At 41.1% G+C, this 143249-nt stretch overlaps 9 protein-coding genes and 1 long non-coding RNA gene across 27 annotated transcripts in view; 4 read left to right on the top strand and 6 right to left on the bottom strand.

Annotated features, from left to right (window-relative positions):
* The window catches only part of LOC126980929 (DNA-dependent metalloprotease SPRTN-like), a 7878-nt gene extending 7120 nt beyond the window's left edge, over positions 1–758 (top strand). The window contains exon 6 of the mRNA XM_050831386.1: positions 513–758. Within this exon, the coding sequence (XP_050687343.1) occupies positions 513–758 (246 nt within the window). The remainder of the gene's footprint in view (positions 1–512) is intronic.
* A 6260-nt stretch (positions 759–7018) lies between these two features.
* LOC126981029 (serine hydroxymethyltransferase, mitochondrial-like) lies at positions 7019–36169 on the bottom strand. Of its 2 annotated transcripts, none has more exons than XM_050831655.1 (10): positions 36067–36169; positions 31921–32082; positions 30110–30220; positions 28688–28857; positions 21552–21756; positions 21269–21408; positions 19623–19788; positions 17964–18063; positions 10437–10592; positions 7019–10273 (listed from the first exon to the last, which is right to left on the bottom strand). In XM_050831655.1, the coding sequence occupies exons 1-10, from the start codon at positions 36091–36093 to the stop codon at positions 10035–10037; spliced, it is 1476 nt and encodes a 491-aa protein (XP_050687612.1). In that variant the 5' UTR covers positions 36094–36169; the 3' UTR covers positions 7019–10034. The 2 variants fall into 2 exon arrangements, with proteins under 2 accessions (XP_050687612.1, XP_050687614.1); XM_050831657.1 differs by lacking the exon at positions 36067–36169 and adding an exon at positions 35668–36010.
* Positions 36170–36175: 6 nt separating this feature from the next.
* Positions 36176–51033, bottom strand: LOC126981034 (dihydrofolate reductase-like). 5 transcript variants are annotated; one of them, XM_050831667.1, is made up of 8 exons: positions 50875–51033; positions 50581–50793; positions 50436–50508; positions 49740–50133; positions 41447–41602; positions 40030–40150; positions 39779–39891; positions 37754–38735 (listed from the first exon to the last, which is right to left on the bottom strand). In XM_050831667.1, exons 4-8 carry the CDS (start codon positions 49820–49822, stop codon positions 38660–38662), a joined length of 549 nt encoding a protein of 182 aa, XP_050687624.1. In that variant the 5' UTR covers positions 49823–50133; positions 50436–50508; positions 50581–50793; positions 50875–51033; the 3' UTR covers positions 37754–38659. The 5 variants fall into 5 exon arrangements, 4 of the variants coding, with proteins under 4 accessions (XP_050687624.1, XP_050687625.1, XP_050687627.1 ...); XM_050831668.1 differs by lacking the exon at positions 50436–50508; XR_007733712.1 differs by lacking the exons at positions 50436–50508; positions 50581–50793; positions 50875–51033 and adding an exon at positions 36176–36277 and having other exon boundaries at positions 37765–38735.
* Positions 47065–49675, bottom strand: LOC126981030 (nicastrin-like). The gene has a single exon (XM_050831658.1). The coding sequence runs from the start codon at positions 49293–49295 to the stop codon at positions 47163–47165; it is 2133 nt and encodes a 710-aa protein (XP_050687615.1). The 5' UTR covers positions 49296–49675; the 3' UTR covers positions 47065–47162.
* Positions 51034–51145: 112 nt separating the features above from the next.
* LOC126981035 (uncharacterized) lies at positions 51146–67440 on the top strand. Of its 6 annotated transcripts, none has more exons than XR_007733715.1 (6): positions 51146–51742; positions 54142–54254; positions 56083–56298; positions 58042–58235; positions 59855–65043; positions 65125–67440. It is a non-coding gene; the product is annotated as an uncharacterized LOC126981035 (long non-coding RNA). The 6 variants fall into 6 exon arrangements; XR_007733714.1 differs by having other exon boundaries at positions 59855–62917; positions 63444–67440; XR_007733717.1 differs by adding an exon at positions 57086–57191 and having other exon boundaries at positions 51218–51742; positions 59855–67440.
* Positions 61015–77156, bottom strand: LOC126981031 (uncharacterized). 5 transcript variants are annotated; one of them, XM_050831661.1, is made up of 7 exons: positions 76514–77156; positions 73595–73706; positions 73377–73421; positions 72509–72648; positions 72087–72218; positions 69614–71097; positions 61015–61158 (listed from the first exon to the last, which is right to left on the bottom strand). In XM_050831661.1, exons 1-6 carry the CDS (start codon positions 76673–76675, stop codon positions 70390–70392), a joined length of 1299 nt encoding a protein of 432 aa, XP_050687618.1. In that variant the 5' UTR covers positions 76676–77156; the 3' UTR covers positions 61015–61158; positions 69614–70389. The 5 variants fall into 5 exon arrangements, with proteins under 5 accessions (XP_050687618.1, XP_050687617.1, XP_050687616.1 ...); XM_050831660.1 differs by lacking the exon at positions 61015–61158 and adding an exon at positions 62356–65412; XM_050831659.1 differs by lacking the exon at positions 61015–61158 and adding an exon at positions 62356–68302.
* Positions 77157–77788: 632 nt separating this feature from the next.
* LOC126981033 (NADH dehydrogenase [ubiquinone] iron-sulfur protein 4, mitochondrial-like) lies at positions 77789–85042 on the top strand. The gene is made up of 5 exons (XM_050831666.1): positions 77789–77948; positions 82163–82310; positions 82725–82837; positions 83370–83457; positions 84384–85042. Exons 1-5 carry the CDS (start codon positions 77890–77892, stop codon positions 84534–84536), a joined length of 561 nt encoding a protein of 186 aa, XP_050687623.1. The 5' UTR covers positions 77789–77889; the 3' UTR covers positions 84537–85042.
* A 2578-nt stretch (positions 85043–87620) lies between these two features.
* Positions 87621–91277, bottom strand: LOC126981032 (divergent protein kinase domain 1C-like). The gene is made up of 2 exons (XM_050831664.1): positions 91139–91277; positions 87621–89284 (listed from the first exon to the last, which is right to left on the bottom strand). Exons 1-2 carry the CDS (start codon positions 91157–91159, stop codon positions 88457–88459), a joined length of 849 nt encoding a protein of 282 aa, XP_050687621.1. The 5' UTR covers positions 91160–91277; the 3' UTR covers positions 87621–88456.
* Positions 91278–102367: 11090 nt separating this feature from the next.
* LOC126981036 (3-galactosyl-N-acetylglucosaminide 4-alpha-L-fucosyltransferase FUT3-like) lies at positions 102368–125285 on the top strand. 3 transcript variants are annotated; one of them, XM_050831674.1, is made up of 7 exons: positions 102368–102589; positions 106263–106361; positions 113767–113882; positions 117510–117633; positions 118074–118224; positions 120636–121355; positions 124510–125285. In XM_050831674.1, the coding sequence occupies exons 1-7, from the start codon at positions 102567–102569 to the stop codon at positions 124591–124593; spliced, it is 1317 nt and encodes a 438-aa protein (XP_050687631.1). In that variant the 5' UTR covers positions 102368–102566; the 3' UTR covers positions 124594–125285. The 3 variants fall into 3 exon arrangements, with proteins under 3 accessions (XP_050687631.1, XP_050687629.1, XP_050687630.1); XM_050831672.1 differs by having other exon boundaries at positions 102372–102589; positions 124520–125285; XM_050831673.1 differs by lacking the exon at positions 102368–102589 and having other exon boundaries at positions 104868–106361; positions 124520–125285.
* A 778-nt stretch (positions 125286–126063) lies between these two features.
* Positions 126064–142837, bottom strand: LOC126981037 (protein Spindly-B-like). 2 transcript variants are annotated; one of them, XM_050831676.1, is made up of 12 exons: positions 142611–142837; positions 138732–138867; positions 137688–137864; positions 137175–137336; positions 136132–136311; positions 135635–135844; positions 135096–135263; positions 132092–132156; positions 130943–131121; positions 129813–129995; positions 127734–127864; positions 126064–126566 (listed from the first exon to the last, which is right to left on the bottom strand). In XM_050831676.1, the coding sequence occupies exons 2-12, from the start codon at positions 138852–138854 to the stop codon at positions 126423–126425; spliced, it is 1722 nt and encodes a 573-aa protein (XP_050687633.1). In that variant the 5' UTR covers positions 138855–138867; positions 142611–142837; the 3' UTR covers positions 126064–126422. The 2 variants fall into 2 exon arrangements, with proteins under 2 accessions (XP_050687633.1, XP_050687632.1); XM_050831675.1 differs by having other exon boundaries at positions 127734–127870.
* Positions 142838–143249: the final 412 nt, after the last annotated feature.

A 143249-nucleotide genomic window follows, 5' to 3' on the forward strand; every position in this document is an offset into this window, starting at 1 on the left:
CCTCTAGAGTCCGGGCTGATGGGTGGTCTTCAGGACAGCATGTGGGTAGTTTTAAGCCGCTCGGCAGTGACTGAAAAATCCGAGGTGGTAGCGTGGGGATTCGAACCCGCATCGTCCATCCCGCGGTGAATGTGGGCCCAGCACACTACCACTCAGCCACCACCTATGCAAATTTGCATTCAGACACCATACCTATTTCTAACAAAAATGAAATAATGAATGAAAGTATTTGGTGTGGGTGAAAATTGACTTGGAAACAACGTATTTTGAAGTGTGAAACGTCTTGAGCTGGCCAAAAGGGAGCGGATGCAAATAGTCATGGAAAAGTAAACATTCAAAAACTTATCATGTACCAAGGGGTTAAGACTTACTGCACACAAATCAAGTATACAGGAACTATGGGGTGTGACTTTTAGTTTTCCACCTTTACTGATATTTTTCCATGTAGGGAACTTGGGGAGTATAAAACAGGTAACTGTCAGAATTTCAGTTAATTGTCATGTTTGCTTCAGGTGTACCATACCTTTCATGATGAGGTAGATGTGTACAGACAACATATTTGGCAATGTAATGGGCCATGCCGGACCAGGCGACCTTACTTTGGCTTGCTGAAGAGGACCATGAACAGAGCTCCTGGCCCTACGGACCGCTGGTGGGAGCAGCACCAACAGACCTGTGGGGGTACCTACATCAAAATCCAGGAGCCTGAGAACTATGGGGCAGCAAAGAAGGGAAGCAATGCAGCCAGTAAGTATTAGAAAATATCTTGTTCGGTCAAAAATAATCTCAAAACATCACTGCATATTCATATCTCAGAATAGTAACCTGTTTTACTTAGTAAAATGTGGATTCATCTTGTAGCACTGGTAAACTTTCTTGATGGGGCCTGATGGTTGGCCCCAGCCTGTTAATGTCTCAGGCAAGTGTTTTATAGTGCTGCCATTCTTCTTTGGCTCATGCTGCTTCCCAGAGTTCCACTTGATCCTCTTTATAGAGTTTCACTAGAGTCTGGGTTGATAGGTGGTTATCAGGACAGCATGTGGCTAGTGATGACAAAATTATCAGCTTGTAGCAGCAGGCAGAGCTAGAACCCAGGTCCTCCAAGACACCATGCTCGCACACTGTCCACTCCACCACTTCCTCTGTGTATCTTTTCTCCTACAACAGCAAAGCGGGAGTGAGGAGGTTGAGCCACAAGAAAGAAGAAAGCACTGTAAAGCCTTTGGAGGAAATATTAGCGTGTTTGAAAAATATAAAAATCTCTACATAACTTAAAACCAGTAGAATAATGTTCAGCTCTTCTATATACTAGATTGATTAAGGTGGATAACAAGGAGTCGAAGAATATCTTGTGTGGAAACAGAGTAGTGAGTAGCAGAGAAGTCTAAAAGAGTAGAGAGGGAACAGCAACTGTTGCCTTGTCTGAATTTTGACCTTTTACCAGAAGACAATTGTTCCATCACAAGATGGTGTCAGACCCATGTAAAAATATTTATTTGCTCCATCTTTTGCAGGTAAGAAAAAATCTGATGGCTGCAGAGACATTAGGAACTTTATTGGTTTCACAGGGAAAAGTAATTCTCTTGGAGAAGCATCTTCACAACCTTCACACTCAGGGAAACGGCTAAGTGACTCTCTTAAAGAGCATGTTCCTGAAAATGGTCTAAAGAAGAAAACAGAAAGTGGGGATCAGCATAGCTCAAGTAAAAAAGCAGAGAAGCAGAATAACATACAAAGCTTAACTGGTTTATCTAGTGGCAAAGTGAACCAGATCAAAGTTGCAGGTGCTAGTCACTCAAATGTTCATGGGTTTGGCAGCCAGCCTCCACCACAGAAGAAACAACGCAGTGGTAATGAAGTGGCAGCCGGGAAGAAGTCTGGGGGCAAAAGTATGACACAGAAAAATTTTGGTGGTTCTGGCACTACTGGGCTTGCTGTGAGAGGTGGCGGCTCTCGAACTGTGACAGTGAGGGGGAAAACCAATACTCAGTCCAAGACCAACACAAAAGAGCATACTTCTGAAGTGGAAACTAGCCCATTACCTGTAGTATTCCAGGGGCAAGGGTATTCTTTGGGAGGTAATAGTAGCAAGGTGTCAAAATTGCTGAATCCATCATATTCAAACCTTCAGCTTCCCTCAACCTCCTCAGAATCCAACAAGTCCAAAGTTGATCATTCAAAGACAGAAAATTCCAAGTGCCCAGATAAGGATAAAAAAGATGTATTCTGTTCATCAGTGTCACAAACAGAAGGAAATAGCACTCGGAGAAAACAAAAATCTTTGGATTGCTATGTGGTAAGTCCCTCACCATTGCAGTCTGTTAGGAAGACTGTCAGATGCCCAGTGTGTGATGCTTCAATACCAGAAAAGGATATAAATAAACATCTTGATGAATGTGTAAGCAACCATAGTGATGATGAGGCAGTGCAAAATGAAAATGAAGCACAAGAAACATCATATTCTGAAATTCTTCCCTCTGCTAGCCAGGAGGTAGAGTGCTCTGGAGGCAGTGACAGCTGTGACATTGACAGTGGCCAGATTTCAGAGGCAAGTGGTTCTCGGTACAATAGAGATGAGTTGGCAGAGCTGTATCCATGCCCAGTGTGTGGTGAGGGTTGTTCACCTTCTACAATTAATAATCACCTAGACTCTCACTTTTGAACATTAAGGGACTATCTTTCCTATGCTATCAGTCTCTGCCACTTGGGGGAACAAAGGTGGAATGGTTTTAACCCAAAAGATAATTGTTCTTTCAGTCTCCCTAACTGATTGATATTATGTTCCCCTGATGACAAAGGGAACTTTTTTCTAGCTAAGTTTAGACTTCTAATATGTACTTGAGGTATCAAATATATGGGGTTAAGAACAAACCATGAATCATTCTCTCATTAATTCAAGAAAATGCATATTTTTGGTAGTACATTTTGAAGTTGAAGTTTTTGTCATCAATATTTTTTAATCAATAAAATCCCTTTTAATATCTGGTTTTGGTATTGCGCTTGCGTGCACAACTTATATACCATAGCAAGCATATATATCTTCATAAATCCCTCACATAACCTATGCATTATGTGAATTTTGTGATACTTTCATGCATCATTTCCCCTTTTAACTAGGTTATGTGGATGTTGTGATACATTTTCATATTTGACTAAACTGTGCCTTATGAGGATATGATGATAGATTTGCAGATCCAAGTCCATGTGCAGGTAATGCAGATGATGTTACTGAGCTAGCACTGTGATCTCTGTCTCCCCAAAGGCAAAAAACTCCTTGAACTCAGACACTAATGCACTCCTTTGCAGCTTGGAGAGTTTCATGTTTGATGGTATCCCACAATTGTACAGGGTTCTCAAGGGTGCTGTGCCCATTGAAAAATTGTTTATATGCATTTTATTCCACATCCATAAATGGCCCTATAAATTGTTGTTTTGCAATTTTTTTATTATGTCATGTAAAACTACTACTAGTAATGAAGCCACTGATGTATTATTTATAGGGACAAGTGCAGTCCTTGGGGGTGAAAGTTGACTGAGAAACAAAATATTTTGGTGCACGGAAAAACTGCCTGGAGCTGGCCAGAGCAGGGATTCTGTAAATGGCACAGAAAAGAAAACTTATTGAAGCTTATGTGCATGGGGTTCATACTCAAACAAACTATGTTATTACACTGAAAAAAAAAAAAAAAAACACTGTCAGTAATAATGGAATGATTGAATGTGACAGATTGTGTATGCTTATGGTGTCTGGACAGATGGGATGGGAGTCAGTGGTGAGTGACAAGGTTGGGGAATATTATGTTCTTTAGAAAGGGAAAAATCTCATTCACTACATTTCTGTTCCACAAAACACCCTCAAAGTTTTGTCAGATTAAATAACCATGACTTTACATTAATCTGGACATCATTAGAAATCCTATTATTTATCACAAAAACAATCTAGAGAGCACGTAGTACATATTTTAAGCTTTAGTCTAACAACAAAATGAAAGCACTAGCTAAAAAAAAAAAAGAATTACAATTGCAACCTTTGGCAAATTTTGTAGGGGCTTGACTTTTCAAAATGGTCTGTTGTCTCCTTTCAGGGGACAAGTGTCAAGTGTTTGGGTGAACCAGAGGAAAAGTGGAATTCCACAAGGATCAGCATTGGCCCCAGCAATTGCTTGATTTACACAAATGGCAGGGGGCTGGATAGCTCAGTCAGTTTAGTGCTTCCAGCATGACCTAGAGGTTACAAGTTCAATCCCAGCTCATGGTGACTTCTTGGTGAGAGAGATAGCACTCTCATGTAACCCTAGCAGAGCTGTATTGCCTTAGCTACCTAGCTCATGTTGATTCTATAATCTCTCCTTAAACATTGGTGACATGGTGTATGGGGTCAAGAGTTACACTAATCTATTTGCTGATGATGCAAATTTAATGAGAAGAGTGGTGAGGGTAAGCTTCCAAAGCAGGACAGGGAATGCATCTAGTGCTGTAGTGAGGTAAGAGATTGCTTGCCATCTCTTGCTTTCAGCTGCAGCTGCTGGATGGCTCCAGTGAAAAGAAGGCAGTGTGAGTCCTTCCTGCCGGTACACAGCCAATTCCTTGTCAAGACCTTCAGAGTGCCTCCTCGTGGCACCCTTGGTAACTGGGACCTTGTGGTCCCAGGCTAAATCTCTGGAGGATCTCGGAGCAGGTTGGAGCCCCAGAGGTGATGTGTGCATGGCCCACTGACATGTAGACATGCCCTGCCACTTCACCAATCCAACCCGGGCAGGTGGAGCTCGTTAGCCATGGTAGGCAATCCACCAAGGAGAGGGACAACTTCTACTACAAATCTGAGCAGGTGGGGCTCGTTAGCCATGGTAGGCAATCCACAAAGACCCTCAGACAAACCCAGGGTTGCCTGTCAGGAAGGGCATCCAAGGAAGAAAAGTCCTGCTCCATATAAAGATGAATGACGTCTATATTGGAATCAGAAAGCTGCAGTGAGGGTGCAGGGAGAAAGAGCAAAATATCAGACCATAAGGAGAGGAGTAAGGCAGGGAAGTGTAATGTCTCCTGATCTGTTCAACTTATATGGGGAGATGATATTGAGGGAGCCGCAGGGCTTGAGAGAATCAAGATTAGAGGTTACAACATCAACCATATTAGGTATGCAGATGATACAGAGCTGGTGGCAGTTTCTGCAGAAAAGTTGGAACATCTGTTGGATGTCAAGGTGAGGGCGAGCGAGGAGAGAGGGTTGACTGTTAGTATGGGAAAGACCAAGGTGATAGTGGTATCTAAGGCAAATGCACCCAGAGTGAGAATAGAAGTGAGAGGAAGAAGAATAAAGCAGGTGTCAAAGTTTTCTTATCTAGGGAGCTTGATAACAGAAGACTGCAGATGTGAAAAGGAAATTAGAATGAGAATTGGCATTGCGAAGAGTGCATTTACGAGGATGAAAGTTTATCTGACAAATAGAAAGTTGTCTATTGGAATTAGAAAACAGGCAGTAAAAACATTTATATGGTCAACATTGCTGTGTGGATGTGAAACTTGGATGGTGAACAGAAAAATTCAAGAAAAGCTGGAAGCAGCTGAAATGAGGTTATGGAGGAGAATTTTGAAGATACCACGGACAGCAAGAAGAACTAATGAGGATGTGCTGAGGCAGGTTGGAGTGGTGAGAGAAATGATGACAACAATAAGACGAGAAATGAGATTTCTTGGACATGTGATGAGGAGGAATGAGATGGAGGCTATGGTATTGACTGGAATGGTGGAAGGCAGAAGAGCAAGAGGACAACAGAAATTTATGGATAGTGTGACAAGAGTGGCGGGAGGACATCTTAAACAAACACATTGATGCTCCTAACAGAATGACATTCCACTACATGGATGAGGATATTATGAAGTTGATAGTGTCAGTGATTCGTCCAAGATTGGAATATACAGTGGTGGTGCATTCTACACAGAAGAAAAATACGGGGAACATAGAAAGAATTCTGAGCAGCAAAATAAATGATTTCAAGTTCCACTAAATTATAGTCTGTTCACTTCAGCTAGATTCCTGGCACTCACATCTTGCATCTCGAGTGAGACATGTTTTTTATCATATGCCATAGCTCACCTCATATACGAGCAAACCAGTTTTGGTTGACACCATCAGATTCAGCAGTGAATGTAGAATCAAGATGTATTGTAAAAACTCGACAAAACAAAAAAGAAAATGGTATTACGATGAGTTGAACTGTGAAGATGTTAAAAATGTTTATAACATGTTTTAATTATGCTCACTAATTTAAACAGTTGTTCATTGACTGCAGAAATATATTATTACATGACGTAGGGAAATCTCTCATGAACACGATAGTGTGATCAGAATGCAGATGAAGCTCCACATATTGAAAACAGGGTTGTTTATAGCAACATGTCACTCGCCCCAACCATCATGGCACGCGCGACACTCATTTTTTTAACACCATCATACAGGGTGTCTTGAGCGCCGTGATGGTTGGGGCCAGTGAAGTGTTGCTATAAATAACTGTGTTTTCAATACGTAGAGCTTTAACTGCATTCTGATCACACTATCATGTTCACGAGAAATTTTCCTACGTAATGTAATAATATATTTCTGCAGTCAATGAACAACTGTTGAAAACAGTGACCTTAAGTAAAACATGTTAAAAACATTTTTTTAACATCTTCACGGTTCAACTCATCGTAATACCATTTTCTTATTTGTTTTGTCGAGTTTTTAAAATACATCTTGATTCTACATTCACTGCTGAGTCAGATGGTGTCAACCAAAACTGGCTAGCTCGTATATGAGGTGAGCTATGGCATATAATAAAGAAACATGTCTCACTCGAGCATGCAAGATGTGGTCCGACATGAGTGTTAGCGGGAGAGCGGAGCAGCCAATCAGCTGCAAGCTTACCAACCTGCCTAGGCGCCAGGAATCTAGCTTAAGTGAACAGACTATAGTAACCTAGCCCCACCAGATGAGGCAGCTCAGCTCTCAGTAACAGAGGTAATCAAAACAGTGAAATAGCTTTTGAATCTTTTATTCAGGAGGAAGAACACAGGTGAGGTAGTGTATGAGTGAGGCACACACTGATTTGCTCATTGTGTCAGTGCTGATCTCTTTGGCCCTTGAACCTGTAGTGAGTAACAACCTATTACACTGAGACACAGGGCAGGTGTGACATTTGGGTTACCAAAATTTAACTTTCCCAGGTTAGATCGCAAGATGAAACAGCTGGGTAGGCTGAGCTCTGACTGCCTTGGTCAGGATTGAACCTGGGCACATGGATTGATGAATAGACGTGCAAACCACTACATCATAGAGGCACAAGGTCAACATAAAAGTGAAACAATATGGAACCAACTGTAGTGTTTATAATGTGACAGTTATGCAAGATTTGGTACAAAAGGAACTGCATGAGATCAGATGTGTAGGCATTATTATACCAGAAAGTTATACAATGCACTGACCCATGATGGGGAAATAAAAAATGTAGATACAAAGTGCCCTGTTTTCAGATAAAATAAAACAGTACTGCTGTCATGTGCTCAAGTTCTTAGGCAAACTTGTTTTCAAGTAAAAAAGATCAACTTATTTGTCTGTCTTACAAACCTTCCATCCCAGCTTATCAGTCATCAGCCTTATTGTTTCTCTTGTCTATTGAGTGGCTGGGATATTTTACAAAGTCATATGTGATATTAAACCATGGCACTTTGCTTATCTTATTAAGCATTCATCTACCTCCATGTCCATTGAACATATTTTTCTCAGTTATAAACCTATGCTTCACCAGAATGCTGAAAGAAAATACTAATTTCAATCCTAAATAATGTTAATAGTATAATTGGGCCCAAAACTGTCAAGATGAGGATATACAAGGTAGTATTACCATTAAGGTAATCTTATTTGTGACTGGTTGTTGGCCCAAGCATATATTGTCATGGGTTAAGTTTTACAAGGACACCTGTATCTCATTGAGTTTTGCCTGTCAGAAGTTACAACAAAACTTGAGTACAGGGACACCATGCACATTCACTGATGGTTGAAAATAATGAGTAATAAGCAGGACTCGGACAGACTTGGTGTTCATCAGTTACATGGACAACCACTCAGCTATGAGCTAGTTCCAAATGAACAATTCTTTTGGAGTGGCGTCTTATTTTGACATAACTGGTTAGACTTCATCCTACAGAAGTCAGCAAAAGAACTGCATATAAATAATACAAAAATCTCAATATTGACAAGTTAACTCTTTAAACTTGTACGTATAATAAAACAACCATCAGTGCTGAGCCACCACTTTCATAGAGATGTGTTGAAAAAGTTTATTTGCCATATGCAGTTCTGCTCTGTTGGAGTTAAAAAATATAATAGAAATAGTGAAAGCTAAATGTTGCCACTGAAAAATGGGAGACTGAATATATTGGCTTTCTTACAAAGTATATAGACCAAGAATAGCAAGACAAGTCAGTCTGTGAAGGGGAAAGGTTGGCAGAGCTGGTTTTAGGAATATTTGTATCAAAACATGGGAATATAGAAGGGAAAGCAAAGCTGTGAAGAGAAAGCATGTCAAAGTTAATTTAAAAAACTATAAACAAATATATCTTCGATGCCCTGTCACCTCAAAGGAACTACCCCCAAGGAGATAGCCATGGCAGAAACATCTCCAGTTTTCCCTTTTCTGGCACACACTCAGCAAATTTAACCCTAGATTACTATCGTTGTTCGGAATTTCGGACAAACTTTGCGATCATAAAAATACATGTAGGAATGGTACAAAATTCAATTACAAAATTTTTACATAAACTAGAAGACATTCCTAATTCTATGACCTATAAACTTAACATATTACACTAAAACAACATTACAAAAAAAAAAGAAAGTGAAAATTATTATAAAAAACTGCGTCTCTAACCAAGGCTCCACTGCCATCGCTGTGTTGCCTGATAGTGATGAGTTGTGCCACACATGGAGTTTACACATCCCCCGAAATACTCCAGCCTCGGTAGCCCTTAGCCACACAGACATGTCATATTTTCTTGGTATGTCATATTTTCCATACCTGTCCAAAATTTCAGACAGTTGGGAACAGTTCAGGAAGAAAGCACAGGAAAAACACAAAGGTACCTCACGCACCAAGGGCAGAATACCAACTGAGATGTCATGGCCGTAGAGCACCATAGGTCTAACAGATTTCCTTCCACAACGCTAATTAACCCCCATGCTGAGATTCTGGACAACGATAGTAATCTAGGGTTAATCCCTTGCCTGCTAACTCTCGCTCATCACTACTCATCCACTCTAATGATCCATGTCATTGGTGGTGAAATGGGCCTGAGGAATATTATAATCCCATCAAACCTCAGAAACATAGGTCAGAACACCAATATGGATGAGGGTGTGCAAAGAACGAGAGCTACTCGAGATAACCTTAAGGCCAAACAAGATGAGACTGGAATGTGTAATGATATTGCATACATGGATGAGAAATGAGTAAAACTATAACATGTGGGAATGGTGATATGGGCACAACTTAGTAAACTGAGCACAGGACAGGGATGTTTTAGTGATGAGTGTGTGACAGTCATGAAGGATACTGGGTTAGTAAGTGACTATTAGTCTGTCAGATTCATGGGGTTTAAGAAAACATGATAAGTAAGAGTGGCATTATTGTTGCAAAAATGAAATATTATATGATCAGGTAGAACCAGAGATTTCTGCCATGGTTACCCCCTGAGGGGGAGAGTTCCTAGAGGGAATAGGGCATCAGAGGCTTGGAGCTATCTATAAAGATATATATAATTATTGCACCATCGAGTTCTACATGACTAGTTCCACATCACAACGGGTTTTGTTTGTGCCAAAACGTATTACAATTTATTACTGAAATATTGAATTCAAAGGTATACTTACCAAATTAAAAGCTAGGTCCTAAAATGGACCACAAGAAATTAACATAGCATAAAACATTCCTATCACAATGAACTCTTGGCAACATCAGTTATGCACACAACCCACAGTGGCTTATTCAAATTACAATCTAGTGATCATCAAAACCAGGCATGGGGAAATTCAGAGAGAACTTGTTAACCTTTCCCTTTAGTTCTCCTATTTTGCTCTTGATATCGCCATCACTTTCAAGTGTTGCCTTGAAGTCTACAAGTTTCTTTCCAGATTTTCCCTTAGCCTCCAAAGCAATAGTGCAAGCTTCATCCAGCAGTTCAACCACATACTCAAAGTCTTTATTCTTCAAGGAGCGAGATGTAAGAGCTGGAGTTCCTGTAATGGAGGAAATAAGTGAGAACAAATACTATTCAAGTTGAGGAATGTGAGCATTTTTTCTTTATTTTATGGATAATGCCTTGCTAAGTCCAACACTTTGTTACTGAGAAACAGATACAGCATGCCTCTTAAGCCATAAGAATGTAATTTGAGTACTAACCGAGTCTGAGGCCTCCAGGGACTAATGCACTTTTGTCCCCTGGAACAGAGTTTTTGTTGACAGTAATGTTGCAGCTGTTACAGACAGTTTCCACTCTGGCACCATCTAAGCCCTTGGGCCGAAGATCCACCAGAACCAGGTGGTTGTCAGTGCCACCTGTAAAAAGGGAGCATGGAAATGACCATAGATCAAGAATTTTAATTTTCCCCATTCCATATTCAGGTACAATAGAACCTCAGGTCTCAAACTTAGATTGTTCTTAATAGCTGTTTGGAAACAGATTTGCTTGAGAACTGAAACCATATTTCCCATAAAAATTAATGTGATATGGATTACTGTTCCTGAACACCCAATGATTGGATATATATACATAGGCGGATCCAGGGGGGGGGCCACGGGGCCATGGCCCCCCCCAAACGCTCTGAGAGTATGTTTTGGCCCCCCCCAAAGAAATTCGTTACAGATACTGTCAGCCTCCCTCAATCATATACATATCATGTAGAACTCGATAGTCGATACTGCATCGCTCTACTACATAAAACAAAATCCAATTCTATGGCCTCAATGCACAAGCGAATCGGAATTAAGCGCTGAGAAGGAAGGCCTCTTCGGCCAATCAGCGATTAGGGAAAATACCAAGGTTGAGCTTCAGCAAGGACTTCTAAATATAGAATTTACTCAGGGCGTGCGCTGTCGAATCTTTAGCCCATAAACCTCGGCTAGGGGTCTGTGTCACTCCCAGCCATGAGCGATACTGCAAATTTTTGGAAAAATAGGTGTTGTTCACCAATGCCCTGTGTGGTAATTTCAAACGAAAACATAATAGTTTTTACTGCTATCTCATCGCCAATCCTTCCTCCTCTGCTCCTCATGATGAAAGATATTGGAAGTGTCTAGGTTGAACCACGGCAGAGATATGATGTTGGGAAGAGGTACCATTTTCGCCAAGCGAGCGCACTTGTTCGTGGTGCTGTTGACTGGATCTAATTCTTGAGTTATGCCCCTGAAAAGCACAATGCAATCCGATGTGACTTAATTCCATGTGTACAGTCCGTCGTCGATGAACAGTTGGCCCCCCCCAAAACTCAAGGCTGGATCCGCCCTTGTATATATATATATATATATATATATATATATATATATATATAGATATATATATATATATAGATATATATATATAGATATAGATAGATAGATAGATAGATAGATAGATAGATAGATAGATAGAGATAGAGAGAGAGAGAGAGAGAGAGAGAGAGAGAGAGAGAGAGAGAGAGAGAGAGAGAGAGAGAGAGAGAGAGAGAGAGAGAGAGAGAGAAAGGCAGGCCCTGGCAGCGACTGCATGGGGCACAGTCCTTAACGGTGACCCACAACATGACGTCTCCGCCCTCACCACTGTCCTCAATACCGTCCAGCAGCAACATGTTCCCCACAGCACCTACTCAACCAGCCCAAAAGACCAGCCTTGGTTCGGGTACAGGTGCCGTATTGCAGCCGAAAGGAAACACAAGGCTTGGACACGATATAAAAGACACCCCACGCAGGAAAATAAGGCCCAACACAGACAAGCCTGCAAAAATATGACGAGGACAGCAAAGTGGGCAAAAGAAAGGTGGGATGCCGACAGGAGGAGAAAGCTGTCCTCTAACCAAAAAGACCCGAAACAGTGGTGGGGGCTGGTAAAGGAACAGCAAGGCCTTACCCCCCAGGAACGTATCCCGCCCCTGAGGAAACCTGACGGAGACCTGGCCATCACCAGCCGGGAAAAGGCTGACCTGCTGGCCTGTCACTTCAGTCAAAAGATGACAACCCAGGAACCAGACAGGCAGCCGCCCACCCTCCCCCAACTCATCGCCTCAAGACTAGAGAGTGTGCTAATCTCTGAGGACGCTGTCAGGAGACATCTGAAGGGCATCAACACCAGGAAGGTGCCAGGCCCTGACAGCGTCAGTCCATACTTACTGCGGCGATGCTCCGATGAGCTCACCAGCCCCCTCGCCCAGATCTTCCGGCGATGCCTGCAGAGCGGGGGTGTGGCCTGCACAGTGGAAGGAGGCCAGAGTCACACCCGTACACAAGAAAAAATCCAGGTCCGAGCCAGGCAATTACAGGCCAATATCACTCCTCCCAATCATCAGCATGATATTTGAGAGGATCATCGGGGACCAATTGACATCCTTCCTCGAGGAAAACCACCTGCAGTCACCGAAGCAGTTTGGTTTTCGGAAGGGCCACTCTACCTCAGACCTCCTCCTTCTCCTCTCAAAGTCCTGGCATGACGCCCTTGATGACAGCCACCCCTCTATCGTGATTACCCTGGATATAGCTGGCGCGTTCGACTCCGTTTGGCACTGCGGTCTGACGGCGAAGCTACAGCAACTAGGCATCACGGGGGACCTGCTGCGCCTGCTCTCAAACTACCTGTTAGACGGGAGCCTCTGCATAGCAGTCAATGGAAGCACCTCGACCAGCTTCCCGGTGGAGGCCTCCGTTCCACAGGGGTCCGTCCTTGGACCTATTCTGTGGAGCATATACTTTAACGACCTCCTGCAAACCATCCCGGCAGCAAGCGCCTACACCGACGACTGCACCCTCTCCAGAACATACAAGAGGGAGGAAGCCCAGGATGTGATAGAGTCCGTCAACAGACGGTTGGCAGACATAATGGCCTGGGGAAAGAGGTGGTAAGTCAGGTTTGCCCCTGACAAAACCCAGGCCATGGTAATATCACGTTCTCGGGAGGACGCGAGGCAACTCCACGGCAGACTGAGATTCGGGAACGACACCATCCCTCTGCAGGCCAGCGTCGACATCCTGGGCGTGGAGGTGGACTCCAAGCTGCGGTTCGACCGTCACCTTGAAAGGGTGGCGCACAAAGCCTTCCAGAAGGTGAACCTCCTGCGCCGCATGAAGAACCTCCTCGATGCTGAGGGCCTGAACACCCTCTATAAGGCACAAGTCCGTCCAGTGATGGAGTATGCACCACTCACCTGGATGGCCAGCACCCGCTGCCACCTCAACCTGCTAGACAAGGTGCAGAGGAGGGCTGAACGCCTCATCAACGGCACCCAGCACCACCGACCGAGCCAGTGGGAGACACAGCGACAACAACAACAACAACAACACCCACACGAGGGACAGGCAAGACCAGCCACGAACCAGCTGAACAGCCTGGAGCACTGTCGCCGCATCGCTGCCCTGACGGTGCTACACAAGGCACAAGTGGGCCTAGTGCCCCACCTGACGGACCTTATGGCTACCTGGAGGAGGTCTGAGCGCAGCACGAGAACGGTGCTGAGCAACGCCTCCCTCCTGGAAGTGCCAATGGCCCGCTCCAGCACCCACCAACATGCCTTCTCCTTCGCAGCGGTGGTGTGGTGGAACAACCTCACTGCTGATGTGGATGTGACACAACTGTCCACTCAGCAGATGAAGGTTGCGTCCCACAGGTGGCTACTCCTACACCCCCCGTAAACATGTATATAATTGTATAATATAATCGGCAGAAGCTTTTAAATAGCTCCCCAACGGTCGGGGGAACTTTAGCATAGAAAAATAATACTGCCATGTACTAATGTACTGAACATGTTTAAATAAAAGAGAGAGAGAGAGAGAGAGAGAGAGAGAGAGAGAGAGAGAGAGAATACAGAGAGAGAGAGAGAATCCAGAGAGAGAGGCACAGAGAGTGGATGCGGCAGACTGGTGGATGCGGCAGGAAACTCTCAGCTCCGTCGACTCCTTGGAACACCGCAGGGACGTAGCTGCTCTTGTGGTGTTTCATAAGGCACAAGTGCAGGGAGTGCCACATCTGGTGGGCTTACGCCAACCTCCGAGAGTCACCACGCGGGACACGAGAACGGTGCTATCCCGTGGTGGAGGCAGTGGAGGTGCCGTGTTCCCGTACCAGCCAGCACCACCCTTCAGGAACTTAACGACTCAAGGCTGGAGGCTGCAGAACGCTTAGCCTCAGACCTTACTATTATTTCCGATTGGGGCAAGAAGAACCTGGTGTCCTTCAACGCCTCAAAAACACAGTTTCTCCACATATCCACTCGACACAATCTTCCAAACAACTATCCCCTATTCTTTGACAACACCCAGCTATCACCTTCCTCAACACTAAACATCCTCGGTCTATCCTTAACTCAAAATCTCAACTGGAAACTTCATATCTCATCTCTTACTAAATCAGCTTCCTCGAGGCTGGGCGTCTATACCGTCTCCGCCAGTTCTTCTCCCTGCACAGTTGCTGTCCATATACAGGGGCCTTGTCCGCCTCGTATGGAGTATGCATCTCATGTGGGGGCTCCTCACACAGCTCTTCTGGACAGAGTGAGGCAAAGGCTCTTCGTCATCAGCTCTCCTCCTCATACTGATAGTCTTCTACCTCTTAAATTCCGCAATGTTGCCTCTCTTTCTATCTTCTATCGATATTTCCACGCTGACTGCTCTTCTGAACTTGCTAACTGCATGCCTCCCCACGGCCCCGCTGCACTCGACTTTCTACTCATGCTCATCCCTATACTGTCCAAACCCCTTATGCAAGAGTTAACCAGCATCTTCACTCTTTCATCCCTCACGCTGGTAAACTCTGGAACAATCTTCCTTCATCTGTATTTCCTCCTGCCTACGACTTGAACTCTTTCAAGAGGAGGGTCTCAGGACACCTCTCCTCCCGAAACTGACTTATCTTTCGGCCACCTCTTTGGATTCTTTTTAGGAGCAGCGGGCTTTTTTTTTTTATTAATGTTTACTTTTTTGTGCCCTTGAGCTGTCTCCTTTGCTGTAAAAAAAAAAAAAAAAAAAAAAAAGATGTGGAACATGTTCACGGCCTGTGTACCAAACATCCGGGAGATGAACACCCAAAAAATAAAACTGTCGGCCCACCACTGGAGGGGCTCACTCCCCACTCCACTGACACAAGTGGTGGAGCAGTGACACGAGTGTAGTGTGCAGTGCGCTCACATATATTCTGTATTGTATGTTTTTTTATACTTTTTTATAGCATATATATTTTTTATAGTTTATGTAGTTATTTCTTATATAGATTTTATTCTGCCCTTTGAATAGGCAGCACTCGATAGTGCACCTTTGGGTATGTAAATATTATACATGTGCCTATGTTTAAATAAATAAAAATAATAATAATAATAATACAGAGAGAGAGAGAGAGAGAGAGAGAGAATATATATATATATATATATATATATATATATATATATATATATATATATATATATATATATATATATATATATATATATATATACATACATACATACATACTGTACCCTCTCAAGTTGTGCGCTATCCGAGTTTCACGATCCACGAGTTTTGCGGTTAGTCCTAAATTCTTACCATCCCGACTCGCGCATTATCACCCCAAGTTTCGCGCTGCTTTGACATGTACGGATCACATCTACTTACCATCGGCGTCACGCACACTACCTTCAAAGGTAGTATCACTCTGGACGTTTTCCTCCAAACACTGTGACTATGGAGAGAGAGAGAGAGAGAGAGAGAGAACGGATCGTTTTGAAGCCGCAGTTCTGAAAACACGCTTGTGATTCTCTGGGAGTCCGATGACATCATTGCCGAAGCTCACCCAATCAGCGGCTTCACCGCCTCAAGGCGGTGTCACAATAGTCATTTTGAAGCCAACAGTTGTGAAGACACACTTGTGATTCGTTGGGAGTCCAATGACGTCATCGCCGATGCTCACCCTATCAGCAGCTTCACTGTCACAATGGCCATTTTCGTCCAACCGTTGGGGTACGGGCAACGCCGGTACGCCCAACCAGGAGCGAGTTCACGGTTATCCGTAAGCTGGTGTCACACAGGGCTTTTTTCTTCCCACTGCGTCAGCTAGGGCAGGCAACAACTCCAACTTTTCCTGGTGTGCGTCACACACGGCCAAGGTCGGTTGCCCGTATCCACATCCACAACGTAAACAAAGCACTTGCCCTGTATCAACATGGCGTTGTCTGCTAAAGTAAGGGCTGTTGCGGCTTGTGCTGCCATTACCCAAGTTATGGACTTGATGCTGCAGTTAAATGGAAGGAAGACACAAGTTAGAATATTATATTTACCGGACACAGAAAAAGGAAGCAAACAACAGAGACGGTGTCATGTATGTACCTCTACAACAAACGTGAGAGGTCAAGAAAAATGGTCGTGACTATGAGCACAGAATGTCAAGTACCAATGTGTGCTGTACCCTATTAAACTGAGTATCACACACTGAAAGAATACTGAAAAGCACAGTGTGAGATAGATTGTAAATAGTTTAGAGTAAGGAAAATTAAGATAGGTGATCTGAAAGGTGAATGTGCTAAAAATAAAAATGCAAGCAAATGTTACTGGAAATTGACAAAGTGATGTTTCCTGTGATTTATTTTGTTTGTTGTAACTGGAATGAATAATTAGTTGCAAGATAATGTTCAGAGGTGACTGTGCTGTGTGTCATCTTCCCTTTGCCACTGTCCTATCTACCCTGTCACTAACAGTGTCAAGGTTGCCTCATATCCTCGACCTTTATCCAGCCATCATCGCTACATTAGGTGAATTATTTTTCTTTTTACACTTTTCAGTGCTCAACATATCTCTCTTGGGTGTTGTCAAAGGTGGGCAAGTGCGGTAATTAGTGCAGTAGTACCACATCACAAAAAAAGTACCACACTACCGCAAAATTTCTGAAAATACCGCACTACCACGGACCGCACTACAAAAATCCTGCGGTACTTTGAAAACTATCAAAGACGACATTTGCAGTGCAGCATGCTCACAGAAATGTTCTTTTTTCTTTTTTACAGTGAATCGGACTCAATCAGTCAATCGGTATCAGTCATCAGAATCAGTGATTCAATCATTCTGACTTTTCGGTTACTGTTCAAAATTAATTAAATACTAAATAGACAGACTAAACTAATACACTGCGAGTCTTCTTTAACCTGCACGGTGCCGGCCATTTCAGCCCCGGAGTCAGAGCCGTCCGTGATGCCGGCCGATTTTTCATTGTACTATTTTAAGCATGTTTCCTTTGTTTGGATAGGCACTGAAGTATTTTTTATTTTGACTACCGCTACCACAGTACTGCACACCACGTACCACATTACTCCGGAAAAAGTTGGAAAGTTTCATTTAGTCACCGCAACATCTATGGTCACGTGCCGGAGAGCGACAGAAGGGGAAGGAGCTATTCCTGAATCTCAATTGCGCAGTTTACGGGTTAAGAGGGCAACACTGTATGGAATATTTGTTTTCCTGCATCATGGGGGACAACTAAAAGACATAATCATTCCAATACAAAAGGTTAAAGTTAGGAAATGAGCCCTCCCTAAACTATTTTTACCTAGAGGACTCATCAGAAATATCAATTGGCATTTTTTACTAATGATCTGATGAAATCCTCACATAATGATTTATTGGTGGAGCAGCAGCTTTTGATCTATCTATAGATACCTTGCTCTCAAACCTATCTCAGCAAAACTACCTTTCTACTTTGTATGACAATAAAAGTATACAAACCTGATACAAGTTTGTAGCCACGGTTAAGGAGAGCCTCTGCCATGGTTTTGCAGTTACTTAAAACTTGTTGTTGATAGGCCTTGAATTCTGGTGTGGCAGCCTGAAAATTTATAACAATTAGAATTCAGCATTTCATCTGAAATTGGAACACATCATAATAAATTTATCATTTATTTTTTTAATTAATGAGTGTCATTCATACAATATGTTTTCATATACTTAGATTTGCCTAGCTTTTTATGTCCCAATATATGTTTTGGTCCAACTAAGCTTTAAACACACATGTGTGTTACACATCTGATAGGTGCCCTGCACATTAGCATCCAGATCCAGACAGACTTAACCCTTTAGTAACACAGAAAATATAGTAAATGCCTACCCAGGATGCAAAAACAGCCATTTTTCAAGTATATTTCTTGTAAAAATTTGTTTAATAAAAGTTTTACAGAAATTCAAGCCAGTTCTAATGCTATAAACAATTTATTAAAGATTATAGTATTTAGTCTGGAAAATATAGAAAACAGTCAAATTTTCCAATTCAATGGACAAAAACTTTCACAGAGAAAAAGTTGTAGATATCCAAGAGACAAACACAAAAATTTAAGATTTTATGAAAAATGCAACTGTATCAATCTCCAGGCAGGTCAGAAATGGTGCAATATTATTGCAGCTTGCACTTTGAACTTTCCACAGGTTTTAGCCCCATACTTTGAGGTGGAGGTCATGTTGAGGGGTGATGGGTCCCCCCACACATATGGACATGAGTCACAGCTCCACAGTGAACCTCACCCTGCCATGACCAGCTGACACATGATACACGGCTGTGCTAGACACCATAAGATAACTAGACATGTCCAGGAGTGAACTCCTAAAAATATCTCATGTTCAGTGATCATTTTTTAGCTGGCCTAGAGGGATGAGCCCCAGTAGAAGTGGATGGCTCAGAAGGAGGAGTCATACTTCCTCTATCCTTTACAGCCTTGGCCTGTGAGCTGTGACTAAGTTGCAAGGCATATATTTGTGTGCTTCAAGTTGTCAATTAGCATATTTCAGATGCAGGACAACAGTGAAGGTTACAATGAAAAGGGGGAAATAAAAGAAAATGAAGGCATGGGACATGGGACACTCGTCTTTTTACAGAACCTACCACTATTTCTGCCTGAGGAGCACTCGTCCATTAGGAGTTGGTATGTATGTAAACCTTGTTGTTTTCATTAGTCACACCAAGAGGTCCTCTCTCCCTATCTTCCAGTCCATTATTAGTTTGAAAATAATAGTTATTTCTTATGGGGTGCAGTGGTCTAGTGGGTGAGTATCAGGCCATGGAAGTGAAGAGCCAGTGTAAGGTGGTCTGAACCCTTGTGCTGACCCATGACAGGAAGAGCATCTGGTTTTATACAACCCCCTAAAGAGCAACCCTGTATTAACAGAGGAAAAAGCTGTCAAGACAAAGAAGCAATCTCTCTTCTACTGCCACAATATAAGTTTTTCTCCTTCAAGCAACTATCCTAAACTTTTTATCCTTTTTGTTCCCACTCAGTAGCTTCAAACTTCAATGGATGCTATTCCCTTCCTCAAGATACTCATTTCTATTGAGAAGTATGATGCCCAGCACCTCTTATTCTATTCATATGCTTCCTTATTATATTTAACTCTCACCTGTCGCAATGCAACAGCAACAGCAGCAATTGCATGGTTATGAGGTCCACCTTGCAACCCAGGAAACAAGGCAAAGTTGATGTTTTGCTCAAAGTCATACATGATTGGTTTCCCAGTTTTCTTGTTTATAGATTTCACTCCTCGTCGGAAGAAAATTAAACCAGATCTGTAAAAAAAAAATTTGTTTTCTAAGAATGCACCTGCAGTACAGAGAGTTACTATTCTAATCATTATCACCAGTGACCCTGACAGGACAGAGTCAAACAAGCCATGTGACCATTCTGACTAGCGAATTAGGCAAAAATACTTAAAGGTCCCATCCTTATCCTTAGCCACACCTGCATCATAGAAGCTACATCTTTTTTTTTTATTTCCTTACACATAATGAAATGTGGAGACATGGATTATTTTTTTTTTTTTTTCCTGCAACCCTATTGAATCTGAAAGTTCTTCTGAAAACAACTGTTGGTCAACCCCACTCATTTAGTGGCTCAGGCAAATATCTTTTTAGGGATGTCAATATTTCTGGCTACTCAGCTCATTACCCAGCTCCCAATGTTTAAATTAGGTAACACTCCAATGGAAGGCAAGGTTTATACATGTGAGTAATCAATCCATTGGGTGATGGGTGAAAAACTCAGCCATCAGCAGGACTTCTCATACAAGACTGCATGCACTCACTACTTCCATGTGTTGACCATACAGAAAGCCACAGTACGGTGTACGAGTACCTTGTTCCAATCAAGAAATACCTTTACAAAATGTTGAAAATATGAGAAAATAAATGAGCTACTCAGTTTGGTATGCTAAAATCAACGATCTGTACTATTCTCAATAATGAAGAGACAATCAAGGGAGCCAATGTTGCAAGAGGAGTGACAATTCTTACTAAATGAAGATCACAATAACATCTCTTCCCTTTCCCTTCCTCACCACCTTCCACTTACACCGTCAACTCTCCTCAGTATAAGTATGGTAAAGTTAAATTATGTTTTCCTCTATATTTTATCTGTTTAGTATTGTATTTATCTTTTTTTGTGTTAGATTTAATGGTTTAATTAGTTTTGTGTTATGAACTTGTGCACAAAGCACTGTTGTTAGAGTTTAAATAAGCAATCATCTGGGGTCCAGGAACAGATTAATCCATTTTACATTGATTCCTATGGGGAAAATAGCTTTGGTATACGAACATTTCAAGTGACAAATGGCCTTCAAGAACTAATTAAATTTGTGAACCGAGGCTCCACTGTAATTAGTATATTTTTGCCGTGCCAACTTTCCTTAAGACACTGTACTCGCTAGAATTCTGGATTTGCTATCATTTGTCAGTACACTGCAGTCCTTACATTTCCAATTTTACTGCCTGTTAACAAATACATTGCCACTGCCAGTTCCACCAATTGCTCCATGAAGATATATGTAAATATCAGTAATAAGATGTACATGTAAGCCATAAAATTGATAAACCTAGAATTATTTTCATTAGTGTTTTCAATATCATTTTATGTTTTAATTCCAAGAATCAATTATTCCAAACATACCTCATGATTTAGTGCACAACTAGTACAGCCTACTTCAGAACTTTTCATCTACTAGACTTGCAGTTCTCCTGTGCTGCTTTACAATTTACTGACATGCCTCATTACCTTGGTCCTCTCAGAGTTTTGTGTGTAGTGGTGGTCACTACATGGCAGTCATCAAATGGAGATGGAATCACATCAGTTGCAACCAAACCAGAGATATGAGCCATGTCTGCAAGCAAAACTGCTTTCACCTCATCACAAATCTGTTGATATAAAATTATGACATAATATTTTTCTTACGTACCAAATTAATTAATTTTATCATTGTGACAATAAACTGTATTTACATGACCCTTTAATCCTTCTTTTTTTTTGTTTCTTTACATTATCCCCACAAATGACATACCTCCCTCATCTTTTTGTAGTCTATGAGCCTTGCATAAGCACTGGCACCAGCAATTATCATCCTGGGCCTGAAGAGCAAGGCGTGCTCATGCAATTTGTCATAATCAATTTCTCCAGTTTTGGGATTCAGCTTGTATGGCATAGATTCAAAGTAGATGGACGTTGCAGAAATCCTTTTGGCGTCTGTCATAAAACCATGAGTCAAACTGAAAAAGAAGAAATAATGCATCATTAGTCAAGTTATGAAACCAGAAGTCCTTATGTTTTTGTGTTGTAATTACTTGGAATACTTCATCTTGGAATAAAATCAAGATGAAGAATTTTTATATCTGGTAAAGTGGTACCAAGTGCTACCCAGGGTTACATATGAGATTATCTATAAATGCCAAGGAATGAGTTCATTGAGTATACCTTGTGAAGTGCATGCTAGAGTTTTCAGAGGAAGGGTGCAGGAAGTTAAAAAGGATAAAAGTGAAAGGCAAAATAGGCTTAGAAGAAGGACATGTGTGGACCAAATCTTCCATCTGCAGATGATATTTGAAAAAACAAGGTGGGAAGTGTATGCTTCATTTGTAAATCTAGGGGGAAAAATGACAAAATTGATTGGAAAGTCTTGTGAGGGGTGTTAACAGGGGACTGGGTGGGTGGAAAGTTGCTGAACACAGTGAAATCATTATATAGAGATGCTTATATGAGGGTTAAAAGAGAATTAGGTGATAGCTTTGAAATGCATGCAAGAGTTGAACAAGGATGTGTTGTGCCAACAGGCCTGTTCACTTTGTTCATAAATGGAGTTATAGGAGCAATGAAAGCAACGTTTGGAAATTCTGGAGTGGATTTACATGCAGATGATAATAAACAAGGGCCAATACATTTCTATTTGCAGATAATGCAGTGCTGATTATTGAGAACAAAAAAATTAACAAAACTTGATATATAGATTCAATACAGTACATAGATCAAATCTGAAGGTGAATGTAAACAGCAGTAAGATAACAAGCTGAGACGGTAAAAAGATATGTTGAATGGATAATAACTGGAAGATGTAAATTAATTCAATAGGCTAGGTCCTGTATATGCATAGAAGATGTAAGAGGAAGAACTTTGCAAGGAAGAAAAGTGATATGATCCTTCGGACAAATGGATGAAAGGCAGGGGAGTCAGTTAGGAGTTGAAAGGATTGTAAAGGGGTACTTTTTTATTATCTGAAAAAATACCTTATTCAGAAAAATTCCCAGGTTTATACACCTTTCAGCAGTCAGATGAGTTTTATGGTAAAATTCATGAAAATTAAAAAAAGTTTGGCCTGATTTTCTGTCTCACCGCACCCACCTGAGAATTGTTGCATTGTTTCATGCTAAGTACTCGAATTGTTGTTTTTAAAAACTCAGAAACCCAATTTCTCATGGCATTCACTAGTACCTAGAGCAGTGGTTCCCAACCTTTTTTGTCCCGTTCCCCCTTTTCTAGTAATTTTTTCACCTGTGGGCCCCTACAACAAAATAGGTTAAGCCAGCAAAATTAATAGATTTTTCTGCAAAAAATTAATAACATCGTGTAAAATGCCTTGCACTGTTATGCTGATTATGCTGTAGGCCTATTTATATGAAAGCAGACATTCCATTCAGCAGACTTCTGAGCCACACTCCCAATTCCAGCATAATAAATTTAAAAATAATTAGAATCTCTAAGGACCCCTTGAAATTCCTCCATGGACCCCTGGTTGGGAACCACTGACCTAGAGGCTCATTGGCAACTATGTGCAATATTCAAATCTATAACAGGCATGCAGACATCATTAAGTCATTGGAAATCCAGGAGGCAGAAACCAAATGAGTAGAAAGACCAAAATAGTACAAGATAATGCAGAAACTCTTCTAGAGTTGAGAGTATTGGCCTAGAGGATTCTGAGTACAGTGAAGTCTTGCATTTGGTGCTCAGATTTGGCAAATTCGCATTTTGTGACCCCAACCATCTGCTACCTTGTTTCTCATATGGCAACCATATTCTCCTGCTAAAAGTTTATTAATCTACCAAATACTTCTAATACTGGGGCCGCATACTCAAAACATTCAAAGGCGCCTTTCGTGGCAACGGCGCCTTTCCGCACCACTGTTCCCCCGAAAGGTGCATAAACAAAAGCTCAGCTGGACGGCGCCATCTTTGAAAACATGGCTCATAAGCGCCTTTGAGGAAAGGTAGGGTTGGAACTTACTGTCCTTCAGTCTCTCAGATACTCAATTTCTCTTTTTAACAACTTAACACAACCTTCAAGACACCTATCCCCTAGTCTTTAATATCCCTCCCTGATGCTAGCTTTATACAAGGCCACTTCCCACCCTTGTATGAAGTATGCATCCCATGTTTGTAAAGACTTCACCCATACAGCTATTTTGGACAAAGTCAAAGGTTTTTCACCTCATCAACTTCCCTCCTCTTAATGGCAATTTTCTATCTCTTAACTCACTATGGGACACAAAAAATCTGGGTGACTCCCAAGTATGCAAAAAAAAAAAAAAAGCCATTTTTCAAGTACATTCTTTGTAAAAACTCATTGAATAAAAGTTTTACAAAATTTCAAGCTGATTCTAATGGTATAAACATTTTTATATTTTTTTCTTGTAATTACCCTGGAAATTATGGAAAACTGAGAATAAGCCAAATTTTCGAATTCATCAAACACAAAACTTAATGGAACAAAAGTTGTAGATATCGAAGACAAACACAAAAATGTAAAATTTTATGAAAAATCAAATTGTACTAACATCAAGGCAGGTCAGAAGTGGTACGATATGGCAGGTCTCAATGTAGCTTTCTGCGTACTTCAGCAACTTTTAAACTTTCCACAGCTTTTAGAGAAGCGTTGAAAGTGAGTAAACTAAATGAGAAAAAGAAAGAAAGAGAGTATCAGGAGAAAGTCAGGTTGATGTGGAATGCAGTAAATGAGAAAGAGGAGGATGGGGTGGAAGAAGAGTGGCTGATATTTAGGGAAGGAGTTTTAAAGTGTGCAAAAGAGGTGTGTGGGATGAGGCATCTGGGGGGAAGCAGGAGGAAAGGGGGTGAGTGGTGGGATGAGGAGATGAGAATGGCAGTGGAGAAGAGGAACAGCTGAGGCATATGAGAGTTATAAAAGGAAGAGAGTGGAAGTGAAATGCAAAGTGAGAAGTGCGAAAAGGAGAGCGGATGAGCAGTGGGGCAGAAGTTTATCTGACGATTTTGAAAGGAATAAGATGTTATGGAAGGAGGTAAAAAAGGTGCAAGGGGGCGAATCTGGTAGAGAGGAAAAGGTGAAAGGAGCAGATGGGAGGCTGCTTGTAGATAAGAGTGAGGTGAGAAGATGGGCTGAATATTTTAAAGAATTGTTGAATGTGGAAGATGAAAGAAATGCAGTCATAGTAGCTGAGGGGGATGCTGGGAGAGTAACTGTGATGGGTGAGGAGAATGAAAGGAGCATCACAAGAGAGGAGGTGCAAGTGGCGTTAGGGAAAATGAAAGCGGGAGAAGCCCCAGGGTTGGATGGGTGTCATGGAGAATGTCTGAAAAAAGGTGGAATCGGGATTGTGGAGTGGTTGGTGAGGCTGTTCAACGTGTGTTTCAGAGAGGGGGCTGTCCCCTTGGAGTGGAAGAGTGCACTGTAGTGCCACTGTATAAAGGTAAAGGTGATAAGTATGAGTGTGGTAGTTTTAGAGGTATCAGTTTGTTGAGCGTGGTTGTCAAGGTGTATGGGAGAGTATTGATTAATAGGGTCTGATGGGGGACATCTGATGGGGGACAGTGTATGGTTGGTGAGGAGCAGTGTGGGTTTAGAAGCAACAGAGGATGCATGGATCGGGTGTTTGAGGTAAGGCAGGTGTGTGAGAAGTATTTAGGTAAAAGTAAGGAAGTGCTCTTGGCCTTTATGGACTTAAAAAAGCCTATGATAGAGTTGATAGGGAGGCATTATGGAGTGTAATGCGAATGTATAGAATAGGAGATAGGTTATTGGCTGCAGTGAAAAGCTTTTATAGGAATAGCAGGGCATGTATGAGAGTTGGTAAAGGTGAGAGTGATTGGTTCGAGGTGAATATGGGGTTGTGGCAAGGTTGTGTGATGTGACCGTGGCTGTTTAACGTGTACATGGATGGAGCAGTGAGGGAAATGAAAAAGTGCAAGGTGAGGGCTTGGCACTGGTGAGTGAAAATGAAAGGGAGTGGAAGATAAGCCAGTTGTTATTTGCGGATGACACTGCCCTTGTGGAGGAGTGTGAGGAGGGCCTACAAAAGCTGGTGACAGAGTTTGGCAGAGTGTGTGAAAGAAGAAAGTTGAAAGTGAATGTAGGAAAAAGCAAGGTTATGAGATGTGTAAGGGATGCTGATGGTGGCAGAATGAATGTGAGGCTGAATGGGGAGCTGCTGGAGGAAGTTGAGAGCTTCAAGTTTCTGGGGTTGCATGTAGCAGTAAATGGAAGAGTGGATGTGGAGGTTGGAAACAGAGTGAAAGAAGCAAGTAAATGTATGGGTGGAATGAAGAGTGTATTGAGAAACAGAGCATTAGGGATGAATGCAAAGGGAAGGCTGTATGAGGGAGTAGTTGTGCCCACAGCTCTGTATGGGGCCGAAACATGGAATGTGAGACAGGATGAGAACAAGAGGTTGGATGTGTTTGAGATGAGGTGCCTGAGGAGTATGGTAGGTGTAACAAGAATGGACAGAGTGAGGAATGAGGATGTGAGGCAGAGAACAGAAGTGGTGAGAAAGCTGTCTGAAAGGGTGGATCAGAGTGCTGAGTTGGTATGGGCATATGGTAAGAATGGGTGAGGAACGTCTGACAAAAAGGGTGTGGAAGGCTGAAGTGAGTGGGGTGAGAGTGAAAGGAAGGCCTAGAAGAGGTTGGATGGAGGGAGTGGAAAGAGCGCTGGGTGTGCGGTCTGTCAGTAGAGCAAGGAAGGGAGAGTGCAAGAGATAGGCGTGAATGGAAGGCAATTGAAGATGGGTAAATGGTGACGCAGGAACAGGGGGTTGCCTTACACTTGAGCCTGCACAGGTGGGGAAAGTGTGAGTGGGGTACGGTGGATGAAACAGTGGGGGTAAACCAGTTTTCGCTGTCGGGCCTCACTGTGGAAGGTTCCCTATAACTGTGTTGTATGTGGCCTGCGTGTGGTACAGGAACGGTGAGTACCCTAAAAGCCCCTCGGGACTAAGTTGATATGAATGGTTGTGTGGGTGTGTGAGTGAAAGAGCATCTGCTGAGAGTGGCCCACCCCCCCTTGGAGTGGGGGACATTGGCCAATGTCTATAGACAGAGATAGACAGCTTATAGCACCTGACTTTGAGGTGGTGGGGCATCATCATCATCATCTGAGTCGGATATTTTATGAATAGGCAGGGCACCTGGGGCAGGTGGAGCAGCTGCATGAGGGCCTCATGGCTTGATGGGGGTTGAGGTGAATTCCTGAGGCAAAATACCATTGCCAGAAAGGTCAACATCTGGCAATGAGAGCTGTGGATTGTCTGCATCCCATTCACTGGACACAGCAAGCTCACTAGATATATCCAAGAGAGCATCCTTTATCCATTACATCTAGCCATATGACTGAGCCTCTAGGCATATGTATGCATGCATTTAGGGCCAAGGTTGTCGATTAGTGTATTTCATATGTAGAGCAATAGCGAAGGTCACAAGGAAACAAAGGAAAGGAAAGAAAATGGAATGTCTGCATGCAGGACACGCGTCCCTTTACGGAACCCACTAATATTTCTGCCTGCAGGTCACTCATCCTTTAGGGGATAAATTCCTCTGCAGTGATGTCTCGTTTGCTATCTTTTATTGCTTTTTTATGGTAACTGCTCTTTTGAACTTGTAAATTGAATGCCTTCACCCATTTTGTGGCTTTGCTGCCCAAAACTTTCTACCTACACCCATCACTATGCTGTCCAACTTCCTAACAGAAGAGTTAATCAGTATCTTTCTTTTTTTATCCCTTTCACTAGTAAATGCTTAAGCAGACTCCCTTCATCTGTATTTTCTCCTTCCTATAACTTAACTCCTTCAGGAGGGGAGTATCAAGAAACCTCTTGAATGCATTTCAGCTTCTCTGTACCCACTTTGTAGGAGCAGCATGTTTTTATTTCCCCTTTGGCCCTACTCCTTTGACATGAAAAGTTGCAGGATAGAAGTTACATAACAGAGGAGAAACTAACTGATTACAAATTAGACAAAAACTTATAAAGTTAAATGAATGCAGTTGTGCCTCATCTCACATGGATTTCATTCATGCACTTAAGCATTCACGCCATACCTTACAGGAGCTGTAATTTCAATTCATGCCATCAAATGTCAACTTTCAGTCTCCTGGTAGCAGCTCAAGAGCTGCATCATCTTCACCGCTTTGTCACTATCCCCTGATCGTGGCGTGAACAAGGCCACTGAAACATGAATGTTATGTGAACGAGTGAAAGCTCTCACTCATGATGATGATGATGATGTGTGGAATGCTGTATCTACTTCAGCCATGTATTTCTCTTTTCATCATGGTGTGAATAAGGCCACCAGAGGGATGATGAACTAAAGCTTCCTTTCCTCTGTGGCCCCCCTCTCCTCCCTCTTTTCTTCTTTTTGTCCCACACCTCTTCCCCTCCATCACAGGGAAAAAGGTTTGTGGGATTGTGAGCATGGAAGTGATGATGAGTGAGACAGGGGAATCTCGCAACCAAGACCAAAAACATACAGATGACAATGACTGGATAAACAGATCATTCAAAGTGTAAACCAAGCAATTCAATACCTACTTTAACAGTTATAAACCATACGTAGCCGGCTGGCTCTAGGGCTGCAAAGATTTCTCTCATCATATTAATTGTGTGTACATTTCATATTTAGATAACCAAGGTATGGGTGGGTTTTCTACAGTATATTATAGAAAGGGAGGACTTTGGCAGTTCAGCTAAACATTCCTGAATATAACATGCAACCCCTCAGAACCCAAATCTCACTTAAATTGAGACACTATTGTACTCTTGAGTTCTAGGCAACAGCGTAACAGTCCCCTTTGAAGAGAAGTTCGTTGTAAAAAAAAAAATTCTAAAATAAAATATTGTAGTCAGCACCAGCAACTACCTCAAGAAACAAAAGACATCCTAATTAGTGGCTTCTACTTACTGTCCACCATCAGGCAAATCCAGGCCCATGATACGGTCGTGAGGCTTGAGCAGACCGGTGTACACTGCAAAGTTAGCAGGAGAGCCAGAGTAGGGCTGCACGTTGACCCCCCATTCCTCAGCTTTCAGCCTATAGGTTGTTAAGGCCCGCTGCTGACATAGTAACTCAATCTGAAAATTATTAAATATGCTTAGAAAAAAAAATCTAGTAGGTAGCTTCAAATTCAAAATAGCAAGTATACTTTTCCTTATGTTATAGATCACAAAGAAGTGTCCAAACTTTCTAGTCAATTATGAATATACAAAGTACAGGTTATTTGAAACTCACAAGGTTGTCTAGATTGAAACTAAACACCTACACAGCTGTTCAAATATAATGCCACTTCAGTAAAACCCCTTAAATTTAGCACTCTTCAAGTCAGAATTGCAGATAAGTCAGCACACAAAAATATCAATTTTTTTTTTTCAATTTTTAACTGCCAGGAAAAAGTAAAAATAATATTGATTTATTTGTCTGACATCAGCAGCATCCTTGCTTACCTAATATTTTATTATATAGTATGCTTCATAATACGTATTACTAACCATAATAAAATCCATTACATCTATATTAAAATAATGTTTGGTGAAGTGGTTAGCACGCCTAGCTACAAATTTGCAGGCAGGTTTGAAGGTTCAATCCCAGTTTAGGCAGTTGGCACCCAGCTCAACCAGCTCTTCATCCTCCCATTTCAACTGGTTAATAAATGGGTAACTGAAGAAGGTAAAAACTGTGGTAACCCAGATGTCATAACTGCCTGGTGTCCCCGGATAATGGGTTCCTACCCACCGGTCTCGTAGGCCAATGAGTCTGAGATGAGCACTGCTGGTGCTGCAGTCTTTGTTATCATGTACCAGCTGATTGACTTTCTAATCTTTGCCACACCCTTGATAAATGTTACATCATGTTTTGTGCACATTTGTAGAAAGTACACCAGTGGGTTTTTTTCCCAGAAAAAAATGGAAATACAACCTCCCGTAACGTATGAGGAGGAGATAAGCTGAGATTAAGTTGCAGAGATGCATTTGTAGGCACTAAAGATGTAAATTAGTGGTAATGAACAACAGAACTGGTGGAGAAATGCAGTCAGTCGTGGTATCCTTAAGTCCTGCCCTGCCATTGTCGTTATTTTGATCTGCTGATCTGCCTAGAGGTGTTTAATTTTTGCAGAGTGAATCCTGATCAGTGTTCTAAAAAAGAAGTGGTCATTCTTTAGATTCGTTGATGTTTAGTGGGGGTCAGGAACGGACTAATCCATTTTACATTGTATCTTATTGGAAAATTAGTTTCAGTTTACAAACAAATTGGCTTTAGAACAACATTTACGAATGAATAAAGTTAAAAAAAACCTAAGTTTCACTGTATAAAGAAGTAAAAACTAACCTTATCTACGATGTCTGTGCCACCATAGTACCTCTGGCCAGGGTAACCTTCTGAATATTTATTGTTGAGGCATGATCCCAATGCCTCTAAACCCGAACGTGTGCAGAAATTCTGAGAGAGAAAGAAATTCAATGGTTAAAACGTATTTCTGGTTTGCAATCTTAATCGCTATCCGACTTTAACGTTTAATAAGAACCTCCTTTATAGTAGCTGAAAAAGATTACACAAGATAGTAGTTACGTAGATTAACACAAATCACACAGACCATACAATTCACATTAGCTGGTCTGACCCTAAACTTATGTGAAGCAACACTTAACTACCACCAGACATTGTGCCTTATGAAATGTAAAGTAACAATCAAGTTTATTTCTATACAAATCAATCATGTTGTGCAAAACCACTAAAGGTAAAAGTTTATTCCATCTTCATACAACAATGCTGGTGGAAAAAATCAATGGTATGAATTTATCTATTTACATTTGGGCTGGCAGCTTTACTACTCATTCACAATGTCATCAGTCATAAATCATTTGGGGTCATCCACATTCATAAAGCTTGAAGTACTAAAACATTCAATCAGTATTTCTCAATATCTTGTTTTTCTTTTTTACAGAATCATGATAGGGAGCAGGGTTGGCAGTTTAAACCAAATGGCTAAAACCAATATAAAAAAAAAGTGGTTTCAACCAACTAATAAAACCATTTTTTTCTTTTCTTTTGTGTGTATCTTTGTTAGTTTCATCAGTAGTGTGGTTTTAACTACGTATGTGTAAGATTTTAATTATGTACAGCAGGGTTGGCGGCTTAAACCAGGGGTGTCATTTTAATTAATTATGTACAGCAGGGTTGGCGGTTTAAACCAGGGGTGTCATTTTAATTATGTACAGCAGGGTTGGCGGTTTAAACCAGGGGTGTCATTTTAATTAATTATGTACAGCAGGGTTGGCGGTTTAAACCAGGGGTGTCATTTTAATTATGTACAGCAGGGTTGGCAGTTTAAACCAGGGGTGTCATTTTAATTATGTACAGCAGGGTTGGCAGTTTAAACCAGGGGTGTCATTTTAATTATGTACAGCAGGGTTGGCGGTTTAAACCAGGGGTGTCATTTTAATTATGTACAGCAGGGTTGGCGGTTTAAACCAGGGGTGTCATTTTAATTATGTACAGCAGGGTTGGCGGTTTAAACCAGGGGTGTCATTTTAATTATGTACAGCAGGGTTGGCGGTTTAAACCAGGGGTGTCATTTTAATTAATTATGTACAGCAGGGTTGGCGGTTTAAACCAGGGGTGTCATTTTAATTAATTATGTACAGCAGGGTTGGCGGTTTAAACCAGGGGTGTCAAACTCAAAACCCTTCAAGGGCCAATTCGTACTCTGAAGTGCCATCATGGGGGCCAACAAGGTAGAAAATACATTGACAAGATTGAAGTTACCGTGATACTGCGGGCCATGAGTTTGACACCCCTGGTTTAAACAAACTCATCAATAAAACCAGTGATCTTTTGTGTATCTTTGTTAGTTCCATCAGGTATTGTAGTTTTAATTATAAGTGGTTTTAAATTTCTCTCTCTCTCTCTCTCTCTCTCTCTCTCTCTCTCTCTCTCTTACAACTGTTTTTGTAGCATGCAATTGGAAAATTAGAAGAGGTTAACTCTTGCATAAGGGGTCTGGACAGTATAGGGATGAGCATGAGTAGAAAGTCGTGTGAAGCGGGGCCGCGGGAGGGGGGGGAGGCATGCAGTTAGCAAGTTCAGAAGATCATTGGGCAGAAAAATAAACTATTGTAATTAAATAACAACTTACTAACCTCTGAGGCAATAAGTTCCAGTCCACACCTCTGCCGGTATTTTTCGGCCTGTACGAGCTCCCACATCTCTGGGTCATCCTCAGCCATGGACTCATTACCAGTGAGGGCAGACATCTGTCGCACTGCAGAAACAGCTCCCCACATGGCGCCATTTTTGCCAACCTGTGGAAACATTGTTTATAAATGCAACTTATTTGCCTTCAGACAGTGGTCACTCAAACATGAACCCTTCTTATATTAGGCTAGTTGTCAATTTCTATTTCACTGATGCCTGCTTCTTCCCCTTGTTTTGATGACACAAATAACACCTGGAAAGAAACAATGGTGTTGAGAAATGGTATGTGTTGGTCTAATATCAAACCAAAGCCAAGTATCTAAGGTATGGTATCTAAGGTATGCTTTTTTCATAAACCTTGAATATAATCAGCAGAAAATGTAACAAATATTTTCAAAACCCCACACGGTCCTCTATCCAGATCCAGATCTCTTTCATAATCTAATCACTTGAAGAAGGCAGCCATCATTCATATAGGCTAACAGTCAGTTTTGGGGGATATGTTATCAGAATGGGGCTGGACCATCCCTCCAGTAAAGCAAAAAATGCAAGCATTCATGGTCTGGGATGGACCCTTTCCAAGCCTCTCCTACACCAAATTGAAACACTCATGGTGCAGACCAGACCACCTCTTTACTGTATCAGTACCGGAACCCTCCAGAAGTACTCATCAACTCCTCTTTAACCACAGGCAAGTTTTTCCCTGTAGCTGCATAAAGTTATTTGGTTAGTAATATCCTATCCTTTATTCATCTTTATTGGGTCACTTTTTATTGGAGTTTTACAAAAATTTAATGGGTTCTTTATCAGCCCATGCTATACCTTTCCACTAAGTTTCATGAAAATTTGGGTAGTAATTTTTGTGTAATCCTTTAACAGACAAACAAACAAACCAACCAAACTCTTTGCCAGGGGAATAGGGGTTATAGGTTTATGAGGGTAAGATTCTCCACCTAGAATTTTAAACACAAAAAATGGCAGTACTACACAGGTTGAAGAGCTGCCAAATTCCAAGTTGCATATGTCTAAATTCTAATGATCATATCTCTGATGATCAATCAATCAATCAATAGGGGCATACGCCCTGGGATTATGTTGTCTCGCCCACCCTATGGCACCAACCCCAAGAGTCCTTCTGAGCATGTCTTCATGCAGGCTCTTTTCCCATCCTGAGTACCTCATAGCAAGATTCATTGATTACCTAAATACACAAAATTTGTGGCCATCTCCCTAGCCGCCTCCACTTGGGATCCTCTTAAGCAGACAAAACATAACCTCCATGCCATATCCTGGTTTTACAGACTACGTAGAATAGTCCAATGACCATGACGCACATACAGCGTCTCTAGGATATGGTTCGAGAGATGAAATGACTCATATACTGCGTCATGGTACTGAAGAGGTTAAAGAAATGACTTGGTGAGCAGGGTCAATTTGTAGGTACAGTGCCACATGCCTGTATAGCCAGAGTTGACATTCATGGACTATGCAGGTAATAGGCCACAATTCAGTCTCATGGAATAATTGCTGATTTGACGGTCATTCCAGCAATATCCCATGGTTCTGTATATACGGACACTTATTACCAAAGGCATCAAGTTGCCTCGTCCAGTAACTATCTTAGTCTGTACGAATACTGATACATATATCATAGTCATAAAGTAAGAACAAGGACTTCCCTATGCTCCCTACCTGATTAAACTGCTGCTAATATTTCAGCAACTCATTTTTCAGGTAGAGTTCCATGTCAGTTCACTTTCCAACATAGCCATTCCTCTCCCAGCACCTGCCAAGCTACACAAGTAGCTTAATATGTTATCAATGCTTCTTCACTGCCCTTGTGACTGACCACCACTAGGGGACTGTTACACAAACCTGCTATCATCCTCACTGTGATTTTATCAGTGTTTTGAATACGAGTTTTCCTGACATACATCAGTACTTTATCTAACTAAGCTATGCATTTTTTAACCCTGTCTTTAAATAACTTTTCCAATGGCATTCTGGTGAAATGAGACATCCAAGACACATTACTTAGCAGAGCTGCTTTTAAATACATCTATTAGCTACTGCAGAAAATAAATATAGGTAGTTAATGAGGTCTATCAATTAGGTATCTATATTTGGGAGGAAGATTTGTTTCTCTCAACATATAATAGAAGAAAAGTACCAAAACACAATAAAATGCTAAAAGGAATGTCTAGTGAGTTAGATCATCAAGCAATGGAACTGAAGAGCTGTGCTAAGGCAGTTCTATCCCAAGTGCCTCCACACGATGTCAGGAAGGGAATCTGGTCTTCAGCCCTGAGCCACGACCCCCAAAACCGTAACTCCATATGAATACTGGTAAAAGCTGTCAAAACAAAGCAGAAGATAATCAATGTGAAAATGATTACAAAATTTGTTGTAATGTCACTTGATAGTTTTAATTTATATTTATGTTGATATAAAATTAAAAGTTGGTATATGAAATATAACTAAAGCCAGTTAGAATCTATGAATGGCACACACTCAACAATGAACACTTGGAACAGATCCAACCGATGTGTGTCAGATGACGGGGTCAACATCCTGAAAGGCTAAACTCTGGTCTAATATTTAGTTCATCCTGGCTTGTAGTTGGCTATGCAGAGGCCAGTCCCTCTTCTTCCCTATGAACATGACTAACCAACAACATAGTACAAACATATAGTTGCCTAAGATATTTTTAGAAATAATAATAATGCAGTAACATGGATATAGTTTATAAATATATGTAGGTGTATGTATGCAAGAATGAATGTATTTGACACTTGAGGTAATAATATAAAGAACATTAACAATATTACAGCCAGGAAACCTATTTTTACAGATTAAGATTTAGGCTATATACATGGGAGTCCCTTACTCAATGAATTCTGAAGAATAAAAAAAATAGAAAGATAAGGGTAAGAATTGATGTGGAAGAAAAAGAATTAAAGAAAAGAAGCCAGAGATCATGACAAGAGAGAACACATTGCCAAGGTTCAGTTACGAAGACATAACCTTCCTCAATAAGATCAGACTACTACTGCAGCTACTACTACAAACTTAAAACTGGCTCCCTCTTAGATCCCCAAGGACTGCAGCTACAACGAAAATAAGGTTCAATACAAAAAAAGTTGGAAAAAATATTAACCTAATAGCAAACAGCAAGATCCCTTGAGAGAGCTATGCTTGGTTTTATAAATGGTGGAATAATGACCTTGACAGCTGTGTGGAGTTACAATTAATGGCCAATCATGCCTGACTGCGTGGAATTAATGAAAAAACATACACTTAATAATCCGGTGGGCTATAAATGAGATAGGAGACTCGAGTGTCATGAAGAATTCTTGACACTGAAATGAACAAAGTCAAAAGTAACATCAATGTATATGTGACCAGAAGGCCCTTATGCTTATTGTGAGGATGGTTTGGGGGAGAGGGGAGAGAGCCCTTCACTTCACCTGTTGAATCTGAAAGCAACATTTGGGCTGTAACCCCCCCTCCCCCAGTGAAAGTGCCTGTTGTATAACTGCCACATTGACCGGTTGGGGGGCACTGTCCTCTTATAAAATCAAATGCCACTCAATTCTGCTTTCACTTCTTTTTCTTTCTTGCCAGGCTTCTTTTTTTTTTTGTTTTTTTTTGCTTTGAGTTTACTTTCTTTTTACCACTGAGCTGCTCCTTACTTTAAAAAATCGCCATAGTCTATAGTGCGACAACCAGTGCCTTGCTGTCAACGTGTAAGGGTCATTATCAACAAGGCATGGCCCCCGTGATGGGTACGATTGGGAAAAACAGGTTCGAGGGGCTGGGGCCGTCCACTTATCTCGCGCAGATAACAGATGCTAGGCGGACCCGAGGCTTAAATGAAAAAAAAGTGCCGTAAATCAATGGGTGGCGCGACGAGCAGCCTTCATGTGTGCCGTGCCAAGCGGCCGCCAACCAGTTGCTTGTGGGGCAAGGAACTTGCAAGGCAGGGAAGGCATGCGGCACACAGTAGCAGGCAGGCTATTTTGAGCCGCCTCCACACACCCGCGGCCCCTGCACCGCCCCCCGCACCGCCACACGCTGCGAATGTTACTTACATTCAGGATGTTGAGGAGCTTGAGCATGGTGGTGAAGTTCAGTGCCCCGTGACGCAACACAACCCTCCCGCCACACGGCCAGCAGACGACTGAGCCTGAGGAGTGAGGGGGAGGGCGGCAGGGCGCGAGGGAAAGTTCGTTTGCTGCTCACTCTGCTGCCCGCGAGCGCACGGCGCCTGCAGCTGTGGAGCTGCCTGCCATTAACCACAACCTTAAAAAACGACGAATATCATTAAATAAAAGGTGTCGTAACTACTGAAGTGTGGGGCCTAGCCTGGGAGACCCCTCTTCATTTACGAAGCGTAAGAGACCCCAATTAATTTAAAGTTTTCCAACCTTCGATCTAATTAAGACATTATATATATATATATATATATATATATATATATATATATATATATATATATATATATATATATATATATATATATATATATATGGACACTGTAATTAAAATACAGGCCCGACATAACCTATCAGTTACCATGGGGATGGAAAGGGGCTCTTTCCGACACCCTCAGCCCATGCTTTGCCTCTGCTCGAGTACGTTCCGCTTTATGATACTTGTGGTATCGGGACTAATGATCGAGACGTTTAATTGGTGCCGCACATGGGTACTGCGCATATTTTAGTCTTACACATTCTTTAAAATGCAATATGGACTTAAACAAGAGTAGATATATTTATAAAGTGATGAAAATACTATACAAACTAGAATAATTTTCACAGTTAAATCAAATTTGTAAATCAATGATTTAAATATACCAGACATTAAGTCTTGTGGTCAATGACATCTCTGCTGTCTGACACTTAGGCTCTTAATTATTGAGTGGTTAATACTACTACACTACACAGTGGTTATTGAGTCAGGACATGTCCAAAACATGATAGGATCAGGCAGTGCCACATTCCTATACGCTCACTATGCCCAATGCGTAGGGCCATCTGCTGATCACTGGGGGTGCCTTAGGGTGGATATAAAAAAATGTGCTGCAACCTTTTTTGTCACTTAATTTGCAGTTATACTTGGCAATTATCACTCCTATTTTTGCATTTCTGAATAATAATTATTAGGGGGCTCCCGTGGTCCCGTGGTAGAGTCTGCCTTAATTGCGCTTCAGCGGGTTGCTGGGGCGTGGGTTCGAGACCTATCAGTTACCATGGGGATGGAAAGGGGCTCTTTCCGACACCCTCAGCCCCGTTGTTGGGCCTGAGAAAGGATAAAACCAGCACTGTGATTAGGTTAGAGGCTAGAGAGAGTTGTGGTGCAACACTGGCCAGTGGCTGGTTGGCTGCATCAGGGTCAGTCCTGGACAAGTTGAAGCATCTTGTAACCAGGTTAGATAAGCTGTAAAATGATGGAAGAATACTCCAACATATGCTTTAAACTAATGTATAAAATATAAAGATGTGCATACGTGAATAGCCATATTCCACCTTCCCAGACATCCATATGACCTTTCTGAGTCATAAAAAAAAACAAGAAAATTATACAAATATGAAAAGGGTTACTGGCGCCGGGGATCGAAACTATGAACAGTCAGATGGCAAGCCACTCCTCTAACCAGCCAGTCAAAGAGGTACCCCACTCACTAAGTGGGTTTGAGGGTCTTTCTCTCGATTTACGAGAGTATTGTGTCCTTGAAGAGGTCGCGTAAATCAAAAACAATGTAAATCAAACAAGAGGTAGGTTTGTACCTTTATTGCCTACTGTATCACTCTGACTCCTCTCCCTCTCGTGGTTCCTCCTCTGGCTGCCCTTCCCCTCGTGGTAGCACAGCAGCGAGGGTGTTGTTGTTGTTGAGTAGCGTGGCAGCGTGGGTACTGTATTGTTGTTCAAGTGGCGCGCGGGAAGAACTGAGCTCAGCTGTGTGGCCACGGCGCCATGTGAGTCCAGTTGCGTGAGACATCTGGTGGCCACTCCATAAAATATCGTGTATAAGTCCAAAAAAAACGTGTAAATTAATCATTTGAATTTTTGACCCCGCGTTATTTAAAAAAACACGTAAATCAAACGCGTATATCGAGTTACCTACATACCTTCATGTATTTATTATATTCATTAGTAAAAAAAATAATCAGATTTATATATGTAAAACTGATGAAGAAATTTTTTTTTTTTATTTAAGAAAATTACAATCTTGGCTAAAACTATCTCCTCTTTGAGGTCATTCAAATGTCAATGCATCTATGAGAAAAGCTATCTAGAGGCTCCGTCAACACATATCTGCTTACATTGCTGGGCTTCTTTATTTTATTATTTTTAAGATACCATATTTCCTGCCATATAAGACCCACTTTTTTTTCAAAAAAGATATGATTCGGAAAATCACCCAGCGTTAGGTATTCACAGTCCAAGCATGGGAATCAGAAATGTAGTGTTACAAATACAAAAGAAACTAGAGGTCTACACATTTCAGGGACTTCATTGAAAACGTTTGGAAATCAAACACTTCAAAACCACATTGCAATTTCCCATCAAAACTACATACTGAGAATTACTAGTTTACAGGACCATAGATAAATTTATTAACTACAATATATTGATATATGTGCCTCCACATCCTGTTTGATATGTTAAACATGAAACCACTTATATTTTTTCATAAACTTCATATTTGTAATGAATATCACCTTCCTCCTGCACTCCACTGGCAACAGAGGGATCCCTGAAAATATGAATGTATCAAACTATGCATCCTAAATAAAGAAATCAATGATACTCAGCTAATAATTGATTCAATATTGATATCAAAAATATCTAATTCACCTTTTTATACTAATAAATACGTACAACAGTATCAGTGACATTTCCAGTGTATACAGTGATTAAAATTTAATGTCAAAATGCAGTGTTTTATTTAAGGAGAAAGTCTGCCATGGATTAAAATTGCATCTATGGTCATGAATAATTTATATGTTGTATATATTAGTACCACATTACACTCAATCTTCTGCATCCACATTACACTCAATCTTCTGTATCCACTTTACACTCAATCTTCTGCATCCACATTACACTCAATCTTCTACATCCACATTACACTCAATCTTCTACATCCACATTACACTCAATCTTCTACATCCACATTACACTCAATCTTCTACATCCACATTACACTCAATCTTCTACATCCACATTACACTCAATCTTCTACATCCACATTACACTCAATCTTCTGCATTCACATTACACTCAATCTTCTACATCCACATTACACTCAATCTTCTACATCCACATTACACTCAACCTTCTACATCCACATTACACTCAACCTTCTACATCCACATTACACTCAACCTTCTACATCCACATTACACTCAATCTTCTACATCCACATTACACTCAATCTTCTACATCCACAGTACACTCAATCTTCTTTATCCACATTACACTTAATCTTCTTTATCCACATTACACTCAATCTTCTGCATCCACATTACACTTAATCTTCTTTATCCACATTACACTCAATCTTCTGCATCCACATTACACTCAATCTTCTGCATCCACATTACACTCAATCTTCTGCATCCACATTACACTCAATCTTCTGCATCCACATTACACTCAATCTTCTGCATCCACATTACACTCAGTCTTCTGTATCCACTTTACATACATTTACTTTATCGCATTGCAAACATACTTCCACCTATCATTACATTTATTTGCAATTAAAGATACAACCAATGAACTGAATTTACTTACTCAACAAGTCTGAATTCACTCATGTTGAATGAGGGGAAGAAAACATCACACTCAAAATCCTTCATGACCTTTGTTAAGTATATGCGATGAAGGTGCTCCGACTCAAGAGCCATCTGGAACAAAACATCGTCAAAATTAAAACAATAGTAATAGAAAGGGTGTATCCTGTAGCTTCAGTATTAAAAGTATACAGAAGAAACGATGCTGGATGATGTAAAGGTGAATTCCTATGAGAGTTTGACTGCTGTTACCTTGTAGAGGGAGTGACCTCCTATGACCCACACAGTCTCCACTTCTGGGCTCTCAGTGTTGACCTTCTTCAAAGCATCTTCAAAATTTTTACAGACAACAGGTTTGCCATCTTGCTGCTCTCTAAAGAAAAAAAGGAAAGAATTAGAGCTGAAATAGTATATATTTATACTAGCATTAAACTGTCCCATATTTATTTTTATTGTCTAGTCCAAGTAAGTATTTCTTGGCACATTTATTACTGCTACAGTCAGTGAGATATATATCCCAATTCCAGAGGTAGTTTTCACTAGCCATTCACACCTAGTACTCTTTGACTCTTGAACTGTGCAAAGGAAAGAATGCTAATGCATTTAAGTTAAAATATAATTCTTTTTCACTGTAGCAATACCATAATTATACATTAGGGGAGGCGGTGTCTGAGTGGTTAGCATGCTGGTGCTGGTACAGGAGGACTTTGGTTCGCATCCCGCCCGCCGCCACAAGCTGTGATTTTTCAGTCACTGTCGAGTGGCCTAAGACTACCCACGTGCTGTCCTGAAGACCACCTATCAACACGAACTCTAGATTCTCTCTCTAAAAGAGAGGATCAAAGATGAGCTCTGGGGGGCAGAATGAGCCAAGCAAGATGGTGCCATTATAAACACATGCCTGCACCATAACAGGCTGGGGCCGACCATCAGGCCCCACCAAGAAAAGCTTGCCAGCACTAAAGGCCAAAACATTAAAAACAAAAAATATGTATATAATTAATCATCACTCTGTATTGCCTTCTTATAATAATTGAAATCTGACCAAATGTCACTTCATATTCTCATAATGATACTTTATTGCATAATCCTCTCAGTTTGCCCTCTACTGTATTTCCTTTATCTGATTCTCTGACTTAGGTGTGCCAGGGTTGCAGACTTTGGAACTTATAGTATATATATATATATATATATATATATATATATATATATATATATATATATATATATATATATATATATATATATATATATATATATATATATATATATATATATATATATATATATATATATATATATATATATATATATATATATATATATATATATATATATATATATATATATATATATATATATATATATATATATATATATATATATATATATATATATATATATATATATATATATATATATATATATATATATATATATATATATAATTCAAAATTATTTTCTTATAAGAGTAGATATAGCAACACAAGTGTGTTCATAAAAGCAAAGTAAAGTTAGTATGTGTCAATATACCAAAATATTTTGTCAAAATTATATTACTGCAATCTGTAGCAAGTATAAACATGGTGTTTCTCAAGCCTGTTAAAGTCTTCTGAGATCATTGGTTGTGGGACTATGTGAAGAAATCTTCTGGCATTCATGATCTTACTTCATTTGTGAGGAAAGCACAACATTAAGGCGTCCAGGAAGAGGTCTAAACTTGGAAGGAATAGATTCCCAGGTCTTGCGTCCCATCAGTACCACATTTTGTTTTGTTGGGGAATCCAGTCTTTTGGTCATTCGGGTAAAGTGTTTCATTTCCTCTCTGAAAAATAAAATATTTTGTGAAGAGTTTTAAAGAAAACTGACAAACTATATCATGGCACTGAACTTAGTTTGAATAATACTGAACCAGGCACAAAACATACAGAAAGGGATTTAAGAATGTATGTGGAATTATATTAGTAAAAAGGGAGAGGTAGAATTCCAGCTCATCTTTAACATGATCCCTGCACTGCAATGTTGACCCTGCTCAGCAGTGGATCTGATACATAGCATCTTGGTTCAAACCTGGGGCAGGGCAACTGGCTTGCACCCCACCTAGCTGTTCTTCCTCTGTAAGCTGGTTGATGAGGTGCTCATCAAAGTTCAGGGTAGGTAAGCTGTGGTAACCCAAAAGTCCATATCCATTGATGCCTCAAAGGTCAAGAAAACTCAAGGGTGTCTAAGCAATACATCCCTGGCTTCACGTTCATTGGCATATGGTGCTGTCGGGAAAACCTTGACTGTCCAGGGCCTCTACAATGACTCTTGATTAACAATATTGATGCTGCTTATGTTTAAAGCCTCAGAGCTCATTATGGTATTACGCAAAAAAATTGCTGTTTGGGATGAGAAGTGTTACCCTGAGCTTTTTGTTCTGACTTCAAAACCTTTTCCATTCCTACTTACAGTATGTTGTCAAATATCTTGCTCCATCATGCTCATCCCAGGTTTGTACACAAATTTATGCATATTCAGCCATTATAAATCATCCCTGTGTGGCTTCACTGCCAACTTTGCACTTATCTATGACAATGCAACCTTACCATCACAATACACCTCTTCAAACACTTTGGCATCCCTATTCCACACCTCTTGCACCTCCTCCTCCCTCAACCTCTTCATCCAGTGCTCCCCTTATATTCTCGTTACAAAGTTACCCATTTCCTCCAACAAGGGGTCACATTAAGGGTCGTATCATAAAACATTTCACCGCCCAAGAACACCTATTTGACAAGGCTTTCATAGGAGTTGTGGGCATTTCCAAGAGTAGTTTTATGACTCTGTGGTAGTTTGACCCTTCTTCTGTACCATGAACCTAAAGAAACGCTTATTAGAACCCGACTGACCCCCTCTTTGGCCTTTAGAAATAGTTGATGTGAGAAGCGAGTCTTATAATACTGACCCAAGTAAATTATGACCATTAGGAATTCTCTCCTTTATAAGCTTAATAAAATAGTTACATGTATCACAGTGGGTGTATATGTCCAATTCATTTTGACCTTTAGCCTTCAGGTTAATAGGATAAAGAAAAAGACTAATCAACTTTATGTATATTAAAAAATCTTATCTTACATATGAAAACTCCAAGGAACAATTAGTTCAGCAATGTTTTAAGGTTAGCAAAAAAATTAAGTTGATAAAAATGGGATACACATCATACCACTGGAACCTGTCATACAAAAGGAACCCCAATTTCTCTGTAAAACAAAAAGCTTCTCAGGTTTTAAATATTTGTTTACAATATATATAATGAAAATAAAACAGGTGGAATGTTAGGTACTTACATAAGTGATTACATTTTTGTAGCTGCAAACACAAGGATATTATCACTGCAAAATGAACTATATCAACATCAAAACATCAAAAGCTGGCAAAAATAAAGCATAACCACACACACATGTACACACACTAACAATCTCTCCCTCTCTCTCTCTCTCTGCATGTGCGCATTTACCTAGTCGTATTTAGTGTGTGTGTGTATTTACTTAGTTTTACCTAGTTGTAATTTTACAGGGCCTGGGCTTACGCTCGTGTGGTCCCGTCTCCCGTCTGTGTGTGTGTGTGTGTGTAATTCACCACGGCCTGATCACGAGTTGAACTCGATTTCGCCAGCAGGTACCCTCCTGACACGAGCAAGTGCATGCATGCTCATTATCATTGATCTCTAGGTACTGCCAGGACCTCACACACCACACACCCCATCCCCCTTGCACAAGGGGGGACAGTAACCACTCCTAGTCAACGGAAAGAATCCGGCCTGAGCGGGGCTTGAACCGCCACCTGTTTGGCCGTGAAGCCTTGCAGCGCGGCGCTCTAGGCGACTGAGCTACCGGAGCGATGTGTGTGTGTGTGTGTGTGTGTGTGTGTGTGTGTGTGTAAGTAAATAAATATACAAATAGAGAGCAACTTCATTGAAGGTGATGGCTAATTTTGCATTTAATTTTTTTAAGGTATTTTTCTTTATACCTTAAGTCTTAATCTCTTTAGTTGTCAGGTTTATGACTTCACTATAGTTAGCAATATTTGTTGTGTATCACGATTTTGGGTCCTGGGTTCTTCATCAGTAGCCTTGTGCGTGAGCGGTATTTCTTCACCGGGTCTTGAGGTAGGAATGATGCACCGTCTACACAGGCTCCTATTTAAGCTGGGGCCTGGCAGCCTCCCACAAGTAAAAACACTGTTGACTGGCTGCTAGTTCCCAATCACCCTAGCTGCTTGCTCTGTTTGTCTACACTGCTGGTTGGTTGCAGCCTCCTATTCCTCTTCTTGGCTTGGGAGAGTTTGCACATCGTTGGCTGGATATTGTCATACATTTTTACACGCATCAGTCACTGCTGTGCCCTTTTGTAACATGTTTTCTGTTATGGCTGATGCTTTGACTTTATTTTTAAAGATTGTGAATAATAATTAGCATCCTCTTCATGAAGTGTTACCAACTCAATTTCAGCCTATATGCCATACATGTCAAAGTTTACGATTGAAAGTCTACTCCAACCATTATTTTGTGCAACTAACGCCAAGTTGTACCCCACATTTGGTGATATTAGGTGCGTCTATTGAGCTAGTCATCACCTTCAATGATATGAGAGAATCTCCTGCCCATATATACTCTCTCTCTCTCTCTCTCTCTCTCTCTCTCTCTCTCTCTCTCTCTCTCTCTCTCTCTCTCATAGCTTTTTTTTAACTTTCACACACATAGCTAAAGTTTGAGTTATTTACACATATCAAATATTATGCACTGCAAAATTTACTTCCCCTGAGTCAGGTACAGTGGTGAGTTTTCTTCAGCAAACTTACATGTGACAAAATTATTTCTTGTTTGGGAAAGCCAGTAACCAGATTAGAATAAGGAGGACAATTCAGTCATTTTATTAATCATGTACTAGGCTGAAATATTACCGTGAACTGCTGCAACAAAATAAAACTTTATTTAAAGTTGAAACTGCAATTTCTTCTGAAAATATATACTGCCAGGGACACTGTAATACATGTACTGTCCCACCAGTAACAGTACTGTGCTATTAAGAAAACATCTGTATTACATGTATGCAGATTTCACAATAGACTAATTAATCTTCAGGTAATAAGTAGAAAAATCAGTTACAATGAAAACTTTTATAAGGCAAGACAAATACTGATGCAATAATACATGCTGCACAAAACTGACGCATGGAATCTCTAATAAATAATGGACTGAGACTATCCTCCTTAAACTCTTCCACCCCATAGTACCTTTGGAGCAGACAGTTTCAACTTAAAATATTTTCCAAAGTATCCAGGACATACTTGGTAGTTTTAGGGATATTTTCCCAATAATCCAGGAAGTATGTACTATGTCCTGGGGTCCAAGGGGCTCAACACACCAGACACCACTTTAATGTACCTTCTATATAACCAGTGTAATTTAATGGAGATCTTGAAAGTGATTGAACTTATAGAATGAGAAATGCATGACTGCCACTTACTATTTAATCTTTTCTTGGGGAAGTTGGTTTGTCACTATTTAGCCAAACATCCACTACATGCAATTTGCAGAAAACACACCCATCTGAATACCTGTTTATCAAACTCAGCTATGAGAATCAAATCTGACAGCAGCAGAAAAAAAAGGTGTAAAAATTGCCACAAGCACACTAAATTCAAATAACTTTAAGTTCAACATTCATATACCGGTAGGTACTTCATGGGAAAAAAAAAAAAAAAAAAAAAAAATGTCAATCTTGAAAACTTCCTAATGCTCAGGCATTCATAAATCACACAGCAAATGAGAAACAGCAATCACTGACTCAGTGACCTATTAAGTTTTGCCTTGAACAGTACAGGAGCAATATATAATATATACTTGCTGCTACTCATTGCATTTTTATACAAAAAAAAAAAAAATTCACCCTCTTATATACACTACAATATTGTATTAAAGTATCTGACTTGCACTCAACTATAAATCTAGTACACATAAATTATCCTTTTATAAAAAGGCCAAATAACTCTATAATTATTCACAAGAATGTCCTTCTCTCAATAGGTTCACTTTTCACAGAATATGTATTCAAGATGTAGAAGAATTTCAGTTTTGCCTTAATATAAATAGCAAGCACGTGCGTGTGTGTGAGTGTGCACAGTAAAGCCTCGCTTTAACATACTAATTGGGGGTAAAGGGGTGACATTATATCTGAAAATCCATTATATCCGAGGGATCCAAACTTTTGGAATACAACAAATTTTGTTATATGAGCTGAAAGTTCGATATTTCCAACCATATCCACATATAACAAAGTATGTATGTTCATTATCAGATGAAAGTTTGTACACTTATGAATATGCAATCACCATAAATACTACATCCATCCAGTGAATTTAAAACAATAATTACACATTGGACACTATGTTACGCTGACCAACATGCATGTACATGCTCGGTCAACCAACCACCAAAAATAACCACACGTTTACTGAACTTGCTCAGTATATCCCCGTACATCTGAGAAAGGCAAAAAAGTTTGTTAAAGCTGTAATTCGTTTTACCAAGGTCTGTAAAAGTGAGGGTTTACTGAGGTAGTTTCCAGGTCAACTTTTTTCTAGCTCAGCTTTAAAGAATGTGTGTACTTATTTAGTTGTGATGTACAGGAAGAGCTATGCTTCTAGGGTTGTCTTCAAATCTCATTTTATCCAAGTTTAGATTTAAATTCATGGATTTTCCTGGATATTTTTGGCTGGAACTATCTTCTTTTCAAGGTGTGTGTGTGTGTGTGCACATGGGCATGCATTTATGTATAGACTTGTATACAACTTGTGAAACTGTTCTCTTAACCCCTTGCACCCCAGGCCATACTATGTGAGTTCTTGGGAGAATATTGCACATTATGGGCTCCCAGGAGAATATCTCAGGACAAAAGAAATATATTTTAAAGAAAGAAATGCCATATTAGCAGTCTGAATTTGATGTATGCAAAAGCCTAATACCCTGATGGTGCTAGGATGGAAGGGGCTAATCTTGAATACGAGTTTCCACACATTAGAAAAATCATTATCAAGTATAAGTCTTCATTAATACCAGTAAGTAAAAGCTAATAATAAGTGTAATGGTTGTGTAGCTAACATGTCCATTTTCAGGAAAATACATATGAAACACTAAACTTTCAAATAATCAGACCAGTATATATATATATATATATATATATATATATATATATATATATATATATATATATATATATATATACTATATATATATATTATACACATACATGATATGATATTATATTATATCCGAGATCAGTGGAAATATCTTAATATAAAATGCATGATCACAGTACTGATGAATAATTATTCTAAAAGCTTCAGCAAGCTTCTGGAGGACTAATTACACCAAAGAGAACATCTGCTTTTTTGTTCATGAAATAAACGAGTACAAAAGAAAGTAACAGTGAAACAACTCCGCCACTCACCAAGGCAACCTCCTCCATCACCGAGGGCCGAAGGAATATTCTCAATTCTGTCAATTGCCATCCACTTTCAGTCCATGTGGAAAACTCTCCAGATTGCCAGTCATAATCATCAATCAAGAAAGCAGGGCTCATGGCTTCAGTTTTTCTTACAGTTGACTGGTAGCAAGTGCCATTACCTACTGATGGAAAGTAATAAAACTGATTCACTTGGTAAAGACTGTCTGTTGTACAAGAACTTCTATTGTAGTCTTCCTTCTTTTCACCCAAAAGACTGGCAAATATAGAACGGGTGACTGATGTCCGCCCACTCTCTCCCTGCCTGACACTCACGTACATCTTGGCCGGCTTGTCGTTGAAGAAGCCCCTCAGCATCAGATCTTCACCACCGTACTCTTGGAACATCTGACAACTCACATTTTTCATGTAGCAGTACAGAAGCTGGTCTGCAAGAGTCTCGTTGACAGCTATCAGGGACGACGGTTGAGAGTTGGTGAGGAGCGAGTAAACTGCTGTTGCAACCACACTTGCAACACGGGACACTTGCAGGTGATACGTGTCCTCTGTTTGACTTGCATTCTCAGAGCTGGTGCTATAATTAACATTACGATAATTATCAAAAATACTCTCATAGAACTCATTCACGAATGCCTCCTTGTGGTCAGTAATAACAACACCGGAGATGTTCACTTTCTTCAAGAAACTCTGAAGGGAAGCTGGTGGGAGTGGTGCATCACCAGCCGTCTCCATTTTCACAAAGTCAGACCCACCCGCAGCTCGCTGAAGAGATTCCATCACCACATTTGTCCCACTTAGGATATCTGGATCAACATTAGATACTGGATCAGTGTGTAGGAACAGGTTACTTACATCCCCTGTCACTCCCAGGCCAACCTGAGATAGTTCAATGATGGAATTTATATGAGTGAAGTTAAGCTGAGCTATCTGGTCTGACATATCCTTCTGTGGCTCGAAAGGAAACTGTCCTTTCTCCATGTCCCACACCATCCGAGAAGACCCTATATAGCCCCAGGTCTCGCCTTGAAATATGACAAACAGCACGTTTTTTTCAGTTTCTGACTTCATAATCTCATCCTTCAGTTTGTTTATTGCCTCTGCCACAATCATCAGCGTCACCAAACCTGAGATGGCAGAGTTTGCCCCTGGGGAGATGTTGTCGAACATGGAGGCGGCATCCATTCTTGTGGCAACAATGATGACGGACTTCTCAGGAATAACTTCTGTGCTGTTCATGGGCTTGAGGCTGCCCCAGATGTTGTAGTCCTGGAGTGGGTCACAAAAGTTGACAGACTGAAACCTGGAGTTGATGGCTCTGCGTCGCATACACACCTCGGAGTTGGTCGTGCCGAACATGTTGGACTTGAGCTCGGAGTAACACAGGGGCCACGACCTCGCCTCTCCATCCACTGGCTCATTGAAGCCTTTGTAACAATCTATGACATTATTGATGGAGGTTTGATCGTCAACCAGAAAAATCGGGAAGTTCCAATTCATGTAGAGGAGAGACGTGCCATCTGCGTTCCAGGGTTTCTTGTGGCAATACCCGGCATAGTCTGGATTGCCGGACGCACTGTACATGCCCAGCTCTTCATTAGGACACTTCTTCTCCCCGGAAAAACCGTTGGTGAGGGTGGCGGGATCAAAATCTTCCTCCACCATCAGGATCACCCCGGACACCTTCCCGGAGTCCTGTGCCTGCTGCAGGACCTCCACCGTCATGAGCTCCGGGTAGAGGGCCAGCACGTAGGGGGCGTGAGGGCCCTGCTGCAGCACCCACGTCAGGTTCTCGGGCTCGGACACGACATGGACCGCCCCCAGGTTGCCGTAGAACTTTGAGGTGCAGCCGATCTCATGTGTGCCGTTGAACCTCTTGAAGCACGCCATGTCACCCTGGATGTCCTGGTATATCTTGTTCTTGACCCTGTCCCCGTGGGTGCCGGCTGTGAGGGCCAGGACCAGCCATAATAGCGCGGAGAGCCTCAGCGGGATGACACACATCACCGCCATCTTTGTTTACCTTCTTCTTCTTCTTTTGACCTCTTCCTCCTCCTCCTTTTTTTCTACCGCTTTCTTTTCCTTCTTTTGACCTCCTCCTCCTTTCTTTTACCTCGTTCTTCTCCTTTTTTTACCTTCTTTTCCTTCTTTCGACCTCCGATCCCTTCTTTTACCTCCTTTTTTTATCTTTTTCATCTTTTTTTTTAATCTTTTTTATTGTTTTTTCTTCTCCCTCTGACCTGACGTCCTTACTCTTTTAACTTCCTTCTTTTTCTACTGACCTTCATCTTTTGACATACTCACACGCAAATACAAAAAAAAAAAAAAAAAAAAAAATTACGCATACATACAATCACTATATACGGCAATCTAATATGCATGTATAGATAGTCCCAATATGGCAGCCCTGAAAGAGCTTATCATAGTATTTGTCAGACATCATTATTATCAGCATACCTCAGCTTCCATGGCAGCTCCCCGCCCTTCCCGATGCCATGGTTCTCGGCAGCAGCCACTATGATGTTCAGACGAGGCCCCATATGGCTGGCTGGTGGTATCCTAGGTCACTTTGGGGTCAGCTGGCAGCTCGTGTGTCTCCTTCTTGAAATTTTGGAGTAAACTTTGACCTTGGCCCTGGTCTTGGTTGTGAGGCTTAAAATGTGTCCCTCCAGCCTTTTCTTTCTTTCTTTCTTGACTTTCCACCTTCATTTTTTGGCCTCTTTAATTTCGATCTCCTTCCTTCTTTTGGCTTACCCTTTATCCTTCGTTCGAACTGAATTTCTTCTCCTTTTGACTTCCTTTTTCTCTTTCTGACTTTCATCTTTCTTTTGCTGCCTTTTCTCTTTTTGACCTCCCGTAATTCCTTTTTTTTTACTTCCTTTTTCTCTTTCTGACTTTCATCTTTCTTTTGCTGCCTTTTCTCTTTTTGACCTCCCGTAATTCCTTTTTTTTACTTCCTTTTTCTCTTTCTGACTTTCTTTTCCTGCCTTTTCTCTTTTTGACCTTTAATTCCTTTTTTTTTACTTCCTTTTTCTCTTTCTGACTTTCTTTTCTTGCCTTTTCTCTTTTTGACCTCCTTTAATTCCTTTTTTTTTACTTCCTTTTTCTCTTTCTTTCTTTTCCTTTCTTTTGCTGCCTTTTTCTCTTTTTGACCTCCTTTAATTCCTTTTTTTTTACTTCCTTTTTCTCTTTCTGACTTTCTTTTCCTGCCTTTTCTCTTTTTGACCTCCTTTAATTCCTTTTTTTTACTTCCTTTTTCTCTTTCTGACTTTCTTTTGCTGCCTTTTCTCTTTTTGACCTCCTTTAATTCCTTTTTTTTTACTTCCTTTTTCTCTTTCTGACTTTCTTTTCCTGCCTTTTCTCTTTTTGACCTCCTTTAATTCCTTTTTTTTTTACTTCCTTTTTCTCTTTCTGACTTTCTTTTCCTGCCTTTTCTCTTTTTGACCTCCTTTAATTCCTTTTTTTTACTTCCTTTTTCTCTTTCTGACTTTCTTTTCCTTTCTTTTGCTACCTTTTTCTCCTTTTGACCTGTAATTCATCCTTTTGGCTTCCTTTTTCTCTTTCTGATCGACTTTCTTCTTTCTTTTGCAACCTTTTTCTCCTTTTGTCCTCCTTTAATTCCTCCTTTTGACTTCCTTTTTCTCTTTCTGACAATAACTATCAATCAATCAATCTTTTCTTTTGCTGCGTTTTCTCCTTTTGACCTCAATTCAATTCTTTCTGACTTTCTTCTTCCAGAGGAGGCGATGGGCTTTTGTAAACCTTCTCCCTTGTTGTTTACCTGCAACAATAAACTATCAATCAATCAATCAACATTATTCCCTATCTTCAAGATTAAAAAAAAAGTCCTTGTTGGTGTGTAAACAGCCATCAGTGTTGATAAGTGCATGATCAAGAGGTGCAGGTTATCATCTGGCTTTGTTCACTCCCGCACAGTCACACTGACAGGCGGCCAACAAGTCTTGTGGGCCTACGCTGGCAATCCTGCAGTGGGTGCGGTGCCCTCCCACTCAGGCCCCAAGGAGGCTGCTAGATCGCCGCGCCGCAGCCAAGATGGCCCTCGCCGAGGTAAACATCCCGCCGTTCCCTCTGCCCCTGCCACTCTCCACGACCACACGCCCCATCTCCCGCTCCTCATGGGACGACACGCTCGCCCATAGTCTGCGCATCACCTCCATGGGCCAGCAGCACCGCACCAGGTCCTCCCCACAGGCGTGGGTGAGGAAAACGTCCCGCGTCGTAGACGTGGCCCTGACGCGCCTCCGCCTGGGCCACAGGGCCACACATGACTCATCGCTCACCTCCACTGCCTGGCCCTGCTGACCCCCAATGCCGGTGCGGGACCTTCGAGGAGACCATTGAGGGGCACCTCATGCTGCACTGCCCCCGCTTCCACTCCTACCGAGTGCTGCCACGACACCAACTCTGCTCCCTGGACGTGACCATCTCCAACCTGCCCAGTGAGTAAACTGCGTCTTCAAGAAGACGGCAGACGGGGCAGCTGACGCGCCTGTGAAACCCACACAGGACGTCACCGGGGCTCATATGAGCGACAAAAAATTAAAAAAACAGGATTGCTACAAAATACTATTGGTTTGGAGTGTCAAAGGACATTGCCGAATATGTAAGAAAACGACATTCAAGCAACAGGTGTTTTGCTGCTTCGTTTGTAGATATATTACTTTAAACTTAATATATATACAAAAGTGAAGATTCAGTCTGTGTGGGTTCCACCAAGAGATGACCGTGGTGTAACGGTTACCATGTCCGCCTGGCAAGCGGAAGGTCCTGGGTTCGATCCCCGGGCGGTGCCTGCCTTTTCTGGTGAACCCCCTACCACTCCAACACAGTCCTTAACCTGGTAGCGGCAACAGGCCAGATTTGTGGCTTTACCATGTAGCAGCGACGGGCCAAATTTGCGCCACGATTTAAACCCCCCAAAATAGATGATTCATAAACTGATCACAAATGCTTTGATATATATTATGAAATGATTAGTGTGAGTGATGATTTTTTCTCATTTTTCTTGCTTAGAGGGACCATCAAGAAACATGATCTCCACTGCTACCGGGTTAAGAAGAATAAGCAGATTTCACACTCAGAATATACAGCTTCCTTAACTGTGTGTAAGATACATAACATAATAATGAAATACATATTGCACTACCTATTTGTCATTAGTAATGCAGCTAATGCTAACATTCACTGATACAGTATATATTAATTTTGTCAGCTTACTGTTAAGGGGAGGTGATGGCAAAAAAAATTATATTTTCAACTCAAACATCGAAATTGGGGTTTTAACAGTTTTGGTACCCTTGAAATGTTCCCAGTTTTCTGTGAAAACAGCACATTGATATCTCAATTCCTTCTATCTTTAATTTGGCTTTGTTTGCGTTCATTTATAAAGCCCTGCCACACGCCACACCACATCTTTTGTTGTTGCGCATGACTCTGAAGGATTTTGTAGCATTATTTTCTTTATTTTTTTTTTCTTTCATCTGTTAGTGTTTTATAATATGGACTACCATATATCAGTATCAAGCAGCTCTGGGTGGTGAATGAGGCATGGCAGTGAGTGACATACTTTGTGTCTCCTCAGACACTGAGAGGAGGGAGCATTGACACTTTCAACTGCTGAACACCTTTCTCTCTTGTTTTACTTTCCTCCTGTTCCTGAGAAGTCATTGGTCGTCAATCGAAGTTAAAAACAAGGCAGAAAGAATGGTGATGAATAACAAGAGGTAATCAAGGGTAACAAGGGAGAGTTACGACAAATAGACCTACCACCCATGTTCACAACCATCGGATGCAGCTTCCTCACCACCCCCATAATAGGGGACCAAGTGCCAAATAGGCCTGAATATTATTTATAATAAACACTGGTTTCCCTTCATTTGTTATTTTTACCCCAAAATGTGTAAAATAATGCTGCATTTAGCCTTAAAAGATCATGATAGACACTCTTCAACATAAAACTGCTCATATCTCAAAACCAAAGTTATTGACATTTGGAGTGCAATTTCTCTGTTGTTTTATAAGTGTCTGTAGATATAAAGGTATCATTGGAAAGAAAGGGAAGACTTTTCATCGTGAGACATTTTTTAAAGATAAAATTAGATTCCAGCAGATTTTTTTTCCTAACAAAAAATGAAAGAAAAAATTGTCACTAAACATTCTTATTTTTCGTAAAATGAAATGCGATAACTAAAATTTGCCATGATGAAAAAAGCTATATGTATCCATCATCTCCAGACTTAATTTCAAAATAGTCGGTTGAAAAATAGTTGAGATTTAGTAAAGAATGTCAATGTCATTCTTTGGCATTTTCGGCATGTTTTATATTTTTATATTCACTAAATACTAATCGTATTTCAATGAAACTTGGGATCTTATACTTAAGGTACAAAAATGTATACGTACATATCAAAATTCATGAGAATCTGTGAAGAGTGAATGTCACCTCCTAAGTCACTCGCGTCGTCTCCCCTTAACCCGGTAGTAGCGGGGATCATGTTTCTTAATGGTCCTAAGCGAGAAAAATGAGTAAAAATCATCACTCACACAAACCATTTCATAATACATATCAAATCATTTGTAATCAGTTTATGCATCCTCTATTTGGAGGGGTTTATATCATGGCACAAATTTGGCCCGTCACTGCTACCGGGTTAAAATCAGTGACACATGTAGTAATGATACGTACTGTGATACTGTCATTTCCATTTTAATAGTTGATATTAGCAACATATCTTGATAATAATTATACGGCAGGTATAATTCTTTGCAAAATCAGGATAAAAGCATAACCCTGCCTACCCTTTGTGTTTATTATTATTTTTTTCTTTTTATTGTTAAGATATCAACTTGTCCAACAAGCCAGTCCTCTGAAGTAGTGAGGACACAAAGTTCCTACACTGAAGCAAAGCAAGATGTTTCAACCCATGCTAGTCATGGCAAAGGATCTACTTGGTAAGTGTTTTTTATATCAATCTCCTCTTCAATAAAGAGTAATGCTGAATAATGTATATAGTTAAAGCTGCCAAATTGAAAAAAACATTTGTTCATGTATGCAATGTCTGTCATAATGTAATGTGAAGATTCTAACATTTTTTATTAATACATACAGTGAATGATTATTGAAATAGATGATAATTATTACTGTCATCACTGATTGGCAAACTGTAGTGGTGTAGTGTATTCATTGTTGATTGTGTGTTCCAGTTATCCTCACATTATTGAATACCATGTTATAAATCAATTTACAGACCTTTCTTGAGAAATGGGTTAAACCTAGAATTAGTGGAATACATATACCGTATTTTGCGGCGTATAATGCGCTCCAGCGTATATCGCACACCCTAATCTTTAAGACAACAATTTTGGAAAAACAACACTCAGTGCTTAAAATGCTCAGAAAAAGGTACGATTAATCAAGACTGATGATGTACAGTTTCCCAAAATTTCTATTAACCCATAAAGGGCGGGGATGTACCGTGAAATCGGTTCTCTCCATACAGCAATGTTCTGACTATCTCCCGAAAATTGGTCACTTTCCATCATCAATTTTATGACTCTGCCTAAGCCAGTTGCTTTAAATTTATGAGCCTTTGCTTAATCCATCCTTCCTCTTCAGTCTGCCTCAAACCTGAAGTCTCTACATCATGTAGTGCTTCCATGGTGATGTGATGAAGCGCAGTAACTTTTAGCTCAGAGCAAGCCTTTGTTCACAGTGCTGCATAGGTTGTGGTGAGCGGCCCTCCCCCTCCACACACTCGACCCTGCTACAAACCCCCTTCATTACCCTCATATTCTTAACTTGATAACCCTGAAGGGTGGTGGGATGCATTCTCAAGGGCCTGAGTATCACTTCCACCATCACCGTAATAAGATTGATCTACAGAATGGCTGCCAAACTGAGGTTGCACAATAACGGGGCTCAGCCTTCCTGATAAGACAAGGGGCTGGACTTCAGTGCTGTTGATGTCACTGTGTTCACCACTTGAAGTTTGAAAAAGTTAGTTTCAGCACTCTCCCAATTGCGCTCACACAGAGAGCTCTTTTGGGAGCAAGAGTAGGCTTATCAAGAGTGGAGGTCACTAGCTGTGGACACAGAAGCTACAAAAAACTCTCCTCCTACCATTGTTACAGCAACACAAACACTGAGAATAGCATGATGTTGTGTGGCAGCCTAGAAATCAAGCTGACCCATAAATACCCACGCAAACTTCAAAATTATGGCAGATAAAGGCAGGAAAAAAAATAAATAAATAAAAAATTGTACCTTCAGCGTATACCGCGCAGGGGTAACTTTCTAGGATTTCTTAAGTGAAAAGGTGCACGCTATATGCAGCAAAATATTGTATCTCTCTCTCTCTCTCTCTCACTCTCTCTGTGTGTGTGTGTGTGTGTGTGTGTGTGTGTGTTTACTTGTTTGTAGTATACCAGGCTTCAGTTAGCTTCAGCTAGCTGGTGTGGTCCTTTCCTTAAATCTATATTAATCAAGTCATTCATGTAATTAATGCACACTTTTTGCATTGGTCACTTCCTCCTTCAGTTCATTACAAATTTCTATACATCTGTGGGAAAAGATGCTATATTTTCTTGTGTTGTCAAGGCATCTTCCCTCCTAATTTTTTCTCATGTCCCTACATAGGTATAGTTTCAACCACACAGCTATATGTAAACAAACAGACAATGGTAGTGGCTGAGGAGTAGTGAAAGAAGCGATGTGCTGCCACATTGTATATTTTATTCAGCTTTCTTTCTTCTTATTTCTTGATTATGGTGGCCTATCCAGAGAATTCTGCAATGTCTTCATCACCAGTTCGTAAAGTGGAATGGCAGAACAGCTTTGTATACTACCTCATTGACAAGATAAGAGAACACCCTGTGTTGTGGGACCGCACACATGAACACTTCGCCAAAAAGACTTTGAAAAGAAGTGAATGGTCCAAAATTGCTGCTGCTCTGCAGAAGGAATATCCTGCACTAAAAGATGTTGGCTTGACTGAGGGTAAGTTTTGGGTATATTTCTGTAGCATGTAATTATTCTGATTTTGGACCATAATCGTTTTGATAGTTGAAAACAATGCTTGCATTACATTATGCCATCATGGTGAAAAAAAGTCATCACAGTTACAGGCCTGCTACCATAGTGCTGGGCCTGGCCATTACTGCAGTAGCTAGTTCAGACAATCTGCCGACCAATTAGTACAGTAAACCCTTGATATAGTGGACTATTTAGGGGGGAACTTAATGCTGAAAGTCCATCATAAGCGGCAGAAATTTAAAAATACCTACCGATACGTATGTTTATACCACTTTTCATTCTGTGTTAGTTATGTCATGGAATTAAAATGCTAATGTTAATATAAACCGTGTCATGTGATAGAAAAATGTTTCCTGAAGACGATGACACTATCAGAGTTATGTTAAAATGGAAAAAAGGGAGATATACGTACACCATTTAATGACAAGATTTATGTGGTGAACCGCAGTCTCCCTGCCGCTGCCTCACCAGTCACCCCAACATGGCGGCCGTTATGCCGGGCGCCCTGCTGCCGAGACACAGCTACATCTTGTTATAAAAAGCTGCCGAACTCCCTTCGTTTCCACTTTATCTAAAATATGACAACACCATCGTGTTCAGGATAACTTTCCCCATCAGATGCTACCATTTTCATGAACTGTAGTTTAGCAGTTCCATGAAATAATCAGCAAAAAATAAAATGGGGTATAAACATTTATAACTCCATCTCTCACTTCACCACTCCGTAATTTCTTTAATTTTTGGTTTACAGAGCTTTGACAAACATATGTGAGATCTACAATCATTGCTGAGTATAATGGTACCAACCAAAACGACTGATCTTGCACATGAGATGAGTTAGAGCAAAAAATACAGAGGTGTGTTGCATCAAAGAGTGTGTCAGTGATAAGTGAATGAGAGGAGCAGCAGTCAATCACAGAGCAGCTTACAAATCTCACTAGGCTCCAGGTGCAAGCTTCAACTGAACGCACTATAGTAATATATCACTTGTATGCGTAATAAAAAAAGGACATTGTACATATATGAAATAGATAATAGTTATTATCATCCTAGTCTGGCCCAGGGAACATGCATACAAGAAAGAGACAACAGTTATAATCAGCCTAGTCTAGCCTAGGAAACATACATAATATGAAAGAGACTAGTCTAGCCTAGGTTTTGTAAAATGAGAGGGAAGGAGAGTGAGAGAAAGAAAATTAGACATGTACACATGCATTATACATAAATACCTGTGCACATGTATTTTTTGATAAAATGGCCCTTTCAATACAGTTAAATGCCCAGTTCAAAACCCTCGATCCCCCTGTGGTTCATATTTCATCACATTGGACTGCTCCAGCATTAAACAAGCCCAAAGAGTATCACGCTGCTAATAAGGGGGGCTTCGCCCCCTTAATTAGCATTTTTTTATCCGTAAATTTTATTATGTGATTTTGATCAAAGTAACAGGTTTCTGGGCATGAGTAGATGCAGCACTACAAGCAAAGCCAAGACTATGTTGAAAAATGTAAGTGATAACTGTTTGGTCTTACGCACAGGCCTCCTATATGATATCCGATGAGTTTAAGGAAAGCATCTTGAATGGCATTTCCATCAGAAATGAGTAGCTATTGTGATAACTTCCCACCCCTAACCTAACACAATTATTTTTTACTTACACAGACACTCATGGCTTATGACTTATGGATACTTTTCTTTGGGTTTCAGATGATGTGCAGCAAAAGTTTGCCAAACTAAAGACAACATTTCAGAGAGAGGTAAAGAAAATCCACTGTACCAAGAGTGGATCTGGTGAATATTATGAGCCAAAATGGAAATTCTTCAACTCCCTTTCATTTATGCTTCCCCGTGAGTTGCAGTACCTAACTACATCATCTTATTCATCACCACTATCCTGTCAGGTAAGAAATTGTATGTATACAGTAGAGCCCCATTTAGCGTGAGAATTAGGTGGATGAACGCGGTCACGCTAACTGAATTCGCGCTAATTGAATAAAGTAACCAATATAAAAAAAATTATTTGGTGCACACGTGGGTCTGACTTTTAGGTTTGATAATTACTCAAAATAATCACTCACATTAAAAAAAAAAAGCCTACGATTGGCTGAGCTCTGAAAACACACTTGTGATTCGCTGGGAGTCTGATGACGTCATCGCCGGCACTCACCCGGTCAGCGGCCTCGCTGCCTTAAGGCAGTATCACACTGGCCGTTTCCTTCTAACCGTTGTGGCTACTGGCAACGCCCATGCGCCCATCCGGGAGCGAGTTGTCGGTTCACCGTAACTTGGTGTCACACTGAGCCCTGTTTTTTCCCCACCGCGTTGGCGGCAGCTTGGACAACCAGCAAATCCAAATTTTCTGGGTGTGCGTCATGCACGGCCAAGGTCAGTTGCCTGTATCCACATCCACAACGTAAACAAAGCATTTGCCTTGTATCAACATGGCATCGTCTGCTAAAGTAAGGGCTCTTACGGCTTGTGCCACACATCATGCCGGCTTGTCGCAATTTTCAAAATTCAGTCGTGGTGGCTGCTCGCACTAACTGAGGCTTTCGCGCTAATTAATTTTTTTCTTGGTAGATGGTGGCTCGTGCTAATTGCAGTTCGCGCTAATTGATCTCGCGCTAAGTGGGGCTCTACTGTATATACTGTATTGCTGTGAACTTGCTGGGGACAAGGCAATCCAAATGATGGCAAAAAGAGTAGTCATCCATTTAGAGAAACTGCAATAACACAGTGAAAATATCCTGGAATGAACAGCACTGAGTGCCAGGGATCGAACCCGAGCCTTCTGAGTAGAAGTCAGGGCAGCATACCAACTAAGCCACCAATGAGCTAAAAGGTCACCGCACCAGAGTCCACTTCTGCTGCCTATACCTGATGCCCCAGCCCCGCACTGTGGACATGAAGGTGAAGGTGGCCACGCTCATACTTGCGACTGTTGGAAATGCTTTTAATCAACCCCTTTTGGCACATACGGTGTATATATACATTAGAGAAACTGCAATAACAGTGAAAATATCCCGTAATGAACACCACTGAGTGCCTGGGATCGAACCTTCATGTCCACAGTGCGGGGCTGGGGCATCAGGTATAGGCCGCAGAAGGGGCCTCTGGCGCGGTGACCTTTTAGCTCATTGGTGGCGTAGTTGGTTTGCTGCCCTGACTTCTACTCAGAAGGCTTGGGTTCAATCCCCGGCACTCAGTGGTGTTCATTACGGGTCATCCAGTTTTGTTATACCTATGGCAATTTAATATTGGTGCCTTGTAAAAGGAATTTCAGCTGAAACAGTGGTGGGGAGTGTATCAGATTAAACAACAGCTGCAGTGTATCAGATTTAGGGAAAGGTAAACGGTAAAATTTAATAAGAGAAATTCTAAGTGGGGTTGTTAGCTGATTGGAAGTAAGAAAATATGTTGTTGTATAGATGCTTGGAAATTTTTCTGCTGTAGCCTATCCATTAATTACTTTCTTCATGGAATATGGATGCCTCCATACAAAATTTATTTTTCACTTCAGATTGTTAAAACTGAACAGTTCTTCGATGAAGAAGTGACTGATGAGGGCATAAATGACCATCCAAGTTGGACCGACTTAATTGAAGAGTCATCATCAACCTCTTTAACAACAAGTCCTCGTCCAGCAACACCATCCTCTAGTTCTGGCAAGACTCCTCCATCACATACAAGTAAAAAAAGGAAGAGGACACCAGCAGATACATCAGAAGCTACACATGCGCTAGTGGCACAAACTATGTTAAGAGTTCATAATGTTTTAGCTGCTCATGAACGGCCCAGAGATGAACTGGCTGAGAAGTCAGCAGAGTTAGTAAGGAGTTTTGCATCATTTTTATCAGAATCAGCTAAGCCCAAATTTGCTGCTGAACTTCTGAAATTCATCCAGAATTTCAAAGAGGATACACAATAATGTATACTGTATAATGCATAAAGGTTAAGTCTGGTACTTTCATTGTATTATATAGTCCATTGACTCTAACTTGAGCCCTGTGGCTTGGCCCGGGGAAACCCCCATTGTTTACAGATCTAGTGATGACCTGCGCATGGCGATCTGTCTCACTGTTAGTCTGTACGTTATCTATTTATGGAATATATATACATTCATAATACGACTGCATGGTGTTATGAGTGGCTTGGGATTAGAGGGAAAGACAACGACTCAGTAAACCTTCCATATCACTTGGCAACGTGGCTCATGCGACGTTGCTGTCTGACGGACCTTGGCAACAGGCGCCAGGCCACACCATTCAGCGATATGCCACAATGGACAACTCAAGTAGATCTCACTCTCGCGCCCTGCACAGCCATGCAAAAGAGAGGTAGCGACCCTCTCTGAGGAGAGTAATTGAGTGATGTGGCACCAGTGCAGTCTCGTGGGGAATCCCTGAGTTGCACCCAAGGGATCAAGTTAAAATCGATAGACTATAGTAAGGTAATTCCTATTTATATTGTGTTATGTTATTTTACTATATCAATATGTGCAACCTGGGGAAACCTGGGGAAGGTAAACTGTGGTAACCCGGATGTCACACTGGCCCTGTGTCCTGGGGTAATGGGCTCCCTCCCACCACAGGCTCAAGGGCCAATGTCACGGAGATGAGCACCGAAGCCACGCGCTGCTACAGCATATGCCCCCAACTTTACCTTTATATGTACAACATACGCCTTCATGGTCCAGTGGTCAGTGTGCCTGGTTGCCACTCTGCAGGCCCAGGTTCGAATTCCGGCTCAGGCAGTCAGCGTGCAGCTCACCCAGCTGTTCATCCTCCCTTTCGGTCTGGTTCATAAATGGGTACCTGAGGGAACCTGGGGAAGAAGGTAAATCTCTGATTTCACATTGGCCCATGTCCCGGGGTAATTGGCTGTTACCTACCACAGGCTCAAAGGCCCAACGGATCGGAAATGGGCACCGCAGCCACGCACAGCTATAGCGATGCACCCACCTTTACTTTAACTTTGATATGTGCAACACAAAAGTACAAAATACTTCTAAGTGCAAACATTATAGTTCTTAGTATTTAGCAATTCAGTCTCTACATAGTACACTGAACATGTAAATTATGTGCAATGCAAATAAAGTGTAGTATGATTTAAAATTCAGTAATAAATCTATTACACTCATCACCAATATAGAGTATCTACTGTGAGTTGAGATAAAAATGTAATCATAATGTAGTTTGTGGGTTCATAAAATATTATTCCTACATTCAAACACTGCAAGCTATGCAGGCCTACAATATTCAATATTCTGTGCTAGCTGTTCACATAGCCACATCAAGATGACATAGTCCACAAAACCTGTAGTGCATAAAAACACCTATTGTGATCATAGGAACATAATTTAGCAATATTTAAAGTACATATACATGAAACCACCCACTAATTCTGTAATGTAGCCTACATCATCTATACAATGCTGATAAATGCAGAAAAAAAAATGCTTATTCTGTATGGTACAATACTGTAATTTCCATAATTATGCAAAAATACAATCACACCTAAGTGTCTAAAGGGTGAACAGAGAAGTGAATCTAATGTAGCAGGGTCATTCCCATTCCATCTTGCCAGGGAACTTGCCCTTCATATATAAAATGTTCTGCAAGGGTTTTCCTCGCATGTTTAGCAGCATTTGCCACATTCCTTAGCATGCATTTTAAGCCTTGGATGACACCAGCCAGTGCCTGTCGCCATTCCCCAACATGAACAGAATCACACTGAGGATTCTCTTGGTCAAGCAGTTCAATCAATGCATAATGTCTGAGAGAATGAGTGCAGTGGTAACTGTGTACTGAGGATGTGGCTATGATGATATATACGTCATTCTGGGGTCATGTTAAAATGGGTTGTTTGAAGGTCCGAAACTTTGCTGTCAGGATGCCAAATGCATTTACAGAGGTCCATCTTGCCCTCAAGAGGCGAGTCAAATATTCTCTTTTGAGATAAAGCTTTTACCGGGTGTGGTTTCATCAAGTAAGTCTTTAGAGGGAAGGAAGTGAATGGTAGTGAGCTTGAATGAGGTGCCACTCATTTTCAGTCTGTGGCATCTTTATTCTTTTATTCTTAATTGGGTTTACAGGCCCCATTCCACCCAAAGGTGCTCCACAGGGTCTCCAGTATTTTTCAATAATAGTAGTAAATCATAAATACAATATTACATAACAGTAAACAATATAGATTTTTAAAGCACACACACACACGGAGAGATTAAAGGAAATGGACCTACCAACACTGGAACAAAGAAGAGAAAGGGGAGACCTAATACAAATTTATAAATTATTGAGTAAAATGGAAGAAGTAGATAATGAGGAGTTACTACTAAGAGAAGGAATAAACACCAGGAACTCAAGAGGACACAGTAAAAAATTGAGGAAGGGAAGATGCTCGAGAGACATAAAAAAATATAGCTTCCCTCAAAGAAATACAGTGGTTTGGAACAGACTAAGTGAGGATGTAGTATCGGCGAAGAGTGTGCAAAACTTTAAGGAAAAGTTGGACAAACAGATACGGAAACGGGACCACACGAGCGTAAGCCCAGGCCCTGTAAAACTACAACTATGTAAACTAGGTAAATACACACACACACAGCACAGCACAAAATATCACAACACATACAGAGTAGTAAATGAATAATAATATTCCCTCCCAGCCAATGTTACATATATGCAAAAATATAAATATTAAGTACAAAAGAATATAAATACCTATGGCTAGATACAAATACAAAACAATATAATGTTATACCCTTTTGACTTAATACTGCACTTAACATACTAAAAATATATATCCTTTTGATTCAATACTGCACTTAACCTACTAAAAATGTATATCTTTTCACTTAATACTACACTTAACATACTAAAATATATATGTATATGAATATATATTGAGATCATGCAATATATTTGAATAATACTGAATTAGATTGTACTGACATTTGTTCACCCAGTAATATGTACAACTTGCATTAATTTTCTCTCCCACATACAACTTTTAAGACTAACATAAAAATTAACTTCTATCAATATAATATGGGGAAGAGGCGCAGAGATATAACAGTTGCAACATGCGTTTGTTTTTGTTCTCTTTGCCAGACACTGTCCTCTTCCATCACCAACAACAACAACATCTACAATCCCCACACTCATCAGCAGCACCAGCACCTCAGAAGTGGATCTTCATGTGTCTGGCAATGTCTCCCTTTGTCTTGAAATATTTGTCACAAACATCACACTTGAACGATCTCAGGCCAGAGTGTCGGAAGATGTGATTGTTCAACGAATTCTTCAATCTAAACCTTTTTCCACACTCTTGGCATTCATGTTTTTTTTCACCAGTGTGTGTAAGGAAGTGTTTGTTAAGGGAATCCTTGAAACGGTAGCTTTTCCCACAAACTTCACATTCATAACTTCTGTCAACAGTGTGTGCATAAGCATGTGTATTAAGTTCCCTCTTGGTCTTGAATTTTTTCCCGCAAACTTCACAGTCATAGTTATTTACAATGGTGTGTGTAAGGGAGTGTGCATTAAGGTAACTCTTGAGGACAAATTTTTTTCCACAAATTACACATTCATGATTTCTTAAACCAGTGTGTATAAGGGTGTGTATTTTAAGGGTACTCTTAAGTGGGAATCTTTTTCCACAAATTTCACATTCATGATTTTTTTCACCAGTGTGTATAAGGAAGTGTGTCCTGAGTTGATCCTTCAGACGGAAGCTTTTTCCACAAACTTCACATTCATGATTTTTTTCACCAGTATGTACAAGTGTGTGTTTGCTAAGGTGATACTTCCTGCTAAATCTTTTCCCACAAACTTCACATTCATGATTTCTTACACCAATGTGTAAAAGAGTATGCTTGTTGAGGTCACCTTTGTGCTTGAATCTTGTTCCACAAATTTCACATTCAAGGTTTCTTTCATCAGTGTGTGTCAGGGTGTGTGATTTGAGGTGACTCTTTTTACTGAACTTTTTGCCACACTCAGCGCATTCATGACTTTTTTCACCAGAGTGTGTGGGTGTATTTGTTGAGTCTATTTCCACACTATTGGTACTCATGATTTCTTTCTTATGTGTATGCAAAGGTATATCAAGTGAACTTACTCTCAATCTTATATCTTCTCACGCATCTGATACCTAAACTTTCCCTTTATTTCATGGCTGGAGATGCCAGCAGCATGGTGGTGGTGCTTCTTCTGATCACTCCAGATACTCACCCCAATAGAAGTTTACCCCTCGTGGAAGTGGTCACTCAGGCTGCTGTCCAGCCTTGCAGCCTCCACTGCAACAATACTCTAGATGTGAAGAGTTGGCTGCTCTGGTCTCACCTCAGGGAGGTTGGGGAGGGCAACAAAGTTCCCTGAATGCCACACTCAGGGACCAAGTGAGCAGGCAAGGTGAGGGATGCACCAAGGAGTCCTGAAGCCAGAGCCAAATAGGACAAAGAGAACACTAAATAAAGCCTCAGACCCGCACAGCAGCATCACCAGTGGACGAAGTCGTGTACTGTTACCTGGTGCTGTGCTCCATCTTGGACCCTCACTTCAGAACAAGAACTGGCACTAGTGGGGACTGTCACAACTAATGAGGAATGTGCTGTACCCTGCTGCTGTGCACCCTGCTTCAGACCCTCACCTCAGCACCAGCACCAGTGATGGCCTTGAAACACAGAGTCAAATGCTGCCTCCTGGCACTGTGTCTCCACCTAAAATGTTCACTTCGGCACCAACACCAGTGGAGGCCAATGGGACACAATAAGTATTGTGCTGTCTCCAGGTGTTCCCACCTCAGGCATCCACCTCTGCACCAGCACTAGTGGAGGCCTTTGGGACACAAAGAGTTATATTCAGTTTCCAGGCACTGTTCCTGCCTCACACATTCACTTCAGTACCAGAACCATTGAAGGCTGTCGGGACACAAAGGGTAGTGTGCTGTAGTCTGGCACTGCTCTCCACCTTGGACTATCACTTCAGCACGAGCACCACCATCAGTAGTGGCTGTACCAACACAGTCAAGTGCTGTAGCCTGGCACTGTGCTCCCTGCAGTGTGGCTGATGCCACTTCCTGGTATATGAGAGATGAGTTATTAATGAAGTGCTTTTATGCCGTCTCTGGCCTAAATCATCTGAAGGCTTATGGTCCTGATGGAGTTCTTCCTATGTCTTTAAAAACTGTGCTTCCACACTGAAACCCTGCCTGGCCAAACTCCTCCTCATCTGCCTATCATCATCCTTCTTTCCTGCTGGGAGAGCATCTACATATAGCCTGTGCCTTAAAGGGTGACTGTTTTAACCCTTCAAACTACTGCATCACTGCTACGCTTCAGAAAGACTCTCTGCGATTCCAGTTACGATTGTCGCAGCGAGAGCATAGTAGATTGCAATTTCACCACTTTTTTCACATTTTCAGTATCGCAGTAATTTGCAGAGGCAAAATTGCAGATGTGTGATCCCAGCATAGCCTATTGCTGCTAGGGATAAGAACCTGTTGCTGCTATAATGGTAACTTATTGTCACTCAAATAGTGAGGGTGTGACAGGTGCTGACGTGACATCTCTCTTGAAACTGGTAAAGTGGCAAATAAAATTATAATGGGACATTTCATTGCCACCCATTCCTTAAAATATGGATTCATTCTGTATTGAAGAGTGACATGTTGCATTCCATTTTGAACCAATACAGAATGCCATTCGTTCCATATCTGGCTGTCTCAGTGGTCACGCAGATATAAATCAGTGTTTTAAAATTGTAATGAGGGCATTCTTCAGTCAATCTCAAGACCAGTCTGTAAAATTATGTATTTGTCAAAGGTCGTTCTAAAATACCTGTAAAATACATGACATAACGCCCCTCTCCCCTTCCTCCTACCTCCACCACCAGCGGGCAATGGCTGTCAGTCAAGACAGGCTAGAGAAAATTTTGGGGTTGCCACCGTATCACCATATCAATATGAATTTGTTCTGTGTTGGAGAGTGAAATGTTGTGTTCCTTATTTTCTGAGCTTTTGTTCAGTTGAAGGGAAATAAGTGCAAGTATGTGACTCTGTGGTCCAGATGCAGCCAGATAAAACATTAAAACTTAAAATATTCCATACATTTATATGTAGGGTCGAATACTGCATATAAAAACTGAGCAAACTCGAAAACTTAAAATAGTCTATAGTACATTAATATGTACGGTCGAATACTGTGAAAAATTTTTTAAAACTCGAAAACTTAAAATGTTCTATACACGTATGTCACACTTGTCATATTTAGGGTCTGATACAGTAACCAACAGCCCTCAAGGTTTGTTGTACACGCTTTTTTCCATCTCTTCTAGCTATGCAGATGTTTTGTAAACCATTTAACACGTTTTTTGGTGGTTGACCACACTCTTCTTGAAGTGAGGCAAAGGACACTAACGAACAGTCCTTCCTTAAAGCATCAATGAATGTCCACAGAGATGGATGCTTGTTGCCAACTAATTCACGTCTACCTGGATGTATTGTTACAGGTCCTGATGTTTCTTGAATGGCTTTGGCAAGTATGCAGTTTGTACTCTTTTTTCATGTTTTTGCTCTTTCATGAATACCGAATCGCACCTTCTCGGCTTCGAAATTGAGCTACCAAGAAATAGAACAATTGAAAACTCGTTAACTACATGGCTGTGGGGCAGAGTTACTTTCACATCATCCAGACTTAACCCAGTAGCAGCGAGGATCATGTTTCTTAATGGTCCCTCCAAGCAAGAAAAATGAGAAAAAGTCATCCCTCACACAAACCATTTCATATATATCAAAGCATTTGTGATCAGATTATGTATCATCTATTTTTGGGGGGTTATATGATGGCACAAATTTGGCCTGTCACTGCTACATGGTAAAGCCACAAATTTGGCCCGTCACTTCTACACGGTAAAGCCACAAATTTGGCCCGTCACTGCTACACGGTAAAGCCACAAATTTGGCCCATCGCTGCTACCAGGTTAAGCTTGTTGTTAATGCAGCCTTACATGGTCTGGTCTTCTGTTGTGTACACTCCCATTGAATGTGTGTCTTTTCCGTCTCTTTCTTCATGTACATGTAGCCTTCGTAACAAATTTTATCTCCACCCATACTTGTTTGATAACCTCCATGTTGTGTGAGGGCTGGGAATGGGTTGTACAGAGACCTGGTGCCAACTGTCTGAGTATACAGACTACCATCCCAAAACTTAAAACTAGCACCGGTGTGGTGTCGTCAGACATCCCGTATATCGCAAGACATCCTATCCTGAATACATAGTACATGAGCAGTGTCTATTGTCAACTGGTTGTTGGGACCTGTCCCACCCAAGTTTATTTATGTTATTATAAATGCAAATGATGACGTATGTATATATATAACCAGGATAGCAACAATTACTCTTCTTCTTCTTGTGACCTGTTCAGCTTTGCATCACATTTTAGGTCCTCCTTGGTACTTTTTTACACTCAGATGCTTCACTTAGTTACTCTGTGATAGTAAAGATTGGGATCCATGATGTGAAGTTCAGGATGGGATGTCTCACGACAACGGATGGCAGATGACACCACACCGGGGCAGCTGAGTAACTTATACAGAGGGAGGGGAAATGTCCGGAGGGGATAACGTCCAAGGGGAAATATGTCAGGGGGAAAATGTCCTACACTCATTCACATCGGCTTCGGAGGGCAGCGTGGGTCTATTCTCCCACTAATTTCCAGTCTACTCCAGCCCTTTCATGGCACTTTTTACCATTCCTTGCATAGTGCTGGTGCTCACTATTATGTCACTTAGTTTAATGGGATTGCCTTGGGGATGGTGTCTAAAATCCAATAAATATTTGAGCAACAACATATGACCTGACCTGACCTCGCATAGGATGGTCTTGCTCTTAGTTCGGGAGTTAGTTTTCCCTTTCGGTCCTAACTACAGCCTTTGTAGTGGTTTAGGCTACTCCCTCAGGGCAAACACTCTGAAAATCCAAATGAAAACTGCTTTGGCTGTGAGAGCCCGTAGAGGCACAGGCGGGGACATCTAAAGGAATCCACCCTATCTGGTGCACACTGCCCAGGCTCTCCTGGAATTCCTTTACCCCCTCTATAGTTCTTCTGGTCCCTGCCTGCAGTGTACTCAAACCTGGCAGGAATTCTATCACCCTTTCTACATTCGGTAAAGATTCGTATTAGGTCCGTGCCAGTATCTCATAATCTACTTTATGAAACATCAGTATCTCTTCATATATCTTTTCTACAAACCTTCAACAGTCATGGAAACGCTTTGAAAATCCAATTCAAGGACTTTTTTTTTACTCTTGAAAATAGGGGATAATGTTTACGAAAGTGCGTCGCCTCCTCTGCTGGCCGCGGCGACACTGCAACCGCCACAGCCGCAAAATTGCTCGCAGAGGGCTTAGGGTCGGGGAGCATATTTAAACTACTCCAACCGAACTTTACGACCTACTAACGGGGGGGCTGCGCCCCCCTCGACCCCCCCTCATGTATATGTGACATTTCAGCGAGGAGGTATTTCTCGCAACACCCGCTGCAGTGTCGCCGCGCCCAGCAGAGAGACGCTTTCTAAAAAAACATTATCCCATATTTTCAAGAGTAAAAAAAAAGTCCTTGAACTGGATTTTCAAAGCGTTTCCACGACTGTTGAAGGTTTGTAGAAAAGATATATGAAGAGATACTGATGTTTCATAAGGTAGGTAATGAGATACTGGCACGGACCTAAAACGAATCTTAACCCTACATTCCCCTCTAGCATCCTATTCCACACTCCTGTGTAATTATTTATACCATACTCTGCCTATCCCTATCTTACCTAGACGGGTGTGTAATTACTCTTAACACTAAAACTATTAAGCCGCTGCTGGAATGTGTGTTAATTGCACTAAGTAAAGACTAGTTATAAAATATAATGACATATGTATATAAGTGAAATAAGTATTTATATTTATATTGCTGTAAGTAGAATAAATTAATTTAGAGTTAATGTGTTCTTTGACCCGAGTGTTTAGGAACTATAGTTAAAATGAGATCATATGAAATTATATATGAGAATACATTGGTATTGGTATGTAGGGGTTAAAATTTGTATAGCCTTTGACCAAGGTACTCTGCTAGTTTTCTCTTAAGCACAGTTAAGGACACTCATATCATATCTAGGACACTCTAGTAGCATGTTCTATGGTGTCGTCGACCCCCCCCCCCCCCTCACACATACGGATGAGGATGACCTCAGCCGAATAAAACCCTTACTAAAATTTCACTCATTACCTTACCTCTTGTATTATCGGCGTGTTAATTGAGTAGTCTCCAATATCAAGCACACGTGAAAAGAGTACCTCTTCTTTTTCTTGGGTGTTTTATGAGGCTAGTCAGGCTGTCAGTGGTAGTTGGTATCAGGTGTTGTTTTAGTTTGTCGTTCTGTCACCAGGGTGGGGGTTAGATCCTGTCGAGTTGCCCCGACTTCTGCAGGAAGGTTTGCGTGCACTTAAGGGCTTGGAAGGCCGTGTTGGGGCTGAAGGTGTCGAAAAGTGTACCTCGAGAAAGATTGATTGTTTACGTTCTGACCAGCTGATCTTAATCTTGATGTCACACTCATAGATGACTTAGGATTTCTCCCAGGTTAGGCCTTTGTAACGACTTTTCATGTGGAAACAAACAAACAAAAAAAAAACATACACAACATACAGAACAATGGTATTGGCATCAGATGGTCCACAAAGACTCTGATCCACAACTATGCCTGGTAACCTGTCCATACAATGTTGAAAAGTGATGGTGCAAGGAAACAGCCCTGCCTCAGTCCTGTGTTCACAGGAAAGAAGCTAAGAAGTACAGGCCAGTCATATTGACTGGTTCATTGACAGCTTTATGGTGATATTTGGATATCTGATGAGGTGTAACTGACAGAATGAACTGTTGGATGCAAAGACGTTTTCGTAATAGTTGTGGTAAATATTTATTGCTGCATTATTGTCCTTGTGAAACAATTTTTACTATATTTAGGTCTAATTCTTTAGTCAGAGCCAAATAATCCTTTATCTTAACTATGTCAGCATCCCTTTGATTCATTATTCCTGCTACCTTTACTGTTCTCTCTGCTGCTGTGGTGCTCATGTTTATGATCTCTCTTACTTCTTTCTCTCTTCTGAGAATTACCTGAAGACGACTCTCTGTAATGTCCTCTCATGTCTTCATGCTTCTCTATAACACATCCCTCTCTATCCCTTTTAACTTCTCTGTACTCATTGTGCCTGGCTTCTGATTCACTTCCACTTTTCATTCTTTTCCTTTCTCTGCTCTGATTTGATTTCCTACTAGTATGCTTATTTTTGTGTCTTGACTGGTATTTGTCATAAGGCCAGTCACCTTCATTACCTTCATTTTTTATATTATCTTTCATATCTATTGTCCTAAACTTCTTTTCATATTTTAATGAATATAAACCCTGTTCAGAACATGTATTACTATATTCTTCATCTTTTAGTGTATCATCTGAATTTCTGCTTTTGTGACTTTCTTGCTCCTTCCTCTTCATTCGATGTACTTGCCATTTTGAGTAACGTACATCTCTCACCCTTTTAGAGTTTATGTCAAGGTTGTGTGTTGAAGCTGCAGATCTTGCTTGCTTATCCAAACTGTGTGAATCACTACCACCATCTGGGCTGCATGTTGGTGCAGAAACATTTGGAGTGCCAGGCAAGACTGGTTCGTCACCACCAAACAAACCCATCATGCTGTGAATGATTTCTCGAGTGATCTGAAAACAGATAATGGTTGCTAAATGAAATCTTCAATTGGACAATTTAACAACTGCCTCACACTAAAAACTGAGTTTAAATACTACCATAACCCTAATTATTTCTTATCTACAGAAAATAACGGTTTCTGTTATGTAACAGTTCTGATTGGTGACCGCATTGGTAAAAGTAGGTGAATGTGTGATGAATGCTGCATATACCTTTAAGCAATAAATTGAGAGAAAAGGGATATATCACCTGCCAGAGGTCAGCATATAGAAGCATCTCTCTCCGTCTCAAATTTCCAGGTTACACTTTTGGTTTCATAGCAAAGGGAAAAGCACCTTTTTTCATTAAAAAATATTACTGTAATGAAATCAGCATTTTTTTTCCTAGATGACAGAATTTAAAGGTAATAAAAACAGAGGAGAGAGGGCAAGAAGGGTTCAATAAGAACACACTTGCCCCTCCAAGCTCCCATGTAAGAGCAAAATTTCCCCAGTTATTGAAACTCCTCCACCTCATCTGACTTGTTCCTTTCTTAACCCAGTAGCAGCGGGGATCACATTTCTTAATGGTCCCTCTAAGCGAGAAAAATTAGAAAAAATCATCACTCACACAAACCATTTCATAATATATATCAAAGCATTTGTGATCAGTTTATGTATCATCTATTTTGGGGGGTTATATAATGGCACAAATTTGGCCCATTGCTGCTACACGGTAAAGCCACAAATTTGACCCTTCGCTGCTACTGGGTTAAACTACCCCACAACTTGCACTACCACACTGTTGTGTGCAACACAACATACTGGATCATTTGTGGAAAAAACAGAAACTAAGATATGATGATGCAGCAAAACAATGACACCATCAACACGTGCTGCAAGCCTCCATAAAGCTGAGTTGCCAGGTGAAAACCATGACCTAGATTTACAGCTTTAATCACAGGATGAATGGGTCCCTTTGAGAAGTCCACTGTAATCCACTGAATGTTTTCTCTTAGTACCTCAATCTGACTCTTGTTTTTGGTAGATACTTTGGTTCTGTAGGCTTGGCGGCGTCTCTTGAAGTCTCTCATGGCTTTCTTCAGCTCAAGTTCTGACAGCTCTTTGGGCTGACTTTCAGAATTAGCCACTTCCTGAAGGAAATACACAGACATTTTTAAACAATTTATATATATATATATATATATATATATATATATATATATATATATATATATATATATATATATATATATATATATATATATATATATATATATATATATATATATATATACAGGTTACAACTGTTATAATCAGTTAAGGATGTGCTTCATGAGGCAGGAACAAGACTGTCAGTCTACTCTCTAAATTGAACGTCATGACCAGCAAATAAAGTTAAGTGAGTGCTTAAAGTTACTGTAACCTTCACAAGCCAACTAACCACTGGAAGTAGCTCTGAAGGTACTGCCACAGGGGCAGCATTTTTCAGGGTGTATTCATAAAGGGTGAGCCTCTCTTCCCTGGTGAAATTAGCAGTTAGCTCCCCCGCCGAGGTTGGTGGTGGACGCAGGTCAGGTAGTGCTGTCGGTAGTCATCGACAAGAGTCAGTATCACATTCGTATCTTAATTCCTTAACCCCGGGTGATGACTTAATAAGAAAAGTGAGGATGGAGCAAGACTGTGAAGAACTGCAAAAAGACCTGGATAGTGTGTATAAATGGAGCCAGTTATGGGAAATGGAATTTAATGCAAACAAATGCCATGTTATGGAAATGAGGAAAAGTAAAAAAAGACCAAGGAAAACATAGGATGGGAGAAAAAAATTTAAAGGTAGTACGTGAAGAAAAGATACACACACACATCAAGCTATAAACATTTTTTTTATCTTTGAGGGTGAAAGGAGAGAAAACAAAGGCTACAAAAAAGCCCTCAAAACACTGCTCATAAAATCATAGAGGACATTATGATGTGTATGCATGAATGTAAGGTAAAAATCAACAAAGGATTATTCTAAAACCTGCATCACTTAACTTACAAATACAAAAAAGTGATGGGATGATGAAAATTTCAAATTGAGAAACACATGACAAATTTCTTAGAAGGTGAATTTGTGCCATAAAAGGATACACAGGATCCTCATACATACTGCTGAAAAAGAAAATAAAAACATCAATCAACAAGATGAAAAAGGGATGAGTTTAGCAGATTTGTTCTGTGGCAGACTTTAGTCAGTGAATTTTAAATTATCCTAAAGAGACTGGTTTATTTAATCTGGAGTATTTTTGTCTATTAAAAAGAAAATTCCTTACCATTTTTTTTATATGGAAGCAGAAGATTCCTTTGTGTTTCAGTATCTGTGGGTGAAAAACAAATCTTTTCTTAAACAAGTGAAATTCCCCTTTCCCTAGGGACCTAGGTTAAGCAAGGTATTCCATTATCCCTTTGTAATTACTGGATTTTTTTATATAATTTAATCTAGATTGTTACTACACCCTACAATGAACACCACCAATGAATACACTCATACCAATCCTAACAGAAAAGATGGATGGTGATGATGCAGCTGAAGGAAGCAGAGGCTCCTCACTGTACTCATTGATGCCCTCAGGCTCGGGGGTTTTCATCAGCTGGCTCTGCACCTGAGGTAATGATATTATAAATAAATGCACACACTAGGAAGGTATTTGTTAAAATATTTTCTCCTGTACCTGTTACATTTATCAGAAATCTATTTCTGTAAGAAAAGTCAAACATTACATATGAGGCATGTCCATACCAACACACAGTTATAGGTGCCGTGCACGAGAGTAACTGTTCACACATCGCAACAGGGCTCTGGAGGACCACCAAAACAAATCGCTTTTCTTCTTCTTTTGACCTTTTCTGCTTTCTATTGCTTCCTCCTCCTTTTGTGGCATGCCGGGGTGCGGCAATAAACGGAACAAGTTCCCCAATAAGTCATGCTACAGACAGCTGTGGGCAAGAGACAGGGACTGAAAGGAGAGAAAATAACATGAAAACGCTGAGGCCAGCCACTGCCCTCAGCGTTCTCGTGTTATTTTCTCTCCTTTCAGTCCCTGTCTTGTTCACAGCTGATTGTCGGTAGAATGACAACAGGGAACTTGTTCCATTTATTGCCACACCCCAGCATGCCACAAAAGGAGGAGGAAGCGATACAAAGTGTAACAAGTCAAAAGAAGAAAAAGAGCGATTTGATTTGTTGGTCCTCCAGAGCTCGGCCAGTGCTTGAACTTGAGTTGTGCACAGCACCTATTACTTACATTTTTTGACAAAGTCTTGGCTAAGTGTGTAGTGCTGCGTCTACTCATGTCCAGAAACCTGTTACTCCGATCAAAATCGCATAATGGAATTTACAGATAAAAATATAAATAAATACAGCCACCTGTGACCATCAACACTTTCCCTCCTCCTTCCTCTAACTCTCAGAGGTACAGTGCCTCAGGTGACCACTGAGTGAAACATGAAACAGAAGGACCAATGAAATGTATGCCTTGTGTCATATGACTCATGGTGGCCAATCACATCAGACCCTTTGGTCTCCTCAGCCAGTTTGAATTAATTCTTTATGGCAGTGGGGCTCAGATTTATTATTCTTGGGAAAACAGTTTTAGAGGACAATTCTAATGGTTGTAGAGGATTTCTGATAACACAGTGTTCTTCTCACTGCTGTTATCTGCTACACTTGTAGAGGAAGCTATAATACTGAGGGGAGGTGATGGTAGTTACTTAGGTGACATTCATTCTTCTTGGATTCTCATGAATTCGGTTATGTATATGTCTTTGTTCCTTAAGTATAAGATCCCCATGTTTCATGAAGATACAATCAGTATTTAGTGAGAAAAATATATAATACACACCAAAAATGCCAATAAATGACTAACATTCTTCACCCTACTGTTTTGAAAATAAGTCTGGAGCCAATGAACATATATAGCTTTTTTTTTTCTTCACGGCAAATTTTAGTTGTCACATTTCATATACAAAAAATACGATTAGAAATTTTGGTGCCCCCCCCCCTTTTTTTTTTTAGAAAAAAAATACTGGGATCTGGCTTTAACTTTTAAAAAGGTTTCACGATGAAATTTTCCCTTTCTTTCTTCTTTCCAATGATACTTTTATATCTACATAATTTTATGCATGATAATGCATAATTTTATATTTTGGGGGGTAAGAATGACAAACGAAGGCAAACTCTTTCGTCTCTGCCTTTCAACATCTACCTTTCCTTCCAGCTGGAAGTACGCCTACGTACAGCCTGTGCCTAAGAAGGGTGACCGTTCCAATCCCTCAAACTACCATCCTATAGCTTTACTTCCAGTCAATTTGCCTTCTCACACCCAAAACCTAGATTCCCCATTGGTTCCCAGGCTCTCAATATAACGTTCTCTAGGCTGTTGAGTGTACAACACATCCCAAATGACACGCCCGTGTCACTGTTCAAATATGGTGGTATTGAAGGATCACATGGACTCAGTTTTGGGTTATTTGACAGTGCAATGTGCCTCCTGAGGGATACCAATAAAGAGGCTAAATAGTCAGTTAACACTAACCGCGAGGTGAAGTAGAATGATAATTTGAGGAGACTAAAGAAGAGTTGAGTGTCGCTGTATCCGTCCATCATGGCGGCCCAAGGAAGACTGCCAGAATGCTGCCTACGTGGCAGGCTGGCAGCGCGATACTCCCCACGTATTAATACATCATGAATGCAATCGTTTAAAATTATAAAATACAAATACTTGTGCCATTATTTGCATTAATATAGAGAAAAAAATAACATAGAATTCGTAAAGGCCATTTTATGTCCGAAATCGTAATGATCCATGCACGTTCTGAACATTACCGACTAAGGAACTAGTTTGTATGGTGTACTGCAAGGCAACCATGAGGCTCAGTCTGTCTATAGAGGCCTTCGTGAAAGAAAAACAATGGACTTAGAAAATCGAAGCCACCCAACTTTATTAACGAGGCTTGCCCCCCTGGCCCCTCCCCAAGGTAAAACATAAACGAAAATGCATTATAGTAATAATGCTTTCATGTGCTACTATATTACTACGAATATTAGTTTGGAGTGGTGCTCCCTAAGATTAACCCTTGCTTTTATTAATACAGTCTTTTCTATGATTCCCCAAGAGGTTTTAAGGTTAGTACAAGACACTGACTTTACATTTCTGTGCAATACATGGTGACTTTGGCAGTGGAAATATAGTAAGTTATTTTCACCGTGAAATGGCTATTTTGTGATTCAGAGACAAATTTAATCTGGTGCATCTATAAGACGTGATAGATTATCGTGTTTTACACAAAAATAAATAGTCAGTGTCACGAAATTAGACCGCACAAGTCTCCAATATCTTTACCACAGTTCTTTTGGAACAAAAACCAACAACACTAGCATATCTGAGAAGCATTTTTAAAGCAAACTTACCTCTGCCAGGAGGTGTGTCATGTTGGTGTTGCTGGCTGGGGGACTTGCCCAGCCGATGTCTTCTGTGAACCGTCTTATAACTGAATTGGATGACATAATAAAGTTGTTCAATTCGACGAGATAGTCCTGTCGGGTCAGTCTCCCTGCAGCGATGTCCATCATTTCCTCTGGGATGTTTTAGGGGCTAGTTGGGCTGTGGGACCACGGCCTCCAGAGCCCCTTCAGTGTTAAATGCTAGCGGAAGTTGTTTGTTTCCTAGTTTTTGAAAGCATTCTTCTTCCTCTGGGGTGTTTTAGGCCCGCTAGTTAGGCTGTGGGACAACGGCCTCCAGAGTCCCACCAGTGGCAGCTGCTCTTCTTCTTCTTCTTCTGGAGTTTTTCGGGGACTGGTGGGACCACTGCCTCTGGAGCCCCGTCAGTGGTACGGTAGTTATTGAGGGATGGTTGTTGATCACTGCGTGGCTGGGTTTTGTTTAATTTTCATCTTGATCTTGATGTCACAGTTGACTTGCGATTTCTCTCCTTTGCATCGAGTATCAAGCTCGGGGCCGAGTTGGAGGCAAAACAAACCGCGCTTCTTATTCTTAATTCTTTTGACCTGATGTTCCGCGTTGGTGGCACAAGACAGACTTTTTGCCGAAATACCGTACTTGTGCAGTGCTGGCGGCAATAGTAAAATAATAGACCGGGAGCCATGGGGGGTCAGCCTATATATAGCTGGAAAGGTTACCAATTCAAACCCACATAGCAATGGTCCTTGTGTCTCCCCACGCCTGAAAACTGAAGTCAGCCATTCACCTTTGTTGTATTTTACAACAATAAATATTTCAATTCAATTCAAGATGAAGTTGCCATTTTACGGAAACTCGCGTCAGACAAAGATCTTATTGTATGCAAGCCTGATAAGGGTAATGGAGTTGTTTTACTTGATTATGTACATAAAATGGAGAACATTCTCAACGATTCAACTAAAAAGATACATGTGGAAGTAGAGTGATCTCGAGCGACCAAACCTTTCCACTTTTACTCACACAGGAGGATAAAATCAACTTGGCATAATGTATACGGTTTACCGAAAGTTCACAAACCTGATTGCCCACTTCGCCTCATTTTGTCGGCAACGAAATACCAAGAAAAAAAAATGGTTCCTATCTTAACCCCTATAACAACCAAAGACTATACTGTTAAAGGCTATTTTTCTTTCGCTAAATAAATCTGCCAGTTTATCTATCAAAGCTGTACCATGGCATGCAATCTTTTTTTTATCTTTTTTAGGTTCTTGCTCTTGCTCTTGCTGTACAGAGGGGTGGTTGGGCTCGTGCCCCCTGGCCGTGGCTCGCTCAGCTGTTGAAGGAAAACACTGAAGAAGCAGACAAGATGGCAGCAAGGCTCTCTCGGTTCCTTCTCTCTGAGCTTCCCGTTATTCGTTGTCACAGGTTAGATTATTTATTTGATAACTGCCAGTCATACTTAACGTTCGGTACTTTCTTTGCAGTCTCTAAACCCAGAACTATTCTTCAAATAAAGCAGGATTGTCCTCTGAAACATCGCTGCCGGTGCATCTCGTCCGCCAGTTTACTCCAAGCTGCCTTATTAAAATGTTGTGCTATGCAGGGGTGGCGGTGGCAACACTCAGCCTAATACACCTCCAAGATATTGAACACCAAGATTTATGTCCTGATTTGGTTCAGCCCTGTGTCTTCACCCTGAGGTCTTGACAGGCTACTATTTCACATACCTGTCAAGCTACTGTGGTGTCTTGCCATAAGATTTTGCGTTAGAGACCATAAGTTTGTGTATAAAACGGTAATCAAACCATAAGAAAACCATATTTTTTTATTACAGGAAAGGGAATCATATATATAACACTTGAAAAGGGGAATTTGGGGTTCTTACCTACGTGGGTGGGGGCAGGAGAGCGAGTGAGTGACGCACCCATTCCGACGGACTCAACCAGGGTGCACGAGGTACCCCCCCCCCCACACACACTAACCGTTACTCAGCATGCTCACGAATTTAAATAAGGCACGTACAATATATTTCAAATTATTTAAAACAATAGAAAAAAAAAACATTTCAAGTGGAGAAAAAAACGTAAGATTTTCAACTTACGCAGTAAGACTTGAAAATCACCGAATTACGTAAGACTTACGCAAAAAACGTAAGACTTGACAGGTATGATTTCATCAGGGGTCTCTCAAAAGATGCGAACATTCTGAACCTCACTATGCTTACCTACCACTGCCCTGTCACGTCTGGTGTGTATACTAGCCCTATCAAATTGAAAGCAAAGAAATAATAACCATCACTTAGTGATGGCGCGCCATGTGGGGCTGTGGTAAATTACAAGTCGCCACAATCGACAATGCTGTGGTGGGTATTTTGTTTTTATTTGTCAGTAATTAATTCAATGCTCATATTTGTTGAGTTAGGGTTAAAATCACTTATTTGCATCATGTTTGCATTGCTCCCCTCCCCTCTGTTCTCCACTTGAATGAAATTGATGGTTAGGGTTGATTGAAGAACTAGGGGTACGGTATTATTTTACTTTGTGGTTAACCTTAGGGAGCACCACTCCAAACCAGTATTTGTAGTAATTTAGCAGGTGAAAGAATTGTTATTATAATGCATTTTCATATACGTTTTACCTTGGGGAGGGGCCAGGGGGGCAAGCCTCGTTAATCATAAAGTTGGGTGGCTTTGATTTTCTAAGTCCATTGTTTTTGTTTCACGAAGGCCTCTATAGACAGACTGAGCCTCATAGCTGCCTTGCAGTACACCATACAAACTAGTTGCAGTACACCATACAAACTAGTCGGTAATATTCAGAATGTGCATGGATAATTACAATTTCGGACATAAAACGGTCTGTACGAGTTCTACGTTATTTTCTTCTCTATATTAGAGCAAATAGTGGTGCAAGTATTTGTATTTTATATTTTTAAAGGACTATACATCCATGAAGTATTACTACGCGGGGGTGTATTGCGCTGCTGACTCGTAGGCAGTCTTCCTCGGGCCGCCATGATGGATGGTGGTGGGATCAACACTCACGTCTTCTTTAGTCTCCTCAAATTATCATTCTACTTCACCTCTCGTTAAGTGTTAACTGACTATTTAGCCTCTTTATTGGTATCCCCCATGAGGCACCTCACGCCACATTGCACCGTCAAATAACCCAAAACCGAGTCCCTGTTACCCTTCAATACCATCATATTCGAACAGTGACAAGGGTGTGTCGCATGGGATGTGCATCAAGCTGTGACTGACAAGTTGGGCAGATAGAGATGGCCTCCTTAGCACAGGGGGGGTCGAGGGGAGCGAGGCCCCCCCGTTGGGAGTTAGGTTATAAAGTTCTGTTGGAGTAGTTTAAATACATTCGACATGCAGTGTGGGCCGTCGAAAATTATGCAGGTACGCAACGCGGGACAGAGAGGGGCGGTGGCGCCCACTATGCTAGGCATCTAATGACACGCCCAACACTTGTCAACAGACCGGATGCAGCGGCATCTGCCGCTGCTAGATTATTAAATTAGCTTAACTGATTAAAAGACAATAGCTTTAGGAAACTTTCCTCAAAGTTTCGGGACTAGGGATTTTTCCTGATTGTAGGGAAATTTTGGAGGCCCATATTTCACTCAATTTGCCTTCTCACACATAAAACCCAAATTCCTCGTAGGTTCCCAGGCTTGTTTGGGAAGGTACGGGGGGAAAATGGGTTCTGTTTTGGGGTGGGGAGGACACATATAAGGGAAATGTGGTTCCCCCCAAAATCACTGAAATATGGAAGCAGGGACAAGGTGTATTCATCCGCGATGAATAGCTCACTGACACGTCAGCAGGCAGAATACTTGTTGAGGGATCGCTGTGGAGAGAGCCAGAACACTCTATAATGGACTGCTGTGATGAGCACAAGGGGGCTCGAGGGGGGCGAAGCCCCCATGTTAGCTGTTAGGTTATCAAGTTGGGTTGGAGTGGTTTAAATATATTAGACAAGCGGTGTGGCCCATCAAAAATTACGCGGCGCGGGATGGATTGGGGGGGTGGGGGATTCCACTACGCTGACCATCCAGTGACACGCCCAACACTCATCAAGAGACCGGCTGGGGCAGCTGCTAGGTTATATTGGAATAGATTACAAGAGTATTTGTTAGGGATTTTCCTTACTTTCCCTCTTGTCTTTTCGTGTGCTTGTATGTTATATTATCGATGCAAACGACTGAATTGTTTTTTGTATACGTAAACATTCAAATATATAATTGAAAAATAAGCTTGAATGTCTATCACGACAGTTGAAACACTATAGCTAGTTATGAAATTCGAGATTGCTCTTTTTCTATCGCTAGGCTCGAAATTGCTAATTGAAAAAAACACTGGTCGCAGGGACCCACCGTATAAAGTAATTTTTTGTATGCAGACTCACAAAGGCCGTATGAAGTTATGGAATTTTTTTCACAGATAATATATTTTTTCAATTTCCTCCATATTATGACCAGCCAACCCCCTTACCAAAACACCCAACCGGAATTACAGGACTCAAGGCAAGACACTACAGAATACTTAACCTCTGACCTTGCTATCATTTTGAATGGTACAAAAGGAACTTAGTGTTCTTAAATGCCACAGAAGCTCAATTTCTCCACCTACCAACTGAACACAGTCAATCAATTATTATTATTATAAATGACTATACCAAGAGCTACACCAAATAAATTTGCAGTTATAGCACCAGGAGGTGTCAGTGCAGGTCAACACAGCTATAAAAAAAAAAAAAAAAAAAAAAAAAAAAAAGGGAACTGCAAAAGAAAAACATAAACCAACTTTAAAAAAAAATCAATAGTGGAAGTAACCATCTTCAAAGGCAGGCTATTCCAGAGTCTACATACTGCAGTAAAGAAACATGTAGAAAATTGTGATATGGAGCATTGGCCAATTTCAAATGCCACAAAGTTCAAGGAAGAAGAACTAGTGACTGGTTGGTTGACAAAGGTTTGGCAAGAAATTATGAAGAGGATAAGAATTATTTACTATTTTATAAAACATTGAGTGAGCATCAACAACCCTATGATACTCAATATCCAGGCTCATATCAGATAAAAGAAACTTAATGGAATTAAAAGCACAATCAAGCAGTTTCAGATGTGAGTCAGCAGCAGAGATCCAGACAACAGAGCAGTACTCAAAATGAGGCAGAATAAAAGAGAAGAAACAATTTCGAAGAATGTTATCATCCGTATATCTTCTTAGGTTTACGGAGAATACCCAGTTTTGATGAGTCTTCTATCCCTGTTATTCAATAACACTTAGCTGCTCCCTATCTACATTCTCGGCCTATCCTTATCTCAAAATTTCAACTGGAAACATCATATCTCATCTCTTGTTCAGTGAGCTTCCTTGAGGTTAGGTGTTCTGTATTGCCTATATAAAATGCTTTCTGAAGCAAACTGCTCAGGTCTGCTAGATAATCTTCAGTGTGTCTTGTGCCATGATGCCATATTGTTATTACCAGTTATTCCTCACTGTACCATAGGGATCACATACTCCAGGGTTTGTATAAAGTGGAAAATACAGTATTGAATGTGTGTAAACTTTAATAATCAGCACTAAAGCCCAGACTCTTCTCATTGTAAATACACTTCTTTCCTATCAGCCGGGGAGTTGGCACATCAGCGGCAAGATGTGTGGATGACTTGACGGTGAAGCAGAGGGAGCCTCAGGACCTCCACCGAACTCTCCAGACCTCTGAGGAAGTGTCCCATGAGAAGGCTCTATCGGGCTACATCACCATTGACACTCCTGTATGTCACTGTGGTGTTGTGTGGACTCACTCCTTATACAGAAGAGAACTACCATGATAATTTTTGTGTCATTATTAGCTCATTGCAGGAGAAAGGCTCCCTTCAATCTGATGTTAGTTTACTCCTCATATTTCATTTTCATCTGGTTCTGTGTCTGTCCCAACCTGCAATTTTTGGGTTGCCACTTTTATTACTTTGGTTGTCCACCAGTTATCAGTTCTACATATGACATAACCTGCCCAAGCCCATTTCTTATTCTTAATCATCACAACAATGTCTTCTAGAACCCTTCCTTGCCAGGCATGAGGGAAACAAGTGAAGAATAATAGTAATAATAGTAAATATTAGCAAATTCAAGAGTGTGCCATGTGTTTGGTGATCACTTTTTGTCACTAATCTTGTCCCTTTCTACAGAATGACATCACAGCCATCTCGGGTGTGCCTGAGGAGCACATCAAGACTCGCCGAGTTATGATCAAAATGCCTACCAAGAACGCAATGCAATCTGGCACTCACAATCTCCACCAGTCAGCATCACAATTTTTAATTTTTTCCATATATTTATTCTTATTGTTTGTATATGATGTAGTTAATCTTTGCTATTCTCAGGATTTATGTACCCCTCCCCCCTCTGTGAATAAGGCACAGACACAAATAGACCGAACATGCTTCCACAAACACTAATTAAGTATTACTTAATACTTAAGATGGCATGTAGCCTGAATGTTTAGAATAACAAAAAACAAAGGTTTCTATTAGAAAAAAAGTGTTCAAAGATTATCACCTAAAGAGGGAAACTGGTTAAGTTTCTGTAAGGAAGAGCTGTGAGAGTGGACCTGTACTACATGTGATGTATGCTCCATACAGGGACATTTAGGATCCTTGTGTATAACTAGCATTTGAAAACTGGAAGAGAATTTGCAAAAGAGAACAATAACCCAACCTCAAGGAAGTTTTGCTATGTTAATTTATTACCAAGGCAAACAGTAAGATGCTGGATAAATTACATTTACATGCACCTATTTGTCCTTCAAGTAATCTTTATTCATTATGTTGTAGGTGGAAGATTACATTTGATGAGCGACAGCGTTGGGAAAATCCCCTCATGGGCTGGGCCTCCACTGCTGACCCACTCTCAAACTCTGAGGTGAGTGAACCTGATACAATTGAGCCTTGAGGCTAGGTATTAAAACCCCCCTCTCCTTGTGAGACTATACGTCTTGAAGAGAAGGTATGAGCTGTGTTATAAGTGAACAGATTAATAGAATGTGTAATTTCAGATGAGCACAAAATCAAGTTAGTTCTAGTTTCTTTATCAAGTATTCTAGTTTCTTTATCAGTAAATAAAATCATTGTGGCAAGCGCTCAGAGAACATGTGCGAGTCACAGGAATTTAGATTTGGCTAGGGCAGTGGTTCCAAACCCATGGTTGCGACCCAAATGAGGGTCGCTGAAGGGGCTTGGAAAAAAGCCATAATTATAATTATATCATACTATAAAGGCCAATTTTTAAAGATAACTTCAGTCAAATTTAAATTTTTCAGTAATGTAGTTGAATTACTTCAGTCGGACAGCATGAAGATTCTCCTAAACTAACAAGAGTAGCGTTATAATAAAGCTCCCATACACATATGATACGGCACATTATACGAGTAGCATTCACGTATAATACTCGTTCGCCAAGCAGACACTGAGGAGGTGGAGGATAAAATCATAAATATCTGAAAGTATAACATTTAAAAATGAATACTACATGTTAACGCATTTAGGGTTGCCAGGCCAGGTTGACTGGATTTAGGGTCACAACCAGAAAAGTTTGGGAATCACTGGGCTAGGGGATGCATTGATTGACCTTTCAGACCCTGGTTCAATGCTCAGATTGATATATAAGATTACTCTTAGACAGGCCTAGCCCACAGCTTCCCATGGATGCCATATTAGAAAATGCTTTTGAGGATATACCTGGCCAACATTACTTTCAGTGTCAGTAGATAATAACAGTATTCTTCACCTGAATCATAAGACCTTTACTTTGTTTTCATGATGTAAATAAAGTTATGATCTGTCGATCAGGTGAGCTTTGCATCTCGGGAGGATGCCATTGCTTTCTGTGAGAAGAACGGGTGGGAATGGATCACAGAGAGCCCTCCGGTGAAGCCGCCTCGCGTCAAGAGCTATGGAGCCAACTTCTCCTGGAACAAGAGGACCCGTCGCTCAACCAAGTAGTACATAAGTGGCCCCAGTTGCTCAGTGGGGGATGGTAGCATGCTGAGGAATCAATTTGAGCTGAGCCCCATGTGTCATACAAAATTGGAAATGTGTATCGAGTTATTTGCTGTTTTATTGTACATCTTTTGCAAAAATATTTACTTCAAGAAATATATTCATCTCCATTCACAAATTTTGGTTCTCAGTCTTGTGTGAAGGTTACATGAAAAGTGCATCTTTCAACACTAAAATTTTTGTCATATGGAAAGAGCAGGTGTGACATTTTTGTACCCTCACACCCATATAGACCATTATTAGAACTAAGATTGGTGATGCAATGAAAGATATGACATACAAAACAGAGCTCAGAAGTCAAAAGTAATGGTTGATCCTGAAAGATATAATGGAAGCCATATATTTATGAGTTACTCAAGTAGTAGAAGGGACACACTTGATTCCAGCATGTTGATTGGTTTTCCTTAAGGTTCATTGTAAATATAATAAAAAAAGGTAAAACAAGCCTTCCCATGGAGTTTGTATTACCCTTTGTAGCTTGTAAGACCCTCTTTAAGGGTTGTGTTACGCCACCATTGTATGTACATATATTGGTGTACAAAGTTTCGCACTTAATAAGTTCAGCAAAAAAGTGCCCGAAACCTGAATCTGTAAAATTTGATACATCAGTCCAATGGCGAAAAGGGTAATTTTCTGGGCTCATACAAAAACTTGCCCATATGTCCCTATGGTCTATTTGTTCAGTGGTATCACTGTGCTCCTTGACCCCCCCACATGGTAGTCAGTCTGGCCTTTCTGCCTTTATTTAACCCGAGAACGGCGACAGACCTCAATTGAGGCTTGCCCGAGGAGAGGCGACAAGCCTCAATTGAGCATGATTTTTGAACGCGTACAGAAATTGTGCCAGTAGGTTTAGATTGCTGAAAATTGGACTGGATCATGTAAAATATGGCAACACTCAGTAGGACTACCCACTATCCCATCTGCCCCCACCCCGAGCTGGCAGCAGACCCCCTCACCCTACCCTCCCAGGCAGCTTCAGTAACACCATGTATACTGCTAGCCTCCCCTCACCCCTCTCCATCCTCCCGGCTGGCCTCTACCCTCCCTCACCTCTCCATCCTCCCTCCCAGTCTCCTTTCCTCACATCAAAAGTGGTAGGGAAAATAGTAACCAGCAACCTATACTATGTAAACAGATGAACCCTACCCCTCACCTCCACCACCAAGACCTCTCTCTCTCTCTCTCTCTCTCTCTCTCTCTCTCTTTCCATTATAAATCCATCCATCTTCCCTTCCTCTGCCTCGCCCTGCTAACCGGCAACCCTATAGAACAGAGATAAAGAGCCAGAGTAGTGACCTACCTCTTACCCTTTACAGCCCCACGTCAATCGTCTTGCCTCGTCTCGTAGCCAGCGCTTGGCTAAATCCTATTTATTGACCGCTGTCACAGCCATACAAATAGTAACCACTATAGGTTTTGAACGTTTTGGTTTTCACTGTCCTATGTGCTCCAATATTCCAAAGGCACTGAGGTATTGTTTTTTCCAATTCTGAGAGACTCGATTTTTTGGTCAACTAGTCGCTTGGCAATGGCTCTCTCCAACCCTGGGATCGCTTTTCTCAGGTTAAGGGTCCTGGTGCATATTCCCAAAGTTTCAGAAATAATCTCTAAAGCGGGAAATTAACCCCAATATGTGCGTAGGATGCAGATAGAGTTCCATTCCTTCTCCTCATAGCCATATGCCTTAGAAGCACCACCCAACAGCTTGTAGCGTAACAAGAATTAGGGTAAAGGTTTCGTTCATGGAGAGGCCCTGCAATGCTACAAAAATTAATGTGCTGGAGAGTATAAATAAAGGATTGCACCACGGCTGAAAAGAAATGTTTAAATTGTGTGAGGTGCATGTAACCTGAACATAATCATTCAGTAAATGACCATTGTTGTGTAGTTTTCCAGACTGAAATTGAGAGAATTTGTAACATAACTGATCATGGCTATTAGTGTTAGGGAGGATAAATTGTGTCTGTTAAATGTTCAGTGAGTTGGAAATAAAACATTGGATATTTGTGATATTATAAAAAAATACCTGGTAAATGATAAATGAAACAATGGATAATTGTGAAACTATAAAAAGAAAAGATCTTCATATTTTAGCGTGAACCCGGTGACTATGATAATGCCAAGTTTATTGAAATGACATCTGTAATCTTCAAGAAAGCAATAAAGACTCACTCATTCACTACGACGTTACAAACAAATCCATCAAGGATTATTTTTTGAGGCTAACATCATTATATTATTGACGGCCCTATGGAGTGCTGCGCTGGCAGCGAAGTGGGGCCTGAAACCTCATCAACGGTAAACGGTAGTTAGGTGGAAGACAAACAACACAGAAATATTAAGTGATATAATGACAGTTAAACTTTAACCAGATGATGGAAAATTCTGAGGAATCTAGATTGTGTGCATGAGACCAAGTGATGATATCGTTGCATGTATAAAAGCAGCATCCAGCTTTGGACTGAAATTTAGGATAAAGAAAGTAGGAGGGAACAGAACTGTCATTAGCATCAGAAACCTGTGCTTAGGAAGAGAAGATGAAGTTTAAAAGAGAAATGGTGTTGCACAGAATAGAAACTAAATTGAAGACCATGAATGTTGCAAAAGTTAGCAAAGAGAGAGAGGAGCTATCGACACCTCTGTAGGTCATCACGTGGGGTCTGACCTGGGGATATTTCTGGTCTCCTCCCTAGATGGGGACTTTGAGGCTGTTTTTTAGTCTCTAACATAATTTTGAGGGAAAATTTGAGGAAATGGTGTGTCATATGCATGTACACACTGACCCCTCCCCCCCCTAATAGCGACTTTCCGCAAACGATTGGCGTGCCCCCACAAAAAAGTCTAGGCCTGTAAAAAACTGCAATTTTACAGAGACTGCAAACCTGTAAAATGGTTAACAGGGTATTTAATGAAGATGGAAATCCAGAAATTGATAATGCTGTGTGACTTTAAGAAGGGGATTGGTAACCTTTACTTTTGAACAAGCTTTTACTCCAGCAGAATTAATAAATTAAAACAATGACAAACTTTGTATAGTTTATTTTCTTACAGAAATAGCTCTTTGGCAGTTATACTTACAGTTGTGACCTCTCTCCTAATATTTAGGAGCTAAAGTACGATTAAAGCCAATAATATAAATTCATGGCAAACCAGACAAAAGGACAAGATGCAAGACAACCCTGGAATATTTTATGTCCCTTGCAGCTAACCCAATGTTTGGTAGAACACAGGATTGGTTATCTTCAGTATTTATTTAAAATAAATACTACATTATATAGCTGCACAAAAGTTGACTGTAAATTATACTGTTTAGAAAACAGTGAACTAAGGGACCAGAAAAATGGTACTGAAAAATATACTGTGGGATGAATTTCAGAAATGGGATATTGTGTCCTAGTTCACATGAGTTTCGCTTCCATCATCAAACCATTGATAAAAAAAAACTTGAAAGTTTTTTTAATTGGTCTTGCATTCATAAATTTTACTTAAAATTTTTATATATAAGTTTGTCTCAGACAATTGACTAGAATTTTGTGTGCTTAAGCTTTGGTTATATACCTTAAAATATGACTTTTTTGTGGTGCCCTTCACCACAAAACACATCAAACAAAAAAGTTGGGATTTTTTTAAATATGTGTACTAAAATTATATTAACCTATGAATGTATTTTTCATGCTCCTTATCACATTTTAGTGAGGCTAAAATTTTAGAGGGAAAAGTCTGAAGTGAAAATATAAAAAGGATGCACCGATGTTCCACAGACCACAAAACTAAGCATACTTACAGACAGAGAAGACAGCACTACACAGGCAGATGGACAGACAGACAAGGAGAGGTAGACTATCAGCTCCCAACATTTGTTAGAACATGAGAGCATTGGAGGCCCGGCTGACAACATCCTGCATGCTGTCCACAGTCATGCCACGATTGGTACGACACAACTCTAATGCCTCTTCCAGCTCCTCAGGAGCCTCAGCAGACACCAGCATTCCATAGAAAGACAGCACAGAGTCAGAGTTTCCCAGAAATATTTTGTTACATATCACCTGCAGGTTGGTGTTGATGCGCTCCAGCTCACACCTGTTGGTCCTGAGGTGACAGCGCCCCTTACAGTCAAAGTAGGAGCAGTCCTCATGGGTGGAGCAGTGTGGGGTGTTTTCCATCATACTCAAGAGGGAGCTTTCATACAGCACCGAGTCAAGGTCGAGGAAGGCCAGGCTGCCTGCCTCGTTCCACCCAAAATGGTCATGCTTTACATCACACAGATGCAGTGGCTCCCTCCCAGCTGTTTCCAGCTGCCCTATATACTTCAAGATGTCCAGAGCCTTCCAAAGCCTCCCCCGCCAACTCAGGCTGAAGGGCTGCATGGGGTTCCTGGTGAGTGGCTCAAAGTACTGCACAGCGTAGTAAGTTCCACAGACACCTGAGACTTTTGGAAAGAGTCGCAGCTTCTCGAACACAATAGCGCTTAGGAACTCGTGGTCTTGGATGAACTGACCAAAGTTGTAGTGACTGACTGCTGATTCTGTCTCTGTGATGTAGAGGTGACTGTAGTTGACCAGGTTACTGATGACCTCCTGGCTCACCTCACTCCCCACAAAGTTGTTCACGTATGTGGTGACCAGATAAAGGAAGTCCTCCTTGGAAGGAATTTTGTGATGCTCAACCTTCTTGCTCCAGTAAATCTCCTACAGACCAAAAGATAAACATTACCCCTTGCAAACTTTGGCAAAAAATAGGTAATCACTTAACAGTAGGGTCAGAAAAGTGACTACTGTATACTGGTTATTTCCTAAATGATCAGACTGTAAACATAAGCTACATAGCCACACCTACACACTTAATAAGGCAAAGAATTCAGATTCTGTTTGGATCAGGAAGCCAACACTGGCAACTCTTCCCTCTTACTGGCACAGGTTGTTGGGGCATGATGATCTTAACTTATATTACTCAATAAAGTTTATATTATTCAAAATATGTGAAGTGAGAAAACTAAGCATACGAAAGGGAAGTTTGAAAAAGTGCAGATAGTCAACATAAGATGTATCACCCAGTGACAAAAGTTTTCAACTTCCAAGACATGTGTGAACAGAAAGAACAGAGAGGAGAAGGTAAGAGAAAATTTGGCCTACGTTTGGGCAGTTGTTGCAGTGTAGATAAAAAAAGAGAAAGAAAGAAAGAAAAGGAATCCCTGATCTCGACAATACAATGAGTTCACAGTTCTCACCAATTATAAATACTGTGGAAGTATTGTGAGTGATGAAACTGAGAAATGTAGTATTGAAACAATGGGAAAATAATCAATAGGGACAGAGGTTCAATGCTGTCATTGAGCCATAGTTTCCAAGTATATTTCATGTAATACATGTACCTAACCCACTTTATATTGACAGTTCAATGTACAAAGAGCATAATAAACAGTAAAAAAAATATAATAAATAAATAAATAAAAAATCATATTATTGAGCCTTTAGAATCATGCTGAATGGGATGGATATTGTGTGGTGTGGGGATGAATTACTGGCCACCCTCTCTTTCCTTCCCTCCCCATCCAATGCCCTCCTCTTCATCATCACTTAGTTGGTTTACCAAAGCTTCAACTTCAAATCCTTTAACCCCAGATATCAGCTCACATTTGAGAAAGCATAATTAACACTCTATAAGTGCTGGTTCATGGCTGACATTTATATTTTATGTGGAGATGCTTCAATATGAAACCACGCCAAGCTCGATGAGTTCTGTGGTGCTGTCACGAGTACCTTAGGGTTCAAGAAGTTGGCTGGGAGCCATTTGGGGTGAGGAGAGCACCAAAGGAACGTATGGAGGGGCAGGAAGGGAGGGAGTAGAGTTGGGGAGAGGAGCCTGATTATCTTAGGACTGCCAACACCCAAGTGAGGTGATGTAGTGTGTAAATATTTAGAAAATAATTGATAGAAAATTGGTGCAAATAGATCTTCATATGGCATTCAGCAATAGTGCTTGCCACACACATTCAACCACAAACAACTGACTGCTACTTGGATGTGGATTTTTATTTATTTATTTTTTTTTTTTACAGTAAAAAAAAAAAAAAAAAAAAAAAAAGCCCACTAATCACTGCCCCTATAAAAACTTTAGAAGAGTGGCAAAAAGAGGGGTCAATTCTGGAAGGAGCGGTGTCTCAATACTCTCCTCTTGAAAGAGTTTAAGTCATAGGCAGGAGGAAATACAGGCGAAGCAAGATTGTTCCAGAGTTTACCGGTGTAAGGGAAGAAAGAATGAAGATGCTGGTTAACTCTTGCATAAGGGATTTGGACAGTATAGGGATGAGCTTGAGTAGAAAGTTGGGTGCAGCAGGGATGTGGGAGAGAGGGAAGCATGTAGTTAGCAACTTCAGAAGAGCAGTCAACATGAAAATATCGATAGAAGATAGAAAGAGGCAACACGGTGGCGGAATTTAAGAGGTAGAAGACTGCTTTGCTTCGTGGGTCACTCTGGGATGCATGTACCTAACTTGGCATGGATGTACGTAACCACACTAATTACTGGTAATATATACTTACATCATCAGCGTCACTCTGCATGCCACTGATGGGCACCTCACGCTCAGCAAGGTTCACTGCAGCCTTGACCACCACTTTCCCTACAGGGATGTTGAGGGTAAACACAGCTGGCTTGTTGAGGTGAAAGGTGTGACAGGTGATGCGGAGGCCTATTACGCCTCTCTCTCTCTCTCTCTCTCTCTCTCTCTCTCTCTCTCTCTCTCTCTCTCTCTCTCTCTCTCTCTCTCTCTCTCTCTCTCTCTCTCTCTCTAAGCCTCATGAGACTTACTCTCTTATCTCAGAAATGGGGGGGTACAATGCTGTTCAAATCCCTTATGCAATAGTCAACCAGCATCTTCATTCTTTCATTGGCTGGTAAACTCTGGAACAGCCTTCTTTTGTCTGTATTTCCTCCTTCCTACAACTTGACCTCTTTCAAGATGGGAGTGTCAAGACCCCTCACTAACAGGTGACAAGATAGAAAGGCTTGCTCTTGCAACTGACTGAATTTACAGGGCAGTGGCTGCAAATTTACTGCTGGGAAACCCTTTTTCTTCTATGGAAAATCTGTGAGTTTGTAAATCCACAAATATGGGAGTTACCTGTACATTGATAGAGCTGTACTATAGGTATTGGTGAAAAAAAATTGGATTTACAGGAGATGCAATGTTTGTTGATGTGAAAAAAAAATTGATGTACAAATTGTGATATGGGAGATGATGAAAACTATAGACACTGAGTCAGCCCTCATTACCATAGTTTAATGGTTCCAGGACCTCCACTCAGATGCTGAAATATGCATGTCTCAATCCATTATATAAAATGCCATACTATTTGCATATAAGCTATTTAAATAATCCTGTCTATCTTAAATCACCTCTATATAACTTAAAAACCCAATCCAATGTAAATGCTGTGTAAATAGTTGTTTTACTTACCTTACCTTACTATATATTGGATGTACCAGAACTGTGATGTAACTAATGATAAAAAGACAGCATTGAAAAACTTGTACGTACCAGAGTTGTGATGTGGTTGTTAATGATGTGTGTTGTGGTACAGAGGAAGGTTGAAGCAAGGAGCATTTCCCTGACAGCCAGCAGGCCAAGCACTGCTAACATGCCCCCCAGGACACACCCCCAAGCTAGCACTCTCCTCCGCCTCCGCTGGTTCATGATTACATCCTCTATGAACTTGGCAATACAGCATGGCAGTAGGAAGGTTATTTTCATTTTCAGAATACAAAACTTGCTTCTCTTGGGCTGGATTTACATTCAGCTTCTTTATGGATTCAAAGCCACTCTTACTTCATTGGTAAAGTTCTGTAGGTATGAGTGGCAGCAGCAATGTTGTTCAAATGGAGTGGTGACTGTGGAAGAGACCAAGTTCTTCTGATGGCCTTGCCACATGTCCATAATCATAACATCATAAGCTGGATGCTCTTATGCAGATGAGAAGTCAGCCTTTGGGGATAAAAAGAAGTCTTAGTTAAGTGAGTCACTGCACAACTTGATGGGTGATGAGGACAAACAAGTGAACAAAAAACACTGAAGTTAAGTTATCAACTAATTCATTTTCTCTGTGAAGTTTTGAAGATGCCTGAACCTTCCTATTTTTTCATGGCATGTTGTGGGTTGATTTTGTTATAATCCAAAATAATGAATCCAAAAATTATGATAAATATGAAATGGAAAAAAAAGCATTATAAAAAATCACACACATATGCCTTAAAAGAGGAAAGATGATATGATAGCAGTAGACAAATGATAGATGCAATCTGTGTGTGGGATGGAGGAACAGCTATAGAAGACAAGAAAGGAACTTGGAAAATACAAGACATTTGAAAGACATCAAGAAATACAGCTTTTCCAAAAGATCCAACAATCAGTGGAACAGCCCAGAGAAAGAGGTTATCCAATGCAACACACACACACACACACACACTTCAAAATGACTTAAATGAGATACATGAATGGAATAAGCAGTGGAAAATGGAATTCAAAACACAAAGAAATGCCATATAATGAAAATGAGAAAGAGTAAGAACAGACTCAAGGCAACAATATATAAGATGGGTGAGATAGCAATAGATGCAGTAAACAACGAAAGGGACCTTGGAGTGATTGTTCAAGATACATTGACCCCTGATAAGGACATAAAAAGAATATTTGTAGATACATATAATTAGTTACAAAACATTAGAGTAGCATTTCATTATATGGTTAACCCAGTAGCAGTGGGGATCATGTTTCTTAATGGTCCCTCTAAGCGAGAAAAATGAGAAAAAATCACCCCTCACACAAACCATTTCATAATATATATCAAAGCATTTATGATCAGATTATGTATCATCTTTTTTTGGGGGTTATATCGTGGCACAAATTTGCCCCGTTGCTGCTGCACGGTAAAGCTACAAATTTGGCCCGTCACTGCTACTGGGTTAAGGATATGATGAAAAAAAATCATAATGGCAATAATAAGACCAAGATTGAAATATGCAGCATTGGTTTGGAAAAAAGATATAAGGAAGCTGAAAAGAATACTGAGTTGTCGAGTCTGCCACATGAGAACAGATTAGAGGAAATGGAATTTATGACGCTTGAGGAGAGGAGATGAAGAGGAGAGGCTTTGTATAAATTTACTAGTAGATTGGACAAATTGGATGAAAGCAAGCTGGTTGTGACAAAGGGGAGGAGGGGGCTAAGAGGTCACAGTAAGAAGCTGAAAACGGGAACATGTCTGAATGATACAGGTTGAGAATCATTTATCCGAAATTCCAAAATCCGAAAACCTCCAAAATCTGAAAGTTTTTGAATGCTGATATGATATGTCACAAAAGAAAATTCCACAAAGTGATGGGAATGTTCCACTGCGTACAGCTGTTGTATGCTGCTCAGGGTTGCCAGGTCCTACTGCTGCATCGATGCCTTGGGCGTAAAAACATCTGTCCACCACCATCATGCGTTTTGGGAAGCTTTTGGGATGGGATTGGGCGGGAACACAGTCCACGACCTAGCAACTCTGGTGCTGCTGTGCGTTATTTTGTTGTCAGCAGTCGCCACAGTAACACCTTAGCTTGTTACTCATTGTGATTATCGCATGTTGTGTGCTCTGTGCTGTAAAGATATTGTTGAAAATGTCAAATCGGCCTGCAGATTCCCAAATCCCAAAAAATCCGAAATGTGCAACACGTTCGGTCCCACGGATTTTTAATAAGGGATTCTCAACCTATATAAAGGAGTAAAGTTTCCCATACAAAAGTGTAGATGAGTGGAATGGTCTAAAGGAAGAGAATGTAGAGGCAGGGAGTGTCCATCAAATGAAGGAGTTTGGACAAATATAGACAAGGAGACAGGACTATCCGAGCTTAGCTCAAGTCCTGTAAACCACAAATTGGTAAATACAAATACACACACACACACACACTATAGTAGGGCTGTAGCCATTGTGCAGGAGAGAAGGATAGATTGACTGCATCTATTTAGATTTTTTATTTTTTTATTTTTTTATATTTTTTATAGTGCCACATAATTGTGAGGGAGTATAGGGGACCATGCTTAAGTGAAAGGAGAGTAACCTGACAGGATGGGAATTCTGCCACAGGCCGGACGTATTTGTTACTCTAACTCATTTTCAATAAAATAAAAAAATCATGCCCTTTGCCATAACTTGAAAAGAGGCATAACTCGAAAAGTAGACATTTGCGACGGAAATGAGGTACAAAATCGTGCAATTCACTAAATCTATCACCAGAAAAACATGAACCACGTCAGAAAATCGTTGGTTGGGTGAAACGGTAAATTGTCCGAGGACTTTGCCCCCCTTTGACCCTCCCACCTGCTACGTGAGGCTCAGCCCCCATCGACCCCCCCCTACATTTTTGTGAACTAAAAAATCTCGCAGAAACAAATCATTTACAATAAACTGTACAAAGAAATGTTGAAGAGGACATTGAGATATCAGAAGCAGTGTTGACCACCTTAATGAAGAAGGTGAAAGACTGTAATGCCACCAAACCTAACTGCTGCACCCTGGCCTGCTACCATTGCTCCAACTGTCTCCAATGCATCGGCAATACTGTTAGCTTAAGTTAGTTTGGGTTAACTTCTAACCATGTGCACCTTCATATTATGGTACTACACATTTACTAAAAGATGAAAAGTATGACACAATCAGAAAGGTATCACTCGAATGCAACTGGTGTAAAACTAGGTAAATAACTATTTTTTCTACCTTTCTACCTATGCCCTTCTTAACAATTATCAGCTACTGTAAACCGAATCACAAGAATGTAGAGCTACATCAAGACCGCGACCTCATCAGCTGCTGCACCTCACGCTGCCTTACCTTTAGCCTCAAGGGTTTCTCTTGTTCATCGACTGCCATGGCACACGAAAGCCTCTGCACGGGTTCTGGGCCATTATATGGTGTGGTGACTTCTGAATGTGGCGGTGTTAACACCGGTGTTAGTTGGATACGGTTCGGTAAGTATTTACTTTATGCACCCTTCCATATCTCGTTTCCTACTTGATCAACTGCTCTTCTGCTGTCATATGAATCGTTACTTCCTCACGTCTACTCCAGTGGCCAATCTTGCAGCAGGATTGTATGCAAGGATTGTATAGGATATCGGGGATCCAAAGGCTGCCTATGGACCGACTGCATCCAGAGGTCCGAAGATGCTTCCCTGTCCCAAAGACACTCAACTCAAACGCCCTGCCGGCTGCCACTGTGCCACAGTGCCACTTCTTCATTTTCAGGGGGCTGCCGAGCCGAGTCTGCACTCCGCATATTCGTTAACAACTCGTTTACCAATAAATAAAATAACTACATATTTATTAGCAACGGTATCACTTATATTGCATAGGTGGTAACTGTTCTCCATCGCAACGGGGTTACGGTTTGGAGGGTCAACAAAACAACATGCATCGGCGGCGCGGAGGCGTTTACCGTTTACCGTTGATGAGGTTTCAGCAGGCCCCGGTCCGCCGCCGTAGCAGCGCTCCACAGGGTCGCTAACATTATAGCAGTAATATTAGCACCTAAAGCTGTCCTCAATCCTCATGTTTGTGAAGTCGTAGGATTTAGTGAATAACGGAGTCTTCAGCGCGCTTTCTCGAAGATTGCCAGACTGCCACTATTCTTAACATCCCCGGGTAACTCATAATAGAGCCGCGGCGGGGCACTCTTCTCAAATGCTCTGACACCCAGTTCCAGGTTGACAGCCCAGTACAGAACAGTGTAGACTCTATATAGAGTCTACACTGTTCTGTACTGTCTCACTATATAGCTGACATATATGGCGGTGTCCAAATGAAAATCTTGTAGTAAATTCCTAAAATATCCAGGTTTACCAAGTCGCGTTGCTTGATAGGCCAAGACATATTTTGTAGACTATTCGTGCCTTAATGGGTAACCAGTGCAAGTCTAAAAGTGCAGGCTCTGTTCATGACAAGTTGTAATTTCTTCCCCTTTTGTTGTATTTTACAACAATAAATATTTCAATTCAATTAAATTCAGCAGATATTTAATTAGGAAGGCCATAATAAAGTGAGTTACAATAATCCAGCTTGGGGGCTCCCGAGTCTCTGCCTTGCGCTTCGGCGGGGTGTTGGAGCGTGGGTTCGAGACCTATCAGTTACCATGGGGGTGGAAAGGTGGGCTCTTTCCGACACCCTCAGCCCCGTTGTTGGGCCTCCTCCTTGAAAGAATTGGGCATCTCTCTACCAGCCGTCTGGGGGGTTGCGCGGCATGCACCGCCTTCCTCCATTGGGGTACGTAGGTCCCCCCCCCCCAAAAAAAAAAAAAAAAATCCAGCTTTCTATATAGTTACGTGATTATATATAAGCATCTTCATAGTCTTATCATCCAGATATTTCTTGACAAATGCAATATTTCTTAGATGGTAGCCTGCCGTTCTCACCACCTGCATGATTGATCGATATGTTTTTTGAATGATAGAGTGCAGTCAAGTATCACACCTAAATCTTTGACTGACTTTTTTTACATTCAGAGTGTCATCTTTTATCCGAAGAGTGGAAATATATCTACTCCCTGAGATCCTTGTTCTTCCCCACAATCAAGCATTCAGTTTTATCCTCATTTGATATCAGCTTCAGTTGCGAAGATGGAGATGGCTTCTTCTTCTTCTGGAGTGTTTAGACTCAGGTTACTCTACATATTATTACCGGCTACCGGAGGATACAGCCAGGATATGAGGAGAGAAGATGCGCGGTTTGTTTTGCTGGCCCTACGGCCTGAGCCCGAACTTGAACAGTTGTGCACGCCACCTATATTACTGCAACAACTATCAATCAATCACTTGTTGTATTGAAGTATAATTGTTACAAGTCCCAGAGAAACACAGGTATGTTATCCGTTTTTAAGTTTTTTTTTTTTTAATTAGTTGGTGTTAAGGTGTTTAAGGCGTGAACTGTTATCTCATTCGTCAAACAGGGCCGGTGTTACCGTGGCCTGCTTCACAAGTTGATTGTAGTAAGTGAGATAACACAATATATAGCCTTCTAGTTGGCCGAGCGGTAGCCGTTATAAGTTCACTTTAGTTCTCTCTCTCACAGGGTCAATACAAATACAAAATGTATTTTAACTATATCAACAGTTGTACACAAAGTTTACAGTTTAAGTGAGCTGATAGTCGCACGATTTGAGAACCAGCCACACCACAGGGCGCAGGGCGGCGGAGCACCGCTCGCCTGCCCGTCACACATCTCTCCTCGTCTTCGCGTTGTTCGCTCGTTTTATTTGCTTGCAGTTCGTCCGGAAGGGTGTGGGTTCCGGTTGATGACTGCTGATGAAAGTCATTATTTGCTGATCCTAGTGTCAGTTCATCACAGCTTCCCACGGCCAAAAGCACGACGTGTTGTTAAACATCCTGTTGTGCGACACCAACCGGATGTCGCCACACGTACAGTCATACATTCATATACATATGACGATATATATATATATATATATATATATATATATATATATATATATATATATATATATATATATATATATATATATATATTTTACATCGCTCGATCCCCTAGAAGTCGCGACCCCGCGACTTACCCCACCTTTACAAATTTCTGTACCTACCCATGTTATAGTCGCCCAAAGTATACTAGCTAAGCGTGGTCTTGTTACAGTTGGTTTAAAGATTATCACACAAGTCAGAGCCCGCCTAACGATACAACATCGGGAAATGCCAATGATAATAATCATGGAAGTAACAAGAAATGGGTAATGCACATCTGTGACGCCAAAAATAATTCCCGTAACGGGTAACAGTGGTATGTCAAGCAAAGGGGTAAGCAAGACTTGTCTGCTTACTTCCAAAGCTTACAGATATTCACATGCTGGTTACAATAAAAGTTAGGGACAGCATCTGCTCAAGTTTAGTTAAGTCTGTCTTTGCAGAGAAAAATGTCTGTTTCAAGCAGAAGCACATGAGGTTCAAGGTTAAAAAGTACCTATCACTATGTTAGTCTACACCCTCGGTTATTACGGCTCCCCCCCCAAAAAAAAAAACTTTAGAAGACTGGCTGCCTTGCATCAACTCAGCAATAAAAGAAAATAGTGGGTTAGAGTGTAAAGTATTACTGAAGCACTCCCTTCTCGCATGAAAAAAAAAGATGCAGGCAAAAGCTCAGGAACCAAACATAAATTAGTAAATGCAAGGATGCAGGTTATAATCGTGTGGTGGAAAGATACACAAAGCAGCGTCAGGCTGAACCTCAAGCCGGCGCTAGTCTTTGGAGACGATCACTATGCACATTCTGTTTATAAAAAAAAAAAAAAAAAAAAAAAAAATCATAAAGCTCAAATTTCCGTCCACCTAATTATCTGACTATTTCTGCCTAAACCACGGGTAAAAGATAACACCAAGGATTTTTTTTTGTTTTCTTATTGCCGCTGGTGACACCCAAAAAGGTTTAGATCAGAGGATCGAAGGTTCCCCTCCCCGACGAACGTGTCGACGGCAAAAGAAGCTTGAAAAAGGACCCAAAATTACTTTAAGTGCCATAAAAGTTGGCTGACATAATCGTGCAGGTTGTCAGTGGGACTGTAGTCAAGGGATACTGCACTCCTTCGAAGAGGAACTTTAAGGACAATCATGTACAGGTAACTCTCGATTTACGCGAGTATTATGTCCTTGAAGAGGTCGCGTAAATAAAAAACAATGTAAATCAAACAAGAAGTAGGTTTCTATTGAAAAATAAATATTCACTTCATTCAGTGGAGAGAGAGAGAGAGAGAGAGAGAGAGAGAGAGAGAGAGAGAGAGAGAGAGAGAGAGAGAGAGAGAGAGAGAGAGAGAGAGAGAGAGAGAGAGAGAGAGAGAATATCCATATCACCGAGATATTCACTCAGGCACTCAGTCTCAGCCTCACTCGTGTGAGGAAGAAATGAGAGACACCATGAGCGACTGGCTAGTATTGGTACCGGTACCGAGCAGTCTGGTGCCGGTACCGTACCGTATAGCTGGTACCGTTAGTACCGGTACTGGTACCGGTACCTGCCCAGTGCCCACCCCTATTGTTGAGTAGCGTGGCAGCGTGGGTACTATATTGTTGGTCAAGTGGCGCGCGGGAAGAATTGAGCTCAGCTGTGTGGTCGCTGTGCCGTGTGAGTCCAGTTGCGTGAGACATCTGGTGGTCACTCCATAAAATATCGCGTATAAATGAAAAAACGTGTAAATGAAACATTTATTTGGATTTTGGACCCCGCGTTATTTAAAAAAAAACGCGTAAACCAAACTCGCGTAAATCGAGAGTTACCTGTACACAAGGAACTCTAGTAATAATCTAGCATTAGCGACAGAAATGGTTTCTCCATCTGTCCAGTTTCCTTGTTTTAAACACGAAATCAAATCAGTAGACAGCCTATATGCGTCCACTGGCCTGTTAAAAAGGCCACTCGTTTGCAAAGTGTCCACAGCAAAATTTACACCCTTTACGAGGCTGTGTTGCCCATCTTCCCAAAATGTTTCAAGAAAAAGTGACCGAAACGCATCACAATCCTCTCGTTCCGTGAACGCGCTCTTGTTTATGAGGGCCGTCGTTCCCGTTCCCGGGATTGACCTTCGAGCGACTGAGATATTTTATCTCCCGGATCTGAGACGAATGAAATGTCCATGACAATCTCATTTTGAAACAAGAAGTCCCTGGCCGAATAATCTGCCTCCCTTACTACCTGAAAAATGCCTAACTGCTGTTGCTGTGACTAGGGGCAGAAGCCATTGTGGGATTAGTAAGGTAAGTAAATACCTCTTGGTTGCTCATGCAGCGTAGAAGGAGAAAGCACCCTTTAAAGACTGCTACCACTCCTTACATGACAGTTACCGTTATCCTTGACGGCCCTGTTCTTTTTCCTTTACCCACTCCTTATAGTCCTCAGTGAGATCTTGTAACTTTGGATCGGGTTTCTCTGCCATTAAAAAAGAGTTACTAGTAAAATGAGGAATAAAATGGTAAAAGAAAAAAAATATCGCTGCAAAAAATAATTAAAGTAATAATCATTCACCGCTAAGTATATGTGCTCACTCCTCCCCGATGCTTTTAAAATGCATAATAAAAGAGGAAATAGAATAATGAGTGAGGCTTAGCAAGACAAAACTTCTCCACTGTGCAATAAAATACACAAAAGAAAGGAGAAAAGAAAATGAATGATTATACATAAAATGCGTAACAATGTTACTCAAGAAAAATATTAAACATCCACACGCCAGAAAAATCAACAGCTGAAAAATCTAAGAGATTAGATACGGTCCCACACGCCTAAACACGTGAACATAATAATAAGAATTCAACTGAAATCATGTTACAAGTGGTTTAATTACGGAAACCGTATCAATGTAGTGTCAGCTAAAATGTGTTAAAAACCTCGAAGACAGCAACTCGATACCCCACTACTCAGCACCGTTGTTCCCCGTCTGGTAGCGGGGAGGGTTTGGCGGCGGGCGGGCTGTGTGGAGTCGCGGGGCGGGGCGGGACGTTCCCTCGGGTGCGGCTGGGTGCTGACTTGACGCTCACGGAGCAGGAAGGTCGCGCGCTGCGTCAGCAGAACGCTAGGTACACGCTTCTCTGTCTCTGCCGTCACACACTGTCACTGAAGTTACGGTTGAGAGAGAGATATAACAATTTCGAGTAGTTCGTAACCACGCTGCACACCATTTTATGTTAGTAGCTTTTAAGCTCGGTGTCGCACAACAGGATGCTTAACAACACGTACGTCATGCTGTTAAACATCCAGTTGTGCGACACCGACCGGGTGTCGCCACACGTACAGTCATACATTCATATACATATGACAATATATATATATATATATATATATATATATATATATATATATTACAGGTAATAAAGTGCAGTTAGTCGAAACGGGCTGCTCTTCACTGTGAGGTGAAAGAGGGGGGGGGGGGAGGGTAGGGGGGGGCGGAGCTTAGCCGGCGGCCGGAGCCAGCAATGGTTATGTTTCCGGTTCTGGGAAGAGCATAGAAATGCATTGTGCCACGTACCAATGATAACGTGCACATATTATACGTCCTATAAATCGCTAGTTGACTGGATATTGAAGAGATATCTCAAATTCTTCTCATCTTAGGGGAGAAACCACCATTAGCTCGTGACGTCATCAGGCTGCAGTGGAGTACAGCAGACGACAGTGCCAGTGTACGTTGTGTCCATTTTTTTTTTATCAGCTATGGCCATTCCAGCTCCAAACTGCGCCCAACAGGTATGTTATATTTACATTTGTCCAATAAAAAAAGTTAACCATGAAGGTTGTGGAAAGGCAAGACAGTAAATTAACTCAGGGAACAGGTCGTTGGCGGGCCGCTGTCTTATATCCGAATGATAGTTTTGTGCCTGAAGTGTTCAGTGACTGGGGAACGTGTTGTTCCATTGTTGCTGATTGACACTGATCTGCTTATATACTGTGCGGTAAGGGGATCAACAGGGACTGCATTTTGTTTTATCATCATAATCATCATAATAATAATGACAATATTGATATTATTATTGCTCTATTATTATACTATTCTAGGTCGTGGGGCGAGTGCACTACAGAGCTCCGTGTGTGTGTGTGTGTGTGTGTGTGTGTTAGGGAACGGCTGTTTATGCACGGAACATATAACTATAAATACTTAAGCAAAAACAGTATTGTTACAACACAACGTTGTTAGCATGTCAATGATTCTGCGGCTAGCCCCAGCCAGGCCCACGGGTTCGATAGGGAAGGAAATTGTGCTAAGAAGTCTATAAATAAAGTGGCCTGACTCCTACTATTTTTAACAGCATCCTCAAGGAAACAGCGAAGCAAAATCTATTTATAGTCTGTGACGTGCAACAAACCATGGTCCAGCACTGCATCGGTTCCCCCGGGGCAAGTATGCGGCAGCGGCAAGCAGTCGCTGGGGAGAGTGACTGTCGAACGTGGCGATGTACGGTTGCCGATCGACAAGGTAAGGAATCAGCGATTGCATTTTGTTTATACATGATAATAATTATAGTGATGGTAGTAGTAATAGTAATAGTAATAATTATAATTATATTATTATTATTATTATTATTATTATTACCGTACAGTGAAGTAATTGGTCACCATTTTTTACCTTTCTTTGCCCCCCCCCCCCCCAAAAAAAAAAGTTGCAATAAAAATATCTAAAACGTGATACAATAATTTTTTTGTTTATTGTTTGGGCTACATTTTGAGCATGATAGAAAATATTTTGAAGGCGACACTGATGCACCCAAAGTAGGTACTCGTCATATAATGTAATGTAAATAACATTTATTTAAAAACTCATTTTTGCTTGATTTCACAGATCTCATGCAAGAATCATTTTGTCTAAGGAGAGGCTGCCGGACAGCATTTATATTTTCTCACGTTTACCAATAAATAAAACAACGAGAACGATCAGCTAAATTTTTATTAACAATAGTGTGAGTTATTGTATTGAAGTGAAATTGTTACAAGTCCCAGAGAAACACAGATAATTTAAGATAATTGAAAGAATAGCTCAAGCTTCGCGGGCCCTGTGACCCTATCGCTGGTGACACCTGCTAAGAATTAATATAGCTACCTCATTTAGCAATGTCCTTTGCATGGTGAGGAGACCAAAACTGCACCGCATGTTACTGACTAAACTATTGTAAAGCGGAAGTACTACATCTATTTTTGAATAAAAAGTTTCTCTTAATGAATCCCAGCATTCTGTTCGCCTTATTTGCTGCGTCGATGCATTGCTGTGAGAATTTGAGGTTTGACGCGATTTTGACCCATAGGTTCTTGACGCAGTGAACGCTTTTGAGTTTGACGCCTCGCATTTCGTAATCGAACTTCTTATTTCTTGTTCCAACTTGAAGGACCTGGCACTTATCTACATTAAAGGGCGTCTCCCATCTATCAGACCAAGCCGAAATTTTATGCAAATCCTCTTGGAGGCTTTGTCTGTCTTCGTCAGTGAGAACCGAGTTACCAATCTTTGTGGCGTCAACAAATTTACTAATGAGATTATTGATTCCAACATCCACATCGTTGATGTAAATAATGAAGAGCACTGGGCCAAGAACCGAGTCCTGAGGGACGCCACTAGTGACCGGCGCCCACTCTTGAGTTAAATCCGTCGATCACCACTCTTTGTTGTCTGTTGCTCAACCAATTCGCGTTCCAGTGGTGTTCTTGACCGTCAACACCTAGTTGCTTTAATTTATAAAGTAATTTATGATGTGGAATGCTTTCTGAAAATGAAGATAAACTACGTCCAGTGATTTGGTTACGTCATAAACTAAGAAGAGGTAGTTATAAAAGGTCAATAGGTTTGATAGGCAGGATCTTTTGTTACGGAAGCCATGTTGTGAATCCCCAAATAATGAGTGGCTTAACTCTGCTCGAGTAGCTTACCTACAACTGAAGTTAGACTAATGGGCCTGTAATTACCCAGTATTTTTCTGTCTCCTTTCTTAAAAATCGGTGTTACATTAGCCTTTTTCCAATCCGAAGGGACGATGCCTTGTCGCAAGGACATATTGAAAACGGTTGTAAGAGGAGAGTATTTCGCTCTTTGTTTCTTTAAGCAGTATAGGATATATTTTGTCAGGCCCGGGACCCGTATTTGTTTTAAGGGACTGGAGAACTTTTAGGATTTCATCGGTAGTTATTACAAAGTTAGGCAATGCATGTTCGAGATTTACTTTAGTACTGTTGTCGTCGCTGGTGGTGGTAGTGGAGGAAAGACTGCAAGTATTAAACACCGAGGAAAATAAATTGTTTAATAAATTCGCAATGTGTTGGCTGTCAGTCACCAGTTCACCGTCACTGTTTGTTGGAGGTCCATTTCCACTTCTGATCGCCTTCCTGTTGTTTATATAACTGAAGAAGGATTTTGGATTATTTTTACAGTTGGCTGCAATGTTTTCTTCATATCTACGTACGCTTTGCCCGACCTACTAATCTTTTTACTTGCCGCCTGGCTTCATGATAAAGTCTAATGTTTTCGGGCGTGCTTTGCCCTTTTTTTAGCCTGAACGACAATTTTCTCTCCTTAACCGAATGTTTGATTTCGCTATTAAACCAAGATGGACTTTTATTAGTGCTACTTCGCTTCTCGCACAATGGAACAAATGTGTTCTGCTGAGTGAGTAAATGATTTTTAAAGTTTAGCCAGGCTTCCTCTACGTTGCAATCATCTCATAGTTATATTTGATAGTTTTTGTCGGATTTTTACGAAATTTGCTCTTTTGAAATTGGGCACCTTTAGTTTATTTTCAGTCACTGCTGTTTGAGCTCTAATATCGACGCGCACTAATTTATGATCGCAAGAACCGAGGTGTTCTGCTTCCGTAACATTACTGACTAGGTTATCCTGGGTCGCTATAACAAGGTCTAGTATATTATTTTGTCGAGTTGGTTCAGCAACCATTTGACTTAGGTAATTATCGAAAAATTCGATCATTCCATGTGACTCGCCTTCTGTACCCGACAGTGTCGCCCAGTCAATATGAGGGAGATTAAAGTCTCCTAATAGTCGCTGTTATTAATTAAGTGACGGCCTTAAAACGCTGTACATTCCTACATCATCTTCGAGTGATTGCCCCGGAGGCCTGTAGGTGACATATATTTAGATTAATTTTTGCAATGTTTACTCGCACGCAAAAATGTTCAACGTTACTGTCTTGGTGTTCTGTCAGAGGGGTTGCAAATACCTTTTGACGTAAAGGGCGACACCACAACCTGTACGGAGGACCCAGGGAAGCTGTGAGGACCATGTTGAGCTGTCGCATCGTGACATTAGGGCCGCCTTGAGGGTCCTGTGAAATCGTTCCACCATGCCGTTAGCTTCAGGGTTGTAGGCTGTAGTGTGGTGGACTGCTGTACCCAACAGCTATCCCAAGGACGTCCATAACTGCGACGTGAAGGCGGTGCCGCGGTCGGATGTGATATGATCTGGAACGCCAAATCTGGCGATCCATCCGGAGAGCAGGGCCGCGGTGCAGGAGGCTGAAGTGGCGTCGGGCATTGGTACGGCTTCAGGCCATCTGGTAGAGCGGTCCACGATGGTGAAAAGATAACGGTGTCCTGCTGACTGAGGAAGGGGACCCACGACGTCCACGTGGATGTGGGCAAACTGTCTCTGAGGTTGGTGAAAGGATCCAGGGCCCTTTTCGGTGTGTCGGTGGACTTTGGATTTCTGGCAGGAAGAGCAGGACCGAACCCAGTTCCCCGGGTCGCGGGAGATGCCGTGCCACACGAACTTTTGTGTTAGCAGTCGTGTTGTCGCTCGTCGTGAAGGATGTGACAGGTCGTGGACGAGGTCGAAAACGTGACGGCGAAGGGATGCTGGTATCCATGGGCGTGGTTGCCCGGTGGTGGCGGAATCACCCAGGGGAACGCCCTTCCACTTAAGGGCTGTGTACCAGAGACGAGAGGCTGAAATGTTAACACCCCGTTATTGATTACCACGCAAAAGCAGGTTCTGGTTTTCGTGAGTCTGTCTCTCTACTCTTTCATAGCACGACTGTATGTGATGAACCGAGCGTATGAATTTCATGCAATTCAGTCTGAGTTGATGAAGTTAGGTTAGTTTTGATAGAACGCAGTAACGAAAACGGTTTCAGTTTGGACGTTTTTCGCAGGCAAGTCGTCATGGAGCTCAGCCAAAGCAGAAGGTTTACTCGGCTGACGTGCCTGTTCGTCGCTTACTTGTTGGCGCTCACCGTCGTGCTCACGCTCAGGTAAGTCAGACGACCGATCCAGCGGCATCCATAATTTGCTGCAATCCACATTCAGCAGTATGTATCAGTGTATCTGTGCCTTCAATGCCTTGACTTTCGTCCGAACTGATTTAACTAAAGTTCCAAATAGGATAAGAGATCAGTAAAGGCGATTTTGTTGAATCACTTTTCAGAAAATAGATGTACAGCCATGGCTGATAGTCCATGAGCAGGTGGCTGGGGAAGCCACAGCCAATACACTGTGCAGAGCGTTCGAAGAAGTACGTTAATTATCCTCACCCCTCTCAACGTGGCCGCTCCTTGGTGAACGAGTTAACGAGTTGTTTGTAGTTACATATAATATGTTAGGTGTGGGAACCATTTATGCTGTATTGTGAAGATGAAGTTAAAATACAATTTTGTTACAGGCTCTGGCGGAGGTATAAGAAAGGTCAACGCTCATGTGTTGGATAATAATGTATGATGTATAATGTAAGAGCACACAATCGACTGAACATGCATGACCTTATCGTAAATCCTGTATTACAGCTATTATCATTACCAACACAATAGGGAAGATCTAGCGAAACCATTATATAGTTACCATTAAAACCTCCAAATCACCTAACAGTTGTTTTGAGTGTCCTTGCGTGAATTTTATCGTAACAAAGCAGTTGCCGCGGTAATAATTCGTTTGGCAGGATTTGCTCACACATCACTCTCGTGCCTGACAAACACAAAGCAATACAACAAGGGTAAGTGACCATATGTATTGATCATTGCTTTTGTTAATGCTTTCATTAGTAAATAATAACATTATTTAATTCAGTGTGTATAGGCAGCATTTGTATTATGATGAATACATTGCACCAAGTAATTGATTTTGTGGCAAACATAATGCGTCCATTAATAAATAATAACGTCATTTAAAAAAAACAGTGTCACAATAGATGTTTGACCACCAGTGTGGACGCGCCCTAAGATACCATGCAGTGACCATAATAACCAGAATGTTTCAGTGTTGCTCCTCATCCATTGCTTTGTTTGATCGTTTGGTCACCTTTCTTTCGACAGTTGCTGTAGAAGTGTTATTATATGATATGGCAAATGTTGGTATTTAATTCCGGTGATTATCCCCCATACATTTCCCCAGATATGTTAGAAAGACGAGAACGTGGACGCGGACCACAGGCTCAGGCCAATAAACCTGAGGTGCTATTGCAAAGGGGATTGATAATCGGTCGTTATCAGGCCAATGAGTCAATTAGTCAGATAAGCCGAGAGTTGGGCTTGTGTAGGAACACTGTGACAAAGTGGATTCGACGGTATGAGGAGGAAGGTCATATCAAAACCAGACCACGATCAGATCCTTTGATGTAAAAAAATAAAAAAATAAATAAATAAAAAGATGCTAGACTCAGTGGCGCAGCAGCCCCAGCACCATTCAAGGCCTCGCTGACATTAACACGGTATGGCATTAGCATGTGTTGTATGTGAATATTCGGGACACATTTATTGTATCTAAATGTAATATAACATGTTCAATAGGATCCCGATCGTGAATCTGAAACCGTTAAATTACTTTTAGTCATTAATGGTTTTTGAAAGAACTACGTCAATTTTCACAGAAAATTACAGTAATAGCTATATGTTAATGGTTGTAATTAGTGGTGTCTGTAATTGGCACGGTAGTATTGATTGATTGATTGATAATTTATTGTTGCAGGTAAACAACAAGGGAGAAGGGAGGAACATGCCATCCCAACCCCCAAGCAGGACAGTGTGTGATTATACAGCTATTAATACATGTGTAGGTAGGGGAAGGTGGGGTAAGACGGACCCCTGGGGTGAGATGGACCCCCACCTCAAATATGAATTAAAAAGGGCATGATTAAAATTGATGCCGCTAGATGTCCTCAACATCAACTGTAACTCACGCGGGTGCAACCGGAAGCCAGGTTCAGTACCGCATTTGCGCTCGATGTGGAGGTTTGTGTTTTTGGACAGTGCTGATGTTATTTGGAGAAGGTAAGATAATTATTTTTTTGCATTGATATACTGGTTGTAATGATTTAGTAATCATGCTGCATATAGCCAATCGTTTGTGCATTATAGGTATGTGCCATAAAATGATATATCAAACATAGATGTTTTATTAAAAAATGCATAATGCGAATATTTACGTATGGGGTGAGATGGACCCCGAGGGGTCCATCTCACCCCATACTCTAAATATTTTACAAACACTTAGCATTTTCTTTTTTTTCCTTGTAGATGCCCCGGAAATACGTGAGGATAAGTAATAGAGGGGGATGGAATACAGAAGCAATGCAGAATGCAATATCTGCAGTAAAAGAAAAAAAGATTCTAAGAGAGGTGAAGGGTGGGTTTGCTGTGACAATTGTAAACGATGGGCACACGAGCAATGTGCAGGGATACTGGATGATGAGGATGATATTGAGTGTTTTATTTGTGATCTATGCAAGGAATGATCAGGCAATTTGGCATAATATAGCACTATAAAGTATCCCTGTAGATGTAAAATGGGCACAGAAGCAAATGTATGATGGTAAAGGATGCTGAAAGAAGGGTTTTCTTTGTCATTTATTCCAGGAAGATTTTTTTTTTTTTTTTTTTGTCAAGGACTATGATGAACCCTTAGGTACGAAAATGACAGGGGTAAGACGGACCCTGGGGTCCGTCTTACGTCATTTTTTTCGGAACCAATAAAAGTTACTTTTTTATTTTAATCATAGTTTAAATTTTTCCATCAAATAACCGTGCCTAGGTTGCGTATTGGAATCATAAGACCCTAAAGTACCACCACAACCCCTAAAACATTAAAAAAATATCAAAATGTGGCTTATAGACCCATTTCTTTCTTAAGGGGTCCGTCTTACCCCACCTTCCCCTATATAGCACCATGAAACTAAAAAGATACAATGGTAGGAAGGAATGCACAACAAGGGAGGGGAGATGTATCTTTTCTACGATATTTGTTTTGCAAATGAATGTGACTCTTAATAGTTAATTAACGTAAAGGCGGCTTTACACCTGGCAATTCCTAGTCGGCAATACAAGCGCGGCTGCATTTTTGGTCTGGGTCTGGGTTTGGGAGCCCTTCTCGCGGCAAGTTTTCTGCAGCTGAGCGCGTCCGTCTTGTATTGCCCAAGGCAAGTATAGAGAGGTAACGTCACTCTCATAGAACCAAATTTTGAAATGAGATTTTTTATTAGGACCTCTCGGATGTTTTTTTATGTTATAAACTACTACAATAAAATAAAATAAGATGTGGATTTTTTGCGATATACCCTATGAAGCAATTGTCGGTGAATAAAAAATATAAATAGAAAGGTTCACAGCATCTCATCCAGGACGATGATTGGCTGGCGTCTCGATAAGCTCCGCCCCTTCCTCGAGCCTAATTAAGCCCCGCCCCATCCTCGTTGTCTGCCCAACAGTGTTACCAGATCTAGCATAACATTCTGCTTTCAGCATAATCTGAGCATATTTTGAATGTCTAGCAAAATTTCTAGCATACCCCTCAATTTAGCATAATTCTAGCACAATTCTGAGGCGTTTGGCATAATTGTAGCACAATTGACTAAAGAGGTGAAAATTAACTGAAAATTGAGTAAAAGTCCAACACAAATATGAGAAATAATCTCAAAGTAAACAATAAGCAATAGGAAATGATTTGATGTGCTTTTTTCAGGAAGAGTGTGTCCGTTTTTTAGGTCACATGTGTAGGAACCCTGCTACTGACTCCCCTCAGGAGCCTCAAGTGTGTGTTCGTACATACGTATCGACATCTACCACCCCGCCAATGCAATGTCCATTGTCTGAGACTGATTCATTGGGTCCCATAATTTTTTCTCTCCTTTAGCACAATTTTACCTAATCTAGCATAATTTTACACCGAGTTTAGCATATTTCAGCACATGTGATCTGGTAACACTGCTGCCCAAACCGACGGCTTCACACACCTCACTCCCACCCTGTTTCCTGACCCCAACATTCATTTTTACGAAAAATGAGACCACCATCATCTTCCTGAGAAAATTATGCATCACACTATAGTCTGTTCAGAGCATGAAGTCCGTTCAGGGTGGAGCTGGTATCGTCGTTTACCTCTACCCATGCTGCCAAATCAGCCTTCGTACATGCGTTTCTCTCTTATTTCCCATCTATGTGCTATTTGAAAGCGATATTTTATATATTCTGTATATAGTAAAGGAAGCTACATAGTACAATGAGTGTCGATGTTTAGGATTTTAACAAGGATTTGTCTAAATTCTATGACAGGTGGCAGAGATTTTTTCCCATGTTGCCACGTTGTGGTGTTGGTAGTGGTGGTGGTGGTGGTGGTCGGTGTGTCCCGCTAGGTCCCTCCCCCGGGTCGAGAGGGAGAGAGAGGGAGAGAGAGAGAGAGAGAGAGATAAACAGGTGGGTTGTGGGTGGGTAGGCCGGGAGAGAGTGCTAAGCTGATAATTGGCGGTCGAACTGGAAGCGCTGCACTCATGGGAATTCTGGAATCTGCCACACCTTGAACCGACTTCATGCTCCGAACAGACTATAGCATAAATTTGAAACAATAATGCAAAATTACACATACGAAAATCAGAGTTAAGTGAACTATGGGTATTCTTCAACTCCTTAGTACTCAGCTGGTTTTCGTCGCATCACTTTTATAAGCCGAGATCACGAATCTGCATGCTTTTCTGCTTCTGATGGTGTGTGGTACGTCCCGAGGTAAAAATATGCATAGGGTCAAAAACACCTCCAAACATAAGCCACGCCGTGACGGTGTTCATTAGCTTCGGCATTTGTTTACTCAAGTCAGACTCGCCGCTCACCTCACGCCCCATCTGTGTGTGAGCGGCGAGTCTGACTTGAGTAAACAAATGCCGAAGTGAATGAAAGCGTCACGGCTCGGCTTATGTTCGGAGGCGATTTTGACCCTATGTATATTTTTACCTCGGGAGATACCACACACCATCAGAAGCAGAAAAGCATGCAGATTCATGATCTGGGCTTATAAAAGTGATGCGACGAAAACCAGCTGAGTACTAAGGAGTTGAAGGGAAATAAGTGCAAGAACATGTTTACTCCGTCCTTCACTTAACTCTGATTTTCGTATGTGTAAATTTACATTATTGTTACAAATTTATGCTAGTGTGATGCATAATTTTCTCAAGATGATGGTGGTCTTAGTTTTTCGTAAAAATGAATGTTGGGGTCAGGAAACAGGGTGGGAGTGAGGTGTGTGAAGCCGTCGGTTTGGGCAGACAACGAGGATGGGGCGGGGCCAAGCATGAAGGCTATAGGAGTTGCCAACGAGTGATTTCCTCCCGCCTGTATGACGATACCTTCTCTATACTTGCCTTGGTATTGCCGACTGGCGGCTGAGTACAACATGTCGGCGCCAATAAAACAAGAAATGACAGATACAGACAACAAGATTTGGAGCCAGGAGGCCGAGGTGGCATTACTAGAAGTTGGGCAGCATAGATACTTGTGGGACCCACAAGATAAGCTGTATGAAAAGCTGAGTCTACGCAAAACAACTTTTGAGAGAGTGGCAGCAACATCCGAGAAATGTTTATCTCTTTGCGATATATTGAAGGAGGTAAGGAACGATTATTTTCGTGTATTATATCATCACACTATGTAATGCCTGGAGGTTGCGATGGCATGTTCCTCCCTTCTCCTTTGTTGTTAAATGCAACAATGAACAATCAATCAATCAATACTACTGAAGGTAAAACTCGTTTACTTAAAGTATTTCTACAATATTAGGCTAATGGACCAGTCTCATTGTGGTTTTAATATATGGTAGTAGCCTTTTGGGGTGTCTGGGATGAATTCATGCCCTTGCATTTACTAGCAGTTTACGTCTTGATGCTCCCGGCGGCTCCTCCCACGTGTGAACGTACTTGCTCCCGAGAGCACCCAGCTGGTCTAGCCGATAGATCGTCGCGGCTGTATTGCCGGCCACAGGAATTGCCAGGTGTAAAGCCGCCTTAAGGTAATGCATGCTTACGTGTCGGTCAGTTGTGACATCTGATAGCAGTGAGGGTCTACGATTGTTATAGCATTTTGAAAACCTGCTTTAACAAAACCAATTATAACGATTATCAGACAATTATTTAATTATGTTGATATCGCAGGGAGCTGAATTTGCCGTGCAGCGCACGAACCACCCGAACACGACTGCTGAACGCTGGTCTTCCTTCCCGTGTCCCAGGTCTCCCGAACACAAGGCAGAAAGGTTACGGTTTGCCCAGACTTATGCTGCAGAGAACGTGGACTTCTGGCGTTGTTATTTTCACTGACGAATCCAGCTTTTCGTCTGTATCAACTACAGGGCGGCACTGTAGGCGACGCACTTGGGAACGATATAATGGCAACAACATATGTTCAGTTGATAGGCAGGTCAGCCAAGCCATGCATGGGTGGATGTGGTAATTATTGAGGTATGGTGGAGTTGGGGAACTAGTGACAATTGAGGGGAATATGAATTCGTATGAATATATTAATATTCTAGAGACTTTCTTTCTACCTAGTGTGCGGACTTACGCAATTGTGGAGCCCCTTCCCATTTATTTCGTCCAGGGATAGATCATCTGTTCATAATAGTGCAATAGTCAGGAATTGGTTTTCACGCCATTCAGAAATTCACCTCCTTGACTGGCCCCCTAAGGGCTGTGATATCAATCCAATAGAAAATATATGGGACATTATGAAGCGTGGAAATTAAATTCAACATACACTTTATTTATGCCTTATAAATGAACATGCATATAGCAGTGCAGGAATGAAAGATTGATTACCATAAAATACCAAAAAGTTTCCCTGATAATTGTCCAATTACTCTTCTTTATCAAGGCGTAATTTACCCAAAAGTGAAAGCCCTGGAAATATTGCGGCTTGTGACTTAACTGGTGCGGACAAAAACAAACCTGTATGATTTTTTAAGTGGACTTAAGTTATCAAAGGGGGAACTGCATTTAGCGGAAGGTAATTGTTCCGCTAACTGTTTCCAAAGTTAGCGAAATGGGGGGCTCCCGTGGTCCCGTGGTAGTCTCGGCCTAGCGCTTCGGCGGGTTGCTAGGGCGTGGGTTCGAGACCTATCCCGTGCCATGGGAGTGGAAAGGTGGGCTCTTTGGCTCTTTCCGACACCCTCAGCCCCGTTGTTGGGCCTCCTCCTTGAAAGAATTGGGTATATCTCTACCAGCCATCTGGGGGGTTGCGCGGCATGCACCGCCTTTCTCCATTGGGGTATATCCCCCCCACCCCCGCTGATCAGCTAACGAAAAGGTTAGCTTCGCTAATTAGTAGAACCGCCCCCCCACCACCGTACATAAGTATGTATGTATGTGTGTAAGCACACAGTAATATCATGTATGTATGTGGATACTTTCAGACTGCTGGACGTAATGGCGGTGGGGGACTTGCGGTGCAGGCGCCTCGTCGTGGATGACAAGGGCATAGTGGCCAAGCAGCAAGGCGTGGGTGCTGGAAACATTTCCTACAGCAGAGGTGAGCCCGCATGAATGTGGGATCGTGACCGCATATATCAAATACATTAAACAGAATATAAAATATGCTGACAGTTAAATGGTAGATTAAAGTATACCTGAATCATATTTCTTACCAAGTAGGCTAATCTAGAAAAGCTTCACTGACCAATTCAAGATTGTAGTAATTAATGCACCTAAATCATATTTTTTACCATAAGTAATCTAGAATGTTTTAATGACCACTTATCAGTGCAAGTTTATAGATAACATGTAACATCAGACACGTAGGTATGCTTATGCAAGGTCTCTCTCTCTCTCTCTCTCTCTCTCTCTCACACACACACACCGGCGAGGCAGTGGCTGAGTGGTAAGCGTGGAGCTACCAGCATTTCCTTGTCTTTATTCCGTAGATGAGAAAAAATGTTTCACACCCGCCTTGATCCCTCACACTTCCTCTGTATAATATTCATTATATATTGGCCATGGTCTTACTTCTAATGTAGAAGCATGTACAGCCTTCTATGTAGAGCATCTCAGATGTGATCAAAACTCATTACGAGAAAACAGAAGGAAGTATTGGGGCAGGAAGGAGAAAAACTTACTCATACGCAAATAATAGTCCATATTTGACTCGACATCAACCAACCGTGTTACACAACAATGCATGTCATTGTTAGAGGTATATTAACCAGTAAATGGAGAAAATGCAACATACAGGTCATGCAGGTACAAACAATTACTGAGAGGAGTTGGTTACATGTTTTGAGGGAGATAAATGATAGCGGAATGGTGGAGATGGCTTGATCACCAGAGATGAAAAAAAGATACTTACAAGAGTGGAATAAATAATAGAAGATAACTCCTGCAAGAGAGAGAGAGAGAGAGAGAGAGAGAGATTTACATAGATTTACATAGAAAATCAGACCACACAGACCCCATGGTCCAGACTTGGTGGTCTGTCCTTAAACCTAAGTGATTTTACATTAATCAGAAGACTCCAAAACGTTGCACTTCTACTCTAGTTGATATTAAGTTGAAGGAAGTGACGGTCGAGCTTATTTTTGAAGGAGTCAATCGTGTTACACTGGACCACTGATGGTGGGAGCTTATTCCATTCTCTTTTACAACGTTGGTGAAGAAAAATTTGGTGCAGTCTGAATTTACTTGTCTACATCTGAGTTTTACGCCATTGTTCCTCGTGCGCAAAGTGTCATCGATCATAAACAATGTTGATCTGTCTACATTCGTGAAACCATTAAGTATTTTAAAACATTCGATCAATTTTCCTCGGGCGACGTTTCTCAAGAGAGAACATGTTAAGGGTAGAAAGCCTTTCTTCGTAGGATTTGTTGCGCAAGGAAGGGATAATTTTCGTTGCCCGACGCTGAACACCTTCTAATTTAGCAATAACCTTTGCATGGTGGGGAGACCAAAACTGTACCGCATATTCCAAGTGGGGTCTGACTAAACTGTTGCAGAGGCGGAGTATTACATCTTTATTCTTAAATAAAAATTTCTTTTAATGAAGCCCAACATTCTGTTCGCTTTATTTGCTGCATCGATGCATTGCTGTGAGAATTTGAGGTTTGACGCTATTTTGACCCCCAAGTCCTTGACGCATTGAACGCTTTTGAGTTTAACGCCGCGCATTTCGTAATCAAACTTCTTATTCCTCGTTCCAACTTGAAGGACCTGGCACTTGTCTACGTTAAAGGGCATCTCCCATCTATCCGACCAAGCTGAAATTTTGTGCAAATCCTCTTGGAGGCTTTGCCTGTCTTCGCCAGTGAGAACCGAGTTACCAATCTTTGTGTCGTCTGCAAATTTACTAATGCGGTTATTGAGTCCAACATCCACGTCGTTGATGTAAATAATGAAGAGCACTGGGCCAAGAACCGAGCCCTGAGGGATGCCACTAGTGACCGGCGCCCACTCTGAGTTAAATCCGTCAATCACTACTCTTTGTTGTCTGTTGCTCAACCAATTCGCGATCCATTGGTTTACCTGACCGTCAATACCTATTTGCTTTAATTTGTAAAGTAATTTATGATGCGGGACTTTATCAAACGCTTTCTGGAAATCAAGATAGACTACGTCCAGTGATTTGGTTACGTCATAAACAGTGAAGAGGTCGTTATAAAAGGTTAATAGATTTGATAGGCAGGATCTTTTGTTTCGGAAGCCATGTTGTGAGTCCCCAATTAATGAGTGGCTTTCAAGGTAACTCACAATTTTGTCTCTAATTATGCCCTGAAGTAGCTTACCTACAACCGAAGTTAGACTAATGGGCCTGTAATTACCTGGTACTTTTTTGTCTCCTTTCTTAAAAATCGGTGTCACGTTAGCCTTTTTCCAATCTGAAGGGACAATGCCTTGTCGCAAGGACATATTGAATACGGTTGTGAGGGAGTGAATACGGTTGTGAGGGAGAGAGAGAGAGAGAGAGAGAGAGAGAGAGAGAGAGAGAGAGAGAGAGAGAGAGAGAGAGATAATAAGAATAAGACTGAGAATGAGAGAGATCAAATGAGAATGAAAGAATAAGAATGAGAGAGAATGAGAATGATCGAGAGAATGAGAGAGAATGAGAATGATCGAGAGAATGAGAGTGAGAATGGGAGTGAGAATGAGAGAGAGGGAATAAGAATGAGAAAATTAAAATGAGAGAAAAAGAATGAGAGAATGAGAACGAGAGATAATGAGAGAGAATGAGAATGAGGGAGAGAAAATGAGAGAATGAAAATGAGGGGGAATGATAATGAGTGAGAGAGAATGAGAAAGATAAAGAGAGAATGAGAATGAGCAAGAGAGAGAAAGAGAAAGAGAATGAGAGAAGTAATAAGAATTAGAGAGAATGAAAATGAGAGGACATTGGCGAGGACATTGAGATCTCGGAAAACTTTTACATACCTTGGTAACGTACTTCATAACAATGGTGCACATGAGTCTCGCCAGTTCTTACGGCGTATTGGTTTGACCCACGGTATTATGGACTCGCTCAACACGAGTATATGGCGTTGTCGATACCTGTGCCGAAGGACAAAGATCCGGATCTTCAAATCCCTTGTGCTCCCTGTCTTACTCTATGACTGTGAGACATGGATGCTAAATGGGGACTTGGAGAGGCGGATTGATGCCTTTGGTAATAAATGTCAACGCAGAATCATGGGATATCGCTGGAATGACTTTGTGTCAAACCAGCGACTACTCCGTGAGACTGATTCGACATATATTACCTGCATAGTCCGACAACGCCAACTCTAGCTATGCGGGCACGTGGCACGTTCCCCTAAGTTGATACTGGTCATCGGGTTGTCTCTGTAAGAGACAATCCTGAGTGGAGGAGGCCAAGGGATCGCCCACGGATTTCGTGGCTTGAGCAAGTCGATAGATCCTGCCGGGAGGTACTCCTCGGATGGGAAGGGGGCCTGTATGAAGACTCGCCTGGAGGGACCCTCGGGCTTGGCGTCGTAGGGTGAGCGAGGCGACGCGCTCCCCGCATATGCCCCCATTGATTGACTGATTGATAACTTGGGAAACACACACACACACACCAGACCAGACCATCTAGTTGCTGCCTGTTATGCCTGTTGTATGTACATTTCAGTATATACGATTGCTTGGGGTCTGATCGCGAGTACTCTTGCAGGATATGGTGATGGTAATAAGGGTGGTGGTGGCGGCGACGGGTTCCGTGACGAGTACTTCAGCCCCGTGTTGGCGGCATACCACCGCGAGGCACAAAAGACACGTGCTGCTACACACCTGCCCAGGTATTACAGTATGGTTGTTTGAGTGTAAGCTTAGCGATAAAGTGGGTGATTTTACTGTCAGTTTTATTACACACTTCATCTATTCTTATTTATTATCGACCATCACCTTATTTTTTTCACCTACAGACATATTGTTAAACTTATGCCATAATAAGTTCATCTTAGGGTGGGCGAGGCGACGCGCCCCCCGGCGTATGCCCCCAGTGATTGATTGTTCTCTTCAGTCTGAATTGCATCAGCCATAAAATGATAATGATGTCCTTGTCTCATAAGATATTTCGGAGCAAGCAAATGAATTGGCATTTATAACTCATGCTGTTCTCTATGCATTCATATACTTTTGTTTGTTTGTTTTTCATAGAAGTTTAACAACTTAAAAAAAAAAAAAAAAAAAAAAAAAAACCTCTGATCATTGTTAATTGTTGATATATTTGCCCCAGGTTCAGAAATGGCAGTGTTCCTAAAGTGGTGATGTATATAAACAAGAGATTACTTGCTTTTGGTTGGCTTCCTTGGTACGTGAATCACATGAAGGACATACATGATGGCCGCTGCGCCTTGCCGTGTGTTGTCACCATAAACCTCAACCAAGTTAGTAATTTTTCAAGTTAGTAATTATTAACTTTGATCCGAATGCTCTTTTAAGTCCTTATTTAACTCATATAGCTATCTGTCATGTCGACTTTTTTTTTTCTTTTCATTTTTCAATTCATGCAGATTTGTGAAGTAAAACCATTTGTAAATACTAGGAATTAAATAAATTACACTGCTGCAATACCGCCCACGGACAGCCATTTAAAGGGAGGTGTTTTAACTCTAGGAGGGGGCGTGTCGCAACATTGGCCTCTATACCGCATTGCATGTCATTGGAAAGGGGTTTATTTCTGCATTTGTTTGTCCCATCATTGTCAATAAAAACACCAAGTTTCAAGTAAATACGTTATTTTGTATTTATGAATATTCTTATATATAAAATCATGTTTGCGAGTAATGACAATTCAAAGTTTGGAAAGCCCTGTATCAGTCATTCTTTCTTTCCCGATTTGTATTATTTTTACATATGTGCATTATCTCTGTGTTACTGATGAACACATAGTGATAATGCACCATGTCATGTTATATTTTCATTATTTATTATAAGCCAATTTTGCACATTTACTTCCTCCTAATATGTCTATTATATTCACTTTTAAAAAAAAAATCGACTTTACATTTATTTGTCTCCACATTATCAATAAACAAACTAAGTTTCAAGTAAATTTGTTTTATTTTGGATTTTTTTTATTTAATTAAAAAATCATGATTGCGAGTAGCAGCACTTGGTGTGTTTCTTGTTAATGAGAGGACATATAAGTGTTGAGATGAACCCCTTTCCAATGAAGTGACGTTCTGATGATCCCCAGCAGTGAGGTACAGTCAATTTACAGGCAAAGGCGCAAACTAGAAAATCCCACGTGTCCGACAACGCCACCCCATGATGAATACCTCGCAATAATTAGTAGTAAATATTGAAATAATTACATGACTTATGGTGCATTATCACTATGTGTTCATCATAACATATGTAAATATAATCCAACTCGGGAAAGAAAGAATGAGATACAGGGCTTTCCAAACTTTGAAGAGCCATTACTCGAAAACATGATTTTCTAAATAAAAATATTAGAAAAAAGTAAAAAATAAAACATGTTTCCTTGAAACTTCGTGTGTTTACTGATAATGAGGGCACAAATAGGCTACATAAGGAATTTTGATGAGTTGCACGTAAATAACATATTGTTATTAACATGCAACACATCAAAATTCCTTATGTATAACACTTGCAAAGTCGTATGTCACTTTATGTAACTGAATGAGATGAAATATGGGTATCTGAAAGGCTATAGATCTAGACTATATATACCTACTGTTTGATATACAAGTTGTTCCTTCGTGTGCTTGTATGGTAGATTATCGATGCAAATCTTCTGTTTGTGGTTCATATGAGATGACTTGAGTTTTTTTTGTATACACAAACATTCAAATATATCACTGAAAATATAAATTTGATCTTCACACAATCACGAAGTAACAATGCGCAGGTGCCACATCTATGTTCGCGAGTGGACAGATGGAATGAAACGGACTATAGTGACACGACTCGAAGCTTTGAAGCAGACTTAACAGTATAATCGGCGCAGGTGGTGCATACACTCATTATTAAATAAACACCTCCCATCCTCATATATCTTATACTTAACCAAGCTGTCGCACTATGTGGTTTACGTATTATTTTTGGCAGATATTTTGATTTTACATACTTTTGCTGGCAATTATACTCACACCTGGAATTATCATTCCCTCATTTGAATAGGACTGTGACGTCAGCCCCAGCATTTAAACTGACTGATAGTCCTGAAGCGGAATGGGGTACAAAATGTTTTCATTCACACAGTGGTACTAAATTAGCACCAGAATGACGTAAATCTACAGATGAAAAATCACCGTTGTGACGATCGAGGAATTATTGCCGCAACTAATGATTATACTATAGACGGTTACTTAAGATAAATTAATTTCATTGAAATCAAGCGACAAGGCTTATCAGTGTGCATGTAATACTGCTGGAGCCATTGGCACCTCACTCCTTCACACAGACCATGTGTACACAGGGCTACCACCAAGGAGACTATACGTTATTTAGTCTCCTTGGCTACCACCCGTTCTACACAGGGAGAGATGTCTCAAAATTTTTCGTCCGTGTATCTCAGAATGCATGGTGGTTAAAACGTTCGAGAACTTTTTGTTGAGAGTGTATGTACATCCCTAGCCGTGAGTGTGCCCAGTTCATCGAAAACGAACTACTTCACACACTTCACCCACCCGGTTGCATATTTTTAATCTATTCTGGGTGAGTTTTGGACCAGTTGTCTTTTTTTTTCTCTCATATGACATTCATGCCCCAACTTTCACGGATTTAGGTTTTGTGCTCTATTTCTCTCACATTGGCACTCTGCTTACAGGTACAAACAGCAGATGCTGTGCTGATACACTTGCGAAGTGTGGAGAGCCCCAGCTCTCTGGCATCCGAACTCGGCCCTCGTGACCCCTCACAGCCCTGGATAATGTTTGAGCCAGAGACACATTTGTTGGGCAATGTTGTCTTTTACAATAACTATCGTAGCCTCAATGGTGTCTTCAACCGCACCATGCACTATCGTCGTGACTCTGACGTCAGAATGCTGCATGGGTTCGTGGTGCGTCGTGGGCGAGAGGCCAGCGTGCTTCCACCTGTGTGGCGCAGGCCGCCTCACGTGCAGCAGGACCCAAGTGTTGACCGGAAGCTGGCGGTTGCCTTCATCTCTAACTGCAATGATGCTAGTGGGAGGCTGGACTATGTGACAAAGTTGCGACGACATGCACCTGTTGACGTGTATGGTCGATGTGGGGACTTAAAGTGTGGGGGATCTTTGTACACGCTTGAAGATTACAGGGCTGACCAGGAGCCATGTTTACAGTTTGCTGGACTGACCTACCTTTTCTATCTAGCTTTTGAAAATGCTCTGTGTGCAGATTATGTGACTGAGAAGCTGTACAACTTGCTATACTACCCAATAGTGCCAGTGGTTCTCGGGGCTGCAGAATACCCCCTCCTGATGCCCCCACACTCCTACATCAACGCACGGGACTACAGCCCTGCTCAGTTGGCTCAAAAGCTGCTTCACCTGGCCCACCACCCAAAGGTGAGAAAGTAGGTTATATCTTTTAACTATTGAGCACACATAACCACCACACGCAGCCAACACTCTGAACACTTTGAAAACAACCAGGCCTTTGAACTGTGAGCCACAGGCTTAGGCCTCTTCCAGAATATCTTCTGTGACTATCTGTATCTTATTTAATTGATTTCCATAAATGTTTGTTCCAGATTGTCACCCGTATGGCACTGTTGAATGAAACTATTTTGTTCTGGCAATTTTCTGTGTTATGAAACAATTTGCTAACTGTTAACTGCTTAAGCTGGCGTCACACGGCAAATTTCTGCCAACATGTTGCTCGTTTTTGTTGGTGATAATCGCCAACCAACAATGTTGTGCATCACACTGTGACCCTGAACACTGGTCAGGTCAGGTCAGGTGTGAGTCGGGAAGCTTGGCCTTTGTGTCGGCGCTTCCCTGATATTGTTCCAAGTCTTCTTATGCTGCTGCTTCCATTACGTTCTTTCGTTGGCTTTCTCTTTTCTTCCACATACACTGTTGTGTTGACGCCACGCTACAACAACAACAAACACCACGCCAGCATCTCTCCAACCACTTTACCATGAATCGGAAGGATATTGAGGATTTAGAAGACTGTGCTGCTGCATTGCACATAATGAAGCATGTGCTACGACTGCAGAAACGCCAGAAGAGACATTGGGGGCGTCCATGGCTAGTTTGTTAAACTTTGTTTATACCTCGCGCCAGGCACAGACTCCACCCCGGGCGGGGACCGGGCCGGGATTGCCAGATTCTTTTTGACGATAAGTAGCCTACTCACACATCAAAAAGTAGCGGATTTCAACATGAAGTAGCCCAATACATTTCAGAATTACTCAAAATTTAAGTAGCAAGTAGTGGATTGAAAAGTTAAGTAGTGTATAGCCTTCATAAGCCCTTGTCCCACTGGCGCCAGACAGCGCACGACATCCCGAGACAGCCCAATTTGTCTAGTATCGGCGACGAAATTCTAGTTTTGTCTGTTAATCAGCGGGTGTGGGCGCTTGTCAGAAACCACTTGCGACCGCCATTGCAGACAATCCCCGATTGTCTGCTATTCAGCGCAACTGACCTTTTTTTTTTTAAAGTAACGAAAAAATCTGTCGCCGATTAACTGCAATAGTCGGTGACATATGGCGATTGTGATCGGCGACAAAAGGCGACAGTCAGAGTTAGTCAATGACAAATGGTCATACTAATCGGCGACCATAGCCGATAGCCACCGATATGTAGTGTTGAGAGCAAATTTAAACATGTCGCAAGTTGTCGCCAGCATGTTGCAGGCTGTTGGCGGCATGTCGCCACCCAATTTTCACAAGTCGGCAATGCTGCTATTATCATGCCGTAGACATGTTAAATTTGTGTCGCCTAATGTCACAGATTATGACCAGCAACAGTCGGTGATGGGACACAATACAAGTTTAATCCTGTTTTGGCCGCCGCCAGTTGCAGACAGTAGGCGGCTGTCGGAAACTTGCCGCCGGCTGTTGCAGACAGCTGTCGCCAAGGGTCAGCGCCATGACTGGTGCCACGAGATGTCTGTGACAATTTTGGCTCAGCCAATATCGCTGATGACGACAATTGTTGTAGACAGTCCGAGATAGGCTGAGACCATGCCGTTGACACCTTGTGACTTGGTCTGCAGCATCTCGAGACACTTTTCAACCTTGAAAATTGGGGTTGTCGCAAGGTGTCTGCCGCCAGAGGGACAAGGGTATAACCTCGACCCCCCTTCTTTTTGCTACGAAAAAGCAATTCGACAGTGCATTGTCTTGACATAAAATACATCGTATAGCATCAAGGTGTTCTTTGCTGTGAGACGAGTGACAATCTGGAATGATACCATTTGTTATATACTTCTCTATGCCCTGTTTTCAAATGGTAGCCAAGACAGTGACACACTTCGGTGGCGGGCGAGTCAGTGCGACACCCTCAGCCCCAACACTGCTTTCCAAGCCCTCAAGTGTACAAAGACTCACCTGCAGAAATCGGGTCAACTCAACAGGATTTAATCTGGTAAATATGGAGAATCACTACGCGCCTCCAATATTGCTCCCACAGGAATAATAACCTTTCCAAGGTATCACATACGGTTGTACTACTCTAGTTTTACCGGTGTCAAACATATACTGCGTCTACAAGTGATGATAAGAAATATCAGATAATATTCCTCTCCCCTTCAACAAAATTAGAACACCTGGTCCGTAGAGCTTTTTCCACATGAAAGTTTTCAGGAGGGGATATTTTTTTGTCAATGTACCGCTATCTGAGCCATGTGTTCACTTTATTTTATAATTTCCAAGTGCAATACACCTTTAAGTACAATATTTTGATCTTGTGACACTTTTTTCAAGGTAGTATTGGTTACGTAATACTTTATCTTCAATTTTTCACACCATTCTTTATTTGCACTTCTCTTCCACAACTCTTCAATCTCGTTTTGTGTTAGTTTCCTTTACCATGATACCGGCACAAAGTCGGGGAGGACAATGGGGTGCATAGGCCTAGTAGTTGACAAGCGCATTCTTTCCTTCTCATTCCAGATATTGTTTATGTTTTCCATGTATAATATGAAAATATATAGGCCATACTCACAATTATTATGCACATATATACCATTTTACTGGATTTATATACCTTGTGAATGTCCTATAATTAAAAAAAAAATAGCTGGTGATGAGAGAAACAGCACTAAAATTTGACATCTGGTCCGCCAAATCTTTACCCAAAACGTGAAAACACTTTTTCACCAGCATTCCCTCAAGCACTCAGCAGTGTTACAAGGTTACGGGAGAATGTGTGGATGGCTCCCAGTCAACCCATTACAGCAGAACTGTGTTGTACGGCAGGGCATTTAACTCAGAACAAATCCTATATAACGGGGTTTCCAACAGGCCCCAACCACTGCGTATAATCATCCTGTCTTGTGGCAATGTGTGAAAACCACTCAGCCCACCAAGGCCCATTTGTTAGAGAGCGGTTGCTGTAGTAACTATCGCAGCGTTAAAGTAGCGCCGTTGGCACTCACAAGCAGAGTGTTGCGGTGTTAAATCAACGCCGTTGATGCTGTACGGGTTAATGTGAACAGGCTTAAAAAGAAAAAAATCTTTGTTTCATAACAGACAATAACAAAATTTAGTCTCTTGCAGGAATACCAGGAATACCTGTCGTGGCGGCAGTACTACCTTCCCTCAACCATTGGGGGGAACCGTTTGTTGTGTGACCTGTGTGTGCGCCTCCATGATGACGACTTTTACCAACACCATGTTGTGGAAGACTTTTATGACTGGTATGTCACAAAGGGCAAGTGTAACATTATAGGTAAAAGAAAGTTTTGACATGTTTTGAAGGCAAGTGATTTTTAGATTAATTCAAGAGTATTATCTTAAAACGTAATACTTCAGTAGGCTCAATTTTTATGGAAACAGGGATGTGAACAACCAAAATTGAGATTTGTGAATGTGTGGTGTCAGCATTTGTAGTGTCAATCCTTGTATATGTTTCAATGATGCTGGCACAGTCCACTCTACAGAGATGCTCTAAATACCCTGCCAACAAATGCTATTGTAATACAGGTTTTGAAATCCCCAGGTGCAAGAAACTGGTTCATTATGATATAATATAGATAAAATTGTAAATAATGTTTAGATAGTAGTAAACATTAGAATGCATAATTTCAACCATCAATACTGTGGGAATGTCATAAAATAGTAGGATATGCTGGAGTAAACATAATTGTTTCTAGAACATCATTTGTAATAGCATTTTGTTCTATCATACATTGAGACACACGTACGGTACTTGACTGCTTAAAAGACGCATGAGCTTATAAATAGATGTGCTTCATTTTGGGCAGACATTTAAAAACATAAATAAATAAACGGGTTTAACCCTTATACCCCGTGATAAAATGAGCGGGCGGTTTTAAGTTACGTACATAAAACACGGGTTACTAATGTTAGTACGTAGGTGTTCCCTTGCTTATCTTAGTGTTCATTCAAATTATTGTAACAAATACTGGGACAATTATATATCATTTGAAAGCTTAGAAATTGCTCTTTGCTATGGTATAATGATAAATAAAGAAATGGAACTTACTATACATTCCTCAGGATGGGAAACCTTCAGTATCACCTCACACTTGTCATCTGACATCATCCTTATCTAGGTAAAAAAAAAAAAAAATAAAATAAAAATAAAAAAATAAAAAATCCACATATGTATTGTCATGTATCATATCATCTGCCTGAAATACTTACCGTATTTACTCATGGAAATACATATATATATGCTATCTTGCCTTTGAAAAAAAAATAATAATAATAATAATAATAAAAAAAAAAAAAAAAAAAAAAAAATACAGCACACATCATGACCATGTGCTCACCGCAGGAAAATCTGGAGCCCAAATACAACATAAACAAATCCTTGTAAAAATTGGGACGTTACTGGCCAAGCATCCAGCATGTTGGAAACAAAGGGCCAATGATGGGGCTTGATGAATGACGCATAGCCTCAAACAAACAAACTGTGTCATAAAATGAGCGCGATATTTCGATAAGACATTGAATACCAGAAATGAGTCCTTGGAGTTGGTTGGATTGAATTCTAAATGACATAAATGAATTCCTTGGCCCAAAAAACTTATGTCTAGACACTAACATCATCATTCTAGGTGAATAAGAGCCAGAGATACAGGGAAAGCTCAGTTTTGGTCAGATGCAATTTAGCAGAAAAAATTCATTCAAACATGTAATTTTCAAATAGCTTTTACAAGAGAAGGCCCACCTTCCCAGATGTCTACCCAAGCTTTTTTTCAAACCAAGACTCTATATTTATCAAATCTGAAGAGTAACTCTCTGCCTCTCTCATGCACACAGACCCCCTTCCAGCCTCTAGAATATTAGTAGTACAAACTGACACTGTTCCATGGTGTTAATTATCTGCCTTTCAACACAAGTAGTAATCATTAATACTTATAACAGCAGCTTAGTACTCATGTCACTAAAGGTGCATACTTTTTTTTATCCTGGTGAAGTCCATGCCTGAGGGTTACTGGGTCTTGCACTCTGCACTTTCCTCACCGCTGTTGATATTGCTCACTTTAGTAACTGGACACTCCATCTTCTTTAGCACCTTCTGCTTCCTTTCAACCTTCTTCACTCCATCTTCCTGTTTTATTTTTGTTTCTTGAACCTATTAAGTGAAAATACAAAATACATATTACATATTGAAAAAAACAGCTAATATATATCCACCAGATCTTCCAGTCATTTGTGCTCCCTGTATTACTCTTTGGCTGTGAGGCATGGACACTAAATAAGGAATTGGAGAGGTGAATCTATGCCTTTGGAAATATGTGTCTATGCAGAATCATGGGATATCGCAGGAATGACTTTGTCAAACTGGGGTCTACTCCATGAAACTGATTCAACATACATTACCCACTAGCCTGTCACTACGAACTCCCAGCTCATCAGGTTGTTTCTGTAAGAGACAATCCTGAGTGGAGGAGGCCAAGAAGATGCCCACAGAGTTCAAGGCTCGAGCAAGTCGATAGAACTTGCCAGGAGGTACAGTAGGCATACTAACTATGAGACTATATGGGCACTAAGTCACTGCTCGTAAACTGAGGCATTTTTTTGCTCGTAAATCAAAACACTCATAAATTAAGGTACTTGTAAACCGAAGTATTACTGTATATGAACGTACACCTCTCCCCACTCATTTGCAGGGGTCACAGGACACGGACCCCCACAAGATGCATGGAAAAATATTTTTACAGTTCTGTACCACCAGTATCCTAGAGATTATTGGAAAACTAAGAACATTGTGCAATCATGATGCCAGCGGCCAAGGCAGAAGCAAACTGACGGGTTCGGCACGGTGATTGGCTGCCCTATAGCAAATCAAAATCAAGAGAAAATAAGAGGAGGTGTGGCCGCCAATAATATCTTATTGAAACAGACTATGGGCAAGGAAAGTTTTAGAGTAGGTAATAATGCTCTCTTCTCTGTAGATGTACCAGCTCATCAGATGACAGATGGAGTGGCCTGACATCATGGAGTTGTGTTGATAACATTTCTGAAGTACCCTTTCTGTTTCTTAAGCATTGCCTTCTTAATAGAAACACAACCCAAAATCATGGAGTTTTACTTGTGTAGATAAGAGGATTATATTTGTCATCACCACTGAGAAATATTCTGTCCTTCCTCTAGTTATAGTAAGATGGCTATCACTTCTTGCATACTCACTAGCTACACCCCGACCCAAAGCTTGACTGTTAAAAGTGGGGAGAAGTGGATGTGGCAGTAGCTTGCATAACACAGGGAAATGTTTTGTTCTACCTCTAGTGTCACATACCTGGCCATCAATCTCGTGTACCATCACTACCTCAGTCAGCTGTACAGTCTTCTTGGGCTTTTTCTTAACCTCTAGTTTGGCTGGTGGCAAGTTCTCTTCATTCTCATGCTTTTCCCCTTCTGAGCTGGCTTCTGTTTCTTGGTTGTGTTGGGAGAAACAGTGAACTTTTTAGACTAAAATATTTTCATAAGTTGTCCCCTTGAATATAACGTATCAAAATTCTAAGGTTTTAATGAATTCCAAATGCCCAGTCCACTATTACAAATGATTTACTATACACAGTCTATTTGTAATTTGCAACTGGATCCTAGGCTACTTTCATAAGCTTGTCGCTGATTGGACAGCGGCTTGAGGCAGCCTTCCCTCACCAAGGCTTGCAGTACGGTACGGTCCAGAATTTTAAACCGTACTCCGTACCTGAAAAAATACTGTACCGAAATTTTGTACCGTACCCCCAGCTATTTTTCTGTACTGTAGAGTACAGCAAAAATACCGTACAGTAATTCCATACCATTATCATACCATCAGGAAAATATATTTATACATAAAAAAATTATTTGTGAAAAAATAATTAAGGTACATCAACAAATTTGAAAAATCACATTTACAAAGTGACTAGACATGTATCAGGCTTCCAAAATATAGCCTACCAGGTGCTAATGGGAAAAAAAAAAATAATAAATAAATAAAAAAATAAAAAAACTTTTTAAAGCCTGTAGTACGGTGCAGTTTGGAATTTTGCTATATTTTCCGTACTTATATCATACTGTACCATACATTAAAAAAATACCGTACTGTAATTCCATGCCGTACTTTTTATCAAGATTTCAACCGTACCGTAGTGCCAGCCTTGTCCCCCACACATCGTAGAAACAGACCTATAAACATTTATAACCCCATCTTTGACTTCAACTTGTATTATTTTTAGTCAATTTAAGTTGTTTTTAAGACAGTCGTAATCTGCAATCTTTCTCCTGCCCAGTGATGAAGAAACCAAGTATGTATTACGCGACATGAGTGGGCTACAAAGCATAAAAGTAAAACTTATAGCGTGGAGAGGTTTGTTTCAATTATGTGTGGGGGAAGGCTGCCTCAGCCCGCTATCCAATCAGCAACAAGCTTATAAAAACAGCCTAGGATCCAGTCGCAAGCTACAAATAGACAGAGTATAGTAGCATGGGTCAACTTCTACATATCTTCCAACCAAATCTGACCCCAAAATTAACTGCATATACATCCACATTAATTTATCCCATTGCTATAACTATCAAGGACAGGGGGGGTAGTCCAGGTTGTAAGGGCAACTTTGGGAACATACGTGGAGGGAGGGGAGGTTTCTTGGGAAGCATTAATTTCACATTGCTTCATAAAGTGGCGATGTAATAAAGTCTGGAGGTTAAGAAAAAAATGAAATTTTCTGTGACATCAGTGGGTGAGGGCCAGAGTAGCTGTCAGGGGGTGGGTGCTATGAGGAAGTAGGGGGTGTCAGGTGAGTCTTAATGGTTAGGGAAGGGATATTATCACATATTTGCATCACTGAATGATGTAAACATAGTTAAAAGTTTGAGACAATTGTGATGACAGCTGGGCACCACCGGCCATCTACTGCAGGAAGGATGGAGCCTCCCACCCAAGTTTAAACCAGATGTGAATCAAATATTCTTTTCCTTACTTTTAGGCTAAGTAGCACCTGTTTAGTAAAAAAAACTATGCCACCAAAAACTTTTTGTTTTAGGTTGATGCTGTCTGGATCAAAGACTGGCATGCAGTGCCTGACATGTTTAAACATATAAAACCACTAGTTTCATAATATAATGGCTAACATAAGCAGGGACTTAAAAAGCCTTAGTGACTTCTGACACCTTCTAGGCAAAAAATTGTAGTAGAGTCCATCCCTTAACAGCAATCTCCTGTACTGTGAGAGCTATATCCTTTTCAGTTATCAGTTATGAAAGTCAGTGCAATACAGGAACACATTCTTAATTCCCATGTCTCAAGGATAAAATGAGTCTCCTTTCTAGCTCATCAAAGTTGTCCACAAATAACCAAACACTAAGAAAAATCTTGTTACAGACTTACCAGTATTCTCAGCCTGCTTCTCAACTTCTTGCATGGTTGTTGGGTCTATCAACTTCTCCTTTAGTGGCACAGACTCCCTTGACATTGTGCTGTCTGTCTCAGCTGTGCTGGAAGCCGTTTGATGCTCCTCAAAGCCAGGAATCTTCTCAACCCTTCGCTTCATTTCTTTGGCAGAGTCAGTGCCTGAAACATTGGTAATGAATACTTTAGAATGAGTTAAGTGTCTTCCTGCTTTAGTCCCTTCCTACTGCTTTTTAATTTCCAATACTACTTCCCACACACTTCTTCAATCATGTTTTCTCACTTTGTTTTATATGAGGGACATAAAAAAAATGAATTATTGCAATTGTATGAAAATTTTACTTTTCTATAGTTGTGTTCTGAATTATTTCTAAAAAGAAATTACAAGTTTGGAATGAGCATAAGTAGAGAGGGAGGAGTGCTGACATTTGCTGTCTCTAGTGAGGGGTTGGCTGCTGCCTCTAGTCATATCCTTTGCACAGGTCAGAAAGCATTGGTCTTTGTATGTAGGACTGAGTGTCATGCTGAGCATGAGAGATGGCATGTATACTCGGCAAGGATTACTAAAAACTATTTTGTAATAGACTTGACTACCATTGGTTCAACCCCTTCCTGGCAACAGGGAAGGTGTACCATCAAATAAGGATGTCTAAAGATATGCTCTGCTACTGTATGTATGTATGTATGTATGTATGTATATATATATATATATATATATATATATATATATATATATATATATATATATATATATATATATATATATATATATATATATATATATATATACATACATACAGGTAAGACGACTAGCGGCTAGTGCCAAACCTGAATGCCTAAATACCATACCTGTAGGTTAGGCCTATTGTTGTCCATGTCTCACCTCCATCTCACACATGTAATATGCATCATTGCTTAGCAATTACTATTTTCTCAGAATGAAGTAGTTTGCAATAAATAATCAATTGTTTTAAAATGCATAGTATTTAATGGTTTTACTACTTCTCAAGGTACACAAGGATGAACTGTACTAGAGGGAAAATCTATAATGATAAGTTTCCATGTTGGGGGGTGGTGATGACTTTTGTGTTGATCAGTTGCTTGCTCACCTTTCTTGGTGGTGAGGTCATCCAGCTTGACCCTCAGTCTGATCACCTCGCCGTGGGAAGCATCACGTGCTGCCTCCATCTGTCTCAGTTTCCGCTGCAACTGAAGGATGCGGTCACTAAGCACCACTTTATCAAACTCAGCCTGGTGCAGGGACTGCTTGAGATCAGAGATTTTCTTTCTGTATAAAAGAAGACCTAAATGTATAAAAAAAAATTATAACTCACCTGGACCCTTGCTTGAAAGAGTAAGGTAACATACAAGAAAACAAAATAAAAAAATATGAGCTAATATATAGCAGTATCTTTTACCTCAACCTTTTATTTTAAATGGAGTGTTAATTTTCCACTATAAAAACATTGTGTAAATGTGTTTCAAATCCCCTGTCCTATATGCAAGCGAGTTAGCTTAAATCGCTTGTCTCAAGGGAAAGTTTGTTAGTTTTAAGTTTCATATTCTGTGTTTTAGGGGTCAAGTTTGTTACGTTCATTTCCTGTATCTTAAGAGGCCAGTTTCTGTTACTTTTAAATTAAATATCCCATGACTCAAGGTAAAAATTCTGTTACTTTCTTAAGTTTCAAATCCCATGTCTCATGCCAAGTGTTAAAAGTCCCATGTCTCAGGCCAAGTGTTACCTTGAAGTCCCATGTCTAAGGGCAAATGTGAGGTTGAAGTCCCATGTCTCAGCCCAAACATGTTGGTTTGAAATCTCATGGCTCAAGGAAAAGTGTATATTTCAAATCCCATGTCTCAAGAAAAAGTTGTTTGTTTCAAATCCCATGTCTCAGGGCATGTTTTAGTAAATGTTTAAAATCCCATGTCTCAAGGCTACTGTTAGTTACAAGTTTAAAATCCCACGTTTTGGGGGGCAGGTGTGTTCGTTTAATTCCCATGTCTCAAGGGAAAGTTTCCTTTCATCATGCCACTTCCCAGGGCAAATGTCTTTTAGTTAAAAATTCTGTCTTGTGGGAAATTTTGTTAGTTTTAAGTTTCAAATCCAATGTATCAGAATAAGTTTGTTAGTTTTAAGTTTAAAAACTCAAGTCTCAGGGAAAATGCTAGTAAGTTACAAGTTTAGACTCAATTTCCAGGGCAAGTGTGTTACTAATTATGAATAACTACTTAGCACAATGGCACTAGTTTGAACTTACTGGCTCTCGGTGTACAGATTCTTGAAGAGCTGATTGGCACTGTGGTCCACTTCGTCAGAACCCTCCTGTAAGTAAACACATCACTATAATAATCATTATGAGTAGAAATTGGAAAAAAATGTTGCCATTGAGACCATTTTAGTTTTTTTTGATGTGATACTTTTTCACCAAAATATGTGATGAAAACACTAAAGTATGTGATTTTTCTCATGGCTTTATTTCACTGAAAAATGACTGAAAACAGAATAAAAAATCAAAATTTACCAAATCTTTTCCCTGTGGGAAGTCAGGGGTGGATGTCCCCTGATATGTTGGTATTTCAGAACACCAGAATTATAATAAATTATCCCAACTCCATCATCTGCAGCATGGAAAGTACATACACAAGGTAACAAAAAACTAAGAAAAATGTACTACAAAGTAAATATATAAAAAGTGAATAGGAACACATCATTTTCTGTATTAACTATTGATTCTCTCTGAGTTGAAATTCTGGAGAGAGAGAGAGAGAGAGAGAGAGAGAGAGAGAGAGAGAGAGAGAGAGAGAGAGAGAGAGAGAGAGAGAGAGAGAGAGAGAGAGAGAGAGAGAGAGAGAGAGAGAGTTTCCATAGATATTCAGACCACACAGACCCTATGGTCCAGATGATCTCTCCTTAAACCTAAGTGGAATCCTATTAAATTTAATGTCAACAAGACTTTGCATTTCAATTATTATGTTAATCTGTCCATTTTTCTTTTCGGGAGACAGGACCTTTCCAACGGTTACTCCCAAGACCCTGCCCCCACAATACGGGTAACGAGTCGTATTTCCTAGTCTGTTAAAGCCGGCAGAATGCAGGAGGTGAAGGCTGTGCTTACTACATGGCAGCTGACGGACATATGTATTTACCTAGCTGTGGTATACGGGAGAGGAGCTACACTCGTACTGTCCCATCTCTATGCCTTGGCCTTAAAATCATGAATCATCTTTGCATTGACCATATCTTTTTCCAGGCCATTCCAGGCTTCCACCACTCTTTGTGGAAAGCTGTTCTTCTTTATGTCTCTTCTACAGGCTTCCTTTTTCATCTTCCTTCCATGACCTCCTGAGTCTCTTGTATCCCACATTATAAGATCTTCTTTGTCCACTTTTTCCAGCCCTCTCAGCACCCTATGTACAGCAATTAGATCTCCTCTCTCCCTCCTCCGTTCCAGTGTCGGTAGGGTCAGCTGCCTCAATCTCTCTTCGTATGTTAAATCTCTTAGTCCAGGAACCATCTTTGTTGCTGCCCTCTGAATCCTTTCTACTTTCCTTATATTTGACTTTGTACTCAGCAACCATACTATTGCTGTGTATTCCAACCTTGGACATATCATGGTTATAATCAATTTTTTCATCATTTCCTCATCCAGATATTGAAAAGCAATTTTTATGTTTCTCACCAGGTTGTATGTCTCACCTACAATTCTTTTTGTGTGTTTCTCTGGCAACAAATTATCTGATACAGTAACTCCCTGGGCCTTTTCCATTGATCTTTTCTTATTGCTCTTATTTTCATACAACACTTTCTGATATTAAATTCCATTTCCCATCTACGACTCCATTCCCGTATCTTGTCTTCGTCCTGTTGCAGTGCTTCACTTCCAATCATCCTCAGCAACTTAGCACCATCAGCAAACAAACTCATTTAGCTGTTCACTCCCTCTGCCATATCGTTGATGTATATTGCCAACATGACCGGAGCCAGCACTGACCCCTGTGGCAATGATCACTTTCCCCCAGGAGGACCTCACACCCCTGATCACCATCCTCATTTCCCTATTTTTCAAAAAGTCCTTCATCCACCTCAAAAGTCCTCCTTCCAGTTCTCCAATATACTCCAGCTTCCACAGCAGTCTCTTGCGTGGCACCTTATTGAATGCTTTCAGTAGATCTAAATAAATTCCATCAGCCCAACCTTCTCTTTCCTGCACTATGTCAGTCACTCGTGAGTAAAAACACATCAAGTTCGCTGTACAAGATCTTCCTCTTCAAAAGCCATGCTGTTTGTTCGTCAATCTACTCTGTCTCCTCAGGTAGTCCATCCATTTACCTTTGATCAGCCTTCCACAGCTCTTCATTGCCACACTTGTCAGAGACTGGACTGTAGTTCCCAGGGTCTTCGTGGCACCCTCCTTTGTGAACTGATATAATGTCTGCTTGCTTCCAGTCTGCTGGGACCTTACCTTCTGCTAGTGAGCTGACTATGATGCGTTGGATCTTATCAGCTAATTAATTACTGCACTCCCTCAAGACCCTGCCTGACACATCATCTAGTCCCATTGCCTTCCTGCACCTCCTCCTCATCTCTGCTTTTCACTATTCCGATCCACTTATCCAGTTTCCTCTCCATAACCAAACTTCTCTTGTAAATAGCCGACTCTTTACTCGCGAATCCCAAAAAACTTGCACAATCATACATGCCATCATCACTGTCATCATCAGCACTCTCCATACCCGTCTGTTTTTCCCTCCTTCGTGATCCAATTCTTCTTTTCTTCAGTGTATACCACCCTGTGTGTGTGTGTGTGTGTGTGTGTGTGTGTGTGTAATTCAACATGGTCTGCTCATGCAATACTCACACTTGCCAGTCAGTACCCTCCCCAAATGTGCATGGAGCTCACAAGTGATGGATCTCTAGGTACAACGGCAACCTCACAGCCACACACACCCTGAAGGCAGGACACAACCTGTTACTGACACCTGGTACCCATTCATTGCTGGGTGGACAGGGTCATTCAAGGAGACCACCCATCCATCTCCACTCCGTCCGGGGATCGAACTCCAAACCTCTCAGTTGTGAACCAAAAGCACTAACCACTGCACTATGGAGTTCTGTGTACATGCACATTTGTGTGATGTGTGTAAAGTGTGCATGCCTGCATGCATGACTGTGTGCGCATATGTGTGCGTGCATGTGTTTGGTATGAATCAATGTTTGATCATTCACTCTACAGCACAAAAACCATGTCTCTTGGTCCTTACCACACATGCAGGAATGGCCATGGTCTGCTGTGCCTCCTCCAGCTCCTGGCAGCGCTTGGTAAAAGTCTCCAGCTGGGACCGGGCTGAGGCCAGTGATTCTTCTAAGTGACTCACATACTCCCAGCTAGCACGGTTGTTGCTCAGACTAAGCAGTGATGCCACTTGAAGCTGAAACATTTGAAACACTGAATTAATGTACCAAGGGAGGGAAACACTTCTACTCTGTTGGTACGAATCTGACCTGTAGTCAAACTCACCTGTCAAGTTTTGAAAGCAAGGTGTCCAGCGAGTAAATGACCACCACTTAGATTTGCAACTTGTCAAAATTTGCTAAGTGAGACCACCTTGATTTGAGATATGTACCTTGCTTTCTGGTTGTTCTTACAACAGACAGCATGACCCAAGCAAGGTGGCACCCCTTTAAAACACTTGCCTGTGCCATTTAGGGCTGGGTCCAAGCAGCAGGCCCCATCAAGAAAGCCTAATGATGTTATAAAAAAATAATAAATAAATAAATAAATAAAATAAAAAATACTGACCTTGAGCTTGGCCACTTGCTGCACCTTGAAGTCATGTTGCTTCTTGAGGATATTATAATTTGTCTTGTAGTTGACCAGCTGCCTCTCCATGGCCTGTCGCTGGTCCTCCACCTCAGCAAACAGGGAGTTGCCCTTCCTCCCTGGGTCTGTCTCTGCCAGCTTCAGGCTCTCGATCTCCATCTTCAGTTCCATCATCTCCTCCTTGTTTTTCTGCCAAAATAAAGAGAAAATAGTTGTCTACAAAGACCACTTAGCATATATTATTACACATAAATATGTAAATCACATTTCCATCAATAGATTGTTCAGGCAAAAAATATCCTGACTGGTCTCGACAGTCTCGAGTGTTAAGGTTTCCTGATCGAATAGTTTTACATAAGTATTTAGTAACTGAGCCCAAGAGTGTCCCATAGAGAAATCATTTAATCCCAGAAGAAAGATTAATACTGTTAAGGTCACTCCCTCACTGCAGGTTCACAATAAGCTGCCTGCCTCACCTCTAGGGCATTGTAGTATGAGGTGAACTGGCATTCCTTCTCTTCCAGTGCTGTCTCCAAGTCCATCACCTTCCTCTCAGCCTGCTCCAGGCGGTACTTGTCTGAGTTAAGCTTGTTCCTGAGGGAGGAAGCCAGCATCTCCAGCTCCTGCTTCTCCTGAGTAAGGGTAGTCACCTGGGCCTGTAAATATATTCAAGATTTAGTAAGCTTCCTCTTGATTGGTTGTTGATGCTTCAGATAACTTTGAAAAAAGAAGTGTGGAACAAAACCTACTGATTTCCAAACATGCCTTCATACCATTCCCTACCCATACTGCCACATAGTACATCACCATGACCACCAATCAATGACAGCCCCTATTACAAAGCTGCTTGGTCTGCACAAGACACTAAAAACACATCAAATATGAGCAATAGAAAGCAAACTTTATCTGCACCCTCTTGTTCTCATCATCATATCATAAACATACCATCACTCAGGAATCGGCCTCCTTCCCCAAACATACTCCACAGGATGCCTCCCCAATACACTCTACACTCTACTCCCCTAAAGCCCTGTACTACACAATAAAGGTGTCCATCAAAGCTGGGTCACTGGATCGGAGCCCTGGTGGTGAGTGGTTACAGGGAGCCAGTCTGTCCACACTAAAGCCTGCAAGCCAGATAACAACTCACTTCCTGACTCTAGGAACCTTACATTTAGTCTTGGAGAACACAAGGACCTCAAAATATCCCCAAAATATGCCACCAGGCTACCAAACTGATCAACCAGGAAGGAAAAAATGGTACAGAAAACAGACTCTGGCAACATAGTAGACGCAACACCCCAAGCAGTCACCCGTAATGTACACAGGCCTTAAGAGACTCCATACCCCCAACACACTACTCCCTAAACACAATCCATACAGTACTTTCTTAACACACTCCCTCAGTACCCTTTCTACTTCACCAGCACACTCCACACAACACCTTCCCCAACACACTCCACACAGCACCTTCAACAACACACTCCACACTCCTGTAAAAATAATAATAAAACAGCACCTGAAGAATGCTAGTGGAATCATCAACAGACTGGTCGAGGTTGTTGAAACTCTCAAGTCTCTCCTGAGCCTCCTTCACTTGAGCCTCCAGCAGCTCTGCCTTCTTGTGGCTCTCTGCTAGCTCCAGACGCTGACTCCCTACAATGGACTCCAGGTCTAATATCTGCATGAGACAAGTATTTATATTGATCTGGGTCTAAACTCTAATCAGTAAAAAAAATATGTTCATTGTTCATTCATATGCAGAACTGCTACAGATGTCATTTACACTTAAAATGCCAACATTAATATATGAATTGAAAGCTTTTGAAGAGTACTTTTTCATTGTTACATTATTTTTACATTATACTTTTTTATATTGAAAATTTTACTTTTTTAAAATTAATTTTCAAATAAATCCATAAAAATGCACACCTGCAAATAGCAGGGATCAAATGAACTATGGATTCATAAGGCTGCCCCTTCACATGAACAGTAAGATGCACTATGGTATGCATATGGCTACCACTCTTACCTTCTTGAAATGTTTCTCCAGCTTTTGGGTCTGAGCTGCCTGGGTTGTCCTTGTCAAGACCTCTAGTTGGCAGCTCTGTTGCTCCCTCAGCTGCTCCACCTCAGCCACCAGTGACTGCTCCATCTTCACACTGGCTTCCAGCTTCAGGGAGAGGCAGTGCTTCTCCTGCTCTAGTGCCTGCCAGTGATATGATCCCCAAAGAGAGAAAAGACATGATGCAGTGCTCTAATCAGACCATGAAAATAAGCATTACCAAAAGACCCTTCTTTTGCAAAGGTGTTATAGGTAAGAAACTCTACTCTCTTGGACCACATCTATAGCAACAGTATTTATTTTCACAAAAGACAAAGAATATCCCTCCAGAGGAGGAGAGAGAAAACATGGAGACAAAATGCATTGCTGTGAGAATTTGAGCTTTGATGCAATTTTGACACCCAAGCCCTTGACACAGTGAATTTTTTTAAGTTTCATGCCACACATTTTATAACAAAACCTTTTATTTTTTGTTCCACCTTGAAGAATTTGGCACTTATCTATATTAAAGGGCATCTCCCATTTATTAGACCAAGCTGAAATTTTATGCAAATCTTTTTGGAGGCATTGTCTGTTTCTGTCTGATGACTGAATTTCCAACCTTTGTGTCATCAGCAAACTTACTAATGGGTTACTGAATCCAATGTCAAAGCCATTGATGTAAATTATAAATAGCACTGGGCCAAGAACAGCGCCCTGAGGGACCCTCTAGTGACAGGCGCCCACTCTGAGTTAACTCCATCATTCACCACTCTTTGTTGTTTGTTGCTTAACCAATTAGCCATCCATTGGTGTACTTTACCTTCATTACCTAGTTGCTTGATTTTATAAAGTAATTTATGGTGTAGAACTTTATCAAACAATTTCTGAAAATCAAGATAGACTATGTCCAGTGATTTGGTTGTCATAAAAACTGAAAAGATATTGTTATAAAAGGTCAGTAGGTTCCTCCTACTCCCCTCCCTTCTCCTTCCCTCAGCATATAAACTATAAGCCATCAGCATCAAGCACCTCCAACTTTTCCTCAAGTTTGTCCTTCTCCTCAAGGAGCTGCTTGCCAAATGTTGCTGCCAGGACGGTGTTGTGCTCCGCCTCCGCCAGTTGCTGACGGAGCTGGCTGACCTCTGCCTCCATGATGACCAGGGTGCTGTTTTAAAGTGGAATGATGATGTCTGTTAGTCTTGATGTGGGGCATTGTTAGAATTTCTTGTCACTCATTTCTCTGAGTAGTTTTCCCTGCCTCTAACATCAACTAAAAGCATAGAAAGCTACATTCTGCCGATGAGCAAACTCAAAATGACATTCATCAAAACAAAATAATTAAAAGCTGGAATATTATAATATTGCCACTAACATTACCAGGGGTGTGGAGTCGGATACAAAAATTTTTGACACTGACTTCCTGAAATTTTAAGGTTGCGACTCCAATTCTGATTCCACCTACATCCCCCTTCTCCTCTTCTACAGTACAGTGGTAGGCAAATCAAACCTAACTATACCACACCCAGCCACACAATATCACATATTTCATAAAGGAGTCGGAGTAGGATATATTTTTAGACTCCGATTCCAGCCAAAAGTAGGTGACTTCAGCGACTCAAACTCAAACTCCACACTCCTGAATGTTACACAAGAATATAAGGAGACTACAAGAGGTCAGATGGCCTACACATGCCAGCTATTGATTATTCATCAAATTCCCTTCCCATCAATAAGCATGTTTAACCTCCATTAACGTAATGGGGCGATTGCCAATGACGCCATTGCCATTGTGTGAATTCTTCTCATTGCTTCATGTGCCACCTCCTAGTGCTTGGCTCAGTAGCTTCACAGCAGAGGGGAAAGCGGAAGGGTGTTGTGTCTGTTACTCTGCTCTCCTTTTTTTTTTTGTTGTGCATACCCATGGTTGGTGATACATATGTGGATACAGATATATTGTGCATGTCCCTAGGATATTGTATTGTTTTTTTTAGTGATAGTCCATCACAGGTGGACAGATCAGGGGAGTTTGGAAAGAGAAAGATGATAATTCGGATGATTTTTTTTTTTTTTTTTTTTTTTTTTTTTTTATTATTTTTTTTTTTTTTTTTATTTTTAGTTTTACCTGATTTTCATACATAACAAAACAATACGTTTTTTCTTCTTCTTAAATGTTAAGTCAAGATACAAGAAGTGAAGTCATGCTTTAACTATTCCATTAAAACTTTACATTTAATTTTTTTTTTTTTTTTCAAAATCGGGTATGATGTACCCATGGTTAGTAGTGGTGTGACTTTTTCTAAGGTTAGTGTTCTAGGGTTAAAAGTTTTAAACTGTGTTTGACTGAACTACATATCTGCCCAGTTTGTTCCACTCATCCACCACCCTGTTCATGAACAGTTTCTTGCTCATTTCCTTCCTGAACCTGAATTTATCCAATTTATACTCAATCTTGCATGTTCTTACATATTTTTAGTATAAATACTTCATCTAAATCATTATAAACCCCTTCACTCCGGCGACGTTGGTGTCACCGATAATCCTCTTCTAAACCTCTTAACCCCTTCACTACTGCCGGGCCAAAACAGCGCCCCGCGCCATATCCGAGATCGCTGTGCGCGCCAAATTTCAAATGTCGCTATTGAATATAACAAGTTTTCAGTCATAAACTCAACCTAATCATCATGTGTTATATATGAAAACATGCAGAATTAAAAGGTGCACATAAAGAAACAAATTAATTGATAATTTTGAGATCTAAGCATAAATAAAGAGATAAAACAACTTGTATATTGGCTAAAGCGAGCCAGGATGCAGTATGCTCGTCCTCGGATATAGTATGGGGCATGCAAAGATGCAGTTTACGCATCCTCGTGTTGAAGGGGTTAAGAGGAATTTAGAGGAGGATTGAGAGGTTTAGAAGAGGATTAATCCTCTTCCATTTCCTCTTGACCCTCTCCATACTGTGATGCCGACGTCTGCGTCACGGATGGAAAGGGTTAATCCCCTTATCCCATTTAAACCTTCAACTACATTGCCTTACAGTCTATGTATGTTAGGGTGTTTCTGTTTTTCAATGTAGAATATTTTGCTCCATATCGACTATGCCCTGGTACCTTATCTGGTCATAATGTTGTGTATGAAATTTCATTACCATGTAATAACATTTAGAGATCGCACACTTTGTCAACTTTTTCCTCCCTCCGTGTGGTGACGGGATTATTCGGGCTCAGGCTCGTCTCTCCCCAGCTTTGCCTCCCCCCCTCGTCTCTCTCCCGTGTGTAGCATCTTGAAGCATATGTTCAAAAGATGCTGCGGCGCATACTCTGGACCAGAGATAGGAGCCTTCAAGCACTTTCAAGAACGGTGGAATTTCCTGGACCTCAGCTCGTACACTCCCGTTACAGACGGTGAATCCCTGGAGGAGTTCGTTGAATCTCTGCGAGAGGACATGGTTGGCTACTTGAGGACTGTCATTCAGAAAGGGAACCATCCTTGCAAAGACTACGCTGAACTTCTAAATCTCTGCCTCGTCTTCCTTGGCGGCTGGGACAGCGGCCAGATACAGTTCCGAGCACCGGGGGCGTATCACCAAGCACGAAGGATGTCCAAGGCGATTTACGCCCTAAAGATCGCCCTCTTCAGGGATCAGCTCGACCTTCCCGACGCCAGGTGAAAGGCATCCTTCGCGTGGCCCACTTTGTGTCGCTGGTTTACGTTCGCCACCGGCATGAGGTCTTTGTCCCGGCGTACGCACTGAAAAACGACTTGGACCTCCTGAAGATCCTATGCAAGTACCCTGACCAAGACGTGCGACAGGAGGCCCTCAAAGTCTTCTCCAGGCACTTATGGTACCTCTCGGAGGATCTCATCTCACCCCATGCTAAGGGGGACAGCTCTATCTGTCCAACTTATCAGTCCCACACTTAACACTCATCAGCCTAGAGAACATTATATTGAGAGCCTGGGAACCTATGGGGAATTTGGGTTTTGGGTGTGAGAAGGCAAATTGACTGAAATATGGGCCTCAAAAATTTCCCTAGAATTGGGAAAAATCCCAAGTCCCAAAACTTTGAGGAATACTATTTCCTTAATAAACAGTATCATATTATATCCAGAATAACAGTCAACACCTCGAAATTGGTTGGCTACCCTCTCGTTAATAACACTCCTCAGTTCTAAATATTATAACAATAAATAATTGGGCCTGTTTCTGCCGGGGATCCCTGATGAGCCCCCTATCCTACACGCGACTACTCCAAGGGGGACAGGGAGTACCTCTCTCCCTGACCAGCTGAGCCATATTAGAAGTGGCGCACAGTGTAGAGGCAGTGGACTCCCAAGTCGACCGTGACCTTACCTAGACGGGTTCCACGAGAAGGGACCCCCATAAGTGCCAACACGCCAGCAGAATGCATATTTGCGTAATTACTCTTAGCACTAAAACTATTAAGCCGCTGCTGGAAGGTGTGTTGATTGCACTAAGTAAAGACTAGTTATAAAATATGTCACCTAATCAATCACCTAAACTACAAAGCAAGACAAGACAACTAAATGACCGACCTATTTGCCTAATCACTGAGAAAACAATGGCCTCACTTATAAATGGTATACAAAAACATTCCTAAAAAACATACCGGATAAGCCTCCTATTCCACACAACCCATGGCCACGGGGTGCAGTATCAAACTGTATAACTGACCAACTACAGTACAAAAAGAAAGCAAAATGTGGAGGCGGTGGACTTTCAAGTTGGCCGTGGTGATTCCAACAGAACTTCCGACAAGTAAGACAAGTAAGACCTCACTCCTGGCAACTCGTTTCAGATCGTATGTAAACATGTATTCACAAGTCATGTTCGTTGAGCTCCAAGATAATATTTAACAAAAGGTAGAAACAACAAAACCTTACGGTGGGCCAGTCCAATTGGGTAGGTCTTGTTAGCCCCCCCTCGCTCCCTGTGGCTGCACCTTCCCCAGTAGACGCTCACTAGGCCTATAATGGATGGTGTTCTGTCTTGGTGTGTGTGTGTGTGGACGCCAGGCAGACACGCCCTTCTTCTTCTCTGGACTCACAGTTTGGAGCTCCGCCGTCGAAGCGAGTTTGAAATGCTAATGATGACACTGATGGACTGATGATTGTAACTTGTGTGTGTTTTATACGGCGCATAAGTCGACATAATTCACTGTTTGAACAGAACATACTCGTAATTCATTAGTTTTATACTGATCTAAATATGATATTCATGGAGTATTACGAAGTTAACAGCCTAGTGTATTATTTTTATTTTGTTATTATTATAGGACACTCGAAGAGGTTTCAAACTATCAATCAATCAGAGTGGATAGAGGAATATATCAGCCAACAACTTAGCAGTGGGGCTTCCAGTCAGGTCATATATACTGTAGATCGTCTCCAGTTTTACTTTTTTGCATTTTTCTTGAATAGAATACTTGAAGAAACATCAATGATCTTGAAATACTATTTTTAACGATCCACTGAGCTTGACACCACTCTAGCCAAAGTCTCCTTGACTCTAGCTGTTGGCCA

Source organism: Eriocheir sinensis, chromosome 46 (genome assembly GCF_024679095.1).
Source record: "Eriocheir sinensis breed Jianghai 21 chromosome 46, ASM2467909v1, whole genome shotgun sequence".
Classification (NCBI taxonomy): Eukaryota; Metazoa; Arthropoda; class Malacostraca; order Decapoda; family Varunidae; genus Eriocheir; species Eriocheir sinensis.

What these genes read in the sequence shown, in the direction of transcription:
- LOC126981036 (XM_050831672.1), top strand. Translation starts at nt 102,567, where the DNA reads ATGTACGGTTGCCGATCGACAAG. An exon ending in TACGGTTGCCGATCGACAAG is followed by an intron (nt 102,590 to 106,262) that starts GTAAGGAATCAG and finishes CGTTTTTCGCAG; the next exon opens with GCAAGTCGTCATGGAGCTCA. An exon ending in AAACATTTCCTACAGCAGAG is followed by an intron (nt 113,883 to 117,509) that starts GTGAGCCCGCAT and finishes GTACTCTTGCAG; the next exon opens with GATATGGTGATGGTAATAAG.
- LOC126981031 (XM_050831661.1), bottom strand. Translation starts at nt 76,675, where the DNA reads ATGATGGACATCGCTGCAGGGAGACTGACCCGACAGGACTATCTCGTC. An exon ending in CATCTTTTCTGTTAGGATTG is followed by an intron (nt 73,422 to 73,594) that starts GTATGAGTGTAT and finishes TTTCACCCACAG; the next exon opens with ATACTGAAACACAAAGGAAT. An exon ending in GCTTCCATATAAAAAAAATG is followed by an intron (nt 72,649 to 73,376) that starts GTAAGGAATTTT and finishes GACTACCGACAG; the next exon opens with CACTACCTGACCTGCGTCCA.
- LOC126981034 (XM_050831668.1), bottom strand. Translation starts at nt 49,822, where the DNA reads ATGGGGCCTCGTCTGAACATCATAGTGGCTGCTGCCGAGAACCATGGC. An exon ending in GAGCTGCCATGGAAGCTGAG is followed by an intron (nt 41,603 to 49,739) that starts GTATGCTGATAA and finishes TTTATTTTTCAG; the next exon opens with AGAGGAAATGAAACACTTTA. An exon ending in GAGGTCACTCCCTCTACAAG is followed by an intron (nt 39,892 to 40,029) that starts GTAACAGCAGTC and finishes GTTTTGTTCCAG; the next exon opens with ATGGCTCTTGAGTCGGAGCA.
- LOC126981030 (XM_050831658.1), bottom strand. Translation starts at nt 49,295, where the DNA reads ATGGCGGTGATGTGTGTCATCCCGCTGAGGCTCTCCGCGCTATTATGG.
- LOC126981029 (XM_050831655.1), bottom strand. Translation starts at nt 36,093, where the DNA reads ATGCTCAAGCTCCTCAACATCCTGAAT. An exon ending in AGCTCCTCAACATCCTGAAT is followed by an intron (nt 32,083 to 36,066) that starts GTAAGTAACATT and finishes ATGTTTCCACAG; the next exon opens with GTTGGCAAAAATGGCGCCAT. An exon ending in TGGCTACAAACTTGTATCAG is followed by an intron (nt 10,593 to 17,963) that starts GTTTGTATACTT and finishes CCCTTTTTACAG; the next exon opens with GTGGCACTGACAACCACCTG.
- LOC126981032 (XM_050831664.1), bottom strand. Translation starts at nt 91,159, where the DNA reads ATGCAGAGTGACGCTGATGAT. An exon ending in TGCAGAGTGACGCTGATGAT is followed by an intron (nt 89,285 to 91,138) that starts GTAAGTATATAT and finishes TTTGGTCTGTAG; the next exon opens with GAGATTTACTGGAGCAAGAA.
- LOC126981037 (XM_050831675.1), bottom strand. Translation starts at nt 138,854, where the DNA reads ATGGAGGCAGAGGTCAGCCAGCTCCGTCAGCAACTGGCGGAGGCGGAG. An exon ending in AACTTGAGGAAAAGTTGGAG is followed by an intron (nt 137,865 to 138,731) that starts GTGCTTGATGCT and finishes TATCACTGGCAG; the next exon opens with GCACTAGAGCAGGAGAAGCA. An exon ending in TGGAGAAACATTTCAAGAAG is followed by an intron (nt 137,337 to 137,687) that starts GTAAGAGTGGTA and finishes TGTCTCATGCAG; the next exon opens with ATATTAGACCTGGAGTCCAT.
- LOC126981033 (XM_050831666.1), top strand. Translation starts at nt 77,890, where the DNA reads ATGGCAGCAAGGCTCTCTCGGTTCCTTCTCTCTGAGCTTCCCGTTATT. An exon ending in CCCGTTATTCGTTGTCACAG is followed by an intron (nt 77,949 to 82,162) that starts GTTAGATTATTT and finishes CTTTCCTATCAG; the next exon opens with CCGGGGAGTTGGCACATCAG. An exon ending in ACATCACCATTGACACTCCT is followed by an intron (nt 82,311 to 82,724) that starts GTATGTCACTGT and finishes CCCTTTCTACAG; the next exon opens with AATGACATCACAGCCATCTC.